We start from the raw sequence: 140,784 nt of genomic DNA on the forward strand, positions 1-140,784 counted from the left end.
TTCATATGCATTTGGCTGCATCGGCCTTGTTACCTGTACATCACTTTTCCCTAAACACATCTAGAAAGGGCCTGGTGCAAGAACTACCAGGCTAAAGAGGGACATTTGAGGACAACATTGTGTTCTGCCAGTGAACTATTCCTTTGGCACGGGGGGGGGGGGGGGGGGGGGGGCGCGGTGCAGAAGCAAATGGAGAGGACAAGGAGACCAAGGGGGAATGGAAGGGACGTGCTGCCCATCATGCCCATCAGCTCTGTCTGAAAGTCAGTGCCAGGTCCAAGACTGGGAGCAGATATACCAATTCTAGAGGCTGCTCATGGAGAGAGGAGCCAGCCTCAGAGACTGGGATGCAAATTTAAATCTCTGTCAATCTTAGGGGCAGTCAGGGGCCACCAAAGGCACAGTCTTTACAGAGTCCGCTTAATCCACTCAGAGATCTGACTTGGAGCCTGGATCCCCAAGGCCCTTGCTCAGGAGCCAAGGAATCCTCGCTTTGTTAGCGGGGAAAAGATCCAGAGAGACATCAACTTTGCTTAGTGGGGGGAAGGGGAGAGGGAGGAGGGAAATGGGAGACTTGGAGGTTAGGAAGAGGCCCAGGGCGGGGAGAGAGATTTTGGAGAAAATGTCCTTGTGCTTCCTGTGGTGTAACCCTCACCCCGGTCCCCTCCCCTCTCCACTCATCTGCCCTGGGTTGGACATGACTCCGAGGCCTCAGAGACAGGCTGCTAGTCCAAGCCAGCTGTGATCATTTCAGCTTCAGTCAAGGGGCAGAAAAGATGTGTCTTCAGCCATAAAAAGGATGAAATCAGTAGCTGAAGAAACAGGCAAGATTCAAGTGATTAGTATGGAATCCCCCTACGGTGGGGGTCCATGAGCCACTTCTAGCTGAAGAGGTGGGCATCCTTCCCAGAATGCCACAGCGTCATCCCAGGAGAGCAGGCCCTGACTCACGGTGGCCTGTCCAACACAAGAGAAGTTCTGCCACTTTGTCAACACCAGGAGCTCTGTGGCCATCAAGGATCGCTGAGGGAGAACGGGGCAAGGCTGGAGGTGGGGAAGGAGAGTCAAAGGAGGCGGAGCCTTTCTATATGCTGTTCCCTAGGCCTAGAACGGCCTCCCCACAAGCAACTTTCCCATTTCTTCCATTGTGAACCCCTAGAGGTCTTGCAAAACCAATGTAAATGTGGCTCCCTCTGAAACCTCCCCTGTAACTTTAGGTGGTTGGCTCATTCCTCCTCAGTGTGACAGGAGAAGTTGGCAGATACCCAAATAAAGTAGAGGTGGGCCAGCACCCCTCTGGTTTCTAAGTCCGACTGTGGGTTCCACATCCCCTAAATCTCTGGTTCCAAATTAGTGGGGCTGTGACAGCCTGTGGTTTTACTGACTTTGCCCTGTATCGATGAGTCCCAGTGTCCGGGAAGCCTGGAACACAGCAAAGAACCAAGTGCCGAGACAGAAACAACAGCAACAGCTAAGTGTGGCCCCCAGAGGATCCAGTGGAGGGTGAGACCTGGCAGACCGTCCCTGAAATACACGGTTGCAATCAAAAGCAGAGTTGAATCTGACAGGCCTGGGTGTAAATCCAGGCTGTGCCACCTGGAGCTGTGTGATCTTGAGCAAGATACATAACCTCTCTGGCCTCCCTTTCCTCAGCTGTAGAATGACAGTAAGAATGGACGCCCCTCCACCTGGTCCTCCTATTTTCCTATCCCAGGAACAGCCACATCACTTTGCTCAGAGACACTAACTGCATTCTCCCTAAGACCTACAAAGGAGCCGAGTGCTTTCCTGCATGGCTTCCCCACCTCAGCCTCTCAGATTCTGAGGACTGGCATCCAGCATAGGAACCAGAGCCTCATGCAAGAATGAGGACAGTTAGATGGAAGACGCATCTTCGGAAAAGCCGCTAACTGATGGCTGGCCGGAGATGTGGCAGACAGGGCTCAGGTTAGACCCAGGGGAAGAACCACCGGGCTGGGAGACCTGGAAAAGTGGTCATGACATGTGCCCAGCTGGGGACGGTGCATCCTGCTTCAGAGAAGTCTTTCCATCTCGCTTCCTGCCCCCGCACGCACTACATCCACACAAGATCCGCGGTCCCACCTCCTGACCAGAGAGTGAGTTCTTACAGTGGACTGCAAGTCTGGCTCGGGCCTGCCCTCCTGCCTTCTCAAGAGGAAAGGAAGCGCCGCCTCCTGCCCAGGCAGGATGGGGGAGAGAAGCCTGACAGCCTCCTCACACCTGCTCGCTCCCGAGTCAGTCCCAGTCGGCTCCACCTGCTCTCCCGAAGGAAGGCGTCCCGGGGCTCACGCGCTCGGAGAGGGGGCGGGGGGGCCCGCAGAGAGCGCGGCAAACGTGGGTTTTGCCAGGGCCGCATCGGTCAAGCTCCCGTGGTGCCCAAACTGCCATGCCTAGCGTCCGGTGCCCTCCACCGTTAGGCCCGATCTACTTTGCCGGCCTCCCCTCCGCGATCCCGCCCCCGGGCCGACCAGAGTTACCGTGGGGCTGCGAGGGAGCAGCTGCGAGCCACCAACCCGGGGCGTGACGGCCCGCCCCCACTGGAGCACCGCCGAGCCGGGACTGGTTGAAATCTCCTGCGTTCTGATTGGTCGAGTCAGGGTGTTCCTTCACGCCGAGCCGTCCTCCTGCAGAAGTTTCTCCAGTGCTGCTTCACTTTCTTCTCCCCGCACGGTAGTTGTACGTTTTCTATGTAAATAGGTACAGTGCAGCTCTACGCTTCCGCAGGTGAAGTGCCGCCGAATAGCCTTGGCCCCTGAAGGATGGCCGGAGCTGTCACTTTGTTGTAGCCAGCACCCAAATCACACAGGTGCGGCGAATCGGGAGAGGCTTGTGGGAAGCTGGGGGGGACTGCGTTTTGCAGCCCTTGGGAAGGCCGCCGTTCATCCTGGGATGGCCTTTGCTGGGGTGGCCTTTCAGAAGACTCACTATTGCTAGAAACCAGTCTGTTCTTCCGCCTACGCTTACATTTCACATTTCATTGCCTTCTGTCATGTTGTTCCATATGCTAGGAATGCTTTTCTCACTCACTTTTTTTTTTTTTTTTTTCAAATGTACTTAAATATTCCTGCTCACCAGGATCCTCCGGAGAAAACCCTGACTGCAGGGCTTGGGCACAGAAAACGTAAAGTGAGCTTGAAATATTTTTCAAACACTTTTTATTTGGAAATAATTTCAAAATTACAAAAAGTTGCAAAAATGAAAATAGTACAAGAAACACCTGTATACCCTTTACCCAGATTCACCTATTGCTAACATTTTATTCCGTGTTTAATTACATATAGGCTCTCTCTCTATCTCTAATTTTTTAAAAACTATTACAGGGTTTCATACATCATGGCCCTTATCCCTAAATACTTCTGTATGCATTTCCTAAACATAGATAATGCTCTTACACTCTTATACTCTTATTAACTTTATACACTTACATCTGTATAATACTTTCATTTAATCTACTATCCATATTACAATTTCGTCAGATGGTCTAATTATATCCTTGACGGCACCCAGTATAAGGTCTAGTCTAGGGTCAGGTATTGTGTTTAGTTGTTGTGTTTCTTTAGACTCCTTAAAACTGGAACATTTAAATGACTACCTTTATTTATTCTTATTATTTTTTAAATTACAGACCCCTGCTTTTTTGGGGGGTTTGTTGTTGTTGTTGTTGTTGTTAATAGAACGTTCCTCTGGGTGCCTGGGTGACTCAGTCGTTTAAGCGTCCAACTCTTGGTTTTGCTCAGGTCATGATCTCACAGTTCATGAGTTCGAGGCCCGCATGGGGCTCTGCACTGACAGCACGAAGCCTGCCTCTGATTCTCTGTCTCCCTCTCTCTCTACCCCTCACCTGCTCGCTCTCTATCTCTCTCTCAAAATAAATACATAAACATTAAAAAACGAGAAGACATTTTAAAAATAGAACATTCCTCGTTTTGTGTTTATCTAATGTTTTCCCATGGTTAAATTGAGATAATGCATTCTCAGCAGGAATACTGCTGAGGCAATGTGTCCTCAGGATATCCTATCTGGAGGCACATGATGTCCCTCTGTCCCCCATAGATGATGTTAATTTAGATCGCCCAGTCAAGGTGTTGCCCAGTTTCTCCACTTATGATTACTTTTCTCCCCCTTGCAACTAATAAGCAGTCTATGGGAAAACACTTTAAGACCATTCAAATATCCTCCTCATCAAAATTTCCCCCCAGATTTAGCATCCATTGATGGTCTAATTCAGGTTCACCATGGTGGTGTAAACATCTCTTTGCACAAGTTTGTAGAGATGGGAATGTATCAGATAAAATGGGAACATACTGAAAGAACACAGGAGCAAGGAAATGGCCAAAATCTGGAACAAACTAAGCATTGAAATAAATAATGATAATAAATTATAACATTGAAGGAAAGTAATAATCCATGAACCCACAGTAAACCAAGCCTGGGGTGGCTCAGTCTGTTGAGCATCCGACTTCAGCTCAGGTCGTGATCTCACAGTTTGTGAGTTTGAGCCCCACGTTGGGCTCTGTGCTGACAGCTCAGAGCCTGGAACCTGCTTTGGATTCTGTGTCCCCCCCCCCCCCCGTGTCTCCCCTCCTTGTGCTCTTTCTCTCAAAAATAAATAAACATTAAAAAAAAAACCAACAGCATAAATCTCAGTTTGGGCTTCCAGTGACCCCACCGTGCAGTGGTAGCTATGCCCCTCTATGCTACTATATTGCTGTGCCTCTCCTCTGACCTGCCACCATCATGTGACACTTTCCTAATTAGGAAACAGAGCTGAATTGAGCCCTGGCCTCTATCTCCTCCTGCCCCAAGGGAAGCAGGCCCTGCAGGATCAGGTATGGGACCTGGAGCTGAGGGTCTTGGACCCTGGAAACTCAGTCCTGTCACAGCCTCAGGGTCCCCTTGTCCCAAGGGTTCAGCTCTGCCAGAGGGCTCTATTTTCCCTTTTAAAGAGACACCCAGCAGGGGCGGCTCGGTCAGTTGAGCATCCAACTCTTGATTTCTGCTCAGGTCATGATCTCCCGGTTTGTGGGATCGAGCCCCACGTTGGGCTTTGCACTGACAGCGTGGAGCCTGCTTGGGATTCTCTCTCTCCCTCTCTCACTGCCCCTCCCCTGCTCATTCACTCTAAATAAATAAATAAATTGGGGCGCCTGGGTGGCGCAGTCGGTTAAGCGTCCGACTTCAGCCAGGTCACGATCTCGTGGTCCGTGAGTTCGAGCCCCGCGTCGGGCTCTGGGCTGATGGCTCAGAGCCTGGAGCCTGTTTCCGATTCTGTGTCTCCCTCTCTCTCTACCCCTCCCCTGTTCATGCTCTGTCTCTCTCTGTCCCAAAAATAAATAAAACGTTGGAAAAAAAAATTTAAAAAAAAAAAAAAAATAAAATAAATAAATAAATAAATAAATAAAAACTTAAAAAATAAAAGAGACACCCAGTAAGTGGAATCTCCCTCAAAGATATCACTCAGCCCTCTAGGGAGGGTCCCCTGCCCACCACCTTGGAACTGGCCGTGGTACAACCCCAGGGAAGCTCTTCTGCCAAAGAAGAAGACATTCCTGCCTTTCCACTAGTGCCTAGAGCCTCACTCAGGGACCGATGATGTAGCGCCAGCTTCCTCTCTTTCCTTCCTTGGCCATTTACCAGCCCGCCCGAGGGGTCCTCCCCAGATGCTCCTTTACCTGTGGCTCTGCTCCCCAAATCCGACTCAGGAATAGTCATCTTGCCCCATCCCCAACCCCCTCCATGAATCATTATTGCTGGGACGGACCAGATCTAACGTCTTAGACTAATTTGATTTCGGGCAGGCCTCTTAGAATTATAAGAATGACAGTAAGCAAAACAGGCATCATTGTCTAAGTGTATTACAGTGATGAGGCACGGACACTGCAGCCAGACCACCTCCTCCTGATCCCAGCTCTGCAAAACAAATGTGCACAAGTTACTTAATCTCTCTGTGCCTCAGTTTCCTCATCTGTGAACAAGGCCTAATGGTAGTACCTACCTGAGGGCTGTTGAGGAGTAAATGAGGTAAGAATGTTAGTGTTGGGGAGCCTGGCTGGCTCAGGCAGTAGAGCGTGCAACTCTTGATCTCAGAGTCCTGAGTTCAAGCCCCAGATTGGGCATAGAGTTTAAACGTTTAAAAAAATTTTTTTTTAATTTTTTATTTATTTTGAGAGACAGAATCCCAAGCAGGCTCTGCACCATCAGCACAGAGCCGGATGCGGGGCTTGAACTCAAGAACGGTGAGATCGTGACCTGAGCCGAGATCAAGAGTCAGACACTTAACCGACTGCGTCACCCAGGAGCCCCTAAAATTTTTTTTTTTTAATTTTAGAGAGAGAGAGTGTGGGGGAGAGGGGCAGAGAGAGAGAATCTCAAGCAGGCTCCACACTCAGCATGGACTCGATCCCAGGACCCTGGGATCATGACCTGAGAGAAAATCAAAAGTCAGTGGCTCAACCGACTGAGCCACCAGGAGCCCTGGGGGTAGAGTTTAAAAATAATAAAAAAAGGAGCGCCTGGGTGGCTCAGTTGGTTAAGTATCCGACTTTAGCTCAGGTCATGATCTCAGAGCTTGTGGGTTCAAACCCCGCTTCAGGCTCTGTGCTGACCGCTCAGAGCCCAGAGCCTGCTTCAGATTCTGTGTCTCCCTCTCTCTCTGCCCCTCCCCCGCTCGTGCTCTGTCTCTCTCAAAAATAAACATTAAAATTAATTAATTAATTAATAAAAAGACTTTTTAAAAATAATGTAAAGGTTGACTGGCACATAGTAAGCATCATGTGTTTGCTTTTATAATAATTGTAATTGTTAACTCCAGGAGTGTAGTGAAGGGTATGGACCCTAGAGTCACAGGCTGGGTTTGTACCATGGTTCTCCCACTTACGGTTGGAATTTGGGCAAAGCTTTTGGCCTCCCTCTGCCTCAGTTTCCACATCTGTGAAATAGGAGTGAAAAACAATGCTTGCCTCTTAGGGTGTTTCTGGATTAAATGAGGTAAAATGTGCCAAAGTGCTTAAAACAGGGTCAGACGCATTGTAAATTGTTCAAAAAACTTTGTCATTGACTATTATTATTTTTATTTCGCTGTTTTTATTTTTAAGTAATCTCTATGCCCAGTGTGGGGCTCAAACTCACAACCCCAAGATCAAGAGTCGTATGCTCTACCGACTGAGCCATCCAGGCGCCCCATACCATTATTATTTTTTAATCTAGTGAGGAAGACAGTGATATTCTTACTGTCGTTTTAGAGATGAGAAAACTGAGATTCAGGCTAAGTACCTCGCCAGTAAGTAGTACAGCAGGGATTTACTTGTGCCCTGGTCTGACTGGCGCCAAGGTCTTGGTCACCACACTATGTGGACGGAGCAGGTTTAGAGGGAGTTTACGAGGAAGAAGGAATCTGCTGCTCCGAGCCAGGATTGAATGTCCAGCCTCGTGAAATATTTGTGCAGGCTCAAAAGCCACTTCGTCAAAGGCGCCCTCTCTGATCTCTCCCCCGTGACAATGAACCCCTTCCTCCCTAGATCTGCTTACACCTTGACCTTCGTGTCACACTCTGCCTTGTCTTGTTTGCCAGCTGCTCCACATCTACCTTCCCCTTAGACTTGGGAGGTGAGGTGAGGAAGGGCTAGACCTTGTTCATTTTGGGGGTCTCAGTATGGGAAGTGGGCGAAAAAGGTCCTAGAACTGGCTTGAAATTGCCTAAGTTAAATGTAATTGCAGAGGGAAAGGTATTTATGTTTAACTTTCCTCCTTCCAATCAAGGTGACCCTGAAAACTAACACAGACATATACCTATATATGATTACAAAGGAATGTACATTCAACGTAGGAAATTTGGCAAGTTCAGAAAAGTATTAATTAATAATAATTATTAATAAAACAAAAGTTATCTGGGGTGCCTGGGTGGCTCAGTTGGGTAAGTGCCCGACTCTTGATTTCAGCTCAGGTCATGATCTCATAGTTCATGGGTTTGAGCCCCAAATGTGTTTGAGTGCTCTCTCTCTCTCTCAAAATAAATAAACTCAAAAAAAAAGGTAAAATAAAAGTTATCTATAAAACTCTCATTCAACAATTTGTTAATATGTTGGCAAATTTTCTTCTATGCTTATAACTAAATAAATGAAAATAAATAAACGGGCTCATAATGCATAAGCTGTTTCATAGCCTCCCTTTTCCAAACACATTGTGAACATTTTTGTAGACATTCAATATCCTTTTTGTTCGTTTGTTATTATTTATTTATTTTGGGGAGAGTGCAAGCAGGGGAGGGGCAGAGAGAGGGGACAGAGGAGCCAAAGCGGGCTCTGTGCTGACAGCAGCAGCCCAGACTCGAACTCACAAACCACGAGATCATGACCAGAGCTGAAGTCGGATGTTTGACCAACTGAGCCCCCTGAGGCCCCTGGATAAAGGTTACCTGAAATTCCATTTATATACGCCTGATCTCCACCCCACTGCCTTGTAGAGGACAAGCTGGCAGACTTTGTACAGGAGGTCAGGACCCCTGCAGCCTTACAAACTTACCCGTGAAGGGAGGACATGTGGTTTTTGTAAGGGCAAACCAGACGCGTCTCACCCCCCTGTCAGAAGTCAGTCCTTTGGCAAATAGTTACAGACAGTCCTTGCCTTTCAGTGGTCCAGTTTGTGATTTTTCGACTTTATGATGGTGCGAAGCACATACACACTCAGTAGAAACTCTACTTCGAATTGTGAATTTGAATCTTTTCCCGGGCTCGTGATATACGAGGCTCTCCCGTGATGTCGGTGGCAGGACGAAGCTTCTAGTCAGCCCCAAGATCAGGAGGGTCACAACCCACACACTGATAACCATCCTGTACCCATACAACCGTTCTGTCCCTCACTTTCAGTACAGTATTCAATACGTGACATGAGACAGTCAGCACCTTATTATAAAATGGGCCCTGTGGTAGATGATTTTGCCTACCTGTAGGCTAATGTTAAGTGTTCCTAGCACAGGTCAGGCAGCCTGGGCGAAGCTGTGATGTTCAGCAGGTTAGATGTATTCGATGTGTTTTTGACTTATGACACTTTCAATTTATGATGCGTTTGTCGGGACGTAACTACTGTAAGTTGAGGGAGATTTGTACTCACTCATGGCGCTGCCAGGCTGGGTGGTGCCAGCACTGAGACAGAGGACACCCCCTGTCTCCCAGGAGCTCATGCAGAGAGCTACTACCTTAGCCTGAGCTATATGTAGGCAGGATGGACAGAGGGACCGCTGGGGAGCAGCGGGCTACTCAAGAGAAGGAGAGTTCGCAGAAAGTGCTACAGGCATGACATTGGCATTGGTGCCCCGGGAAAGGGGTGAGGGGCCTGGGAATCCTTCTCTCAGTTGGAAGTCAGGTTGGCAACCCCACAGGTTTCCATCTAGTTACCATCCCGGGAGGGGAGGTGCGTACTCATTTATTTTGAGTAAAAAATGTTTCCCGTGTTTCCGTGTTTCTCTCATGTGTTCTTTCAAAACCCCCACGTGTTACTGCCAATTACTTGCCAGCGTCCTCTGAGTTTCCTGCTCAGATCGGTGAAGGTGGAGAAAGGGATAGGATTACCCCAATTATCTGGATGTTCGCGCCACTTTCTTTTCCACCTTGGACCTGACTAAGCTTCGGTGATGCTAGAAGGCTTCTCTTTAGGGCAAGAGAATGGGCTGTTTCCCAGGCCGCAGCCACGTGTTCTTGTCCACGATTTGTGCCCCAGCATTTGTCTGGGGCTGCGGAAATCCCAGAAGGGCAATGTCTGGTTTTCCCTGGGGTCCAGTTGGAACCCGCTCTTTCCAAGCCTGAGCCCCACAGCTCAGCCTCAGCCTCATTGCAGAGGTGGGACACAGCGGATATGCTCCCACTTATCTGTGCTTAGTATAGCCACAGACTTGGCAAGAAGCTTTCCTCACCTTCCCATTTGCTCAGTGGGAACAGCAAGTGGTCTTGACTGTCCTAGCATGGGGGTAAGGGGCAAGGACAGGAAAGGGGAGGGACTGGATTGTAGGCGAAGGGCAGGCTGGGAAGGGCCTCTCGAAGGAGTTCAAATTTTATTCTCCAAGCAATGGGTTGTCATTCATATCTTTTCAACAAGACAGAGACATCACCAGTCTAAGCTTTAGAAAATAACCTGCTGGGCGCCTGGGTGGCTTGGTCGGTTAAGCGTCCGACTTCGGCTCAGGTCATGATCTCACAGTCCGTGAGTTCGAGCCCCGCGTCGGGCTCTGTGCTGACAGCTCAGAGCCTGGAGCCTGTTTCAGATTCTGTGTCTCCCTCTCTCTCTGCCCCTCCCCATGTTCATGCTCTGTCTCTCTCTGTCTCAAAAATAAATAAACGTTAAAAAAAATAAAAATAAAATAAAATAAAATAAAATAAAATAAAATAAAATAAAATAACCTGCTAGCATCGAGAAGGACGGATTGAAAGTCAGGAGCCCTGGTGGCACCAGCAGAACAAGGGCAGAGCCGTGGGAATGCAGAGGGGGCACATTCCAGAGACATTCAGGAAGTAGAAAGCCCTGAATTCGCAGCATGTGAACTTGGTAGCTCAGATGAATGGGAGGTGCCCTTCTTCAGGACAGAGAGTTCTGGCGAAGGAGGATGTGGAGTTCACGGCTTCCAGGCTTGCCACGCTGAAGGTGAGGTGGTTCTGCGCCAGCCTGTCCAATGGCAGTTACACATTCCAGGCAGGAGCTCAGGAGAGGGAGTGGGGACCCCAGAATGGGTCATCACCTCAGACAGCTGGCGGCAGACGCAGTGCTACTCTCATCAGTAACGATGCTAGCCGTCACTGAACATTTTGATGTGCCAGGCAGTGGTCTGGGCACTTCACATGCGTGGATTTGTGTAAACCTCACCCCGATCTTTGGAGGTAAGGCACTGTTGTGAGCTCCAAATTCAGGTGAGGAAAACAGGCCCAGAGAAAGTTCAGTTACTGCCCTAAAGTCATGCAGCACGCAAGTGGGGGCAATCGGGGCTTGGTACCTGCTCCACTCTAGCCCCACTGGGAGAACATCTTGGGAGTTGTGGGATTTAAGGAAAAGGCAAGAGGACTGTACCCTGGAGAAGCTCCTGGGGCAGGCAGGGCTGAAGAAAGGAAGGAGCTGGTAGGAAAACAAAGAAGGTGGGAAGCCACGGGGTGGGAGTCATTTCAGGGTGTTAACTGCCCCTGGAATGCTGGGAGCAGGGTCTCAACTGCAGGATCCAATGGGGATTGAGGGATTAGACAGCATGTCTGGTTTCTTTTTGGAGAAGTTTATTGAGCTATTGAGGAATGGGCAAGAGAGAACCAGGGCAATGGCCGGAGGGCAGGGCAGGGTTACAGGCTTCTTAGAAAGGGGGGCATCCCTCAGGTTTGAAGGTATGAAGCAGAGAAGGGGAGAAAGAACCGATGGAGCCTCCTGGAGCGTGGGGGTTGTGCCTGAGAGCATATGTCATCCTCTGAGCTGAGCAGGGACAACAGGGGCCCAACCCAGGGCAGAAGCTGGGGGAATAAGGTGGGGGTGGGGGTGGAGGAGGAAGGAACAGGACTTGGTAACCAATAGAATATAGGGCAAGGGACAAGGCTCGGAGTTCGATTTTAGCCTCCTTGCCTGTGAGGTGTCCGAGGGACCTGCAGGCCTGGCCTGGGAGCCTCTGGGCCCTTATGGCTCAGAGGCAGTGGTAGGAGGGAGGGAAGTTACCCAGGGTGGGTATCAGAGGCAGGGGAGGGGTCTGAGGAAAAGCTTCCAGAAAGACAGCCCTGAAAGGAAGGATAAGGTAGCAATGCCCAAGAAGTGTCCTTCAATGAAGAGCGTCCATTCGAGTGACTGATTTCATTTGATGACTGTATTAATAGCATATTAAAAGATTTTATGAACACTCAGGGGCAAATGCAAATAGCGGTATCTCCAAGTCTGCGGATGCGTTTTCCGGGCTCTGCAGGTGACAGGGAGGAACTGCAGAAGCATCTTGCAAGTAGGCAGAAAAGTGAACCGCACTGTGGGCTGGAATAAGGTAACACTCATGATGACATAATTTAGAAGACCGGCAAACAGGATCAATTCCAAGCTCCCAGTTACAACGTCAGGACAGGAGCCAGGAGTCAGCAGGGAGGCAGGAGGCAGTTGGTCTAGATAAAGGGTCTTTGATCTGGGGTCTAGGACTACCTCCTGAGGTTTCAAGCACCTCCCCCCCCCCCCACCCGCAAGGGCATGTACCACCAAGTGAAGGAGCATGAGGTGGGGGGTGGGGTGGAGAGGAGATCCTCAGAGGGTCTGGGCACCCCACCCTGGAGCTGTACTCCAAATGCTAACCTGGTGTTGGACCTCCCCAAGGAGGGTGTGGTTCTGAGGTTTCTCGTCCTCACAGGTTCCCAACTTGCTAAAGAAACCTTCCCTTGACATGCAAATGATGGAAACACATGGTGTCTGGGGCACTCTGGTTTGTGGTTTTTACCATCAGATGTCTCTGTGGCTGAGCAGGTTGACTTGTCTCAGCAGAGCTAGGGGGAAGCCCTCAGAGGAAGAGGGGAGAGGGGCTATTCCCTGGAGTCTGGGCCCACATGGGAAGTGGGCCTCCAAGGCAGGCTGTGGAAGAGGAGGGTGCAGACCCTTCGCAAGCTGTCGGGGGCGGGGCTGGAACTGCACCCTCCTCAGACCTCCTATGTAGCTCCTCTTCAACGCAGAATACTGGGCTGTCGCCACCTGCCCACCCCCCCCCCCCGCCCCACATTGGAGTTTGAAGCCAAACCACATGAAAAAGAATAGTCAAATCTGATCTCCCATTTATTGGACAAGTTCTTCTGTGGAAAATCTTCTCAGGGCTCAGAAGCCCTCAAAAGTGACCGGGGATGCTGGGAGATGGGGAGATGGCAGGAGGTATCTAATGTGATGTGATGGATAACAGCTTTGATCTCCTGACCCCCTCCTCACCACCTCCTCCGACCTCGGCATTTTGTTTCCTTCCCGGAGCCCTGGCTTCCCAGGGGCCACCCTTCCCCCACACCGCAGCTGTCCCAGGCCCAGATGTGCGTCGTCCACCCTCTGCACCCGCCCGGGCAGCTCTGCTCTTAGGTGGCCCTCCGAGCCACGCGCTCGGGTCCCCGCCCCACCCCGGCCCGTCTCCGGGAGCGCCTTCCCGGCGCCGGTCCCCGAGCAGGGAGGGGCAGGACGCCCCGCACCCCACTAGCCGGGGGAGACCGAGGCTCCTAGCTCACGCCCTCCGGCCCGCCGGTGGGGGCTCACGGCGGCTGGTGCGGGGGCGACGCAGGGGAGACCCCGCCAACCGTCCCCCGGAGCCCCCCAGCCCCGCGACTGTGTCGCTTCCCGCCCCCCCCCCCCCCATTCCGGCTTCCCTCCTCTCTCGGAGGGGGTCGGGCCTCCGAGCGGGTCTGGGGGCGCCGCGGCCTGGCCGGCGCCCCGCCCGCGGTCCCGCTCCTCCCCGCGCGGCCCCACTTGTGGCCCCGCCGGCGGCCGCGCAGGGACAGCTGCATTTCTCGCCGCCCGCCGCTAGGAAGCTGGCCTCGCCTCGCATTCTCCGCCTCCCGCGCCCCAGCCGCGCCGCCGCGCCGGGCCCGCCGCCGCCACCGCCGCCACCGCCGCCGGCGCGGGATCGCGGCCCCTCCCCCGCCCGCCGGCCCCTCGGGCCCGCGGGGCAGCGGACGCGCGTGGCGGCTGCTCGGTAAGACCCTCCCTTCGCTCCCCCGCGCGAGCCGGCTCCGGCCCGGCCCGGCGGCCCCACCTTCTCGGGCGCCGATCGCCGCGGCGCCGCCGGGAGGGCCGGGCCGGCGCGAGTTTGATTCCCGGCGCTGCCGCCGCGGCTTCCCGGGAGCCCGCGCCGCCCCAGCCGCGTGCGCCGGGTCGCGGCCCTCGCCTCCTCCCTGAGCCCCCTTCTCACCCAGGCCGTGGGCGCGCGAGGCGGGCGGGCACCGGGGGGCGGGGAGCGGGGCTCGGGGCTCGGGGCTCGAGGGGTGGTCGCGGGCGGGCGGGCGGCGCCGGGATGGGCTGCGAGGCCTCCCCGAGCCGGCGCCGCCCTGAGCCCCTGCCCCGGCCGCTCCCCCTTTTGTGTGGGCGCCCCTCGCAGCGCTGCCCGGGCCTGGGGGCGCTGGCTGGCGGGGGGCGCCTGCTGAGGGCAGAGCTCCTCCTAGGAGGAGGGGAGGCTGGCTTCCCGTCCCCGCCGATGTCACAGGTCGGCTCAGCCTTTTCTGGTCCCACCCGGTCCCCTGGGAGCTGCATCTCCCGGTGGCTCGCTAGGGAAAGTTCAGAACGCACTGTCCCCGCCCCTGCTCCCCCGCCCCTCCGGCTCGGTATGCCCCCGGCTCTAAGCTCCAGGGGGTTGGTGTTGGCGTTTATTCATTCTTTCCTCTTCAGTTTCTCCTTGCATTGTTGCCTTACACCCGGCACTGGCTTGGCCTTTTCTTTTCTCCTTAAAAGAAGTTTTGGCTGCAGGAAATTTTTGCTGAAATTAAATTCCTGGAGAGGGACTTGTTTTAGGGGAAAGGAGGTTTTAGATTTTCCTTTATTTTATTAAGGAAATAAAATGTGTGTGTGTGTGTGTGTGTGTGTGTGTACATTCACACACACACACACATACACACACACACACACACATGTATGTATGTATTTTGGTGAGAGTGAGGGGAATGACTGGGAGTTTAGATGTAAGATGTCCTAGAGGTGGTACGGGATGCAAGGAGACCATCTCACTCCCCGCCTGGCCCTGAGGCAGGAACACCACCCCACATGGGGAATAACCTTGCCTGTTGGTTATTCTGAGCATCCTGAGCCACCTGGTCCTGCAGAAAGGACTCAGGGAGATGTTCTGGGCCTCTCATGCTCTTTCTCTGGCAGGCATGCTCATCTTTACCGCCTGGTGGAGTTAGCCATGTATGCCTGAACAAGTGAGGGACACAGGGAATTCTCATGGAGGAGGTCACCTTAGCATGAGATTTGGCCCCTTTGTAGCATCAAGTGTGAAACTGGCCCCTCTCTGTTGCCAGGGGTCGATGCCATTGGGACCTCTATTTTGAATGGAGGGTGGCATCTCTGGGATGGAGAGAGAAACCTGGCTCACGTCACCAGGAGGCTGAAGGGTGTGTGCAGGAGGGTTGGGTTTGAAATCCGCCTGTCCCCTTTCTGCTGCTGGAAGGAGCGGGAGACAAGGGAACAGGAGTGGTGCGTCAGGCCTGGGCACATCCTTAAACAGGAGAGAGACCTTGGATGACTAGGATGGCCCAGCAGTGGTAACATGACTAGGGGGGGACTTGGGGCCAGAGGCTGGGGTCATGGGCCCCTTTGAGAATCTGGTGAAAGCCCCAGCTCCTGCTGTCTCCAAAGTGCACGTGTGCAGGGACACATTTTGTATACGCTATCACGATGTTACCATACCCTTTGGAACTGGAACCCCTTGGAAGACCCCTGATCTACAGTCTTGGTCCAGCAAAGTCCATTCAGAACGGTTCTCTCCTTTGTGGCCAGTCAGTGAATAATCCCAGTGTGCGAAGAGTAGACTTCTCAGGAGGTCGTTTCTCATGACCTTCTCATGCAACTTTGGGCGTGTGGCCACAGTGACCTGGAAACTCTGGACCAGAGTCCAGCTCCCTACAGTCAGCCAGAGGATGGGGGCAGATGGCTGGGGCAGGGGGCTTCTCCAGGGGCTGTCTGTGTGGCGAGAAGGCTCTAGGCGCTGTGTGGGGGCCACAGTTCTATCGGATTAGAGGCAAGTATAATTTCACTGGGTATGGAGCCAGGCGCTTTAAGAGCCCCAGCTTATTCTTGGGGAAGAGGGCTTCAGGTGGAAGGAGGAGCTTCAGTGGAGAGTGCAAGTGTGAAAAACACTGCCCCTCTTGAGAAGTTTTGGGGCACCGTTGTCCAAGGCCAGGATCCAGGTACTGTAGGTTCCTTTGGACTTTAAACGACAGTGGGGGGCCCAGAGGAGACAGATATCACCAACCCCAGTGCACCCCAGGAGGTGTGGCCTGCCTTTGGTTTCTTAACCAAAGTGCCCTACTTTGGCTGCTCAGGTGTTCGTGGCACCTACGCTTGCTGTCGGATCTGGTAGGGGCTTCCATCTCTGACTTCTCTGCTTTGGTGTTGAGAAGCACTTCTGAGGCTCAAGTGCCCCGAGACAGTGGTAGCTCATGGGCATTTTGCTTTATTTAAGTAGCCAGCGCAGTGTTTGGGGTACAGCAGTACCCACACTTGTTCCCTCCTTCAGAGCTTCCTACATTTCCTCAGGAGTATTCTAAAGCCTTGGGGGCAGGAAGCTGGAGTCAGGCAGGGGTCACCTCTAACTATGCAAAATGGCCCGGAGGAGGAGATGCCTCCATTTCATTGAGCCACAGGAGGCCTTGGAGACGCCATAGTCCAAGTCCCCGAATTTGGGACTTGGAAGTTGTCTTGGTGAGATGTCAGGGTCCTGTGGCAGTGTCTAAAATTTCACATTCACTGCTGCTGCCCTGGATAGCACTGGCGAGTTGAGGATGCTGGTTGTGGTGGCTCACTCAGTGCTTCTCTGATCCCTGCCTTCAGCCTCCCAGTGAGCACGTCTGATCTGTCAGAGCAGTTATAGTGGGCTCGTAATAACGCGGCTATTACGCTTATTTTTAATTTTTGGTTTTTTTTTTTTTTTTTTTTTTAGAGAGTGCACATGAGTGGGGGAGGGACCGAGGAGCGGGGGAGACTCTCATGCAGGCTCCACGCTCAGTGCGGAGCCGGACACGGGGCTTGATCCCACGACTCAAGGATCATGACCTGAGCGGAAACCAAGAATCGGACGCTCAACTGACTGAGCCACCCACAGGGGCCTCTCTTATTATTTTTAAAACAGGTCATAAATGGCAAATGCTATAACAATGCCTGTAAACAGAAACTCCCTTGTAAAATGTGGCCTTTCCACTTCTGTTATGGTGGCACCAAGTGTCTCTGAGGAATGATTGGTGGGATAAAGAAGTTCCAGCTCCCTCTAACCTCCTTCCCCCAGAGGCAGTTGGGGCCCTTTGGTGCCCTCCCCCCCACCCCCTAGCTCAGTGGTTTAGAGCGTAGGATCCGAAGTTAGAGTCCCAGCCCTCTCTCTTCCTCTCTGATTTTATAAGTGCCTCAGTCTCTCAGCTTTAGAAAGCGTGGAAGGAGAGCTAATGTGTATGCCAAAGAATAAATGTTCTTTAGTGTGGAAGCTATTAGTACTATTATTTTTGTTAACTTTTTTTTTAATGTTTATTTATTTTTGAGAGAGGGTGTGCGGCAGTGGGGGAGGGGGAGAGGGAGAGGATCCCAAGGGGTCTCTACACTGACAGCAGCTACCCCACGTGGGGCTCGAACTCACAAACCACAAGATCATGACCTGAGCCAAAGTCCAATGCTCAACGGACTGAGCCACCCAAGTGCCCCTATTATTACTATTATTATTTCTGCGCATGGGTGCTAATGTTCTGAGGCTCCTTGTTGTTAAGGAAAATCTTTGGTAAAGATTTTACAGCCTAAAGACTGTAGAGGTGGAAGCTGGCTTTAGGAGGAGTAGGATGAAGTGTGTTCAGGCTTTTAAATCATGAGCAAAGGGCTCTGCATGGTGGGGAGATGGGAGCCTGAAATGTCAAGGGTGATGATAGAGAAGCGTAGTTGGGTATAGAATGACTCAGCATCTGTAGCCCTGCTGTGGAACTGACTCTTCTCCCTTCTTTTTGGGTAAGAGAATAAGCTGATGAGAGTAGGGGAGTTGGGAAAGGGTCATAATAAAGTAGGAGAGTTGCATGACTTTTATGTTGATGCTAACATTGGTTCTGGAGAAAGGGAGTGTAGCGGGGGTGGGGGGCAGGCCCCCTATGCAGTCAAGAGTGAAAGCTGCAAGGTGGAGGGGGTTTCAGGAAGGAATAGATCTGCTGAATGATATAATTCCAGCACTCCCTGAGCACTTGCTATGGCTCAAGGCCTGTTCCAGGTGCTTCTCACGGATCAGCTCATTTAATTCTCACAAGACTCTATGAGATGTCAGATCTGTTTTTCAGTTAAGAAACAGAGACGTAAAGAGGTTAAATAACTTGCCCAAGATCACATGTCTAGAAGGTGGTAGAGCCAGGATTTGAATCCAAGAGGCCTGTCTCTGTAGAGCTTACATCCTTAAAGAAATTCTGGGCTAGGGGTGTAGAGAGGTGAGGATGGTGGGGCTGGGGCTAAAGGGCTTCGTGCTCTGCTGGAAGGGCAGCCCAGGCCACATTCAGACATCACCAGAAGGTGCCTGGAGTGTTCAGTCTGCCGAGAACCGCTGGCCAAGTGCCAGGCACTCTGCTGGGGCTGACCCCCCGTACAAAGGTCATTGAGGCCCCTGCCTGCAAGATGCCTGCAGTCTTGTAGGGGAGACAGGTTAGCCCAGAACTCCACGGCAAGCACTGCTGTGAGACAAAGCACTGCAGAGGGGACGCTCTACCGTCCAGAAGAACTGGGGTGGGGAAGGCTGCCTGCAAGAGAGGGCACTTGAGCTGAGTGAGAGCAAAGGTGGCCGCTGTCTCCGGGACATCGCTCTCCCACTCTGTGAACTTTGATTAGAACCGAGGGTCAAATTTTCTGGATCCTGCAACACCCTGGCTGGGGTGAGGCAGGAACTGGGAAGTGCAGTTGGCTTCCTTGATGTCTTTGTGGTTTTTAAGAGTCACCTCCTGTAATGTTTGCAGTGAACTTGCTGAAGAAGAAATAGAAATCTTCTAAGAGTTACTGCCCAGAGGGGCACCTGGCTGGCTCAGTCGGTGGAGCATGCAACTCTTTTTTCTTTTTAAGTTTATTTAATGAGAGAGAGAGAGAGAGAGAGAGAGAGAGAGAGAGTACAGGGGAGGGGGAGAGAGATAAAAGAGAGAGAGAGATTCCCAAGCAGGTTCTGCTTTGTCAGCACGATGCAAAGCCGGATGTGGGGCTCGAGCTCATGAACTGTGAGATCATGACCTGAGCAGGAATCAAGAGTTGGATGCTTAGCCCACCGAACCACCCGGGTGCCGCTGGAGCATGCGACTTGTGATCTCAGGGTTGTAAGTTTGAGCCCCACGTTGGGTGTAGGGATTACTTTAAAAAAAAAAAAATAGAGTTACTGCTCAGAGCACAGTGATTCACTCCTGTCTCTCCAAACTTAGAAGCAGAACCAGAGGCAAATGAACGTAAGCTGCGGAGGAAGGACTCGAGTAAGGGATGAGGAAAACGTTCCTTGCAGATAGGATGTGAGATGTGAGAACAAGTGACTCATAGGAGCGGAGGGGAATGGCCTCCCCTGAAGGTCTTTAGAAATGGGAACGAGTTTCATTTGTCTTGGTGGTTTCAGAGATTTCATCTGGAGACAGGAAGATGAAGTAGAGGCCCCTAGAGGTCTGTGTCAGCTCAGCGATAGGAGGGTGAAAGGAGCTGGAATTTCTGAGCTAGAAGATGGCTCAAATCTGGCCTAGGTCCTTATTCTGCCATAACACAGAGCGGCTCATCCATTAGTCAGTGAGCCGGGACACGAAGCACATCTGCCCAACAGCTGGGGTCTTGCCCTGTGCTGATCCCAGTCAGAGGGGATGCTTACCGGGAGTGCCCACGGGGTGGGGTCCAAGCCTTGTGACGAGGCCTGCAGGAAACCCGCAAGGAGTTGACCTTTGGGCTGTTGGCACTAGAGAAAAGCATCAGCTGTGCTCAGATGCTTCTGAGGATGCCTGTTCCCTGCTGGAGCTACTGGGTCATCCAGGTCACCCTGCTGGCCTGGCACCCAGAAGAGCTTTGGGTGCACATTTGGCGCCTTTGGCGAACCTTGCCGAATGAAAAGTAAATAGCAGAAGTTATTAGTCTTTTGCCATACACCTGTTGGGCCAGCACCCTTGTCCTTGCACTTCTGTGTAGCATAGACCGACAGTAGAATCATTGTCTAATCCCCCCAGGCGCAGAGAAAGGTGTCCCAAAGCGTGCTGGGGCGAGGGGAATTGACACAACACAGTTTAGGATCTTCCTCAAAACGTACAGTTCTTTGAAAGAACATCAAGGGCTGACGTTATGTTCATTTATAATGACCTGCTTTTTTCGTTTGTTTTGGGTTTGTCATTGTTCCTAGCAAAAAAGTAAAGGCTGAATTTTCCAAATTGAGGAAAAGCATAAGGATATAGTGATCTAAACTGCATTCAGCAAGAGGGCCACAGAGATCTCTGAAGAGAAACAAGGCTTGCTCTCAGAAGGGAATCTGATTAAGAATGAGCCAACGGGCGCCCGGGTGGCTCAGTCGGTTAAGCGTCCAACTTCGGCTCAAGTCGTGATATCACGGTTTGTGAGTTCGAGCCCTGCATCGAGCCCTACACTGGCAGTGCAGAGCCTGCTTGGGATTCTCTCCCTCCCTCTCTCTCTCTGTCCCTCCATAACTTGTGCTCTCTCTGTCAAAATAAATAAATTAAAAAAAAAATAAAGAGCCAAATATGAACAGATGCGGAACAGTGGCTTTGAAATACTGGGTGGTGGGCTTCACTTGCTGGGATCAGTTTCAATGGACTCATGCAAATTAAAACAAAGCAGCAACAGAAATCACTGCCTCCTCCTCTAACCTTGTTGTCCCTTGTTTGTTAAGGAAGCAGTAGGTACTAGGGGGCCGTTCTCCAGAGCTCTGGTTTGGAGCTCTGTTGAGAAGATTTTCAGTGGTCATGTAGGGTGATCAGGCATAGGAAATGATTTCATTTTGTTCAGGTCTGAGATTAGTTTCGGTTTCAGGCTGTGCCAGGAGCTGAGAGAGCCAGCGAGCTCGGGCGAGCGGCGGGAGGGGTGAGCTGGGAGAGAGCCTCCCCGCTGGCCTCGTGTGGGCCCGTGGTAAGGTGGCCAGACAGGGAGCCCCTGGGTTGCGCAGGGAGAGGAAGAGGATGAATCAGAGATGGAGTTGGGCTAGGAAGCCGTGGAGGGTCTGTGTGTCTGGGGACTGGGATGCGCGATGAGGAAGGGAGCGTATGAAGATATCAACAGGAGTGTGTAGGACACAACGTTGCGCAGTTACCTGACTGCTGAGCCACCGGGCTGGGCGGTCACAGGGAAGCTGTGAAACACATTGCCTGCGTCAGGTGGGTTTTCCACGAGCAGGTGTAGACCTGAGAGGAGAGCAGGTGTAAGTATGCCACAAGGCCCACACACACCTTGGACTCACAGCCTTGAAACTAGCCCCCACTGTGCACATTTTCTTGCATTTGACTTTCGTTAAAAAAAAAAAGAAAAAAGAAGAAGTCAAATTAAGGTTTGCGCACTGACAGTTGAGAATTAGCAGACCCTAGCAAGTTTGGGGTGTCCTGTAAGAACTTCAAGCTGTCATTTTTCCAGAGACGGTTTGGGGCCTGTCTGGTTGTTTTACAGGGTATCATTGTCCTGGAAAACCAGGAGTTCTCCTCCGCTGGTGGGATCTGGGGAAGGCACACACAGATGTTTCAGTCCATCTTAGCAGTCCCACCACATCATTGCATTTCTCCAAGTCATAAATTCATTTTATTTCTAAAAGAGAGAATCACTGGGGTGCCTGGCTGGCTCAGTCGGTAGAGCATGTGATTCTTGATCTTGGGGATGTGGGTTTGAGCCCCACATTGGGTGTAATGATTACTTAAAAAAATAAAATCTTTAAAAAAAATTTTTTTAAAAAAAAAATTTTTTTTTTCAACGTTTATTTATTTTTGGGACAGAGAGAGACAGAGCATGAACGGGGGAGTGGCAGAGAGAGAGGGAGACACAGAATCGGAAACAGGCTCCAGGCTCCGAGCCGTCAGCCCAGAGCCTGACGCGGGGCTCGAACTCACAGACCGCGAGATCGTGACCTGGCTGAAGTCGGACGCTTAACCGACTGCGCCACCCAGGCGCCCCTTAAAAATTTTTTTAAATGTTTTATTTATTTTTGAGAGAGAGAGAGAGAGAGAGAGAGAGAGAGACAGAGCATGAGCGGGGGAGGGGCAGAGAGAGAGGGAGACACAGAATCTGAAGCAGGCTCCAGGCTCTGAGCTGTCAGCACAGAGCCTGAAGGCAGGGGCTTGAACTCACGGACCACAAGATCATGACCTGAGCCGAAGTCAGATGCCTAACCACCTGAGCCACCCAGGTGCCCCAAAACCTTTTTTTTTTTATAGTTTATTTCTTTATTTTGAGAGAGATAGAGCGTGAGCAGGGGAGGAGCAGAAAGAGAGAGGTAGAAAGAGAGAATCCCAAGCAGCCTTCATGCTGTCATCACAGAGCTGAATGTGGGGCTCGAACTCATGAACCGTGAGATCATGACCTAAGCCGAGATCAAGAGTCGGATGCTTAACCGACTGAGCCACCCACACACCTCCCCCAAATAAAAATCTTTAAAAATAAAAAAATAAGAATTACTGAATTTCGTTTATTCATAAAGTTTATTTATTTATTTTGAGAGAGAGCAAGCAAGCAGAGGAGGGGCAGAGAGAATCCCAAGCAGGCTGTGCACTCTCAGCCCAGAGCCCCACGTGGGGCTCGAACCGGAAACCACAAGATCATGACCTCAGCTGAAACGAAGAGGCTTAACTGACTGAGCCACCCAGGTAGCCCTTGAGAATCACTGAATTTTATAGCCAGAAAGGATTTCGAAGCTCGCCCAGCCCGTTCCTGGAAGAATTTGTGATCCTGGGTTGTAAGGCAGCTCAGAAAGACCTATGGTATGTGGTTAAGAACATGAGTTTGAACGCCGCCTCTGCAGTCGCTGTTGGGTTTTTAGGGCAAGTTACTCAGTCTCTCAGAATCTTGGTTTCCTGACCCACACAAGAGGGTATCGCTGTTCCCTAATAACTGCTAATGAGAATCAAATACTTAACCGTTTTTTTAACTTTTTTTTTTTAAAGTTTATTTTTATTTTTGAGAGAGAGAGAGAGCGCAAGTGGGGGGGAGGAGGAGCAGAGAGAGAGGGAGACAGAGGCTCTGCAGCAGGCTCTGCACTGACAGCAGAGGGTCTGATGCGGGGCTCAAACCCATGAACCGTGAGATGGTGGCCTGAGCCGAAGTCGGACGCTTAACGGACTGAGCCACCCAGGTGCCCCGTGAATCAAATACTTACTGAGTCCTTAGCGCAAGGCTTAACATATTTGCAAGTTAGCATATTTGCTAACACGTAAGCGTTAGCTGCTGTTGCTGGTGCCAGTTGTTGTTTGTATCATCATTTCGTGAAATGACGTGGTAGTTGGTGGTAGGGCCAGGGCTACATGTGAAACGCTTTTCATTGCTAGCTCTCCAGCATGGCCAGAAGGTGACTTCATCAGTCTTGATATACGACGTGAAGAGCATTCATGGAAGCGCATGTGTAGAAATCTTGTAACGAGCCTTCATAACAGAGCTAGAAGAGATGGGCTTAGTCCATTTATTAGATACAATTAAGAGTTTGGGCAGGAGCATATGCTTACCAAATAATTTGTTTCCACAAATATCATTTACTCGTGTTTGGAGGTTCCCTAAATGCCAGCTTGGTTACCTCTGCTGGAAAGGTTGGTGTGTTTTTTGATGTTTTTGTGGAAGAGTTCGTCTCAAACTGGAAACCTCCATTTCGATGAGTTGTGGCGGCAAGTGAGGCTTTGGGCGTAATGGAAATATTTCTGTAGCCTGGCTGCTATTTATCAAGGGTGAAGACAGTGCGTGTTTAAAAAAACTATGGGCTTGGCAGAAGTCCACACGGCTTAGGCCAGGCCTGCATAAATGTGCTCCCAAATGATTTGCACTGACCTTTTTTGCAAATCGCTGACAGCCTAGGAGCCTCCCGAGGGAGCCCTTTTAGTCTGAAACATTACTGAGGCCCGTACAAGCCTCCGCTGTGAGTGGTCTTTTGACACCTCTGATGGGGTGGCACCTTCTCCTAAGGCCGCTTTGGTGTGTTTTCTTGGAATATGAAAACAAATGGAAATTGATTTTGTTTGGCAAATCCTGCACCCTTCCCTTGAGATACTGCCACTCTCTGGGGGCTACGGAACTGAAATCTGTTTTTGATGCTGATCCATGGCACTTCTTAAATTTCTGTGCCTGAGGGAGGGAGCGTGCGAAAGTGTGAAGCTCATCAGCGTGTCATTTGGAGTCCAAGACCAGAGGTCCGGTCTCACCCCGGACCCACGAATGGACCGTGTCGTTCTGAGCAGATCACCTAACTTCTTGGTTTGTACTTTTCTTGAGGTTAAGCTATTGTTATACCCACAACAACAAATGCCAATTGAACACATCTGCTAAACAGAGCTGTTAATAATAATCCCTACAGCACAGGATCGTTGTGATGGTCCAGTAATAACAGCTAGCATTTATTCCATGCCTGTTGCCTGCCAGCCACCTTCTTAAGCACATTAATTTATTTACCGAGCCCTATACGAGTATGGTATTATCACCACTTTACTGAGGCACAGAGGGTTGAATCAACTCGCCCGAGATCCTTCAGCTAGTTAGTTGAGGAAGTGGGATGCGAACCCAGAAAGCCAGGCTGCTGAGTCTGTAGATGGTGTTTACAAGAGGGCTTTATTCTGTGGTAGCGTTGGACTTTTTATCCTTTCACTGCTCCTCTTCTTTTATTTGAGGAGCCGAGGGAGGGATAAGCTGAGCCTGGAGGTAGATTAAGTGTACAGATCACAGTGTTGGAAAGAATGAGGGGACGGAGCATATGAGAGCTTTTTTTGGAGTTATAGGGAAACAGCTGCTTCTAAGTTTGGGACAGAGTTGAGGAGAGCCGCACGGACAGAGAAGGACGTTTTCTGGGTGGATTTTTACTATCTGCCATGAGGGAGTGCACCGTCTACGGATTTAAGAGCCACGTGCCTCTTTCCCCTTCTATCACATTTTATCTGGAAGCCTGTCTTTAAATCCCAACTCAGCCCTCAGCTGTGACAGCTATAGAAACTTAGAAAACGAGCCAAGGGTAGTGAATTCTTGGGACGTGAAAGGAAAGGTGAAGCAAGGACTTTTTAGTGAATTTCTTCCTCGTTACCAGATTTCTATCAAGGACTTATGGGGATGAGCCATAGAGTGGCTTGCGTTCAATGAAGAGAAGATTGGAAACTTGGGTGACTTCCTTTTTTCTCATGAATCGACTTAATAAGAGACTGAATCATCCTATTAGCTATCATCCTGGAAAAGAAAAAAGAAAGGAGAGGGCAAGAGAGTGGGATGGCATTTGACCAAAACCAGAAGCCTTCTGTGGCAGTCTCCCCAGACAGAGGCCAGGCAGACACGAGGGGCCTTGAGGTTCAAGCCAAGGCTGAGGTCCCTCCAGGGGCTCTGGGAAGAGCTCCCAGCTTCCTGTCACTGCCACCCTCAGCCCTTGCCATCCCTGTGAGGCTCTGGGGAATGAACAGGCCTTAAGGGGAAATGAATAGGGGGTGTAAGGGTCATTTTTAAATGACAAACCACTGGTGAAATTCACACACAGCAGTGATCATTTTGAAGACATTAACATACAAATTCATTACATAAAACTAGACAATTCAAAAACAGCTTTTGACCTTCAGGGATGTGAATGGCTACTTCTGACCCCATCCTGTGAAGGTGGCAGGGGCCCTCCCTGTGCTGATGGCCTGATGCCTTGGACCGTCTTTGGGGATCTCTCGGTCTCTTCCGGGACTCCAGACAGGAGGCTTCCAGGTGTGAGTGCATCCTGCCTGCCCAGCCCCACCGGCAAGTTGCCCTGTTCTCTGAGTTTGCCAAGCGGCTGGGGAACACATCCTTTTCTGAGCCACTCTTTGTGACCTTTTTGTGGACCTTAATTTGGATTCTGAGCTGAGGCTGGGGTCGCCAGGGGAATGTGAAGTCTGCCCGGGAGAGGCGGTGGGGAGGGTTGCAAGGAAGCTCCTCACACCAGCCCCTGGAGTGTTAAAAGGGTGGTCGCGTTTTCAGACTCTCTCTGGCTTCATGGCACACATTTTCCAGAGTGTTGGCTTTTCTCAACAATGTCTCTCTGTCCCCATTTTGCCTCGTTTTCCTTCCTGCCCCAGCCATCAGCAGCCGCCACTGTTAACAGCTCCCATTCATAAGAGGACTTACTCTGTGTCAAGCATTTCACTTAAGTAATTCAATTTAGTCCTGTATCAGCCCCGTGAGCCCGGGACTGTTGTCTGTTTAGAAGTAGGAGCTGCGACTAAGGACTAAGGTGTGAAGTAACTTGTCCAAATAATGCAGCCATTTACTAGGTAGGATGGTTTTTTGGTTTTAAACTTGTATTGTGAAATTTTTCTTTTCTTTCTTTTTTGTAATGTTTCTTTATTTTGAGAGAGAGGCAGGGGAGGAGCAGAGAGAGAGAGAGAGAGAGAGAGAGAGAGAGAGAGAGAGACAATCCCAAGCAGGCTCAGCTCTGTCAGTGTAGACCCCGACTCGGGGCTCGATCTCATGAACTGTGAGATCATGACCTGAACTGAAATCAAAAGTTGGATGCTCAACCCACTGAGCCACCCAAGCGCCCCTTATTGTGAAAATTTTCAAATATACACAGAAGTAGAGAGACCAGTATAGTACATTCACATATCCTCATCATCAGACTTCTCCAAGCTTTATTTATGGAGAAGCACTGTCTCTGTGCTTCTGTGGGTTCAGCATACAGCAGATACCGCCGTGTGAATTAGAAGACAGGACCCTTTCTCGGGGGACCGAGCTTGGTAAGCAGAGCATAGGCTAGATTCCAGCCCCATTTGCCCCCTTGGATGGGCACCTTGTGAAGTGAACAGCTCACACAACTGTATATGGCAACCCTACCAGCTAACTTCTCGTCTAACTTTTGGCATAAAGAAAGGGGACAATAGCGAGATACCAGTTCTGGACAATGATTATTTCTCTGGTTGGTCCTCAACTATGTGGGGTCAGGAGAGAAAAGCGTAGTCGTTGGAGACTTTGGGGGCTAAGAGAAATGAAGTGGGGGGGGTGATTCCCAGAGGAGATCCTTCTGCTACAGAGGAGGGTGCGGGCAGAGGAGTTGTGTCTTCCGCTGCTCTTGCTTTCTACCAGCCACCTGCTCTCTTGGTGACTCCTCCCTGATGCCTTCTCTCTTATGTTCTGTGCCCAGGGCAGGGGAAGCACTTGTGTGTGGCCATGAGGCCAGTGGGAGGGGAGCTGGGAGGGAGCAGGGTGTGAAAACCTGCTGTGAACTCACTCTTGGCTGCCACCGTCCTGGAGTTGCTGGGACCAGCTGCCTTTCCCTCCTGGCAGCTTACCTTTTCTCAGAGCTCAGTGTAGCCAGGCGCTGGTTGGGGAGGGGGGGCGGTGGGATTGGGGGGGTGAGGGGGGAGCTGCTTTCACACCTGTGGAACTGTTCTTTTTTAAAAAAAAAGCCCCAGAGTGGGCATGTGGGTCACCAGATGAGGACCTTCTTGAGGGAGGGACTGGGTCTTTTTTTTTTTTTTTTTTTTTTTTTTTTGGTGCAGTGCTTTTGGCTCTCCCCATTACAGCATTTGGCTCTGGTGCTCTAAAAAATATTTGTTAAGCAAATGAATGTTAAAACAAACGAATGTAGCATCCTGCAGACCAGGCAAATGTGCTGAAGGGCACAACAGGTCGAATAACTGGTGAACTTCAGTCAGGAGAGGCTAGACCTGTGCTGTAGTAATAATCAAACCGTAACGTGCCGGGGGCTTGACACAATCTGGGTTTCATTTGTGCTCATGGAGAGTCTGATGCCGTTCAGCAGTCCTCCCCTATCCACACCGTCTGAAATCTGGGACCTTTAAAGTTATCACAGAGTGGAAGAGAGATGGAGACAGCCCCCGGCTTCTAGCCGCCTCGCAAGGAACAGACACCTCCTACTTCCATTCACATTTCATTGGCGGGAACTAGTCCCATGGATTCAACCTAACCGCTGACGCTGACGAGGCTGGGAAACACAGCGGGGCAAAGGGCTGTCTTCCCGGTTTCAAAGGCGAGGATTTTGTATTTCTTGCCGGTGGCTTTAGCCCATTGGAGTGCCTCCGGCCTAATCACTTATCCTCAGTTATCCGAGTTTTGTTTTGTTTTTTACCTGCCACTTCCTTTAATCCTTTAAGGGGAGGAGGCACGAGATGGCACTGAAGGAGAGTCACACAGCACCGATTGTAACCTCTCCTTTACTACACGTTGGTCATGTGACTTCCATTGAGTCACTTCACCTCTGTGAGCCTCTTTCGTCATTTATAAAAGGAGGATAATAGCGCAGCCCATCTCTTAGTTCAGACTCTACTGACAGCCAGTAACAGAAACCTAGCTTGAGCTATTCGAAACCACAGGGGAATGGAAGATGGAGGGCAGGGACTACGGCTGGCCTCCCAAGTGTCTACAAATGCAGGACGCCACTGCTTCCGTGTGTGTGTGTGTGTGTGTGTGTGTGTGTGTGTGTGCCAGAGTTCATGGGCCCTCAGCTTCCAACTAGACCGGTTCTGGTTCCAGTAACCATCAGGCTGAATAGCAGCTCAGAACCTTGATTCAAATTCCTGGTGAAAGAAGCTGGTTGGCCCATTCGTGTCAGCTGTCTCCTGTTGGTCTCATCAGCTGGAGCCAGGAGGCCATGGTCTGTATAGTACCACCAAGGCCTGGGGGGTGACCCTGTGAAGGGGGGTAGAGACGGTCCTCAGAAAGGGGCCTGTGCTTAGCTGGTTCAAGGACTGGCGAGTTGGTTGGGTAATATCTGGAGTGCTGCGTTAATGTGAGCTGGCCTGTTGGTGTGTGATTTCTCATTAGGAATCTCGGAGATTGCACTGCCCCAAAGGGGGATGGGAGAGGTTGTAATCTTGTGAGCGAGGGGCCTATTTTCAAACAAAAACAAAAGATAAAACTCTCCTAGAGGCAGAGGAGCTGTGTGTGGGAAGGTCACGGAGCCTGGACCCTGGATGGGAGGGAATGGACAGGACTGGCTTGGGGCATTGCCCAGGGTCAAGCTAGGTTCACAGGCCATTAGACCCTAACATGGTGAAACAGAGAGTACCTTGACTGTGCTCTCACCTGCCTAAATATGGATGCTTCTGTAGCTGAAACTGTGATGTGGAAAGGAACTGAGCCCAGGTTATGGCACTTCGTTCCTTGTCTGGCACTGTCCCAGCTGGCTGTGTGACTGTGAACGAGTCACTTCACCTCTCTGGGCTGAGTTCTCTGAAGATCCTGAAGTGCAGTATATGCGTGTGTCTGTGCAAGGTGGGGTTAAGGCCTGGAGTCTGGAATTAAGACAGCTGGGGCCGAGTCCTTATCCTCACTCTGCTAAGCTGTATGAGCTGGGGAAATGTCTTTACCTCCTTGAGTCTGGGCTTCCTCACTTGTGAAATGATGATATTTGAGGTACCTTCCTCATATGGTTATGGTGGGGATTACATGAAATGAGTGCCCCATAAAATATCAGCTAATACTATTAACAGAAGCCAAAGCTGGCCACTTGCAGGGACCTGTGACCTGGTAATTCTGTGCCCGCAGACCCTCTGCGTTGGAATGAGCATGAGGGCTATATAGGGGTGTGGCGGGCCGGGTGCAGCCAGAAGTCCTGAGAGGCTAGGGGGCTGGAGGGAGCTTGGGGAGACTGCTGACAGGGGCAGGTCTCGCAAGCTGACGCTCAGGTCCTTGTATTCATTCAGTTCTGCCAGCACTGCCAGGTGCCAGGTGAAGCTTACAGCCCCTGGAGTGCCTGCCTGCCCACCATTCTTCCCACGCCCCATCTGCTTCCAGCAATTTGTTGAATTCGGGGGTTGGGGGGGCTCCTTCCTTTCAGTCCTGGGGGGTGGGTGCGCGGAGGTTTGGGAGGCTCTGGGTGCAAAAGCGGGCTCAGGGTTGGGATTAAAGTGCTTCCCTTGTGAAACTGCAGACCTCGGAGAGCTGAAAAATAAATGAAGAAACCCTTCTGAGCGCAGAGCAATTTGAGGGCTGAATTATTTAGAGGCTGCTATCCCTCCGGCCGGTCCTGGGGGAAGGGGGGCTAGGGAGGAATGTAGGACCCGCTGGGGCCGAAGGTCCCTGACCTGGCCTGGGCTGCCCCTTTGTCCTGGGGTCAGCGCGGCGGTGGCCTCCCGCAGCCCGGCGACCCGGGCTGGCCTCCCGGGTCCTGCTAGGCTCCGGTGCGAGGCGATAATGAGTTACATAAAGAAATGACCCCATTAGGGGCCGGCGGGCAGTGTCACCCCCAGCGTGGACGGGTCACCCGCCCTCCTCCAGGGAGCCAGTGAGGGGGGCTGCCGCTAGGCTGCTGGGGGGAAGCCCTAATCCTCTTTCATTTCGTTCAGGATTATGTTTTGAGCCGAAGACCTGAGGAAAAGCAGCGCCTCCAGCAGCTACGGGGCCCCGGAGAGGGTGTCCCGGCGCTGAGGCCTGCTGTGTCCTGCCAGGGGTGGACCGTGGCCATGGCAACTCCTGCCCGGGGCTGCGTAAACACGGGCTTTCAAAGGGGGCCTTGTTCCCTGCGGGAGCCCTTCAGTTCCAGTCCGCTGGGGCTTTTCAGGCCTGGGGAGGAAAGGGAGGGCAGCGGGGAGGGGCGGGCCTGCTGGTGCTGGTGAGGAAGTGTCACTCGCGTCCCCCCCTTTCCCCCCGCCCTAGGAATGTTTCCTGGAGGCCCCAGTTTCCAGAGCTCCTGCTTCTGGGGAATGAAAAGAAGCGTAAGCATCAGGAATTCGTTCAGTCTCCAGGCAACAGGGTGTGTGTGTGTGTGTGTGTGTGTGTGTAATTGAGGGGAGGGAAGGAAGCTTGAAAAAAAAAATCACTCTCCCTCTGGCCACCTCAGAACGGAAGCCCTCAGTCCCCAGACGGAATTTCAGCAAGCTAGCCAGGGCCACCGGAAGCAGATCCTTTTGGCAATGAATATCAAATGAGTGTAATCTCACAGAAAACGTCGAATCTTTCATTAAGTGTAATGTAACCTCATGGGCAGTTTGTATGCTTATGTATGAGCCGGTGAATTTTTTTGAGAAGGCTGATCTTTGGAGCTTGAATGGACTCTGTCTTTGGGGGAGCCTGGCCCTGGGTTCCCCCTCCCATCATTTTGTCTTTAAGGTAACCCCGGTGTAAAACCAGGAAGGATGCGTGGCTGATCACTAAACATCCACGTCATTTATAAGGCATCTTCTGTGTGTTGGTTACTAAATGAGTGATGAATGCATTTCCACTAGGGAAGGTGGGGTTGTGACCCAGTCTTTCCCCTTGACACTGCCCTCCTCTCTGGCCTTGTGTGAAGACGCGGCCAGCAGGTGTGGGGAGGAGAGGAGGCAGAACACAGATCTGACTGCTCTCTCAACTGTTAAGGTTGGCCAGCCCTCTGTCTGTGAGTTCTGATCCTACTGGGGCTCCTTGAGGGAGGTGTGAGAAAAGACCCTAGCCTTTCAGGCTCAGATTCGGACAGCGGGTTCTGAGCCTGCTTATATTATTTTCAAGTCACTGTCAGTCAGTCTGAGGACCACAGGGTCCTGTCTGGTACTGCTACCGACCCCCAGTGTCACACCTTACGTTCTGGTCAAGAGGGGTGGGAATCGGGGCGCACCTGGGAGGCTCAGTCGGTTGAGTGTCTGAATCTTGATTTTTGCCCGGGGCATGAGTGAAAGGTTGGTGGGATCCAGCCCCATGTCCAGTTCTGCCCTGACATTGTGGAGCCTGCTTGGGATTCTCTCTCTCTCTTTCTCTCTCTCTCTGCCCCTCCCCTTCTCATTCTCTCTCTCGCTCGCTCTCTCAAAATAAATAAATAAACATTAAAAAAAAAAGAGGGATGGGAATCCACAAAGTTGAGTGAACATAGGTGGGTGCCCTGGCCACTCAGCCAAGTTTCCTCATACCCAAGGGAGAGCATGAAGGGTTCTCATTCACAGGCTGGACACTGAGAGCAGAAGCAGGTGGCTAGATTCTCATGGACTCTTATGTCTTCTGCCCCCTCCTCCTCTCAAAGCTTGGAAGGGTCTAAATTCTTCTTGTCATTAGCTGCTGAATTTGGGGAAGCTGGTGCTATTTGAAGCGGCTTCTTCATTTGAAGTTGGAGTGGAGGAGGCTCAATAACTTTCCAAACTTTTCTGATTAACACAAAATAGGGGGAACTGCATGGAGCTTTGTGGAGAGAGAGAGAAAAAAGGAAGATATAGTTCATGCTTCTGGAGAGATCCGGTCTAATGGATGAACCAACCAACACATGAAAAGAACATTAAGGGTTTGTAAAGTGACAGACATTCTTGTTTGCTTGTTGAATCTGGGGCCAGAATCAGAATGGTGTGGGATGGGGCCCTGGCGTGGGTGAGTTTTATAAGCTCCCCGGGTGTTCCTCATGTGCCACCAGTGTCCCAGGGCACTGTTCACAAATGGGGATGGTTCTGTTTCCCAGAAGACATTGGTTGTGTCTGGAGATATTTTTGGTTGGCATTCCTGGGGTTACTGGCATTTGTGGGTAGAGGCCAGGGATGCCACTACACATCTTCCAATATACAGGATAGACCTCCTCAAAGAGAATGATCTGGTCCCAAATGTCAAGTTAAGACAATGTTAAGAAACCTTGCTCTGGGGCACCTGGGTGGCGCAGTCGGTTAAGCGTCGACTTCAGCCAGGTCACGATCTTGCGGTCCGTGAGTTCGAGCCCCGCGTCGGGCTCTGGGCTGATGGCTCGGAGCCTGGAGCCTGTTTCTGATTCTGTGTCTCCCTCTCTCTCTGCCACTCCCCCGTTCATGCTCTGTCTCTCTCTGTCCCAAAAATAAATAAACGTTGAAAAAAAAAAATTAAAAAAAAAAAAAAAAGAAAGAAACCTTGCTCTTGTGACCGCACCAGACCTTCTGGAGATTTGTGTTGAGCAGAAGTCTGAGAGCAGGAAGGACCAGCGGTCGGGTGGAAAGGAGCCAGGTGGGAGCATTGTGCAGGGAGATAGCACATGGCGGGGTTTGGAGGTAGGAGAATGTGATTTGGTTTTTGCAAAGGGAGAAAGGTTTGTGGTCGCATGAAAGTCATCTGAGACGTAGAAGGAGGTTTTCAGCCATGTGTCCCCTGGAGTTGGGCTTGCATCGGGTCGGAGGGACTTTTGGTTGGGATATCAAGCCCTTCTGACTGTTGGCTGTGTATGTCAGTGACTCTTAGGCCTCTGTCCGCTCTGTGTGAGTGAAGGAGCCCCTGTCAGGTACCGTCCAGTCCCACTCTGGGGCTGGCTTTCCCTGAGCTCATGCATATGGGAAAGCTGCCCGCCACCCCTCTGGCACCAGGAACAGGCAGTGCCGTTTGCCTTAGTTAATGGCTTCGTGCGTGGCCCCTTCTTTCGTGTCCTCCCTGCTTTTCAGGGAAGGTGAGGAGAGGCCCAAGTCTGCTGAGTGCATGCTGTCTGCCCACTTCCTAATGGTCCTGGCTCATGGCCGTTGGTCTGTCATGTTTTTGAATAAACGAATGAATCCTTGAATGAATGGCAGATTGGGGCCTTCCGCAGTGAATTGCCCCTTTTATAAGTACATAGTCCTTCAGTCCTTGTGCCATAAGTTGTAATAGGAGAGGCTGAGACTGGCAATAAGGAGGAAGGTCTCTATTGTCAAGAATTTCCAGGGAGTAGAACGCGTAACCGGAGGGTCACCTGAGGGAAGTGGGGGCCATTCCTCTTTGGAGAAGAGCTGGCCTTTTCTGGCTGCAGGATTGGCCACCGAGGGGCCATTTTTGCCCTCCCAGGGTGACCCACATTACGTTCCCTCCTCTGAGGCTTCCAGCTTTTAATTAGATTTCTTAGCTCTTAAAGTAGACGTGAATATCCTTTTATAAGGAGTAAAAAGTGCTGTCCGAACACGCGCGTGTAGTAATTCTCCTGGGGCATCACTGCTGGACATCCACAGGCTGGCACTCTGGCACGAGCGGAGCGAGGCCGTGAGCACAGTTCAGCCAAAACACCCCCTCTCCTAGGGTATGCTTAGAGGCAGCATTCCTCTGAATGTCTGCTCCTGCTTCTGAGCTGGCTTTTCTCTGCCTTCAGTCAAACCCTTGGGACAGAAAGGGCTTCTGTTGGTGCAACTCAGGAGAAAAGGGCCCTGGATGTCCCAGGCTCAGGCTGGTGTGGTAAAGGGTGTGTTTCAAGGGCTGCCTGTGAGCTGAGCCCAATCCTACCTTCCTCATAGCCAGGCCCAAGTAGTGAGCCTCTTCTTGGGCCCTTTGCTAGACTCTGGCTGGCTTTGTCAGGCGAAGTTTCTGGCACCTGCCTCATCTGCCCTGGTGTGCTTGTGCAGTTAGAACCTTGCTCAAAGTCCAGACTCCGGACTGACAGCCTCACATCACCTGATTAGAAACGGGGAGTCTCAGGCCCCACCTCAGACTGCCAGAGTCAGTCTGCGTTTTACCAAGATCCCTGGTGGTTCATGTGCACGTTCAAGTCTGAGAAGCACCATGCTAGAAGACTGCATGCTGAGTGGACAACTGAAGGGATGGCTGGAGGCTCGCACACATATGCCCCCGTCTTTGCAGAGTGCTTTAGAACAGGGCTTCTTTGGGGCGCCTGGGTGGCTCAGTTGGTTAAGCGTCTGACTTCGGCTCAGGTCGTGATCTCATGGTTCATGAGGGCCTCATGGGGTTCAAGCCCCTCATGGGGTTCTGGGCTGACAGCTCACAGCCTGGAGCCTGCTTCGGATTGTGTGTCTCCCTCTCTCTCTGGCCCTCCCCTGCTTGCTCTCTGTCTCTGTCTCAAAAATGAATAAACATTAAAAAATGTTTTTAAAATAGAACAGGGCTTCTTCAACCAGCTGAGGTGAAGGATGGGTTGTTTTCATTCATTCAGGGATGGGTGTGGGGTCCCAATGAGTATGACCAGTCTGCACAAGTCTGACAGTGTCTGAATGGCTCTGTATGTGTTCCCTGTTCTAAGAGGCAAGTCCACCACCACCTGCTGGGTTGCTGTGGCAATGTCAAATTGCTAGAAACGTCTTTAAATCTACTTTCTTTTCCTGTACTTAACTTGCCAGGGACCCATAACTAACAGTTTGTGGATGGTCTGTGGACTTGCTTTCAGTGGTCCTGGTCTAGAACCCCGTGTTTAGGGTCAGATAGACCCAGGTTTGAACCTTGGCTCTCTCACTTATTTGCTGTGTTTTCTTGGGCAACTTTTTGACCTCTCTGAGCCTTCATTTTGTCATCTGTAAATCAGAGATGATAATGTCCTTACCTCATAGGATTGGGATGAGGATTAAATGAGGGAAGCACAGAGCCCAGCGCACAGAATGCACACTTAATGATATTGTCTGTCCAATGGCACTACTGTTATTGTTTAATGTCTTGGAACATCTGAAAATGAAGACAGTAGTGCTGGTTAAAGGATGCCTTTGTTTCTAGATATATAGTGGTCTTTAAAACTAGCAAATTCCTTTGGGACAGAAACATTTTTCCCCTGCTAACTTCTGGTAGTTTAGGGCTGCTGATAATGAATTTTCCTCTGTATGGATCCAAGCGAAACTCAAAATCAGAATTAAGACAGTGTTGGAACTTGTTTTTAAGTGATGGAAAGAAATAGTAAGCACTGTAGGAAATCCCTATCGTCCCGCAGGCCCTCGCTCTGAAAGCTTTCCCTTCCCTCTACCTGGGTGGACTGTCAGTGCCAAGTTGCCTAATTCTAAACTGCCAGTACATCCTTCCTTTCTGGAAATTCAGGCTGCCCTCTTGGCTATTTCTTCAGAGGAAAGAGGTAAAGGGAAGATGTAGAGGACCCAAGTCAGAAGATCTGTGTTCTAGAGTCATCTTAGCAAGGCTAATACCTCATTGGAATACAGTTCTTAGCCTCTTTTTGAGGCCCAGGCCCTTTGGATAATCTAAAGAGAACTTTGACACTCCCTTCCACCCTGAACAGTGAATGCACACACAAACACCAAGACTGTATGTTCTATTTTGGGGGATTGGTGGGTTTGGGTCCATGGACCTCATCAAACCCTCAAGGACTCTTCCACAAGGCTTGCTTCTCGTGTACCAGAATATCTAAGTGACCCGCAGCATGGGACAAGGGTTAAATGCACAGGCTTTGGAGTCAGAGTGCTGGGGTCTCAATCATTCTTCTGCTAGTTGCCAGCTTGTCGACCATGGGCGAGTTACTTATGTCTTCCAAGCCTCAGCTTTCCCATCGATAAAGTGGGGATAAGAGTGCGCCTACCTCAGTAGGGTAGTTGTGAGATTAGAACAGGTAACATTTGTCAAATGTACATATTGCACTATTGTTTCCCCTACAGAATGTCCCATTGCCTTCTGAAGGAGTCCCACCTCGGTAGCAAGAGCCCACGTAACCCCTTTTTCGCAGCATCCAGTATTTGGACTGAGAAAATGAGGCTTTCCTGTGGATGGGGTGGGGGGGGGGGTGGCACAGACCCCTTGCCGTACCTCTTGGAAATTTGAAGGGCTGGGGAGCTTTGGAGCAAGGCTCCTAGAAACCCGCTAACCCCAGCTGCTCCTGTTCAGTAATTGCCATGCGCTGTTGGTTTTGGCTGCAGGCGCACAGATCCTTGCCTCGGGAGCTTCCCTGAAACTAGACGCCCAACCCAGAAGGCTGGGGAGGAGTCGAAATGAAGAATGGAGAAGCAGACTTTTTTTTTCTCTCCTTAATTAACTCTGGCTCTTTTGCTCCCTGGGCTCTCTGCAGCCCCAGCAATTAGTGGGAGTGTTAACTGGGGTCAGGGCAGTGGCAGGGCTTCAGGGAGCTCCTGGGGACAGTGCTGAGGAGGCAGCGGAGGAAGTGCCTCTCAGGCCGGGAATGAGGGCTTCGCCTCCTGCTGCCCCGGGGCCCTCCTACCCCTTGCCGACCCCTTTCAGCTGAGCTGCCCAGACACCCAGGCTGCCCCCGTTACATTCCCCGCTCTGGCTCAGCTGTTCTGTGAGAATGGCGAGGAGTAAAAGGACTCCAAACATTGGCCCCCACCGGGCCCTTAATTACATTAACGCACAAAGCGGCAGTGCCGGCCGGCTGCTCCGGGTGCAGCGCCTGGCCTGTCCCCGAACAATTGCCCTTCTGTTCTCACGGCCTGTTTTCCCCCAGCTGCGCCTCCTTTCATCTGGGCCTCTTTCCCAGGGACGCGGGCGCATTCCCAGGAGGGTGGAATCTCAGTCCTAACCTTCTTACTTCTTCCCTGGTTTGGTCGGTTTCGTTTCCTCCCTTGGCCTCCCTGAGCCGTCTCTTTCCCCTCTGGTTCAGGAGGCCCATATGAGCCCCGTCTCGCACGCTCTGGACGCCGCCCCATCCAGTCTGGGTTTGGAGCGTGTTGCGGGGAATGATTGCGGTGGGGGGGTTAATTAGCTCTTCTGTTTTTGCTTCTAGTTTGCAAGTTGTCACGAAAGGGAAGCAGAATGCCCACTTTATAACGACACCCCACTAATCATAATGATGCCTTCCATTTGTTTAGAATTTGGTAGTTTTTAGAAGTGCTGTCCCATACATGTCTCACCGACCTGGGAATTTTTGTGTACGGCAGCCAGGACAGGTACCCCTGACCCCTCATTCAGGGTTGCTCAGGGACCAGGAAGCCACAGAGCCGGGCCAAGACCCAGGGTGGACTCCCAGGCCCCCCTGCCTCCTTGGCTTCATGAGCATGGCCCTTTTTCAGGCCTCCTCAGTGCCTCAGCAGAAATGCTGGCCACAGAAGGATGTCCAGGAGGGGCCCTGTTGGTGTTGGTGAGCTGGAGCTCCTTGCCATGACCTGCAAGAGAGGGGCCCCTGAGAAGTCGCATTTCTAATCTCTCCACTTGACTCTGTCCCCTTCCCCAGCTTCAAGGGCTGAGGCTGTCACTTCTGCTTCTTCCTCATTTTAGTGTTGAGCCATTCCAGATGCTTAGGTCTTTTGAGACTCCAGAGAAGGAAATTCTCTAGTCCTACCCACATTCCAGGGTCAGCCGGCCCTGGCACGCGGCACAGGCCTCCTGACCCTGACGTGAGCTTGCCAGTAAGCGCACCCGTGGAATCTGCTTTCTGGACCTGGGCTTGCCTGCCCAGCTCGGGGAGGCAGCAGGCCTGCGGCCCCAGCCGGATGCCCTCTCACCACCGCCGGGCCGGCCATCGGGCGGCTAAGCACAGGCGGCTGGGTGCCTGCTGCCCCCCCACCCCATCCCCCGGGGAGCATCTCTGCTTGCAGAACCAGGCCTTGCTCAGGCAGCACAGCCCTTGTAATTAGTGTTCTTCAGGAGACAGCTGGTGCAGTTTTTTTGCTTTAAACCCCCTTCCTTCTTCACAATTGTGCACGGCTTAGGGACCTGCCATTCTCACTCCCACCGACATTCCCACGAGGCTCCTGAGCCCCATATGGTGAAGCTTGTCTCTTTTCTCTCCTTGTGGCCGGGTGGGGAGTGGCGCAGTCAGGAATCCTTGTCCGCTGGGGGTCTCCAAGGGACACTGGGCCCCCGCGGGTGGCAGCTGGCTTCTGCTTCTCTGCCTGGGGCAGGGCACCTGACTGGGCCCTGTTTCACTTAAGCGTCTTTCACCAAAATCTTTTAGAGCACTTTAAGGGCTAATGGGCTTTTTGTTAACATTCCCTGAAGAATTTCAGCCCCTTGGGAAGGGTACCCCACTGGCTTGTTGCCCAGGTGTCAGCACTGCGCCCGCTAGCCTCTGGACTGCAGCTGGGCCAGTTCTGTGTCACTGCTGAGGGTCGCCTGGGGTTTATGCCATCCCTGCAGATCTGCATCCAGACTCTCAGGCTCAATGCCTGTAGTCAGAATGTGTTCCTCTTATTCCTGCGCACTTTACATGCTCACTGAAGAAGAACTGGAAAATGCTTAATTTCTGACACAGAACGATCATTCTGATAATTTAAGCACTGCCACTGATAACGTTTGGTTGTATTTCCTTCTGCTTTTTTTTTTTTAATGCACATAGATTTTAAAAATAGTTGTAATCTTACTAATTACCTACTTTTTTTGTAGGTAGCTTTTTCGTGTAACTGCAAAATGAGCATTTAAAAAAAATTTTTTTCAACGTTTTTTATTTATTTTTGGGACAGAGAGAGACAGAGCATGAACGGGGGAGGGGCAGAGAGAGAGGGAGACACAGAATCGGAAACAGGCTCCTGGCTCTGAGCCATCAGCCCAGAGCCTGACTTGGGGCTCGAACTCACGGACTGCGAGATTGTGACCTGGCTGAAGTCGGACGCTTAACCGACTGCGCCACCCAGGTGCCCCTGAGCATTTTTAATGAAATGGCATGATTTTATTTTATTATTACTTTTTAAATGTTTATTTATTTTTGAGAGAGAGAGAGCGCGACAGTGCAAGTGGGGAGGGGCAGAGAGAGGAGACAGAATCCGAAGCAGGCTCCAGGCTCTGAGGTGTCAGCACAGAGCCCACTGTAGGGCTCAAACTCATAAACCCTGAGATTATGACCTGAGCCGAAGTCGGACACTTAACTGACTGAGCCACCCAGGCACCCCTGAAATGGCATGATTTTAAAACGTGATTTCTGGGTGGCTCAGTCACTTAAGTGTCCGACTTCGGCTCAGGTCATGATCTTGTGGTTTGTGAGTTTGAGTCCCCTCACTGGGCTCTGTGCTGAGCCTCCTTCGGATTTTGTGTCTCCCTTTCTCTCTGCCCCTCCCCCACTCATGCTCTCTCACTGTCTCTCAAAAATAAATAAACATTTAAAAAATTTTTTAAAAATGTGGTTTCAAATGGCTGTAAGATATTTCATCGAATGGTCATACCATTGTTTATTTGCACATTCCACTGTTGTTGACCTCTCCCTCCCCAGCTCGTCTTTGTTTTGAGCCTCAGAACTTTATGGAACATGACAGTCAGGAGCCATTTGTTTGGGTTGTATTGGTGTAATATTAATCCAGAACTGGGACCTCTGCCAAGGCCTCTTCTTGCCAAGGTGCTGGGAGGAGGGACCTGGCTATGGTATAGGCCTGGCTGCGACAGAGGTTCCTAGCATGGCCCCTTTAGTCCTCAACTTCGTAGTCCTTAAAGTGGGGGAAAACTCATGTGAGTGGCCATCAGGAAGCTTCTGTGGCTTATGCAGGGGTAACTCGGTGGGACACAAGTTTAGACTGGCTCTCAGAACCCATCAGGAAATTGGTTGAGTCTCATTTCCAGCCTTGGGCCTGGCATGGTGGCCCAGGTGCCAGGAACATGCTGCTGTGACCCAGCTTGGTCTCCTTCCTTGAGCTGTTTTGGACTCTTGCCTTATCCCACAAGCAGAGCCATCCCTCCAGACCTCCTGGGTATTCACCCTGGAGTCATCAGGTGCTGTTTACCCTTTCCCGGACGGCCTGGGAAGCTCAGTGGCCTGGGCTGCTGGAGACTGCCTAGGGCCAGTGCCTTGTTTAGCCACTCTAAATGTCAGGGCAGAAACCAGCCTTCTCTCCCAGTACCTCTTTTTTTTTTTTTTTTTATGTTTATTTTTGAGAGAGAGAGAGAGAGGGAGAGAGAGACAGAGAGACAGAGCACGAGTGGGGGTGGGCAGAGAGAGAGGGAGACACAGAATCTGAAACAGGCTCCAGGCTCTGAGCTGTCAGCACAGAGCCCAATGTAGGGCTCGAACTCCGGAACAGCGAGATCAAGACCTAGGCCGAAGTCGGACGCTTAACCAACTGAGCCACCCAGGTGTCCCCTCCACCCCCCGCCCAGTACCTCTTAATTCCACATCTGATGGGGGTGCCTGGCTGGCTCAGCCTGAGGAGCATGCAACTCTTGATCTCAGGGTTATGAGTTTGAGCCCCACGTTGGGTGTAGAGATTACTTAGATAAATAAAGCTTAAAAAGAATTATACATCTGATGGTGATAAGGATTAATAATAACTATAATGATAATAAGCAGTGTCCTTTGTACTTGAGACCCACAGCCACTTTCAGTTCTGTTGACCCTTTTCCCTCTCTTCCTGCCCCAGTGAAGGGATAAGTTGAGGCGTTGAGAGATTTGAGTTTGGTGCAGTAGTGTAAGTAGGCAGGAAGGATTGGCCAGGCTTGGGTTCCAGTCCTGGCTCTGTCCTCTGATGTTCCCTTGTTGCTCCCCCACTGAGCCTCAGTCTTCCTCAAATATCCAATGAAAACAGTGATGCCTGACTTGCAAAGCTGATACAAGGATCGCATGAGAGTCTTTCCGTAAAATTCCCTGTGACGTAGTAGGTGCCCCCTCAGTGTTGTTTTGTGGATATGGTTCAGGGTCACAAAATACCAGAGGGACTTGCCCACCCAGTCCCCTCCCTGCTCACGTTTTCCTGGAGTCTCTTCAACTGTGTGTTTACCTAGCCAGCTCTAGGCAGGAAGCTTTCCTGTTGGGCCGATCAGAGAAGTATGGCAGACCAGAGCTGACATCGTTTTCAGCTCCTGGCTAGGACATTCTGCCAAGACAGGCCATGTTCTCCTACACCTCGCTCATTCAAGTGAAAGTAACTGGGGCCTTTTCCTTTTGGCTTTTTCCTTGGCTGGTCTGGAGAAGGCAGCTCCACATAAATGCTGGGTGTGGTGTCATGATTAATTTGCAAGTATGTCTTCGTGGCCACACATGTCTGCAGGCTCTTGTTGGAACCTAAAAAAGCCAACAGGAAGCCCAAGAGAGTCATCTGGGAACAGGCTTTGCTTCTGGGTCCTGCCACCCTAACTAAGGTCACAAAGTTGGCTGCTTCCAGCAGGCACTGAACTCCAGCCTGGCTAGACTGAGCTGGCTCTTGAGAGTGTCCAGAGAAGAATCTTACAGACTTTCCAGCCGTCTTCCCAAGACCTTGAGTTTTGGATGCCATTCCTCTGGAGGCCACGGATCCATAGCATGACATCACCTGGGAGCTAGTGGGAAATGCAGAATCTCAGGCCTCAAATCAAACCTATTGAGTCAGGACTTGGAGTTTAGCAAAATCCCTAGGAGGTTCGTGTACATGTTAGAGGTTGGGAGGCACTGATTTAGATCAGTTCTCAGCCAGGTGAAGTTAGAATCAGGTGTAAAAATGGGGCACCCGGGTGGCTCAGTTAAGAGTCTGACTTCAGCTCAGGTCATGATCTCATGGTTCGTGGGTTCGAGCGCTGTGCTGGTCACTCTGCTATCATCGCAGAGCCCCTTCGGATCCTCTGTCCCCCTCTCTCTCTGCCCCTCACTCACTCTCGTTCTCTCTCTCTCTCTCTTTCGATCTCTCTCTCAAAAATAAATAGACATAGGGGCACCTGGATGGCTCAGTCAGTTACGTGTCCTGACTTAGGCTCAGGTCATGATCTCGTGGTTTGTGAGTTCGAGCCCCGTGTCGGGCACTGTGCTGACAGCTCAGAGCCTGGAGCCTGCTTCAGATTCTGTCTCCCTCTCTCTCTGCCTCTCCCTTGCTCATGATCTGTCTCTCAACAATAAATAAACGTTAAAAAAAATAGACATTAAAAAATACAGTTAAAAAAAAAAGTATAAGCTGTAAAAAATGTACCGATTCCCTAGGTCCTTCCCCAGACCACTGAATCAGAATCACTGTGGATAAGATCTGGGCACTGGAGGGTTTTTTGTTTGTTTGTTTTGTTTTGTTTTGTTTTAAGTTTATTTATTTTGAGAGAGAGAGAGAGAGAGAGAGAGAGAGTGAGGGAGGGGCAGAGAGAGAGAATTCCAAGCAGGCTCTGCACTGTGAGTGCAGAGCCCAATGCAGGGCTTTAACCCGTGAACTAAACCATGAGATCATGACCTGAGCTGAAACCAAGAGTCCAACGCTTAGCAGACTGAGCCACCCAGGCTCCCCTGGGCACTGGTATTAAAAAAGAAAAAAATTTCCTCAGTGATTCTAATATGCAGCTGTAGCGGAGAATTAATTTAGACCCTTATCTTTGGGATGGATGTTCGTAAATGACGATGATCATGAGAGTGCTAGTTGCTGTTTATTGACCTTCTACTCTGCATAAAGGTCATTACCCTTACCTAGAGTGCTGGATGAAGGTCTTTAGCTTTATCTAGAATCCTGCATGAAGGTTCTTTACCTTTATCTAGAATCTTTACTTAAACCTGAAGGTTGTAGCCCTCTCACTGAGGCTCAGAGAAGTGACGCAAGGCCCCCAAGGCCACGTAAGTGGTGGGGCTGGAACTGCCTGCCCAGACGCTGCTATACTGAAGCTCGGGATGGTTCAGATGGGTCTGGTTCTCCTTGGAAAATCCGGCAGCGGGTTCTTTTCTCTCCTGCCTCAGTTTCAATGATACTTTCAGATGGTGTGGCTTGGGGATCATTTAGTTCGAGGAAAGGCACAGCAGCTTTTAGCCTTCAGATTCATGTGTCTCCTAGAATGCAGGGATGGAGCGGTGGGGTGAATGGCAGACAATGATAGAGAAATCTCAGGGAAGGGAGGTATTTCCACAGGTCGTAGAGCCCCAGCCCAGCTCTGTCTGTGTGAAGCTAGCGGTGGGTTCCACCAAGTCCCTGTGTCCCTGTGTACCCAAACTCCGCACGCCTCCAGATGAGCAGTGCTCTTTCCAGTTCTGCAAATCTGAGTTTCTACGATAACAGTGGGGAGACTGAAGCATTGGCCAGAAGCAAGCCAGACCGCAGACCCTAAGTCGTCTGCTCCAGGAGTAGCCGGGAGGCCATCGCGCGGGGGATGGTTGCCATGGGGGAGTCAGCGCACGGTGGAGGGGGGAGTACACAGAACCCTGAAGCGGAACCTCCCCGGGAGTTGTGAGCCTGCAGAGAAACCAGGCGAGAAGTGCAAAGAAAATGGGCCAGACATTGAGAAATGGCCCTTTTCTTTCATGTTTTGAACCATGTCCAAACCTAACTTCTGAGTTCGAATAAGGATTTGAAAATCAGCCTGAGGCTCCCACGGAATCTAAATCCAGGTTACTGTGTGCATCTTCCTTATAAAGTCATGGAATCGCTGCGTTGAGGGAATGGAATGAGCAAGGGTGGGTGTTTCACTGCTTCTTTTTTTTTTTTTTCTTTCATTGCTTTTCTTTTTAAGAAAACTCCTCGCCCTTGTATTGTATGGCACCTTGCTATTCTCAGGGGCCTTTGTGCATGTCAGTGCATTGCTGATCCCTGTACCATCTCTGTGGGGCCCAAAGAGTGTGTGAATGACCCCCAATGTGTAGCAGAGGACGCACAGGCCCACAGATGCTAAATGAGAGCCTTGAGGCCCCACAGCAAATTGGGGCATAGCCTGGCCTGGAATGTGGGTCTTCAGACCCCAAGCACAGCAGTCCTTGTGTCCCACCAGTGCTTTTCTGGTGACTCCCTCCTTGGGCCTTCCAGGGTCTGGAGCTGGACGCTGTCATAGCCTTGGTGTAGGTGTCGCTCATAAAATACAGTCAATTTCAGTCATCTGCACTTGTGTTTTACTTATTTATTTATTGTGAGAAAGGGCGCAGCGAGTGAGGGTGGAGAGAGAGAGAGAATCCCGTGAGAGCAGAGAGAGAGAAGCGGGGCTCACCTGAAGCGGGGCTCGAGCTCATCCGATGTGGGGCTCGAACTCATGAACCGTGAGATCATGACTTGAGCCGAAGTCCGATGCTTAACCGACTGAGCCACCCAGGCGCCCCTGCACTTCTGTTTTAAAACATGGTTTCCTTTTAAATTATATAGCCAATGCACAACTATATTACTTTTATTAAAAATTTCAAATAATACAAATAAATAGCCCCCTTTGGCTACCCTCTCCCTAGCCCACTCTTCAGAAGCAACCGCTGATGACAGTTTGATGTGAATCCTCCTAGTCCGTTAAAAAAAAAATGCATTTTGCATGTGTTACTGATGGATTATTATAATCCCTAACCATCTTGCTTGCTTTAATTGCCAGCTGTGAGTGCATGTGTGTAGAGAAAGCAAACGTTCTAATATTACCTTCAGCAAGATAAAACCAGGGTGGTAAATCAGCCGGACTGGGGGTTTAAAGCAGTGATTCTCCAACTTGCACGTGCATATGAATCACCCATAGATTGTTCTAAAATGCAGATTCTGATTCAGTAGGTCTGGTATAGGTCCTAGGATCCTGTATTTCTTTTCTTTTTTTTTTTTTTTTTAATGTTTATTTGTTTTTGAGAGACAGAGTGCGAGCAGGGGAGGGGCAGAGAGAGAGGGAGACACAGAATTGGAAGCAGGCTCCAGGCTCCGAGCTGTCAGCACAGAGCCCGACGCGGGGCTCCAACCCATGAACCGTGAGATCATGACCTGAGCTGAAGTTGGACGCTTAACCAACTGAGCTACCCAGGCGCCCCAGATCCTGCATTTCTGATCAGCTCCCAGTTGGCACAGATTCTGCCAATTGTAGGCCACATTTTAAGCAGGAAGGGTTTAGAGCACAGGCCCTGGGCTCAAACACACCTGCCGGGCCTTTCATTGCCAGGTGACTGAGCTGGGCAAGTGTGTAAGCTTTCTGTGCTTGTACAAAGAGGATAAGAAGGACGCCTTATCCATGGGATTCTTGTGAAAACAAAATGATCTGGGGCACGTGGAGCATTTAGTCCAGTGCCTGGCACGTAGTGAGCGCCCGATAAATATAAGTTATTAGTGTGACCTAGAGATGAATACCATTATGTTGTCTAAGCCAAACAGAAAACGCCTGCTGGTTGGCTAGTATATGGAACTGTCTGTACTGATGCACTTCTCCATTATTCGTCCCGTGTCATAATCACCATCGTCATCATCAGGATTTTTAATACGCTTTGTATGGTATTCTTTACTTATGAGGGAACTGAGGCTCGGGGAGTTTTTGAGTGAATTAACCAGATCCACAGAGCTAAGAAGTAGCAGAAACAAACTTACACCCAGGTTCCAGGTCTGGTGCTTGTTGTATATACGCAGTAGCTGACTTCTCTTGCCTGCGGAGCGGGAGCTAGAGCCTCTGAGGGTGGTGCCAGGGAAATTTTGAAAAACTGTATCCCCTTACACATTTTTAAAATTCACATGTAAAACTTCTATCATAACTTTAAGTAGAGTGTATTACCAGGCTGACGGTAGGTCACCTACTTGCTTCGAATATATTTTTGTCAAAGCCCTAACACAGCAGGCTCAGCCCATGCAACTACGGAAAATGTCTGTCATAAGTCCTAATGGGCAGACTGGACCTCGTTGTTCCAGCCCTCAGCCAAATCTTACCTTGTGTCAGAAAAAGTCAGACTTCATTTTGCGATTTGAATAAATGTGTTAAATGGGTGTCCCTGTGTCCGCTTCCTTGCTTCCCGATCCTAACCCTGAAATAAACAGATGGGTAGGTAAGGAGGTAGATAAGTCCTTGGTAAAATAAGGCCAGCTCCCTTCTCAATGTCCATCCCCTGGGGACTCCCCCCCCCCCGCCCCCCCGCCCACGGGGGCTGCATTCTCCAGTAGTCCCTTTGTTTGGTGGCTTTCACCGCCGCCCCCCCCCCCCCCCATGGGAGAGCACCAGCGTGCAGTTAGGATGGCTAGGGGTGGGTCTTTCTTTTGGGAAATGTTGAGGAGGGCCATCATGAAAAGAGAGCTGTAGATCCAGATGGTTCCCAGCACCGTCTGTCTTTTCTGGTTTTGGAAAGGACTACCTGGGGCGCCTGGGTGGCTCAGTCGGTTAAGCATCTGACTCTTGATTTCGGCTCAGGTCATGATCTCATGGTTTGTGAGTTTGAGTCCTACGTTGGCTCTGTGCTGACAGCATGGAGCCTACTTGGGATTCTCTCTCCCTTCTCTCTGCCCCATCCTGATGGGTGCTTTTTCTTTCTCTCAAAATAAATAAACTTAAAAAAAATTTTTTTTGGAAGGAAGGAAGGAAGAAAAGAAAAAGAAAGAACGAGAAAGAAAGAAAGAAAGAAAGAAAGAGCGAGCAAGTGAGCAGACTGTGGAAATGAGGTTTTGGAAATTGATTCCTTGAAAGCCAACACCCCGGGAAGTGCCCGCATTTCCCAGATGTATGCTGGTGGGAAGAACACTAAACCAGGTGCCCCACCAGAGATGCTACCCAGGGTTTTGCTCTGCAAATGTTATACCGCTCACTCCAGAGCTTGTGGGCCTTTGGGACTCTTTTGCTGGAGCTGGAGTCTTCCTCCTGTGGGCTCCCCAGTGACACCTTGGACCCATGCCCCATGTCTCTTCCCAGCTCCCCTTTTCCCAGTGAGATGGCAAGAGCTCACACTGTATACCTCCTTGTTACAGGTAAACTGAGGCCCAGAACAGGAGACTAACTTCATGGCCACACGCCAGTCCACGTACCCCACCAAGAAAGCCATTGGCCTTCCCAGGGGGAGCATCACAAGGCAAAAAAGGCTTGGGTGGGTCAGAAGAGCTGGTCTTCAGAGCTCATCCCCTGCCTCAGTGAAAGTCACTTGCACTCTCTCGTCCTCAGCATCTCTGCTAAATGGGCTGATGTGGCAGGCATTTGGCCGAGTGTTCACAGGCTTGGAAGCTGGGCACACCACTCTTTGCCATTTACTAGCTGAGTGACCTTAGGCAAGTTCCTTACCTCTCTGTGCCTGTCTCCCCCTCAGGAAACCGGGATAAGGATAGTATCTCCCCCCTGGGCCGGTTGAGAGGGTCAATGAAACAAAGGCTATTTAGGGTCTGGCCCACACAGCATGCTCAGTAAATATTATTGTTGCTGTTATGCTTGTTTTTTGTTCTCCGTAGGAATTGTAGTCAGGAGAAAAAACTGAGTGGAGTGAAGTCCCAGTTGAGGCTTTCCAAGGGCAGGGCTGTGCTAGTGTGTGGCATCGTCTCCTTCCCAGGATGGCAACACGTGCGGAGGGGCGCTTAATATGTGTCACCTGATGACTGACGGGAGCCAGGCCGGAGGCTCTCATTACTGCCCTGGGCCCCTGCCATCTGCTGAGCCTGCGGTTGGCATCTTCCTCTGGCCTTCACCCTCCCGGGAGCATTTCAAGCCTCCGGCCTTGTGCCGGGGTGGGCGGGGGTGGGGGTGGGGTGCTGAAGACTGCCCCCTTCTGCTCCCCACGTTTCCCCTCAGCTAATAGCTTTGAGAGTGCCCTGCTTTTGGGGTCCACCTGCCTGGCCCCTCCTGCTGCGGGTTCCTGCGCTCTTTGGGGGTGCTCTTTGGGGATGCATGGGGCCACAGACGCTCAGCCGACTCACCCTTCTGTTTCCAAGCTGGCCCATCTCCATTTCTCATGGGCCTCTCCCAGCAGATATTTCATAAAGAGTCTTGTCCCCACCCCTCCATCCCTTCCCCTTGGGAATTTTGTCATCTTTTCTTACAAACTTTCAGCTGGAAGTCACTCCCTGGCTCTCTGTCCTCAGCCTCAGACACGGAAATAGTGAAACAAAATAAACGCTCCAATTCACCATGGGCTTTTGCTGTTCCAAGGAATCCCTTTGTCAAGCAAAGAATCCTTTTGTAAAGTGAATAATTGCTCACTTTGGATTTCTATCCGGGATTTTTTTTTGTTGGGGAACTTTCTCAAGAGTGGGGCCAGGCTCGTTCGTAGGCCTGGGGGGTGGGGAGGCTTCTCACCTCCCTCCCTCCCTACCAACTGAAAAAGCTCAGGGTATGGCTTCTAGATCTTCTGATTACCTTTAATCCTTCCGCCGTCTTCCTGTCAGGGCTCTAGCCCGCCAACATCGATCATGCCGCCCGGAAGGTGGTGACGGGTTTGTGTTTCTCGCTCTGTTTTGTTCCTTTGCTTCGCCTGTCGTGTCTCCATGGAAACAGGTGCAGCCTTTGTGTTGCGTTTGCTTGGGGCAAATCGATGCCTAGTGGGGATTTTTCTTTGCTCTCCACCCCCCTCCCCAATTTGGCATCAAAGACAGAGGTGGGGGCAGCGCAGGGATTTACAGGGGGACTCTGGTAGCCGGGAGCACCCAGGGTGGGGGAGCTCTCGTCAGTCCTCCAGCGGGGACTCCAAGACTTGGAGCCTGGCCTGGCTTCCCTTCGTGGTTGCCGCAACATGAGGCTGTCAGAGGGAGGGGAGCCCGCAGTGGTTTGTAGACACGCAGCCCTCCTGGGCCCTTTGTATTTGCAGGGGCAGCTGCTTGCCACGGCGGCAGGGGCGGGGCGATGGGAGGCTGGGTGGGAAAGGTGACAACAGCACTGATCCTTTGGCAGGACCTGCGGGGCGAGGACTTTGACTTTTGCGGGCCTTGGTGACTTCTGAGAGCGTGTGAGGTTTTAAACCTCTTTGGTACTTAGACTCCTTTTACCTTAAGGAAACCCCACATGTGGGTAAACTCTGCTAAATTAGCGTCACATGATTGTTCCATGGTGAAGAGTAAATGCTGTGTTTGATTCAAACCAGTGAGTTACCTGGTTTGCGATGAACCTTCAGAATCAGGAACCTCTCTTTAGACTGAACCTCGTGCTTCTGATCCAGCCCCCCTCCTCCCAAGCTCCCCCACCTCCTGCCCAAGGTATTCTGCATCCCTGGCTGATCACAGTCTAGTAGGTGAACCTTCTGTTCCAGGTCAAAGCCCCAGGGTTGGCCCCGGCAGCCTGGGGCGACAGCAGATCCACTCTGTGTTCTCAAAACCCTCCCAGAAGTTCATGGGCGGGTGGGCTTCGAAGCAGCAGTGTCCTGCCTGAGCCCTGCCTGCCGTATTTCCCACAGTCACCTCTGGTCACCACTGCTTTGACCAACTCCGTCATCCAATGGACGACACAGTAGGCTTCTAGCAATACTGCACTCATGCTAACCTTAAGGCAGTCACATCCACTTCTTGATTGAATCAGCAAACTCCAAACTTCATTTTCATATCTGAACTCTACCCAGCTGCTTGTTAAATGCAGCAGAGGTTGTATTTAACCTTGGCTTTGCATTGTCTGAAAGCCTCCCTCGACACCGGACCTGGAGCAAAATTCCCTGAGGAGACTCCTGAGCATGTTAGGAGATACACTCGCTAGTGGTGGTAAAGGTCAAGTGGTCCAGTCTCCTGCCTGCAGAATGGGTACATGGTGGGGCTACGACTTTCAGGTTTCTGTGCTGGAGAGTGAACTCTCTAATGCCTCTTCGTAGTCAACAAGTTTCTAATGGAATCTAACTTAAATCCCATCTCATTTTGTCCTGGCTTGAGGAAAGATAGAGAACAAAGGGCAAGTATCCTTAATGCTTTACTCAAAGAGCCTTAAATCTCTGCTCAGCCTTGGCCAAACACACCCCATTTTTGAGGGTTGCCTTCTCGCTTTCTCTCCTTCCCGCAGAACAATGCCCGAGTTTGCTGTTGGTAAGACAAGGAGAATAGTAGCTGTCTCATTGGGTTGGTGTGAAAATTAAATGGAGGCTCTGGGAATACACCTCACTGTGCACCTGTCCTGTGGTTCATTTTCAGTCACTCCAGTTGAGGCTGAATACATTTTATTTCCTGCCTACTGTTATGCCACTCAGCCTTCCTGCTTTTTTGCACAGCCTCTCTGGAGTAAAGCCCCTGGGCTAGTGGGACCTCCTCCTCATTGTTCCTGGCCCAGACAGGCGGGGTGGGGCCCGTGCAGGCGACCCCTCTGCTGCTCCCAAAGAGATGTGGGTGTGGGGGAGAAAAGCCTTTCTACGCCAAGGTCTTGGATGGCATTGTCCCTGTCCCTGTTTCTCACCCGACCTCTGCTCCCAGTTGGAACCGCTGACGCCTGGTCTCTCTGCAACCTGGATCCGTGCTTTGTCCAAAGCGCGAGGTATGAGCTGCTGCGACCCCTAAACCTCAGGGAGCGAGGGCTTCGGAGGTAGCAGGTTTTTTTTCTGGGTGTTACTCTTTCTCCCTTTGAACCCCACATGCCCTAGCAGACTGGTTGAGAGCAAGGAGCGGGGAGCCATGCTCCCTGGGTTCTTGCCCAGCTCTCCCACTGTGCCTCCCTGGGCCTCAGGCTTCTCCATGGCACATGGGAAGTGCTAAAACAAGTATTTGCTATAACTAAAAAAATTTGCCTAGTGGAGCTGTTTGATTTTAAATCCCCTCCCCCTTTCTCCTGGTCAGCATAAATATCCATATTGCTCGTCCGCTTTATGCTGCGCACTGACCTAGGTGTTGGGGCGGAGGAGCTGAATGAGACCAGAACAATCCCTGCCCTGCAGGTGGGCACCGGCCTGTTGGGGCCACCGGTCAGCCGCACACTGGTAATTGTGATATGTGACGTGCTGATGGTGCAACAAGAATCTAACAGGCCAGGGCTACGTGGGGGTGAGCCAAAGAGTGCCTCTGGGAAGACTTCTTGGAGGAGGAGGACTGCAAACTGAATCCTGAGATAAAGAGTTGCAGTTGATCAGGGTGAGGCTGTTGGGGCCAAGGCATTAAGAGCACCAGGAAAGGGGCACCTGGGTGGCTCAATTGGTTAAGCGTCTGAAACTTGATTTCTGCTCAGGCCACAATCTCACGGTTTGTGGGTTTGAGCCCCACGTCAGGCTCTGTGCTGGCGGCGTGGAGCCTGCTTAGGATTCTCTGTCTCCCTCTCTCTCTGCCCTCCCCCACCCCACTTATGCTTGCTCTCTCTCTCTCTCAAAATAAATAAATAAACATTAAAAAAAAAAAAAAAAAAGGAGCATCAGGAAATGTGCCAGGATCAGCGGTGGTCAGAGGATGCCGTGGCCCAGGACTCGGACATGCACTGGCTAAATCAGCAGGTCCCTGGAGGGCAGGTCCACCTGAACTAGGAGGATGGCATCTCCTCTCCAGAACCAGATCTCTGAGTGTGCCCCGGGTGGGGCTGGGGGGCAGAGACTAAGAGTACCTCAATGTTGACATTCCTTCTCCTCTCCAGCTGATGTCTAGGTTCTGGTGATGTTTTTCCCTACAGCCCCTGCCCCTCCCTTCTCCCTCTTAGATAATGATTTGCTACTCACTTCAGGGAAGCTGGGTGGGGGGGAGGGGTAGTGTCTTTTAAATAGAAGCCCCCAGAATACCCTGAGCCTCTTTGACTTGCTTGGGGTGGGGATGGTTGAGGAATGAGAATTGCCTGTTCCTCAGGAAATTCTGATTCAGTACGGGGCCCCGGACCTTTGTCTTTCACAAGCACCCCCCCACCCCCACCCCGTGATCCTGTTGCACAGAGGGGTGGGGGGCGCAGACCCCCCTGCCTGGTCTCCTTGCAGTTTTTTTATTTTACTTTTACAGGAGGCATTATTGTTGCTTATTTTTAAATCTCTCCTTTTATTCTTCCAATGGGGATCCCTATCATCTTGTTTGGGGCTTTACTACTTTTTAAAAAGATACTGTTAGCTAGTGAAACGGGGGCACAAAGAAGTAGAAGTGGCCCAAGGTCACGGAGAAGCCAACATCTGCCTTATAGAATCCATGGGATCTTCAGCCTGCTCAGAATGTCTCGTCAGGCAGAAGCCTCAGTGCCCAGAGCCCCAGATGTTTGTCGAAGTGGGACAACGGTCTGCTCCTCAGACATTCGCTACCTTTTTATAAGGCAGGGTATCTTCTTGCCTCCCTCCCTTGGGTTCCAGGCCTGTGTCATCACAATTGACATAGGCTAGCAGTCCAGGGACCCGGGGCAGTGGGGGGGGGGGGGGCCACAGGACAAGTCAAGAGGGTCCTTGGCTTCATGCAGGATAGAAATCAAATGCAAGCAGAGTTTACTAAACAGCTTAAGTGATAGGGTATAGCAGACGGTATTGTCTGAAAGACTCAGAAAGGAAAGTTGTCTCTTGGGCTTAGGGGTTTATATTGGAAAGGGGTCCAGGGTACGTGTTCCTTCAGGAGTCCGGGATAGGGTCCAATCCAAAGTGAGTGTCAGGTGAACAATAGGTGTTGTTTCATAAATCATCAAAGGGAGGGAGTATTGATGCCAGCGTGGGCCAAGGTTTGTTCGAAGCAAATGTCCTGGAACATGTTTGAGATCTGGTTCTTCTTAGATGGTGTCATGTGTCTTGGGGGCCTGGGACGAGACTCAGAGAATGTTTAACTTCCTCGTTTCCCCCTTGCAGTGGGAACGTAGCTTCTCTGGTTTACCCAGACGCAAGGTGGGATATGGAGCATGCGTAAATGGAGCCTTTCTAAAATGGAGTCCCTTCCGCTTCCCTATCTCACAACCATTGTTCTGCCCACTTTCTTGAAAATCTGTTCTCCTACCAATACCTGCCCATAAATCTTGTCTCCAGGAAGTCCTGGGTGGCTTAGCCAGGGAAAAACGAAGCCTGCAAACGGCAAGCAAACCTTCACCATGGCTACACGTGGGTGTGACCAGAGCTGTGGTCACCTCGCAGGCCAAGGCTGTGTGTGGGTAGCCGTCTCTGGGGCTGCAGAGGTGGGCTGTTTGACTGCCTTTGGGAGGAGCCCTTTCTGCAGGCTTCTGTGGCAACGTGTGCTATTGTAATTCTTGTTCTCCACGAAGAAAAGATATTTTCCTCTTGGGTATCCGACCTACAGTAGGTGCCCCCTAAGTATTTTTTGACTGACACTGAGTGAATGGGTGCATCGTTAGGAGTCTGTGTGTGAGTGAAACAGATTCAGTTCTCCTGGGACATTTAGAATACCTCCTGGATAATGTGGGGTCACTGAAGAAATGTTCCTCCCAGCCCCTGCCCTTAAGAGCTGATATGATGGAAGGAGGCAGTGAATGGCAAAAGTGACAGGTTGCCCATCCACATGGCCACTAAGTGCTCTCTCCCCTTTTCCAGACCACCAGAACACTTTCAGTGCTAGGGATGGTCTAGAAGAACAGAGATCGATACGGGCTGACGTTTCCAGGGACTGCCTCATGGAAAGGGGAACTTGCACTAGCTCTTGAAAGCTGGACAGGGCTTGTTTAGGAGACGGAGGAGAGGTGCAAATCAGTGTTCTAAAGTGTGGTCTCTGGGGGCGCCTGGGTGGATCAGTTGGTTGATTTCAGCTCAGGTCATGGTCTCGCGTGAGTTCGAGCCCCGTATTGGACTCTGCGCTGACAGTGGAGCCTCCTTGGGATTCTCGGTCTCCCTCTCTCTCTCCCTCTCCCCCCTCTCTCCCTCTCTCTCTGTCTCTCTCTCAAAAATAAAATAAAGTGTGGTCTCTGGACCAGTGGTGTCAGCATCACCTGGGAACTTGCTAGACATGCAAATTTTGGGGCCCCACCCCAGACCTAGGGAACAGGAGCTGTGGGTTAGAGCCCAGCAGCAGCGTGTGTTCAAGAGCCCTGCAGGTGACCCCAATGCTCTCTGAGTGTGGCCACCGCTGATGCAGACAAAGGGAGGAGTCTGATCTTTCCAGGACAGAGGAGCTGGGAAGTGACGCAGCATATCGGCATATCGTAGATGAGTCCTGTTGGCAGCACAGAGAGAAGACAGGAGGGGGACGGGAGAGCACTAGGACACATCAGAGAAGCAGGCATGGGATAAACTTGAGGTTTGCCCCACTTTAAGAGCATTCTTTTCAGGGCGCCTGGGTAGCTCAGTCGGTTAAGTGTCAGACTCTTGACTTCAGCTCAGGTCGTGATCTCATGGTTGGTGATTTCGAGCCCTGCATTGGGCTCTGTGCTGACAGCATGGACCTTGCTTGGGATTCTCTGTCTCCCTCCCTCTCTCTGCCCCTCCCCTGCCTGCTGTCTATTTCTCTCTAAATAAATAAATAAAGCACTCTTTTCTTTAAATGTTTAAAATGACTTGTGCCCTGTCACACTTATATGCTGATCATGGAAAAAATGTAAGAAGGAATGAAAGGTAGGGGCGGGACGCAGAAATCTACCATCCAAGACAACTATCGACAGACAGAGTGTTTCCTGCCACCCGTCCCCCTACGTGTGTTTCCTTGACAGGGCTGAAAGCATACCATATGTATCCATTTGCATCCTGCATTCTTACTTAACAAAATATTGTAAGCATTTCCTGATGTGCTTTCAGGCTGTCTCTTTTATTGTCATAAGAGCCCTGTAAATTGCCCAGAGGCATTGCTGGTAAGGAAGGAGTAACTGAGGCCCAGAGAGAAAAGGAAACTTGGTCCATGAACTTCAGACAGTTAGGGAAGTCCATAGTCACATGGCCTGGGCTCATCAATTCACAAATTATAAGGGGGGAAAAAAGGGGAGATGATGGGGGAAGCTGTAGATTAAAATAGGCTTAAAGGACAAACAATAGGCAAGACTAAAAGTACAGTGTCCAGGGATGTACATTTGAACAATAAAGAAGTGCACAAAAGTGATTACTGCAAAAGTCAGTGTGTGGCATGTGGAGGGGTTATGGAGTGGCTGGCCACATCTCCTTTCTTTTTTATAAATTTGTTTTTAAGTTTATTTATTTACTTTGAGAGAGAGAGAGAGAGAGAGAGAGAGAGAGAGAGAGAATCCCAAGAAGGCTCCACACTATCAGCACAGAGCCCAACTTGGGGCTGGAACTCATGAACCACAAGATCATGTCCTGAGCGGAAGTCGGACGCTTAACTGACTGAGCCACCCAGGAGTCCCGCCGAGTCTCCTTTCTTGGCACGAATGCAACAAACTTACATTTGTTTAGAGCCATTTTCTCTTATTTATTTATTTATTTATTTATTTATTTATTTATTTATTTAGGGAAAATGTTCAGGGGACGAAGGTGTTGCTCAAGGATCTATGTGGCAGAGCCAGGAGCAGAACCCAGGCTCAGAGGTTCCCCTCAGGTCTCCGTTCCCCATCGTTCCCACACTTTGTGCATTGTCTGCTCACCTGCCCCCCAGCCCCCAGCCTCCATCTGCCGCTTGCTGGAGAAACTACAGATTGATGGTTCGTGTTGGTTGACTTTCAGGGCTAGGCCAGAACACGCTTGGGGAGACCGGTGATGGCCCTTGACTGAAATGGGGAAACTCTGAAGGAGATTGGCCACGTTAAGAGTGAAGGTGTAGGGGTTCCTGGGTGGCTTAGTCAGTTAAGTGTCTGACTTCAGCTCAGGTCATGATCTCCCAGTCAATGAGTTCGAGCCCCGTGTTGGGCTCTGTGCTGACAGCTCGGAGCCTGGAGCCTGCTTCGGATACTGTGTCTCCCTCTCATTTGCCCCTCCCCTGCTCACGTTCTGTCTCTTTGTCTCTCTCAAAAATAAACATAAAAAAAAAAATTAAAAAAAAAAAAGAGTGAAGGTGTGTCTGACGCAATCTCCCGTCATCCTGTGCGGTGTGTGCTGGGCCTGGGGGTGCCTTGACCAGTCCTGCTGTCTCCGGTTGGTTCAAAGACAGACACCCAAACACCCAATAATGCTTACTTCTCAGAATCCCTTTCCTTAGCCCGATCCATCAGTTTCCTTAAAATACTGTTTTTTTCTTTAATAAGCACTTACCGTCCCCCCTCCCCCCATACACGTGGCCCCTCTGCCTCAGCTGTTCTTTTCTCTTTCCTATTGTTTTGGACAAGCCCAAGGAGGCAGTGCCAGGGCCACCACGGGGCACACCTAGGAGAGGGGACTGAAGATGAACCCTGATGATATGAAGCACACCCTTTCTCCCGGCAGACAAATAGGAGGGCCTTTTCCAAATCTGGGCTTCTGAGGCCAGGACCTTGCGAGTTTTGAACCCGGGACTTGGGCTTCTAGCTGGACCTCTGCTTCTCTCTGCCCAGACTGGCAAGTTTCATAGAACCAGCTGAGGTTCTGTGAGGACCCCAGTGGGGAGGGGTCCCAGGACTCACCCCAGCCCTGCCTGCTCAGGAGAAGCGGTCTCTGCACTTACCCACCCTTCCCGGAAGGATGTGGAATGGCTCCTCTGTCGGGGATCAGCTGCCCACAGTCCTTGGTCTCTCCCAGATAATTGTAACAAAGGGCTCCAGGGCTTTTCACACTGCTAAGGAGGAAGGCTCCCCTTTCGGTTCTAGAATAGCACTGATAGGGGCGCCTGGGTGGCGCAGTCGGTTAAGTGTCCGACTTCAGCCAGGTCACGATCTCGCGGTCAGTGAGTTCGAGCCCCGCGTCGGGCTCTGGGCTGATGGTTCAGAGCCTGGAGCCTGTTTCCGATTCTGTGTCTCCCTCTCTCTCTGCCCCTTGCCTGTTCATGCTCTGTCTCTCTCTGTCCCAAAAATAAATAAACGTTGAAAAAAAAAAAAATTTTAGAATAGCACTGATAGAACTTCCTGAAATGTTGGAAATGTTCTAAAATATGTACTGTTCAATACGATGGCCATTGGCCTCGGTGGCTGTCGAACACTTGCAATGTGGTCTATGAGGAACTGAATTTTATTTTATTTATTTATGTATTTTTAATTTAAAAAAATTTAATGTTTATTTGTTTTTGAGAGAGAGACAGAGACAGAGCATGAACGGGGAAGGGTCAGAGAGAAAGGGAGACACAGAATCCAAAGCAGGCTCCAGGCTCTGAGCTGTCAGCACAGAGTCCGATGAGGGGCTCAAACCCACAGACCTCGAGATCATGATCTGAGCTGGAGTCGGACATTTAACCGACTGAGCCACCAGGTGCCCTGAGGAACTGAATTTTAAGTTTTATTTCATTTTAATTAATGGTAATTTAAATGTACATGTCATATGGGACTAGTGGCTACCTTCTTGGACAGTTCTAGAAGGAATGGGTCTCTGAGAAGTCCACAGTGGCCAGGTCGAGATGTTTCAGAAGTGCCTGCCGCCCTCTTTCCTACAAGCCCACGTACACACATTACACATTTCAGCAAGGCCCTGGATACAATGTCCTTTTATAACAAAGGCCACTGTTTGAATATTCTTATCTCGAATGAGGCGGAGCAGCCACGGACCACAAATGTGCCCCCACGCACGGCTTCCCTTTGTCCTTGCACAATTGAAGGCAAGCGGGGTAAGACCTCAGGAAACCGTGCACCTGAGAAGTCCCAATCCAGCAGACAAGCCTGCTGTTGCGCCCTGGCATAGGGTCTTGCCGTTCCCAGCTCCTCGCCTTCAGGAGGAATGAGTCCAGTACCAGTTGATGCCTGGTAGCTCGCCGACCCGAACGCTTGTGTGAATGAGGCCTGGTCACCGGGGTGATCCGCCCACACTGGCAGTTTTGATCTTACTTCCTTTTGAACAGCTTGGCCCTCAAGTAGAAAGGATTTTTCCTTTCTGTAGGAAGGTGGAGGCTGGGGGCAGTTTTGGGTTTCTCGGCTTTATATATGTGTGTGTGTATATATATGTGTGTGTATATATATATACACATATATCCATATATATATATATATATATATATATATATATATTTATTTATTTATTCTGAGAGAGAGAGTGATCAGGGAGGGGCAGAGAGAGAGGGAGAGAGAGAGGATCCCAAGCAGGCTCCACACTGCCAGTGCAGAGCCTGATGGGGCATTCAGACTCCCGAACTGTGGGATCGTGACCTGAGCCGAAACCAAGAGCCAGACACTTAACCGACTGAGCCACCTAGGCACCCCTATATGTACATATTTTTGAGCAGGATGGGTGGTGGCACGGATGTTTACCAGATGAGTCGGTTCTCTTACCCCCTGCCCCCTGCCTCCCATTTTCCCAGTGTCCAGCGCCCAGGAGCGCCCTATAATGTTTGCTGAATGCATGAATGAGTGATTTCCCCCTGCCAGAGCACCCTGTAAGACAGACCTCTTCTTATCCTCCTCTGTCTTAGGCTCCTTCTGTCTTTTCTTCCTCTGCCCCTGCAGTACAGACAAGCCACCTCCCCTCCCTGCTCCCTTTCTGTCCCAGGCTCTCAGTCGCGTGCTTCATTTTCCAGCACGTTAACCTTTTCCAATAGCTGTTTCCCAGTGTGTCGTAACCCACCTATTCCGAATGTTCCGGCACGTATCCCTGCACTGCCATCTCCCCGCGGCCCCATGGCATGTGTGACTCTGCAGGACCACGTGAGCAGTCCTCATCAACAGGGGTGTCATTGTCCCCTGGCCCACTCCATGCAGATGGGGACAGAGTCCCTCTGTGCCGGCAGGATTTCCTGTGCGCTGGTTGCCCTGTGTCCGAAAAGAGCCCGAGTGGCGCCCCCTTCTGTCTGGTGATTCCGCCACCTCCTCCTGCCTGGCTTCCTTAGGTCTTTACTTCGTGTTGTGGTAAAATCTGTATAACGTAAACTTTACCATTTTAACCACTTCTAAGGGGCAGTTCGGTGGCATTAAGTACGTTCACGCTGGTATACGATCATCACCACCATCCACTTCCAGAACTTGGTCATCATCCCCAACAGAAACTGGGTGCCTCAAACCATAACTTCATTCCCCCATTCCCTCGGCCGCCGGTAACCTCTGTCCTAATTTCTGTCTCTCGGAATTTCTCTATTCTAGGTAGCTCGTAGAAGTAGGATCATACAGCATTTGTCCTTTTGTGTCTGGCTTTTAGCATGTTTTCAAGGTCCATCCGTGTTGTAGCTTATATTGCAATTTCCTTCCTTTTTATGGCAGAATAATGTTCCACTGTTCCATATGTATACACTATAATTTGTTTCTCCATTCAACATTTATTTATTTTTGGGACAGAGAGAGACAGAGCATGAACGGGGGAGGGGCAGAGAGAGAGGGAGACACAGAATGGGAAACAGGCTCCAGGCTCTGAGCCATCAGCCCAGAGCCCGACGCGGGGCTCGAACTCACGGGCCGCGAGATCGTGACCTGGCTGAAGTCGGACGCTTAACCGACTGCGCCACCCAGGCGCCCCTGTTTCTCCATTCATCTGTGGATGGACTCGGGTCATTTCTACCTTTGGGATATTGTGAATAATGTTCTTAAGAACATGGGTGTGTACGAATATCTGTTTGAATCACCGCTTTCAGTTCTTCGGGGTGTATACCTTCGGAGTGGAATTTCTAGAACATATGTTAGTTTTGGGTTTAACTTTTGAAGGAACTACCAAAGTGTTTTCCAGCGCAGCAGCATTTTACATTCCTACCACCAGTGCACTTTATTACTATTATTTTTAATTCTTAATTTTAAAGTACAGAGCTAATACGTGTTTGTTGAAAAACTTCAAAGGATGCAGGGAGGCGGGAAGTAAACAGCAGAAGATCCCCCCTGGTGCAACCCCACCTCTACTATAACTGCAACTTAGTAGCTGGGGTGTCTGCACCTCCTGTGCAGGTCTAGATACGCAAGTACACACTCAAGACACCTGCGTGCAAACAGTGGGTGTGCACGTGGCCCAGTAACTTGGCTTTCTCGTGTCATTCCTTATTGGCCCCTGAACGTCTCGGCTGCATGCTTTCCCGTGTTGGGGGTGTATCCTGTGTTATTTATTGGTTAGTGGGTATTGAGAGACAAGTGGGGGGCTTTCCCCTCTTTGCTCTAGCAAACTGCACTGAGCTTACTGCTTTGCACACGTGGGCCACAATCTCACAAGATCACAGCCTATGTGGGAAAAATGTGAGCGGAGCTTGGTACTGGGGAGGCCATGTGGCCCAGAACCACCTTCCCCACCAGTGGCCGCTTTTCCCAAATTGCTCTCCTCTCCCAGGGCAGCTAAGCTAAGCTGAGCTGTGGGCCTCTTTGTGAAGGCGGGCCACCCACCTCAGCCAAGAGACAGCCTTGGCCGGGCACGCCCTCCCCTCTGGGAATTCCCAGAGTCAAGTAACTTAGAGCTGGATGGAGAGGTGAGCAGTGGGCTGGAGAGAGGGAGAGAGGGAAAGAGTCTGGGCTCTGGTGCGGAGGGGGGCAGGGCGGGGGTTTCTTTTAGGGGCACGGAGAAGGTGCTTGTGAGGCTGGCAAGGCATCCAGTGCTCTGACACACTAGGAAAGACCCAGTTTAGGCCTGGCAAGAGTCCACCTTTTAAGCCAAGGACCAGCCTGTCTTTTGCCAGCACCTTTTTCTGCAAAGCCCCAGGCAGCTGGTGGGAGAGTACAAAGCGGCCTGGAAAATCCATAAACTGCATAATCAGCCCCTGCATCTTGGCCGCTTGACTCTGTTTATTGCTTCCTGTCCCCGAAAGCCCTTTACAAACAGAGCGGCTTTGAGGGGGGTGAGCTGGACCTGGTGGGTGGCCTGCCCCTGCCAGCGGGGGCCCTAAACAAGCCCATTCCCTTGTACTGCGCCCCCCGGAGGATGAGAGCTAGGGGACTGTCTGAGGGTGTGAGAAGACACCCCCCAAAGGAGGGTGAGCCCCCAGAGAGCTGTTTACTTTGTAATTGACAAAGGACAAGGATCCCATTTCTACCAATTTCCTTGAAGGCCTGGAGGTGAAGCTTTAATGAGGTGCAGGACGGGAGCAGGTGAAAACCTTAGCCTCTGACTGACCCCTGCTAGGTGGCGGTGGGGGGAGCAGGGGCCCATTCCCAGGGATCTAGGGACAGCCCTGGTTCCAAGGGCTTAGGCGACTTGCTCAAAACCTGTTCTATTCTTGTTGTATTACTTTTTTTGAAACAGGTTTTCCCCTGCTGACTGACTTCTTCCTTCCCTCCCTTTCCTCTCCCAACTTCATCCTCCCTCCCCCAGGATTAACTAATTCACTTTACATCCCTTCCTGCCCCTGCGCCACTGCCCGTGGCCAGGATGTGACTCTCTCAGGGGAGAGCTGCCGCCCTGAAAAAGTTGGTCTAGACACTGCTGGGGTGCCTGTGAGGGCTGTTTGCTGTACTTCCCTTGCCTCTGGGTGACGTAGTGACACCTGCTTGGTGGGAGGCGGGATGGTAGGCAGGCTTCCCAGAGCTGGGGCAGCCCCTCCCAGCCAGATGTGTTAGAGCCATCCCTCTGGAAGACCTGGGGTTCCCACCCCCCTCTGCTGCCTTGTTATTTCCTTCCTTTACTTGGCTTCCCTGGATGGTTGACTACAACGCCCTGATTTAAAAAGCAGTGAAGGGGAGCCTGGGTGGCTCAGTCGGTTAAGCATCTGACCCTTGATCTCAGTTCGGGTCACGATCTCATGGTTTCATGAGATTGAGCCCTGCATTGGGCTCTGCGCTGACAGTGCGGAGGTTGCTTGGGATTCTCTCTCTCTCTCCCTCTCTCTCTTCCCCTGCCCCGCTCGCTCGCATGACACAGTCTCTCAAAATAAATAAAAAATAAATAAACGTACAAAAAAAAAAAAAAGACCGTGGAGATGGCTTGGCCTGCCTCCTCTGTGTGGACCGGCCGTGGGTTTGCTTGTGCTTTTCCTCCAGGGGCTTGTCTATACAGACTTCCACGTGGGACCTGTGTGTGTCTGAGCCTGCTTTTTTCGTTGTGCAATTCCGAGCCAGCCCCACCCTTCCAGCTCCTTCCTGAAAGTGAAATGTTACAGTCCTTGCTCAAGAACAAAAGCCCCAAGTTCAGCCCTGCATGTTAATGATTTTCAAGTGTGGCCACTTCCTCCTGTGGGGCGTGCAGCGGATTGTTGAGGACAGCCCAGACCCTGACCGGGAGGTCGCGCAGCGGGTGGGAGAGGGAGCCTGGCGCTGTCCCCTCCGGGCCTGGGGCCGCCGTAGCAGAGGAGGCATGTGGCGGGACTGGCTCAGCTCTCAGCCCGGCTGCACCCACTTCGTTTCTCTTTCCCTGCTCTGGGGCCTACTCCACACAGGGCTTCTGCTCCTGCTCCGGGATACCTGGAGGGGGGTGGGGAACCGTTGCCAGGCTGACCGGAGCCTCAGTTTCCCTGTTTGCCCCATGCAGAGGTCAGAGGTCCTCTGATGGTGCAATACAGTGAGAGTGCTCTAAGTGGTCGGGAGTGTGGGCTTTGGGGAAGAATCCTGACTCACCACTTCCTGGCTATGAGACCTCAGGCGAGTTAATTCCTCTGTACCTCAGTTTCCTCATCTACAAAATAATCTACTTCCTGCCTTGGAGGATTGTTTCGAGGATTCTGTGTAGGTGAAGTGCCTCACACAGTGGCAGGGTGAGGCCCTACTGGAGCGTCCATGCCCAGCCTAGAGCCCGGCTGAATGGAAAGGGCTGTGGACTCTTTCTCCAGCATTATAAACTGTGAAGTGCAGAGCACATGTAAAGCACGGTCATTTGGGGCAGTCAGCACGCTCAGAGTGAGAGAATGATCTATTTCGGTACCTTTAAATGAGTAGAATCAGCAGACCCTAGCAGTGATTCCCACTGTAGAAGTTGGGTTTTCATTCTTGCCTTTTTTTTTTTAATTTGAGAGAGAGAGAGAGAGAGAGAGAGAGAGAGAGAGAGAGAGAAAGCACAAGGAGGGGAGAGGGGCAGAGAGACAGAGAGAGAAGATCTCAAGCAGGCTCCACGCTGTCAGCACAGAGCCCAATGTGGGGCGCGAACCCATGACCCCGAGATCATGACCTGAGCTGAAATCAAGAGTCGGGCACGCAACCGACTGAGCCACCCAGGTGCGCCTCATTCTTGCCTTTCTTGTTTGTCCTTCCCCTTGGTTAATTTTGTGAGAACACATACAGGTTCCCCATATGCAAAGGTGGCACAAAGCTGAATTCACCCTGTGTCTGTGGGCTGTGGGCCTGATAATCCCCACAACTCCACTGTTAAAGATGCATAGACCTTGAAGGACGAAGCAATCATATGTTTGCTGCTAGTAAGCAATGTTTGAGCACTAGCTGGATACACTGTATTTTAACTGGTGATTATCAAGGAACTCCGGGGACTGAGGAATGCCCAGCTGCTTTTCAAAGGTCCCAGCAATCGTTGGGTGCTTCCCAGGCTGTTGCCTCACACCCCTTAGGTCTGGATACCTTGCGGCCCACTTCCCATGGCTGGGGCCGTTCTGGCCATACCCTCTATCTGACCCAGCCACCATTCTGTGGTGGGAGGAAGGCGTGCAGGGTCCGCACATCCCAGGCCGGGTGCTTCCCTTTGAGAAACAGAGCGGGTGCGAGTTTGGGCTTGTGGGATGACTTGGCAGGGCCTTTGTTTGCTGACTGTTGACTAAGCCCAGGTGTGCAGACCCAGTGTTTACAGAGTCCTGGTTGGCTCAGGCTGGAATGAAGAAAGTCGATACTCAGGGGAGGGGGAAGTGTTATGGATAATCCAAAAGCCATTTGTTTAGGGCCTGGAGCCAGAGATAAGGTATTTTTGCAGATCTCCCTAAATCAATCAGACTGGAACTCTTTTTAATGTGTGCCCACGGTGTACATTGGAGGCTACAGGGAATGAACAGTCCATAAAATTCAGTTCATACACCTGTGGACCATCTGGGGACTTAGGGTGGACACAGAGGATGTCAGAGGAGAGAGAGGTCTGGAGATCATTTAATCCTCCCTGCCCATTTTTCTGGGAAAATGGAGGGAAGCTGGAGGCCCAGGAGGTAAAATGACTTGCCTAAGGTCACTTAGCTGGTTATTGATGGAGCTAAAACTAGAATCAAAGGTTTCATACTGCATCAGGAGGTAGTGGTCCTCGCGCTTTACTGGGCACCAGAATCATCGGGAGAGCTTGTTAAAATTCAGATTCCAAGACCATGCCCCCAGAGATTCTGATTTTAGTAGTGGGAAATTCCCCACCCTGATTTTAGGGGAATATGTGTTCTTAGCAAACACCTTGGGGGAGTCTGATGCAGTCTCACCACCCTCTGGGGACACACTTTTTTTTTTTTTTTAATGTTTATTTTTGAGAGAGAGAGAGCATGAGCAGAGTGGGGGAGGGCAGAGAGAGAGGGAGACACAGAATCTGAAGCAGATTCCAGGCTCTGAGTGGTCAGCACAGAGCCTGACGTAGGGCTCGAACCCACGAACTGTGAGATCATGACCCAAGCCAAAGTCAGATGCTTAACCAACTGAGCCACCCAGGTGCCCCAGGGATATGCTGCTTTAATGCAAGGAGTAATTGGTTCTGAGACTGATAGGGAGGCACGATTATGCTTCCCAAAGAGTGGGTGGTAAGCAGTAGGGCAAACAGGCAGAGATGCAAACAGCTCAGGAGATGAGAGCATGGGGGTTACTCTCCCAGGCTTTAAAACTCTCGCAGGTAACTAGGGTGTCAGGAGACTTGGCGGGCACACTGGCCTTTGCCATGTAAGGCCATGCAGGTTGGAGGTGGCACAGCCCTGGACAACCTCTAGGTCACACATGATTCCGGAAAGTGGCTCTGATAATGGTAGAGGGCGATGATTTACAGTTCTGGATGATCGTGAGGATTAACTGACCCCATGCACGGGCAACATTGCCCGCACTCAGTAAATGGCAGGTTCTCTGACGATGCATAACTGCTGGGGGTGGGGGCAAGGGTGGGTTTCTGCTTAGTGTCATTATGGAATGGACTTCTGCTGAGGATTTCGTACGAGGAAAGGGGTCTGGTTCTGTATCTAAGAAAGGGTGCCAGTCCTTCCAGCCCTAGGGTACTGGGATCCAGCCACCTCCTTCTGCAGAGACACCGTCATGGTTTGTAACTAGTACAGTGGTGCCTTTCTCTGGCCCCAGTTCACCCCTACCCCACCCCTGTCCTTGCATCCCTGGGAGATTCCAGTGATGGGAAAGGTCGACTGAATAGGGACTGTTTCTGTCTCTAGCGGTGGAGACTGAGACCCCTACAGGCAAAGAAGGCTGGTTATGGGACACCCAAGAGTTCCTGCCCCCTTGCTCTGACTTTCAGATCTGAGGGCCAGGGCTCCCAGCCCCAGCTGGCCTGAGGCCCTTCCCTGCACTCCATTCCAGGAGCTGGTCCTACAAGCAAGTGGGAAGGCAGTGCCTTGGCCAGGGTGCATCGCTTCCTGGTTCTGGCCAGTTCTGCTGCAGGTCAGGTCGGCCTGACCTCACCTTTGCTGCACCAGACGCTGTAAAAAAAAAAATTCTGGGCACAGATGGGGATGAGAGAAAGGGCCTGGGGGCTCCCGTGGTCCTGCCGTCAGCTTAGTGAAGGGAGCGGCTCGCGTGGTGGGCTGCAAGACGGATGGAGGGTGGTGTTAGTGCAGTTAGTGTGTGGGGAGGAGAGTGTGGCTGTAATTTTAAAAACACAGCTTCAGAGTAAGGTGAAGGGAGGAACGGATTGAGTACCTAGGCTGGCTGGGAGTGTTCGGGAAAGATCTAATGAGGGTTGTCTGTGTCCCGTGGCTGTATGAGTGAACGGGTTTGGGTGAGCCGGTGTGCATAGCACACGCAGACGTATGGGCTGTTTTGTAATTACTAGCGTGTGCACCACCGGGGGAGAGAGCACTGGCCCAGGAGTCTGGGTTCAGATCGCAGGCTTTGTGACCTTTGGCAACGGGCACCATCTGGAAGTGACAACATTGAGATTTCTTTCTGCCTTCCCAACCTGGCCTCTCTAGAGGGCATGTGTGGGCACATGGCTGTCTGGAGGCGAGGCCGTGTGGGCGAGTAAAGGCCTCAGGTGGGGAGGGGATGCCCGACAGCTGGCTACTGGGTGCCCCAGGCTGTGGAAGGGGAGCTCTGCTCTGCACAGATGAAGAAGGGGCCAAGGCGAGGAGAGGGGAGCAGCCTGCGGTCGGGAAAGTAGCTGGCCTGCTAAGTGGCTCTAAACAATCCCATCTGCTGTCTGGGCTGGCCCTTCTTGCTGGGGTGGAATTTCTGATGATGTCTTGGCTGCCAGAGGGGGAGGGCCATGGCCCTCCCAGCCACAGCTGCTGCCTGTTCTTTTGAAGCTCAGGGCCAACCACCCCCTCCCCAAGCCTCTGCTCCCCGGCCCTGAGCCTGCATTCCTCAGCTGCCAGAGGCGGCACTTCTGAGAAGGCCACTCAGCCTGTATGCCTGTGCTCCTGCTGCCCCGGGTAGGGAGCCCCTACCGGAGAGCCGGGCCCCCAGGAGGAGTGGGAGGGCCTGGGCGACCCAGGCCCTGGTATATTCCAGTCACTTCTCCCCCTAGGAAACACAGCAGAGTACGGACAGGCGTGGGGCTGTTGGCCCAGCTCCCCACTCCACTCAGGGGCCACAGAGCCCCTCAGCCCGAGGTCCTGAAGGCCCCTGAGGGGAAGCCTTTGTGCTGTACGCTGTCCCTTCGGGGCTGGATTCAAGATCCTAACTCCGGGCTTGACTCCTGGGCCAGGCTCTAGACTCAGCCCCTGAGAACTGTGTGGCCTTAGAGCCTTACTAACAGCCGCCCCGGGCTGAGAGCATCTGTGTGGAGCCTGTGTGTGCCCATGGCATGAATCCCCCTCAGAGGGGAACCCATCCTCAGAGGAACAGGCGTCCTGTTCTACAGGTGAGGAAACTCACTCAGAAGTCCACTCACCCAAGCAGTGGTGATCAGAATGTAAGCTGAGGTTGGCTTGGAGCTAAATCTCCCCTTTTCCGTGCTCTACAGTCTTTTACCTCCGACTCCGCGCCATTCAAAAACCAGCTTGTGGGGACGCCTGGGTGGCTCAGTCAGTTAAACGTCCGACTCTTGATTTTGGCTCAGGTCACAGTCTCACAGTTCGTGAGATCGAGCCCCGTGTCGGGCTCAGCACCCGACATTCTCTCTCAAAATAAATAAATAAACTTTAAAAAAAAATCTAAGTTAACTTAAAAAAAAAGAAGAAGAAAGAAAGAAAGAAATAGCAACCTGCGGTTTCCCCTCTGCAAGGAGCTTCCTGGCCAGACCCGACCCTGCTCTGCCCCAGCGGATCCCCCACGCTGTGGTCTAACCTCTGAAATAGCTGTGGCCTGGGCCTCCACCTTGCTCATGGGCCTTCATTCTGCCCTGTGAGGCCACCAGGAGGCGCGCGGGTCCCTGAGCACAAAGGGGCGCAGTGGGAGGAGTGGCGCCCGGTTCCCACTGAGGCACGACTACAGGAGACCTGCTGAAATAGTAGAGGCGGGAAGGATGGAGCTGGATTCTAAGGATTACAAAAGTTCTAGAGTCCTGGAGGCTCTGGGGTTTGCTTTCTTCATACGCTTTTCTTCTGTCACCAGTTTTTGTTTTGTTTTGTTTTGTTAACGTTTATTCATTTTTGAGAGAGAGAGAGACAGACAGAGCATGAGCAGGGGAGGGGCAGAGAGAGGGGGAGACACAGAATCCGAAGCGGGCTCCAGGCTCTGAGCTGTCAGCACAGAGCCCGACGCGGGGCCTGAACTCATGGACCGTGAGATCATGACCCGAGCCTAAGATGGACACCCAGCCGGCTGAGCCACCCAGGTGCCCCTGTTTTGTTTTGATTAGAGAGACAGTATAAGGTGGAGGTTAAGAAGAGCATGGACTCTGGGGCCAGACAGTTTGGACTCGGATTTTGGCTCCATCACTGACTGTGTGACCCCACATAAGTTATTTGAACTCTCTGGGCCTTAGTTTCCTTATCTGTAAAGTGGGTATAATAATTGCTTTACTTTGAGGCTCGGATGAGATAATGCATGCCAAGTGCTTAGAAAGTAGATGGCACACAGTTAACATTCAGACATTTGCTATAATTATTATTAAAAAGTAATTCACGTCCATTGTAAATAATATACATATGCAAAAGGAAAATTTAAAAAAATCGCTGTAATGCTGTCACTTTGCTATTCTTTATAGGTTATTATTTTATTTTTATGTTTTTATTTTTTAGAGAGAGAGAAAGACAAGCAGGGGAGAAAGAGAGAGAGAGAGAGAGAGAGAGAGAGAGAGAGAGAGAATCCCAAGCAGGCTCCACACTCTGCATGGAGCCCAACGCGGGGCTCGATCCCACAACCTTGTGATCACGACCTGAGCTGAAATCAAGAGTCAGACGCTCAACCGACTGAGCCACCCAGGTGCCTCTGCTTATTTTACTTTTAAATTAATGAATGTGAGTCAAAACTTAAAAGATATACAAAGATTTACAGAGACAAGTTTTCCTGGTCTGTCTCTTCTGACCTAATCCTTCCCAGTGGAAACCTATGGAGTCAGTTTCCTACGAATCCTTTCCGAGTGTCTTCTCCATACACACTGACATACACGTGCCATAACGCACTATAGTACGTCCTGTACGCACTGTGTTCGGCCTTGTATTGCTCCCCTGAGCGATGGGTCTTGAGCATAGAGACATAAAGAGATGCCTCATTTTTGTTTACTCTTGTATAGTATTCCATTATACATATTATATGAATTCCATAGAAGTGGGGTTCATGGTCAGTGGATGGGTGCACAGTGTATGTTAGTGGGGGGAGGGAATGGGGGCAGGAGTTGGCATTCTGTTCCCAGGACCCTCCTCTGCCCACCCTGAGCACCCCTCCCTAATCTTGGTTCCTTGACCTGGATTCCCTGGGCATGCTCAGATACTAAATTGTCTGGCATCATTGACTGACTACCTGTCCCCAGGGGCCCAGAGACATCTGTGACTGTCTAGACTTGAGAGCTCAGCCCCAGACCACACAGGCCCTGCCTACGGAGGGGCCTTCAGCCTGACCGCCTGAAGGAGAGGCCCAGGGAGGGGCCACTGGCCCATCTCTCCCAAGGCGCTGGATCTGGGCCAGCATGAGCTCATGTCTGGAGCCAGCTCAGCTTTACTGCCTTGCACCTGAGCTGCCAGTGGCTCCCTTCTCCCGGTTTGGGCCACGGACTTGGTCCCAGGTACACATACATTGGTGCCAGCCCTGAGGGGCGGGCCTACGGCCCCTGGGTAGGGCAGTGGGGAGTAGCAACCCCCCTGTCCACTGAGGTTTGATCTCCTCCCAGTCTCCTGGGCTGAGTGTCTTGGCTAAGCTGGTACAATTTGTTGATGGGGAGAGGGATTGTTGTAGAAATCGGTTTTAAGCAGCTCAGGTAGAAGTGGAAAACAGTTGGTCGCCCGGCCAACACCCTTGGTGGGGTGCGGAAAAGGGTTTTGTAAGGAAACTGCCACGGTTCTGTCTGTCCTTCAGGATGAGGCTTTGCCTGCAAACTTCCCCTTCCTCTTCTCTTGCTCCCCCAACACAGGCACCAGTCACCCCCAGCCTCTTGAAGGGCAACTCTCCCTGGTTAGGACTCAATTCAGTCCGCTGAGTTCTTGCCATGTGCCCAGCTCTAGCAATACAGAGGAGTGGTTGAGCTGGATGGATTTACAGTGCTGGCTCCGGGGTCAGACCTCCTGGGCTGAAATGTCAGCTTGGCTGTGTGACCTTAACAAGTTACTCGACTCTTCTGTGCTTCATTTTTCTATCTGTAAAGTAGAAATTGCATTGACATAGGCACCTTGCAAGGCGCAAAGAGCGGGTGAAAAGAGCTAACATGCATAAGGCACAGGGAGTATGGCTGACTTGTAAAGAAACAGGCAACATATGTACCATTATCCTACCAAGATGCGCCAAACAAGTGACATGTCCCTCGTGCCTGAGGAGCTTCATCTTGGGCCTTTTCAGCTGGAATGCAGAAGTGGTTTCCTGGTGGTGCCGTTCACACAGCCAAGCCCTGTATTTGGGCCTCAGGAACAGAGATGAACGATGGTGTCCTTAGGACTGAGGCTCCAAAGCAGATGCTTCCATAGGGGAGGGACCTTTTTAACTTCGTTGGAAACCTCTTGCCCTAGTCCTTACTGTGTATAGTTCCTGTTGGCCACAGACCTGGCCATGGGAGTTGAGGCAAGAGAGGGAAAAATTAGGAAAGAAAATGTCATTCTTCTCCTTTTTTTCTTCTACAGACTTTTAAAAGATTTTTTTCTGGGGAAAGGGGATTTTTTTTTTTTTTCTGCCCCAGCCTTAGACTGGACTAAATGATTGGGCATGGCCCAGAGAAGGTAAGTGGGCAACCCAAGGTCACACAGCAGGGCATGGCAGAGCTGAGTCTGTCTCTCCTTTTTCTCCTGCTGCTCTCAGGTCCAGCCCCCCCCCCCCCCCCCCAGCGTGGCTATGCCTGAGGGTCCTCTCTGCTCCTAGTGCCACCCAGAGGTGGGCACAGGTGTGGCCGCCCAGCAGCTCAGTCCCTCAGAATGAGGCTGGCTTTGTCACAGCCCCAGCAGCTGTGGCCGTTTGAGTTTCCATTAAGCCTTTTCCGCGCCTTGGGCAGGAGCAGGAGGCTCGGCATTTAAAGGTCACCCGGCTTTTGAAGCTGCAGCGACATTAATAGCTTGGGAAGAAAACAAGCCTGTGCAGGGGCAGGAGGACAAGGCGCCTCTGTCAGGGCCGCCCCTCCTCCTCCCGCTGGGCCCGCACACGCATCCACACAGGCTTATACGCTTGTGCACCCACACGCAGCCCCCGAGAGCCTCTCTCTGTCTCTTGTGCCCCCACCTTCCTTCCTCCCCCCTCTTCTGCGGCCTCTCCGGCTCGGGAGCCAAGATGCTTAGCAGACTAGCCTGCGCCCTGCCCCCATGGCGTCTGAGGTGACAGTTGGACAAGGACGCAGCTGCCCTGAGTCCAGCAGCCTCTCCATTAGCGCTGCCATTACCCGCCTGAGGTTTCCCCGGGACTTAACCATGGTTACACAAGCGTCCCAGGGGTCATATGACCTCATTCTGGCCCCGCTGGCTTTTGCAGCCTGGATTCCCGATAAGACGAAGTAAGCCCGGGCCTCAGATTCTCATATGGGAATGAAAGGGCTGGCAAGCAGGGCCTATCTTGCTTGCCAATTCTAATCACCTGGTAGGGGCTCTGTGGGCTCCAGAGGACAAGAATACCTGGATAGATTAGTGATGTCTGCCAAGGACATAGGCTGGAAATCGGTGGCCTGTGTGCCTTGCATTTCCCACTTGGAGAATAAGTCATCTTGAAACTTCCAGTCTTGGATTCTGACCAGACCCTTGGGCTGGTTGGGTTCCTCTCCTTTTGAGTCGGAGGTGGGGTGGGACAGATTCTTGGGTTCTAGGAGAGAAGCTGCTCCGTTTGCCCTTTCCCTGGGAGCCCCGGGGCCTGAGCCCTAGAACTCCACCTAGTGGCCTGGCATGGCAGTGCCACAGGGCTGGGCCTCTGAGTCCCCTCTGCGGGGCGGGATCACAGCAATTACAGATGGGTCACAAGACCTGGTCTGTCCCTTGTCCCTCAGGGATTTTCAGAGGAGGGAGCCAGGGGTGTGCAGAGACAGAGCTGGCCTCAGGCAGTCCCTCCTCCTTCTAGAAGAGAAAGGGTCGGGCAATTGGGACCTCTGGCCTCCCAGCCCCACATCTCTTCCTAGGGCCTCCTGTTCTATCCCTGCTTTCAGGGTTGGGTTCTCCCAGGGGGCAGTAGAATGTCAAGTCAGATCTTGGAGGGGCTTGACCTCCTGTCCCCTGGAACTGACGCTGGCTTGGAAAGGGGACCATCCTGCCATTAGCCTTGTGTGCCTTTTAAGGGATGAGCCCCTCAGGCCAGGCAGCAGAAGGCTCACGGGACCTCAACCATGTCACTGATTGCCTTGGCCTCAGCTGTTTCGTCTGTGAAATGGGGTAATAATGCAAGCCCCTATAGAAATTATAGCTTTTTTGTGTGAGGACTAAATGAGAACATAGAGGAGAAAGAGCTTTGGAAACGAAAAAGTCCTCCCGCTAACCCCCATCTTGCTATGAGCCAGAGGGAGGAGGGGAAGGGAAGACAACCCACAGTTAATTGTGCTCCTGCGTCTTTCCTTCCCTTCTTTATCCACCTAACAAACCTCTGTTGTTAGAGCCAGGCACTATGTTAGGCACTTTACTCAGCACAGTGAATAAAACGGAGACCTCGCCCTCACAGACCTTGCATTTGAGTGGCAGAGGTGGTCAGTGACAAGTAGAGAAATAATCTCTCAGGTGGCCTGTTCCATGAGGAAACGAAAGTAGGGCAAAAGGGGAGGGAACGTGGCAGAGGGGGGTGGTGATGCCTCTCTGGTAAGGTTGTGCTTGAGTAGGGGCCAGAGGGAGGGGAGGGAGGGCGCACATCGATATTTGGGCAAAGAGCATGGCAGGTAGTAGAGAGTAAGTTCAGCACGGGAGTGCGTGTGGCTTGCAGGTTGACGAGCCAGGATCCAGGATGCCCAGAGCGAGTGAGGGGAGGGGACAGAGTGAGGTTTGACAGTGAAGGCAGGTGGCACAGGCAGGACAGTGTGGGGCCTGGTGGACCACGGTAAGGCTCTAGGTTGTGTTCTGAGGACATGAGGAGCCATTGTGGGGGGTGGAGCAGAGGAATGACATGACCACCGTGGTGAGTTGTCTGCAGAAAGGCAATGGGGGACACAGAGGCAGTCGGGGGTGGTAGCAGTGGAGGTGGTGGGGCGTGGCCAGATGCCGGGTTTTGAAGCTAGGGAAGATTGGATTTGCTGGGACTGGGTGTGGGGTGTAAGAATTCGAGCACTCAAGGAGACGCTCAAGCTTTTGGCCTGAGCCCTGTGGAGTTGCGGTTAACAGAGACGGGGAAGGTGGGGGGAGCAGGCTGGGCTTGGAAGGAACCAGGGAGTCGAACTCAGATGACCCATTCTGTCGGAGCTGCTATTGGACATCCAAGTGGAGGCAGCAGGTCAGATGTGCCAGTGTAGAGTTGAAGGGCATATTCCCAGGAGGCCTCAGGGCAAGAGAAATTTGGGAGCTGGTATTCAGCATGTAGATGGTATGTATTTAAAGTCATGGGACTGGATTACATTGTTGAAGCCACAAGTGTAGCCAAGGCAAAGGGCCAAGACCTGTGCCTGAGGCCACACCAACCTGTCTTCTTGGGTGCTTCCTGGCTCCAGGCACCCGTGTGAGTTCCATCAGAGCACCCCCTCCAGGGCGTATTCTACCAATTTTTACAAATGAGGAAGCTGAGGTTCAGAGAAGTGAAATGATTTCTCCAAGTCACACAGCCTTACTAGGCCCAGTGAGAATGGAAGCCCAGGACTCTGGCTCCTAGGCGCTCAAGTCTCCCAGGTGGACCCTACCTGGTGCTGCGGGAGACGGGCTGGGATGACCTTGGGCAAGGTCAGGCGGCGAGCTTGCCGGCAGCCTGCCCACCTCCCTGCGCCAGGCCAAGAGTGACTCAGGCCTTGGCTGTCTTCTCACGCTTGGAGTGAGGATTGGCAGGCTGCTGCCCCCCTCCCCCCAGTCCCAGATTCCTTTATGGGGAAGTGGAAGGCCTGGCTCCCTGGGACCTGGGGGAGGACAGGTGTGGGATTTCCGCTTCCCAGTGCCTAGGTCACACACAGCCCAGAGTTCAGGAGAGCCTTAGAGTTGGCCTCCAACACCAAGACCTCCAACAGGCTCAACGGGTTTCATTCACTTCCTTTTTCAGAAGTGGGTCAGGGGTTATCTCCCTCTGTTGCCCTGCCAGAGCCCCGCAGCTGGGGTTCAGAGAGGTCAAGTGGTTTCCCCAAGGTCACAGAGCCAGCTCTGGGGCTGAGCCAACAGACACCCTTTCCCCTTCCCTCCCCCAGTGCTGTCTAGGTCACATTTCCTCTGCTGGAATGTCAGCCAGGCCGGGCCCAGTCTCCTGAGCCTGGGCCACACACGGTTGCATTTCTGAGCCTCCTTGGCTCCTAGCCCTTCAAGCCTGACTTGGCATTTTGGGCTCTCAGGAGGTGGATTCCTAAATCTGGCCTCTTTACGTACTGGCTGCGTGACTTTGTGCAAGTTACCTAACTTCTCTGAACTGGTTTCCACAGCTACGAAATGGAGACAAGAGTGTCTATCTCTGGAGTTGTAATAAAGATTAAATGTGAAAGTGTCTGGCACAGGGCTGTAAACCTAAGTCACCTGCCTTAATTCTATCATGTGGTTTTTTTAAAAAATTTTTAAAAAGTTTATTGATTTTGAGAGAGAGAGTGAGTTGGGGAGGGGCAGAGAGAGAGAGCGAGAGGAAGAGAGAGAATCCTAAGCAGGCTCCAGCCATCAGTGCAGAGCCCAATGCAGGACTCAATCCCGCTGACTGCGAGATCATGACCCGAGCCAAATGGAGTGGGACGCTCAAACGACTGAGCCACCCGGGTGCCCCTCTTCCATGTGTTTTAAATTGCTTTTCATTTGAGCTGTGCTCGTTGCAAAAGGCAGCCTGGCACGGATGACCCTGACCCCTAGGACAGTCCTTCTCCCTGCTCCCAGTGGTGCTAGCCCACCTCAGCCCTGGCCTCACGGTTTGCACTTGAGCTTAGCAAGGGATGGTCCTGTCAGAAGGGGGGAGGGGCATGCACGGCCACACCTGGTGCCGATTATAGACAACTTGGCTTTTGGATCTGTGCATTCCGGCAGAGTCCTGTGGAAATGGTGTTTCTGAACAACGACCTCTGTTCCCTCACGCTTCCCATTAGCGTTTCTGAGCCACTTTCTCCTCACAGAATGACCTTTGACGGAAGAGTCTAGGCTTTGCCACTGCCGGCCATATGTCTTTGGGCAATTCTGACAAGTCTCGGGCGTCAGTCTCTTCATCTGCAATGTGGAGCACGCTGTGGGGCTGGCCCAGAGTTGTCATCCGTCACATATTGGGGCACACACAGAAAAATGCTGTTTTTCCAGGCTTTTCACCTGGGGTAAATGGAAGAGGAGGCTGCTTGACCTGCGGTTTCTCCAGCTGCCCAGGCCAGCCAGGCCTCCCCCGGGGCTTCGCAGATCAGTACTCCTTCCAAGGGCTGAAGGACGCCCTCCCCCCCGCCCCCCCGTCCAACCCTGGGTAGTAGCTGGGCCAGTGTCCCGACTGCTGGCTCTCTGGTTTAATTCTCACTGAAGCCCCATAAGTACGGGTGAGGTCACTGGGCACCGAGAGGAGAGGACACTCCTGGGAGGTCCCACAGCTGGGGAGTGGCAGAGCAGGGATTGCAGCCTGGGTCTGAGCCACTGCACTTCCTGTAAACGTTGGGGGTGCGGGAACTTCCCGACAGTCACACCCCGAGGGGCCGGTCCGGATGGCCGCTAAGGGGGAAATGTGGACCCCATCATCTTCCCTCCTCCTCCACCAGGGGTGGATCAGGTCCTGGCTTCCATCTCTAAGGGTCTCCCCTTGGCTAAGTGAGAACCAAGTCTCTGTCTTAGTAAGTTACTTGCAGGGCAGGGGAGAAGGTGGCTTTACTCCAGAGGGTGTTCACACAACGCACTGACTTGAATGTGTGATGACACCAGGACAGCAGACGGCGGCCCTGGGCACTGGCTTCCCGGGCCCCGTGTCCCTGAGGTCCTTGTTAGAGGCCTCAGCGCAGGTTTCCAGAGCTCGGGGTAGTGCCTCGCCCTGGAAAGCGTTCTGGCAAAGTCAGACCAGCATCCTCACCTCCCGATGTGGCAGGGTTGGCGGGAGGTGTGGACATGGGGGTTGGGGTGTCTAAAGCCGGCTGTGGGAGGCCATGTTGTACTTGGCGACCTTCCTGTGCTCATGTTCGTAACAGTTCCTGGACTGATCATTTGAGGTCACCCCTCCGTTTCTCCTTGTGAAATGGCTCTAGCCTCTCTGGAACGTGAGTTGCTCATTTGGGAAGAGAGGGCGTGTAACAAGTTGGATGGTAAATCATGCTTCACCCAGTCAACAGAATACTACTCAGGCATTAAAAATGATGCAGTAGATCTCTATGTTCTGACATGAGAAGATGACTACAATACATTACTAAGCGGAAAAAACAAGTTGCAGAGAATTTATGGTTTGATCACATTTCAGGAAAAAAAATTCATACCTATGGTAGTAGATGCATAAAGGAAGTATCTAGATGTAGATACACCAGAGTGTTCACAGGTGTGTTCTGGAAGCTGGGAGGGATTATAGTTCTGTAACATCTGTGTCCAGAGGTTGCATGGGGCCAAAGTGCTTCTAGTTTTCCATTCTTGAATACAGCTCACTTCTCTGGACTGGGCAGACGCCCACCCGACAGGCCCCAGAACAGGAGCCCTGGACAATTTCCACGGGCCTCTCAGGACGCAGATCTTTCTAGTAGGTTAGAATCTCAGCATGGTGGCACTGGGGAACAATACGCAGCCTCATTTGACCTGTGCGGAGACTGTCCTAAGGGGAGAGAGGGAATCCGTAGTAGCGCTGGCTCTTCTGACCCCAGAGGGAGTGAGAGCCCATCTGTTGCACTTTCCACGCTCCTCTGCTCTTGTCTTTCCTATACCATCAGCTGTTTGACTGTTGGAATCATGGCAAGGAAGATCATCATGTCGATTTGCTCACACGCACGTTTCAGTGTCAGCTGTTAACGATTATGATCCCAAGTCCTAGAAACGGGAAAACAGGTTTGCACCTGTTTCATCAAGCTTAGGAAATACCCTTTGATGGAACGGTCCCTTGAAATAAAGCTGCCACTTTTCTACAACTAACAAAATTACTGTGAATCTTGGGGTAAGCAAGAGAAATTCAGAATTTGATGTTTTTAGATGTACTCACCTCTCAGTTGACTGCACTAACAAAACTGTGATCTTCGCAGTGATTTACATGCTTGGTGGTGAGTGGGCAGGACAGTTTTCTGTCGCAGATATAATGGCACTCTCCACAAACTGGAGGCCATGGTGTTGGGATCAAGTTGGGACCCTGATGTGAGAAGCAGAGACTGGGTGGGTCGGAGACCGGAGGGTCAGGATGGGACCTGTACAGGCCCCTCCTGCCCTCAGGTCCTCAGGGCTCCTTGGCAGTAGGAGTAGTGATTGAAACCAGCAGCCACAGTCCTGGGTTCAAATCCTAACTCCACTTCCTCAGCATCTATGCCTAAGTTTTCCTACCTGCGAAATGGGGATGCTAGAGCCTACCTCACAGTGGTGTCCTGCATCAACCCACGCAGAACCCATGGTGCCTGGCCCAGAGTAAGCCGTGGCTAACAGGTAGCAATCCTGCGTCAGTACAGAACGGTGGCTATTTAATTATTGCAGCTGGAGAGAAAGCACAAAGAAGTGGTTCTCCCGCGGGCGAGGCAGGAGCACCCCGTTCCCTTGCCATTCAGCTCCTGACTCCTCCTCCCTCGGTTTCAGGTGGGACCGTCGGTGGAGCCGGCTCCAGGATGCCCCGGGGGTGTGGATGACCAGCTGCCCAGCCCGGATGCCGCCGCCCCGCGAGGGCCGCTCCCCGAGGGCCGCCGGTGGCCCCGCGCCCTAGCCTCCTGACCCGGGGACCCCGCGCGCCCCGCCCCGCCTTGGCCGCCCAGGGGAGCGGGAGCCACGGGAAGGAGCCTCCCGAGCCCGCCGAGCGAGCGGCCACGGCGCAGGGACCCGGGGGCAGGGGCTCGGCGCCGGCCGCCAACATTTTCCCCCAGCGGCTCGGCAAAATGACCAGCCTGTTCCGCCGGAGCAGCAGCGGCGGCGGGGGCGGCGGCTCCGCCGGGGCGCGCGGGGCCGGGGGCGGGGCGCCCGCCTCGCAGGAGCTCAACAACAGCCGGCCCGCCCGCCAGGTGCGCCGCCTCGAGTTCAACCAGGCCATGGACGACTTCAAGACCATGTTCCCCAACATGGATTACGACATCATCGAGTGTGTGCTGCGCGCCAACAGCGGCGCCGTGGACGCCACCATCGACCAGCTGCTGCAGATGAACCTGGAGGGCGGTGGCGGCAGCGTCTACGAGGACAGCTCCGACTCGGAGGACAGCATCCCCCCGGAGGTAGGGGCGCGGCCCCGATCATTCGCCTGGAGCTCCAGCGCTGTTTGAACCTCACAGAGGACTTGGGTTGTTTCCCCTGGATGAGTTCTAACTCGCGGGTAGCGCGTTTCTCCTAGGAACACCATACCCAAATCAGCCAGTGGCCTTTTATGGGCAGAAATCATGCAGTCATTCAACAAACATTGAACACCTACTCAGTGGTGTGCCACGCACTGTACTGGAGCCAACTCAGGGGTCATCAGAATCGAGGAGCTTGTTAAAAATGCAGACACTTGGGCCCTACCCCAACATACTGAAACACAATTCCAGGCTGGGGCCCTCTAGCCTGTATTTTTCTAGAAAGGCTTCTTTTGAACCTCTGGGTGTCCACCTTGGCCAAGTCAGACCAAGTTTCGGCCTGCACAGAGCTCACAAGAATCAGGCAATGACAGCCTCCAGTGGTAAATGCTATGATGGGAGAAATGGAAGCAGGAGAGGCTTCCAGGATGGCTTCCCAGAGAAGGGAGGGCTAAGCTGAGGCCCGAAGAAAGAGTACGGAGCAAGGGAAAGGGTGTGCAGGCAGAGGGAACCACTCGTGCAAAGGTTAAGAGGTGAAACAAAGCACGAGTCACTAGGGAGCTGGCCGTGGGACCATCTGTCAGGACCCTGGAATGAGCAGAGACCGGCAGCTCGAGGAGGCCTGGTGGTTGAGAGCGAGCAGGGCTGTATCCTTAGAGCACAGGGAACCATGGAAGAGGAGTGACCTCAGACTTACTAACTTCCTCTGGCCAAGCCATGCCGGAGGTGGGAGCAAACAGTGCCCGAGCGGTTCCCTCCTTCCTCAGGGAGGTCACTGGGGGAGAAAGGGCCACCCTGCTGCATCAGGGCCCAGCCGGCCGCATCCAAGAGTCCAGTAAATGTTTGGCCCCTCAGTCTCCGCAGGACCTGCAGTGCTGGGTGCAGAAGGGGCACACAGGTCACCACCTGCAGGGACATCTGGCACATGTGGCCATGGGCAAGACTGAGCAGGTGGGATTTAACTCCGCTCTTCATGGAGTCCCAGCCTGTGCCAGGCACCACCCTACATGTTTTAGATGTATCGGTCCTTCCAGCCCTCATACACTTTGTGAGGTGGCATTATTATTACCCTCTTTCACAGAGAAAACCTAGACCCGGCTCTGGCCTCAGACTCCATCTCAATGTCAACACAGCCCTGCAGGGAGATGCCCACCTGCCCTCCCTTAGTGGGTGCTGCCTGGGATTTCTGTCTCCAGGCAGGGGAGAAGCTCTGTGGGCAGTGGCATCTGACTCACGCCCGTGTCACCTGCAACACCCAGCACGATCCTGGCACATAGTAGGCACCCAAGGAATGTTTGTTGAGTGAATAAATGTTGCTGCTGTCTTTGCACAGCTTTCTTTAGTCTCTTTCCTGAGGAGACCACTCTTGACCTGCCTGGATTAGCCAGTGGAAGGAGTCTTAGAAAACCCAGATGGTCTTTGTAGAAAGGAGGGGTGTGCGTGTGTGCGTGTGTGTGTAGGCGTGGGCGTGTGTTTGCAAATACATCCTTTAAGTGTGAGCAGGAAGGAAAGTATTCTGCACACTTTGACCCCTTCCACAGTCTCATTTATCCTGCAGTCTGGCAGGTAGGGGAGAATAATCTTTCCTTCTTTGTCCATGGCACCCACAGGGCTGTGAACCTTTGTGGGGCTTCACCATCCCCTAGTTAGGCCTGTACTGTGCGAGCTTCTGTTTTTCTGAGACCCTTGCTTTCCAAATTGAGCCCCTTCTCAGCACCCCGCCTTGGCTGTGTCCCCAAGCCCCCACCTTTGGAGCTCTGCCTGGCCCGTCGGCAGGCAGTTCCTGAGCCAGCGGAAAGTGCTTCAGAAAATTTATGAGCAGCAGCTGGAATGACAATAATGGCTGACTGGTGGATGGTGGGCTGCCCGAGGGGGATCCTTGCTACAGAAACATATCTCCTGTCAGACAAATGGCCCAGCCCCCAGCCCTGAGAGCACCTGGCAGGCATCTGTCACCCACACGGAGTTAAGCCAAGAGGCCACAGAGCCGAAAACTTCAGCACCTTTAGAGCCAGAAAAACAACCTCATTGTGGCTGGTGGGGGTGCAGGGAGAGCGGCAGAGGGAGGCCAGAAACATGGCTGGGGTTACTCTCCCTGGAGACTCGGGATCAGCCTTTCTGGAGCGTGCCTGGCCCACTGCCTGCCTCCTTGGCGTTTCCTCATTCTGCTCCAGGAGCCTCTGATGAACGTCTGGTTCTTGCGGCCCCAGGAGGCTGTGCTGAGGAACGGAGTGGCTGCCAGGGGAGGGGGCCTCCTGGTGCAGCCCCCGAGGCCTGCTCTCCCTGAGTCTGGAGGCCAGCCACTGCAGGCCACAGTCTAGGAAACCCCAAGCAGCTTCCTTCTGGGAAGAGTTCCTTCCCAGCTCTCCCCTCCTCCCCCATCTCCTTCACACCAGCCTCAGTGGGCCAGGTCGGCCAGCCACTGAGCGAGAAGCTGGCCTCAAGGCCCCGGTCTGGAACCCTGGCCCTCAGAGCAGCAGGGTCTGAAGAACGGGCTGGGGGTCAGGAGCAACACGTTCTCTGGGGGCACCTGGTAGTTGCTGAGCCCCTGTCCTGTGCCAGGCACCAGGGGCTCCCCAGTGAACTGGACTGGAGCTTGCAGTGTTCTCTCTCTCTCTTTTTGCTTCTTGTGGAAATTTGGGGTAAGCAGAGCAGTGGCCCACAAAGCAGCTACATTCTTCTTTTTCTGCAAAAGCATCTGTTTAAATACTTTCCGCCTCAAAGGAAAGAACGTTAGTGCATTCCAGGGCGGGAGGCCTCCTTGGGTCTGGCTGGCTGTGCATGCACGAAGTGTGGCAGTGCATGTGTGAGTGTGTATGCACTCGTGTGTGTGCTCACTCACCTGCCAGGGTGTCCCTGCAAGACCCTGGGCGCCTGGGCATGGGTGGGCTCAGGGCAGAGAGGGGGTAGTGCAACCTGGCCCCGCCTCGGCTCGCAGAAACAGTTTAGCGTGACTTCTGCAAACTCACTCGGGGTTAAAAGGCAGGGCCTGGGGCCTCAGGCCCATTGACAGCCTCTGAGCCCTTCCCATGTTCCTTGGTCTTGGAGGAGATGGAAACAGAAGTGGGGAGCAGAGGACGGGAAGCTAAGGTGTAGGTCAGCTGGGGTTGGTTTGACCTGGGATCCCCTGGTTGATGGTCGCCTCCTGCCCCGGACTCCCCTGTGGATCTCTGGGGAAGGATCTAGGTCAGTCCATGGCGCAGGAGCCCTGGGTCTGGCCCAGCCCTTGGCTTTTCCCTGCCCCTCTTTCTGGCTTCTGGATGAAGAGAGTAGTCCAGGAGGGAGAGACATTCTGGGTCTCTCAGGTCTCCCTGAGACCTGGGTCTCTCCCCTTGCCACTGTCCCCCCTGAGAATCCAACCAGGGTGTGTAGGCATTGTGCCTGACAGACAGGTCTTTGCTGTGGACGCCATGTCCAAGTTGAAAACTCAGTTCTGAAAATAACACGTGGCTTTGCCATGTCACTTAGGCAACCTGGGTCTCAAGTTCCTTATCTGTAAAATGGGAGTAACAATCCTTATCGTACCTTGCCAAGTCGTTTGAGGTTAAGGTGAGCTAATTGAGGTAGAGGCAGTCTGAGAGCATGAATGACGTTAAAGTTACTTATCAGAAGGAACACACATACCGAAGGGTACATGTGGCCGTGTGGCTCGATGAAGTTTCCCCAGCACCCGGGTCAAGAAACATCAGCAGAGCCTGGAATCCGGGTGTCTTCGCAGCCTTCTCCACCCCCCGCAGAGGTCATATTGCTCTGACTTCTAGCACTGTGATTTGTTTCGCCTGTTTTTAAACCTTGCTTGGATGGGTAACGCTGCTCTGAACATTCTTTCGGGGACGTGTGCTTTCATGCCCATTGAGTATGTTGGAACTGTAGGGTCAGAGGAGGCCATGCGTTTAGCTTTACAGAAGCCCAAACAGTTTAGCAGAGTGGCGGCCGTGTCCCTTTACACCCCCACCAGCAACACAGCGTTCCCTTACTATGCATCCTTGCCCACACTTGTGATTTTGTCTGAATGTTATGTAAATTCAGGGAAGGATTGTTAACATTTTTTTTTTTTTATTGTGTCTGATATAGATCTTGGAGAGGACTTTGGAACCTGATAGCTCCGATGAAGAACCCCCGCCTGTATACTCCCCGCCAGCCTACCACATGCACATGTTCGACAGGCCTTACCCGCTGGCTCCCCCGACCCCACCTCCCCGGTGAGAATCCATCTCCTCTCCGGGCTCAGGGCAGTGGGGCAAGGGATCAGGGGTTGGGCTTGAGAAACAAACACAGTGGGAAACTTGGCTGGACCCCTCAGTATATTATTCCACCAAGAACAGGCTTCTACAGCAGCAAGAGACACTTTAGCTAGATACCAAGGAGAACTTTCATGCCGTAAGGATCGAAAGAGCAAATATTCACTAAATTCATACTCTAGGCTAGGTGCTGTGCTGAAGGCGACTGGGGACACGATGTTAAATAAGGCTCAGCCCTGCTCTCTGGGATCTTACAGTCAAGGCTGATGCACGTGGGAGAAACATGTACTGACGCTTCCCCTCCTGAGCCGTCGGCAAACATTACTAATTGATCACTGTGCTCTTTCCTGCTCCGTTGAGACAGAGCTTCAGAATGCTCTCCAACACAGCACTCCCAGAGTCCTCAGTGACTGATGGAATGGAGATCTATTGGCTATCCCTGGCCTAGGCATGTCGTGGGGATTTTCAGGCAATGGGAGCAAGTTAAGTCTTTTTCTGGGATAGTCTGGTAATTGGAGACTGAGGAATGGACTGCCGGGTCCTTGGAGACTTCTGGCAGGTGAGGGACTCTGCAATTTCGAAGCTTAACAGGAAGCTCGTTGCCAGCGGGGTCCCGCGGTCTCTCGGGTGCTTGTTTTTCTGTGCCTCGTGTCTGTAGGGGGGGCTGCTGGGTGGAGCTCAGGTGCCTCTGTGTCCGGGAGTTTCATTTCCTTAGAATGGCTCAGGGCGGGGGTGCTGAGGAGTGGGGACACATGATGGGACAGGGGACTTTTCCAGTGGATCGTTCCTTCTGGGGATCTTGGGAGCCTCAGATGGCAGTAGTGAACTCTGTCACACCCGCGTGGAGAGTAACAGCAGCTACCGTTTACTAAGTGCTGGAAACCGGTGAGGCTTTGTACGTTCGCCGCTTAGGAGGCAGGCACTGTCATCCTCATTTCACAGGGGAGGAAGCGAAGCCTAAGAGAGGTTTCGTAGCTTGCTCAAGACTACAGAGCTGAGCTTTGATTTGGTTCTGAGTCCACAACCAATGTCCTTGCTGCTGTCTGTTGCCTCCCTTTATGAGAACATTCTCTGCGGTTGCAGCTCAGAGGAGCTGACGGAGGCCTAGAAGTTTACAGGGCAGAGGGGACAATGTTTTGAGTCAGGGGCAGGAGCAGAGCTGGGCCCTTCCTTGATTGCAGGGGGTACCAGGAGGCTGCAGTGTGGGGCGGGGGAGAGGCAGGGAGTGAGTGGGTTGGTCTGGCTGAGGCCTCGGCAGGACTGGCAGCCTGGCACAGGTCATGGAACCCAGGGCTAAATAGTTTTCCTTCGACTTCTCTTTCTTTTTTTAAAATATGCCGAGATGCTTTCGCAAAAGGTGCAGTTTCTGTCAGGCAAAGTGGTTCTGCCTGTTCTTCAGAAGCGAAAACTGAGGCCGTAAGAGATGGGATCCCAGCATGAACCCAGGGGGACCCCGGCCACATCCTTCTTCCTCTCCTTTGGCCGGGTGTTCAGCTGCTGTGGGTGCAGTAGGGCTGCGGGCAGGGGCGGTGCAGCTCAGTGATTGAAGCCACTGTTGGGGGCAGGATGACCTCAGCACTAGACCAAGGCTCCAGAGGCCTGAGATTCAGGGTCCTGACCTGGATATGAAGGCTTCGCTAGGCCTGGGAAGGATACAGGGAAGAGAACTTGAGTTGCGCGGTCAGAAAAAAGGAAAGTGCTCTCCCACCCCTGTCTTTCAGCTGCCCAACTTCTGATACTTTAGGTGCTTCTGCTATGTGGGCTTTGGCTCACTACTTAACCTCTCTGAGCTTTGCTCCCCTCACATGTGGAGTGGGACTACTAATCCCGGCCTTGGCACTGCTGTGAGGACTAAAAGAGATACCGTGCGTGGAGCACTTAGCAGTCCCAGGCGTGAATCAGACCTACTCTCTGTGGTTTCCTGCTCCCTCCCATCCCTGGCTGTACCACTGGCCTCTGAGCTCTAATGTGGAACACTGAGACCAGTGGTGAGGCTTCTCTCAGGGGCCAGTGTTCAGAAGAAGCGGGGCCAGGCTCTGAGCGTGTGCCCCTTTGTCCCAGGATAGCCCAGATATGCCTCTAGGCCATCTCCAGGCCTAGAACATTCATTTCCAGCATTTATTGAGTCACCTGCAACATGCAGGTGCTGAACCATGTGTGTGACGCTGAGATGAATATAGCATTGCCTTGACCCCCAAGGAGATCGGAGTCTGGGGGAGGTACAGGGCTGGGGGCAAGAAAGCCTGCGTAGAGGAACTCATGTCTGAGCTGTGTCCTGGAGAGGTAGAGGACAGGAGGGCATTTCAGGCAATGGAAGCAGCATGTGCAAAAGCCAGGAGGCAGGAAAGGGGGAACCATCCAGGAGCTTCAGGAGTCCGGGGAACTCCGGGAAATGTGGAATGGCCTTGAAGGCTGGAGGTCATGGGGAGCCTCTGGGTCCTCTGAGGAGCTTTGGCCTTATCCTGCAGCCAGCAGGTTTAAGCCGGAGAGTGACAGGATCAGGTTAGTGTTTTAACAATCTCCGTCTGGCTGCCAGGAAGGGGTTTGGGGGAGGAATAGCAGGAGGTCCCTGAGGGACTGCAGCCAGGGCGGCAGGGTTTGGGAGCTTGCCTTGCTGAGACACAGAGAGGCAGGGTGATCTGAGGGGTAAGTGCCCGGAAAGTCAGGACCCCTAGGCCCAGATTTCACTGGCCCCATCTGTGTGTCCCTGGACAGGGCCTGGATCCATCTGGGCCTCAGTGTCCAGTGTTTACCAAAATTCCTGCCTGGGAGGTTTATGTCTGAAATCTTCCTCGAGTGTGATGTTCCATGGGTAAACCTGCGGGTCTGATGGGTGTGCAGTGTTAGTTTTGGGGCCTAGGGGCCAGGAGAGCCTCCCAGCCTTCTCTCTCCTTCCCCTCCCCCAGCTTGCCCTTCCCTCTATCTGAGGGATGAAAGAGGTCTCTCAAACCCAAAGGCACCCCTCCGCACTGGCCACCTGCTGTTTTTCCATTGAAATTACAGCCTTAGAAGTTTTTTATTTGCCTCTCAGCTCATTTCTGACATTCCTTTCCGACCACAATGGAGTTGCCTGGGCTCAGGCCCCCCCCCCTGGCTCTCGCAGCTGTGGCTGACCTCATCTCTGCTAGTGCCAGGGCAAGGGCTGGGGAGGGACTGGGCACGTCCTTCCTTGGGATCACGGGCCCAGCAGTCAGGGAAATGGGGCTGAGGAGGGGGCCTCCGGCTCCTGTCCCCCCTCGCCTCTTGGTCTCAGTAACTAATGGCCAGAGGGGTCCCAATGCAATTCTGGGAGTCTCTCTCTGCCCTTGCCTGGGTGGCTCTGGGTGTGGTTGAGTTGGGGTGGGTACCTGTGTCCTAGGGGAAGATGCTGGAGAGGAATTCTCTATGCTGGGACCAACCCCGGGTGGTCTGTGAGTCCCCAAGAGACATCCTCTCCTCTGCCTCAGGCCCTTGGGAGAAATGAAGCCTCCAACAGTGACAGGCGGCAGAGTGATGTGGAGAGAGATCCGCCTAGGACTCAGAGTCCCGGGTGGCGATGTGTGCTTTTCTGGAGCGGTCCCTCACCTGTACACGAGAGGGTGGACAGCGTGCTGGTTTCCTTGGCTCCCACCGCGCACTTAGCAGCTTGTTATCCCGTCTGCTGCCGCCCCCGCACCCCCCCTCGTCCTGCCAGGCCACCCGCCCAAAATAGAAAAGGAAAGGAAGTTATTTCCACAGTCAGCGGCAGCCCGGAAAAGCTCCCCTCTAGTGAGGGGGCGGGCGGGATTCCTGGAGCTGGAGACAAATCAAAGCCAGGCGAGAGCGGCCGCCACCCCCGGCCCGCTGCCTTCTGTGTGTGTCATTTCCCTGATTCAGCAGAACACGTGTCCTGCGGTTGCCACGCTGCAGGCTGCCGAGGAGCTGTGGGGAGCTCCTGGCCGGGCCCCAGGCTGCCCTCAGGCCCGGGATGGCAGGGCAGAAGGCTGGGGGTCAGGGGGGGCCCATGGCCCCCCTTCTCTGCCTGCACACACCCTCCCCTCCACCGTTGGCCTCTGCCTTGGCCCTCGGACCTCCTGCCAGGCACCTTGCGAATGAGGAGCCGCTCCTGAGCACCCCTTGGAACGAGAAACTTTCCATTCCCACCTTCAATGTGCCTTTTCAGAACTCTGTTCAAGACATAGCCTCAGAGCCTCATGAGGGGCTCCTGTATGCTTGGGCAGGGAGGCAGTTTTTCCATGAGGAAGCTGAGTCCCAGAGGGGAGCAAGGTCTTGCCCAGGACCATCCTGCTGGCTGTGACTGAGCCAGAACTGGAGCCTGGAGCCTGGATCTGCTCTACTCTGTAGGGATCCTGCCGTCCCCATGTCTCCCCCTCCCCCCCCCCCCCCCCCCCCGCCCCGGCAAACCAACATTCAGGCAGACTGGGCTTGGTGGTTTATGTGTCTGGTCACTGGGAGCACGCCTGTTCTCAGCAGCCGTGAGGGCACACTGTCCTGGGTGCTAGGGAAATGCCGCTGTGTTTAGAGGACATTCGTAAACATCTACCTGTGAATCCATGACACGCAACTTGAGCGCCGTGAACACAGAGTGCTCTAGGCCTAGAGATCTTGAGGGCACAGGGTGGCTGGAGAGCAGGGACTGCCTGGAGCACGAGAAGGCTAGGCCCTGGGGCCAGAGACTGAGGTTAGCAGAGGCCTGATTGGGAAAATGAGCTGGAGCCCTTGGCCTTCGTTCTGGAGGCAGTGGAGGCCTTGGGAGGCTTCAGAGCAGAAACACCATTCTGAGCAGCTTCCCGGTGTGATGGGCCGGGACCCCCGTGTTTGGGCCTGACCGTTCCCTCCTCATTGTTCCCTCTCATCCTCCAGCATCGATGTGCTGAGCTCCGGACCTGCTTCGAGCCAGAGGCGCTATCGTAACTGGAACCCACCACTGCTGGGCAACCTCCCGGATGACTTTCTCCGCATCCTGCCCCAGCAGCTGGACAGCATTCAGGTAACGGGGGAAGCCCCTAGCTGCCTGTGCCACACCTCCGCTTGCCCATGGCTTGTGCCAGCCGTTTTCACTTCCTGATGTTTAAGCCCGGGTGAGCTATTTCTGTTGCCTTGGGTTCGCAAGGAAAAAACGCTAAGCCCAAAGCCTCATTTCCTATCTGGGCCTGCAGGTTTCCTATTCCACCCAGGAAAGGTGACAGCCCTGAGGAGTCCATGGCTGCAGCCATCAGCTCAGGCTGGAGGGAGGTGGGCCTGGGGGCAACTGGCCGTGGAAGGGCAGAGCACCTTCCCTCCCTCCCGTGGGAAACGGCCAGGGGCAGCTCCTGCCCCTGACGTTGGCACGGCCCGAGAGGCCCTGCAGAAGGGGGCCTCGCCCTGGGACAGGTAGGACAGGGGGAGTTGGGAGTTTGGGAATCCATGTGGAGCTAGCCAAGCTATTGAGCAGTTTGCAGATCACTTTTCAGGACTGATCCCTCGGGACTGACAAGGGATGGGGTGGTCCAAGGGGGAGGAAAAATAGTTTTTAAGACCTAGCCACTTTCTCCGCAGAGAGGCCTCTGGCCTGCTAAGTTGGATTTTGGCTGACCCCTAGAGCTCAGTAGCAGGTGCAGGCCCCAGGGTGCGGCTGGAGGCTCCTGGGAAAGAGCACGTGTGCACCCAGATGTGCGTGGATGTCTGTGCGGCACGTGCCCTTGTGAGAAGCCATTCGGTGTGCTTGCTCCCCCGTCAGGGTAACACTGGGGGCTCCAAGCCCACGAGCGGAGAGAGAGGCCTGCCCCCCGTGGCTGGGCCCGGGTCCCGGGACCAGGAGAACCGCTGGAAGCAGTACCTGGAGGACGAGAGAATCGCGCTCTTCCTGCAGAACGAGGAGTTCATGAAGGAGCTGCAGCGCAACCGGGACTTCCTCCTGGCCCTGGAGAGAGGTGGTGCACCGGGCGTGGTGCCACGGTCACTTCTGTGGTGGGGAAGGGGGCTGGAGTTGGCTTTAGCCTTGGGGCTCAGATGAGGCACTGAGCTGGAGGCCAAGGTGGCTTCTGTCCTGTTGATACACGACCCCCACCAAGTTAACCCCCCCGGGATTCTGGGATTCTGCCAACAGGGACACGGGTCAGCGGCCAACTCTTCTTCCTCCCCTGGGACTCAGAGCAAGAGGGATGTGCCTTCTTAGGCCCTCTCTTTGCCCCTGTGCCAGGCACTGGCCGTGGCCTGGAGCTGGGTCCATAGGGGCTCTCTGAGCAGAGGACATCAGAGCGGGGCCTCTCAAGTGTTTTGGCAGTTTGGGTTATCTCTGGCTGGGGACTGTAGTTCCCAGTCTGGCTGCCTTTCTCCTTCAGGGTGGGAGTGTGTTTGTGGTGGGGTGTGGTGAGAGGCCTGTGGGAGGCCTGTCTTGTGAGGGTGTGCATGTGTGTGTGTGTGTGTGTGTGTGTGTGTGTGTGTGACTGACAGTGTGTGGTTGGGGAGGAGTAAGGTGTGCAGAGAGAAGGTTGGTTCCAGACCTGCAGCATAGGTGCTGGGGTCTCAGGGCCTGGCATTTTATTTTATTTTATTTTATTTTATTTTACTTTATTTTTTTTAAGTTTATTTATTTTGAGAGAGAGAGAGAGAGAGAGAGAGGGAACAAGCGGGGGAGGAGCAGAGAGAGAGGGGGAGAGAGAGAATCCCAAGCAGGCTCCATGCTGTCAGCTGTAGAGCCTGACGCGGGGCTGTATCCCATGAACCGTGAGATCATGACCTGAGCTGAAATCCAGAGTCTCTTAGCCCACTGAGCCACCCCGGCGCCCCAGGGCCTTTCCTTTTAAATGAAGGGTTGGACTACATGATCTCTCAGCGTCCTTCTAATTCTGATGTTCTAACATTCCACGTGCTTGTCAGGGCAGTAGTTTCTATGGTACGGCTGGTTCTTTGAGAGCCGGTTGACGTGTGTGTGCACATATTTTGTGTGTGTCATGTGAGATCTGGGGCCTTAGCCGCCAACGACCTCCTGTGTCTCAGCCCAGGGTGCCCCTGGGAGAGAGCTAACTGTCCTGACAGGAGTGTGGTCCTTTTCCAGATCGCTTGAAATACGAGTCCCAGAAATCCAAATCCAACAGCAGCAGCAGCAGCAACAGCGTGGCTGTGGGAAATGACTTTGGCTTTCCCTCTCCTGCCCCAGGTAACCTTGCCTTCCTAGGAGAGAGGCCCAGAGGGCATAGAGGCTCACACCCCAGCTGTGCTTTGCATGTTTGGAGTTTAGAGGTAGGGTGAGGAAACAGGCTGGAGGGGAGGGTTCTGACCCCACCACCGCACTGTGGCATCAGAACTGTGAGTGACATGGCCCTCCACTTAGCAGGCCTGGACTCTTACCAATCCAGTGGCTGCTGGAGCCCCCCCTGGGATTGGCTAACAGGCTGGCTGAGCTCAGAAAGTGCCTGGAGCATGGCCAAGAAGGGGACATACCACATCACATATGTCCCGTGGTGGGTGGGCTCCGGAAGGACTCAAAGACTTCTAAGGCTTGATCTCTGCCCTGGGGAATGCAGGAGAAACATCCCCAAAATGGGTAGAACCAACCAGCAAAGCTGAGGACACACTGATTATAGCAAATGCTCATGGTGAGAAGGGCAGGGAAGGGTTTATTCATTCAGTCGCTGGGGGAATACCCATCGTAGCCAGGCCCTGCCCTAGTGTTGGAAGAAGAGAACTTTGAGTTTCATGTGCAAGGTGGTAAGAAGCAAGAACTGCCTCAAAAGAGGGGCAGGCCCCTCCAGGAGCCCTAACCCGCTGGAGGTGGGCCAGGAAGGGACAGTAGGCTGTTGGGATGCACGAATGAACGTCGGGCTGGAGCTGGGAACATGGGAACAGAGAGGTCTAGGAGGCCTAGATTCCGTACTTGACATCTGGACCCTGCCCATGTGTCCCTGTGTGTGCGTCGGGGCCCCTAGCCAGTCAGTTCCTCCTTGCATACGTAGGCTGCCCACCTCAGAGGAAGAAGCAGCAGCGGCTTTTGCCCAAAGCACACCTCACGTCACGCCGTGGAGTGGGGTGGTAGGGCAGAGGATGGGACCTCAGCTGATCCCAGCTCAGAGAAAGAAAATCCTGTGGAACTGATTCATAAGCAACAGGCTTGGAGCTTAGGCCCCACCAGATGTGCATCTGGTAGTCTTAACGACAGTCTCTTGTCCTTGATCCTGAATTAACTAGACACACCAGGGCTGCTGGGTTGGATCATAATGACTCACAGGGGACTTAGCAGGCAAGGTGACTCGGGATTAGCCGAGTTGCAGGGTGGAGAGCAGGGGCTTTAGAAGGGCAGCGAGGGATGCAAGTGGGTGCTGAGTGATCGGGGAGACTCTAGGTGGCCAACTGGGTTTTGACTTGGGAACTGGCCCTATTCTCATTCCTACTCATTGTCTAAGGAGTCAGGAACTCCATGTCTGGAGGGAGTTAATGGAGGAGCTGACCCAGGCAGGAAGGAGAAGGGAATCGGCACGGACAAATGTCTGCTCTGTGCCCACGCCTCGTCTCCATTCCCTTATTAACCCTCTCACTGGGTCGGGCTGCAAGCCAGCCTCTGTGTGCTGGTGGGTATCTAACAGCCAGATCAGGGTGCAGGGGCAGCCCCGGTGCTTAGCGTCTGGTGACTTCCATGATGTAAACACTCCCACCATACTGGTTTCAAGCTACCAGCATGGCTTTGCGGAACACGGAGTTGGTCAGAGCATCGGACGGTTGGAAGAGTGTGTGAGCCACGCACACAGGGCATACCACTGTCTTGCCTTTTACACAAAAAAGCAAAGCGGGGCTTGGCAGAGAAAGAAGTCCTCCTCAAACCCCTAGTGTCCTCCTTTCTTTCTTTTTTTTTTATTTTATTAAAAAAATTTTTTTTAATGTTTATTTATTTTTGAAGGAGAGAGAGAGAGAGTGCAAGCAGGGTGGGGGGCACAGAGAGGGAGACACAGAATTGAAAGCAGGCTCCAGGCTCTGAGCTGTCAGCACAGAGCCCGACGCGGGGCTCGAACTCACGAACCGCGAGATCATGACCTGAGCCGAAGTCGGTTGTTTAACTGACTGAGCCACCCAGGCACCCCTCCTTTCTTTTTCTTTTTTTTTTTTTTTTCTCCTTATGTTTATTTTTGAGAAAGAGAGACAGAACATGAGCGGGAGAGGGGCAGAGAGAAAGGGAGACACAGAATCTGAAGCCGCCTCCAGGCTCTGAGCTGTCAGCACAGACCTGACACGGGGCTCGAACTTAGGAACTGTGAAATCATAATCTGAATCAAAGTTGGAGGCTGAACCTACCGAGACACCCAGGTGCCCCTAGTGTCCTCCTTTCTTAAAGCTCCCTCTTGGTTAGGGAAGAAGCCTGGTTTTTGCCTCTCTCCTCAAATGGAAGGGTTGGGGCTGTCCCCTGTCCTATGGGGACAGCCCTGACCTGCTTCCCCTGGGCCCCCAGCCCCGGGGCCTTGGGCAGCTACTCTCCCTCTGCAGCCGGACCTCAGAGGTGTCTTCCCCTTCCAGGAACTGGTGATGCCAATCCTGCTGTGTCTGAAGATGCCTTATTCAGGGACAAGTTAAAACACATGGGAAAATGTGAGTCCTGCCTAGGCCCCCTCCCCATCTCTTCCAAGACAGGCCCTGTGGCCTCGTAGGAGGGAAGGAGCCACGGGTGTTTTTAAGGTAGCTGACTCTGGGTGAACCAAAGTGACATTTTAATCGCAGGCTGGCTCCCTCAGCCTTCCTGCCTCGCTTCCCTCTCTGCGGCTGAGTGTGGATACAAATTAAGTTTTAAATCCTCTTGAGCCAGCTGTCTGCAGAAAAATAATAATGTGCTGCACCCACCCCACCCCGTCCCTGTTTCAGAGTTCACGTTCTTTGTGGCTTGAGGGGACTTGGCCTGATGAGTGGGGAGGCCCGTGTTAAGCCCACTGTCTGCAGGCAGGAGGCCAGAGGGGTCGGTGACCTCTCCCCGCAGAGTCCTGCCGGCCAGGATGCACCTACCCCCCTCCTCCCCTCCCCACCACCCAACCACGTGTGAATGAGGCTGCCATCCTTCCAGGCTCCATTTCAGGGAAAATCTCGGATTAGTCATGGAAATCCCAGAACCGACTCTGGAGGTGGTGAAGGGGGCGGGAGAGGCGGCGGGAAAGACAGCCAAGACGCATCGGTGTCTGTCACAGCTGGGGAAGGAATACCCGGATCTCGGGCTGCCTGCCCGGGCCTGGTCCTGCTCTCGGTGGCCTTTGCTGCCCCTGCAGGCCGGGCCGGGAGGGCAGCCTCCCTGCTTGGGGATGCCTGGCCACCCGCCGCAGCCACCGCCGCCCCCGCCGCGGCATTCCTGTCGCCCTCCCACCCAGGGGAGGGAAGGCAGGATGGCCCTGTGGCTGCGGCTCTCTCCGCTCACGGGTCTCTCTGCCCCAGCCACCCGGAGGAAGCTGTTTGAGCTGGCCAGGGCCTTCTCCGAGAAGACCAGGATGAGGAAGTCAAAGAGGAAACACTTGTCCAAGCACCAGTCGTATCCTTTCCGGCCTGGCGCTGGGGGGCTGCGGGCGCCGACCCCCTGGCCAGACTGCCGGGGCTGCGCTCTCCCTGGGGCTGGGACCGGCTCTGCGGCCACCCCTCTCCTCCGCGCGCCCGAGGCCAGCCCACCGCCCTGCCTGGACCACCTTGACCGGCCCTGGGGACAGGCCAGCGTCTCCTGCCGCCTTCTGTGGGCTCCCAAGGAGAGAGCTCCACTTTCTGGCCGGGCTAATCTGCTCTTGGGAGAAAACTTGGTTCTTCCACTGAAACCAGCGAACCTCTCCCTGACTTCCTGAGTTGAATTGATCTGTAGATCTTGCTACCTCCCCACTTTCCTCTTTGTCCCCTGTCTCCTTGCTTTCAGTGGTTCCTTGAGGAAAAATAGGGTTTTCCACATTTTAGCCTAGACTCCCACCCATGCTTGTCACATGGGACCCAGGCTATTAGAAGCTGAAACGGCCAGTGGGGAACAGGGAGGAAGCCCCTTCTCCACCCCCAGAGATGGGAGCTGGGTGAGAAAGTCTCCCCCCACCAAGGAAAGGAGGCTTTGGGGAGCCCTGGGGGAGAAGGCTGGAAGGGGAGGAGTCTCCTGGGCTCTCAGTGGGCGGTAGCCAGCCAGGGGCAGGGGCGGTACAACTGGAGGACGATGGCAGTGCCCCCCACCCCTGAGACGTTTTCCTGAATGGCCTGGCAGGCTGGGAGCTGCGGTGTCAACGGCTAATCTGCTGGACGACGTGGAGGGTCACACTTGTGGTGAGGCGAGGAGGGCAGGGAAGCTGGAGCTCTAAGTTGCTTGTGATGGGTGATCCTCCAAGAGGAGGGCCCGGGTATTTCATGGGTGGGCCCAACCTGGGGGGGATACATCATGGATAGGTGGGCAGGTGACCAAGGAAATGGGTCCTCCTGCTTGGTTCGTATCGCCTCTCCCTTCCACTCCCCGAAGGGGGCCCCGGCCGCACCTCCACCTAGATCTCTCCCTGGAGCACAAAGTGTCAGGTGCTGTTTCTGGGGAGTCTTCCCTGGGGTGGGAGGGGGCAGGCAGGCCTACTCACGTGGAGGGGCCTCACCTTTGAGAACCAAGCGCTGTGCAGTTTTAGTCTCTGGGCCCAGACACCTTTCAGCGTGCATGCAGTCCCTCCCAAAAGACACTGCCTTAGATGCTAGCAGGCCCATAGCTGAGCCTGATCCTTAGGCCTCAGAGCAGAGGGACCCTTTGGTCAGGAGACACCCAGAAGCAAGGGCCAGGGGGGTCTCAGAGGCCATATGGAGGGTGCAACTTCCGCACCCATTTTACAGATGAGGAAGCTGAGGGAAGAACTTGTCCAGGGTCTCAGAGCTCAGTGATGCAGCCAGGCCAGCAGCTAGGTATTCTAACTCCACACTGTGCCCTGGTGCCCTCACCAGACCCATGTATCCCCCCGCCCCCACCCCACCCCAGAGTCAGCTTGTGCCCCAGCAAACAAGGGGGATGGAGAGAGTTGGGTCAGTTCCCTTGCCCAGCCTGGAGGACGTGCCTGCGCGACACCCGGCACGGTGGAGGATGAGACAACTTCCCTCTGCTTTTCAGATGAAGACTTCCGGGGAAGGCGTCAGGAGGCACCCAAGATGGAGGAAGCCCTACGGGAAGGACAGTAAGAGGTAAGGCCTGGAGTCACAGCTGCCCAGAGACCGGGCCTGCCATGCCCTCCTCGAGGTGTCTTCCCAGGGCTCCGGAGGCATTGGGCTCAGGCAACTGGATGGCACAGGTCCTGGTTTTCTTCCCTTGTTGTGAGAGGGGACATGGTCTTCTGCATGGAACTCGTCTTTGGCCTTCCTTCCTTCCTTCCTTCCTTCCTTCCTTCCTTCCTTCCACCAGAGTAATCACACCTGCCTGTGCCAGATCCTGGGAAGAAGGGGGGGAAAGTCAGCTTTGACCTTGAGAGTTTACAGCCAAATTGAGAAGACAGTCCAGGATACACACTGCACAGTGGGAGGGCCACTTAAGAAAAAGTGACATGGCCTCACCACAGCCGAGCACAAGGAACCCTCCCACTGCCTGCTTGGGTTGGGTGGTGTAGGATCGGCCAAAACCAGATGAAGAAACAGCCTCTCTGGAGGCAGATCTGTTTCTGGCTGCAGCCCTGGGCCCTCAGGCTGCTTTTCCTCCTCTTAACCTGTGCATCCCCGGGGTTGGCGGGGGAGTGTGGGGGGGTGGGGGGTGGGGGTGTGGATCAGGGAATGTCAACACCTCCTCCAGGGCTCAGCGGAACCTGTCCCTGTTCCAGCTCCCTCTCTGCCCATGCTTCCTTCCCCTAGCCGCTGTCCTACAAGGCTCCTTGAGCTGACGGTGTGGCAGGTATGACCCTGTTTGACTGAAGAAATACTTGCCTCCCTCAGGATAGTTGTAGTGGAGGGAGATTGGCCAGCTGGCCTTCACATCACTTCAAGGTGACTGCCTGTCACACCCCCCCACGATGTGGACACACTCAGTCTTTCCTCATGCACGGAGCTGCTGCACCCATGATTTCCACTGCTCCAGAATGCTCAAATACGGCCAGCCGGGGAAGGGCCCCCACAGCCCCACCACTGCTGCCATTCGGTCTCCTTTCCACTGCTCCCCGGGAAACCGTGTCTGGTCCAGAGCCACCCCCCACATCAGGACCTTGCCATCATTTATTTCTCTCCCCAAGTCTTCGAGCTTTTCCTTTTCCAGCTTCTTCCTCAAGTCTATACCCTGTTCCTCCTCATCTTAAAAGCCAAGAGATTTCATCGTTTCCCTTCATTGCCCGACTTGTGAAAAAGTGGCCTCCTCTCCACCATCCCCAGGTTGATCCAGGAAGGTCACCGGCAGGACCCGGTCCTTCTCCGGTTCTGTATCTTTGTGCCATGCCCCGCCCCCCTACCCTGCTTCTGTGGCCCAGGGCTCCTGGGCCGTCTTCCTCTCTTCCTCTCTGCTGTGTGCTTCCTGCTCCTGATGCCCCTCCAGGTCCCTCCGCCCCAGCTCCCCCGAGGTCCACCTTTGACTCTCTTCCAAGTCTTCTCACTCCTCTCTGGCAGTCCACCACGCTCGTTTACAGCAACAGCAATACTTCTGTGCAGTGGGCTCCAGAGTCTGAATCTCCCTCTCAGTCAGTCCGCCACATCCACCCTGCATCCCCACCGTGCCCAGGATTGTCTTTCCAGCCCTGGGTATGAACTCACTGGCAGCCAAACGACACCTTCCTCCCGACTTCCCCATTTCATTTCCCCTACCCCTTTCAGCCCCGCGCTGGCAAACTCTCACGGCCTGGTTAACGCTTGCTGGTCTCTTCGCTGCCCCTGCTCTGCTCACCCCATCTCCAGGACACCACTCTCCTGCCATTTCCCTCTTGCTGTTTGAGCGAGTACAGGCTTCCGAACTCCCAGCCTGGTGTGTGTGGCCCGCTGAATTCTGACCCCAGTTTAGTTTTCTGCCCCTCCAGGTCCCCTGGGTCCAGCTTATCTGAGCTACAGCTGCGTCCCGGAATGGGCTGGCCCCTTCCCCACCTCTCGGCCTTTCCTATCCAGCCACTTCCCCAGCCCCCTACTCTATCTCTAGCTGCCAGAGGCCCTGCTCTCGCTGTTGTAGGAGCTTGGGTTTGGGGGGGCAGGGCATGACCCGAGGCAGAGTTCCAAGGCTGGCATAGAGTCCCCGGAGGAAGGACAGGGCACCTGTCTTTGGTATCTTCTGCCCCAAACTGTCTCTCCAGGAACCACTGACAAGGAAAGACCCCTGGGCTCCATTGAAACACTTCTTCCATCTCTCTTCCCCACCAGATGCCAGCAGTTCCTCCTCACCGGACAAGATCAGACCTGGCAGAGGCGGCTGGAGAGCAAAACCGGCCCCCAGCTGAAGGGCCCAGCTGCAGCCGGACAGATGGTGCTTGAGTACTGAGGCCTCGTGATTCTCCAGCCCCAGTCCAGCCCAGCCACTGCCACTGCCACTGCCACTTTCACAGGACTTAGAACTTTGGAGTTTTGTGCTGTGATTGGAGGAAGGACCTGGGGCCCCTAGGGGCAGCAGCCAATCATGGCCCCTTTTGTAGCCAGGCTGTTCTATGGGCAATGAGCAGAAATGCAGGAACCACCATCAACTTGACCCCCCCCCCACCTTGTTTAAAAAAATCCCGGAAAACAGGCAAAGGTTGGGGTGCCCAAGAGGGCAGGATGGTGAAGCCCCGAAGGCAGAGACCCTGCCTCTCTCCTTTCCCCATCTCTCCTTCTGGGCAGCAGACACTGCCCGACAACCTCCCCCCCCCCCCCATCCCCATCCTCAGCTGCCTCCTGGGCACCTTGGGCCCTTGATTCCCATGATTTCCTGCATCCCAGCCGTTTCCCCAGGGCTGCTGACACTTGGTACCATCCCTGCACAGAGCCGTGGGTAGGAGAGCTCTGGGCAGTCACTCAGGCTCCCTCTGAGTAGTTACTGGCCACCGCAGAGAGGTATCTACTGACCGCCCCTCCGGCTGCCTCTGGGGTTTGCATGGGCCCCCAGCAGGGACGGGGAGGATGGCCCCCAGGGAGCTGGAGGACTCTGGCCAGGCAGGAGGATTCTTTACTGTGGCAGGAGACAAAAACCAATTCTGGATGGGAACTGGGAAGGCGGGGGTGGGGGTGGGGGCGCGGTTCACGGGTGGGGTAAGGGCCCTGAGCAGAAGTCCTGCTGTCACTAAGGGTGAGCAGCAGCAGGTTCTGAAGTGATCCTTGAGAAAGTGCAGGACTGAGGAGCGTGGGGGATGAGGCTGCCAGTCTGGGTGGGGGCAGGGTGCCTGGGGCAGAAGGGCTTGCTGGGCGTCTCTTGCCTAGAACAAGAAGGTGAATGATCCGAGGAGGCACACTCCGGTTCTACGAGCCTTACCGGGCACCGACCACTGCCGGTGGGAGGGTGGCTGGCCCGGTCTCTCCGCCCAGACTTCGAGACGGGAACGCGCTGACCTCTCCGGAGAACCCGGGAGCCTGGGCAGGCACGAGGCGTCGCGGCCCCTGCAGTGGAGAACCAGCCCAGCCCAACCGCGCGGGGTGGGGAGGTTGGAAGTGGGAGCCAAGCCTCGGCGGGGTCCTGGTGGCCGCAAGTCGCCCCTAGATAGTGAGGACTTGGCGGGCGCGATAGCACCTCCTTCCGCCGAGGCCGGGCGCACTCGGTGGCCCAGCTTTCCCGGCGCGCTCCGAAGAGGCGGCTCTCGGAGGACGTGGGGGTGGGGATCGGGACGCGCAGCGCCGCCGCGGAGCCCGACCAAGTTTGGCACCCGCGCGGGGCCTAGGGCGCTGGCGCGGGGCCGCCCGCCCTCTGCTGCTCCCTGCGACCCGCCTGTGGCCCCCGAGGAGCCTCTGGGCCGCCAGCCCGAGCTTCGAACAGCCTGGGCCCGGGGGGCAGAGGAGGGGCCTCTGGGCTGTGGCCGTGACCCTCCCGGCGCATGGCGGGGAAGCCCCAGCCCCACGTCTGTGTGTGTTGCTTTGTTAGTTGTTTTTTCTCCTATGTGTGGGTTTTTTCTTGGAGCTGTTTCATAGGAATTCCTGTAATAAAGACTTGGTGTTCTCTTGGTGCTCTGATGTGGCCGGCAGTGTGGGCTGGACCCTTCCTCCTCTCTTCTTGTCCTGGGCAGGGTTTGGCCCCTGGAGCCCCCCTCGCCCCCGAGGGTCACCTGCCTCAGTTAACCCGCAGCGTCTGTAAGGCCCCGAGGGCTCAGCTTTCTCCGCAGCGCACTCCCGAGAAGAGACCTGCCGCCCGCAGGGCAACCTCGCCCACCTGCTGCTTTGCTCTGCGCAGTCGCCTTCCTGTTTGCCCTGGGGAAAATCCCTAGCTCCTCGGCAAAGGAAAACTCCAAGGCAAAAGCCAGTGTGTGGCGAAAGCTTACCCAGATATCCAGAAAGCTTCAGGAGTGACGCTGACGGGAGGCTGCAGGGAGGTGCAAAGGCCCGTAGAGATCTTCCCATTCAAGGACCTCTAGCTTTCTTTCCCTTACTCCCCAGCAGTGTAGGACTACTGCCCATGCCAGGGAACTCCCAGCCCAAAGAGGAAGCTGGTGCCCTTTGCAGACAGGGCAGTTCTGAAGGTTAAAAGGTTCTTTGTTGTGTTGAGCCCATAGGCCTCCTTGTGGCTTTCACTCACATTTTATTCTGGGCTCTCAGTCACCCAGGCTAAGGCCACCGCTCTAACCCCTGCTGCCACATTTGAGCTCAGTCTGGAGGAACAATGCAGGTTCTCCCTGCCCTCCTATAAACAGGTTCTCCTTCACCCCCAGTTAGACCAAGGTAAGACAGCGGGTGATGCTCTCCATACATACTGTTTGGATGTGGGCAAACCAAGCTGATCCTCTAACCCTGGCTCTGTGCATTAAAAAAAACAAAAAACATTATATATATATATATATATATAGTATATTATAATATATATGTAATATAATATATGTTATATATATTTAATGTTTATTTTTGAGAGAGAGAGAAAGAGAGTGCAAGCAGGGGAGGGGCAGAGAGAGAGGGAGACACAGAATCTGAAGCAGGCTCCAGGCTCCGAGCTATCAGTGCAGAGCCCAATGTGGGGCTCAAACCCACGAACAGCGAGATCATGACCTGAGCCACCCAGGCACCCCTAAAAAAATATTTTTATGTAATCTCTACACCCAGCATGGGGCTTGAACTTACAACCCCAAGATCAGGAGCATGCTCTACTGACCAAGCCAGCCGGGTGCCCCAGTGTTGTGCATTTTTTACTGATAGGTGTATAACCCTCAGGTGTGTAACCTGGGACCTTGTTAGAAATGCCAATTCTCAGCCCTACCCTAGACATACTGAATCAGAGACTCAGGGAGTGCAGCCCAGCAATCTGAGTCTTGTGTTTGGGAACCACAGTGCCAGGCCCCTACCTACTACTGGCTGCACAGAATTACCTGGGTAGCTTAAAAAAAAAAATCCTGATGCTCAGTACCCCAGATCAATTAAATCAACAGCCATGGGGTGATTTATTTTACAGTTCCTCATGTAATTCAAATTTGCAATCAAGTTTGAGGACCAGCACACTGGGCAGTCTGGTAGTGTTTCATATTAGCTCAATTAGTCTGACCCAATAATGGCCACTTTACGGATGATGAAATGACAATTCAGAAAGTAACTTTGCAAGGTTGCAGAGGTAGCAAGGTGTGAAGCCAGAAACACGGTCCAGGGGTGCCTGACTCCAAATGCTGTTCAAGGTGTGCTGTGTGGACCCGCAGCATCAGCATCACAGAGCACATTAGAAATGCATGTTATGGGGCCCTACTCCAGATCTACTGAATCTCAAACTGGGAGTATTTTAACAAGCCCTCCAGATGATTCTGATACATGCCAAGTTTGAGAAGCACAGTTCCACAACTTGCTACTCAAAATTTGGTCTATGGACCGGCACCCTCTGTATCACCTGGAGCCTGATAGAAACACACAATTTCAGGGTCTACCCTAGACCCACTGGACTAGAATATCCACTTTAATATATATATATTATATATATATAATTTATATATAAATTATATAAATATATAAAAAATATATATATAAATTATATATATATATAAATATATTTATAATTTATATATATATAATTTTTTTTTTTGAGAAAGAGAGCAGGGGAGAGGGGGAGAGGGAGAGAGAATCTGAAGTAGGCTCCATGCTGAGCATGGGGACTGATGTGGGGCTCAATCCCACAATCCTGGGATTATGAGCTGAGCTGAAATCAAGAGTTGGACGCTTAACCGACTGAGCCACCCAGGTGCCCCTAGAATGTCCATTTTAATAAACTCTTCAGGTGACTTGAGTGCACATTGAAGCTGGAGAAACACTACTCTAGAACACCAGTTCTCAAACTTGCTATATACGTTGGAATTCTTTTTTTTTTTTCAAGTTTTTAAATTTTTTTTAGTAATCCCTACACCCAACGTGGGGCTTAAACCCATGACCCTGAGGTCAAGAGTTGCACATTTCTCCATTGCTCTTCCCAGCCAGGCACCATATACTGGAATTATTGCTGAAACTTGGGTCCCATTCCCAAAGATTCTGATTTCATTGGTTTGGGATTTAGCCTGGGAATCAGAGTGTAAAAGTGCCTCAGGTGATTCTAATATGCAGCAAAGTTTGAGAACCATCCACTCTTTTGCCTTTTAGTTAACTGACTGAAGGTAATTGTATCCAGAGAGGGGATGTGGGGAGAGACGGCAAAGAAAGCGTTCCAGATACAACTGGAAAATGGAGATGCACAGCAGATGAAGCCTCTGCTCCGTGATGAGTCCCTCTGGGTCAAACGGTGTTTATAGGACCTAGGAGGGAGTCAGGCTGCGTCAGGCAACCCCCTTACCCATCTGCCCTCACATGCCAGGCTCATCTACAAATGTTGGGCTCCTGGTATCCACAAAGCGATCCTTGGAGAGTGACCTGCTAAAGTGCTGAGCTGGGCTGTCTGGAGTCTGGTCCAGCTAGTGCCTCTCCTCCTTGCTTCAGGGTCCCCAGGGCTCAGCCCCAACTTGAGAGATCATGGGTCTGAAGAATGCTGTGCCCAGAAGAACTGGCCTGCTTATTACTATCCTGGAGTCTCAACCCTTCCTCTGTTCACTTGAGGCACCTGGTAGGGGCCTGAGATTGGAAGAAAGACAGGAGGACAATTTGGTTTGAAGAAGGCAGAAGACAGGCAAGATATAGGATGATGAAGATGATGGCTGCTTATTGAGTGCTTACTGTATGCAACTTTTCTGGGGAGCTTTACGTACATTATTTTACATAATCCCCACAACTATTATATGAAATCAGTATTATTATTTGTATTTCACAGATTAGGAAACTGAGGTACAGAGTTAAGGTCCTTACTCAACATGCCCCTCAGTAAGTGGTAGTACTTACTACCCCAGCAGCCAAACTCCAAAGTTGTTACCTAAACACTAAGCTATAAACTGGGGCGGGGGAAGAGGTGGTAAGAATTAGAACCTCGCCATAGACAGGATCTGCCGAACACAGAAAGTTCTACCTGCTTAAAAACATCTCCATAGTGTGATGTGTGATCCAACAGTGTGCTCGGACGTCACCTATTAGCATTCTTTATTTGGTTTTAAAAATGATCTTAGCATTCCCATTAAATGGAAAATACGCTATTTAGAGAGAAGCACATGAACTCCTTGGCCCATTATCAGAGCATAGATTAATTTGTTGGATTAGCTGGCTAGGCCAGCTGGAGGAAGATTTAGAAATTTCTGGAGATGGGGGGGAGCGGGTAGGGAGCAGGGCGGGTGGTTGAAACAGGGCTGTGTAAATCTACTGCCACCTGGTGGTCATCTCACAGAACCGGCCATTGAGAGGCCAACACCGTTTTCCCAGAAGGAAGCGAGCACCTGTTTGGCCAGAGGCCAAAGAGACAGAAGGGAATTTACTCTATTTGCATGGTTATATGTTTTGCAAATTTTATAAAACAAAGATATTTTTGTACTTTTTTTCTTAAAAGAGCCACTAAGATTATATAAGCCTTAGGCCCTACAGAGCCAGCATCTACCCTGTCATTTCTAGAGATTAAAGAGTCACAATTCTTTATCAGGTCAAGAGGATTATTCAGGGGACTCTGAAGTGAAGGGCTGTAAAGCTCAGTACAAACTCAGCTGGCTATGTCCTTGCTACTCGAAGTGTGGTTCTGTGGATCCAGTGACCAACTGTCCTGGTTTTCCAGGTCTGCGTGTTCCTCGGATGTGGCAATCTCAGTGCTAAAACTGGGAAAGTTCTGGGCAACCTTAGGCCAGTTGGCTACCCTGCCTGCAGGTTAGCAGCGCTGGCATTGGCTTGGAAGAAGACTGTTAGAAATTAAGAGTTTCAGTCCTCACCCCAGACCGCTCGAGTCAGAATCTGAATTTCCTAAGATCCGGGAGGTTCCAGAGCATATTAAAGATAGATTTGCTCTGCCTTCCACAAGAAGAGGGGGGCCCACACCAGCCTGCAACATCTGCCTGCAAGGGGCTCATCCTCTGCTGGGAAAGCTCCAGAGTGATTCCAATTGGCCTTTAATTCTAATAATAAAAGGCCAGATTGTTGCTTCAGGCCCAGCTGGCTCCTGTTTCCTTGGCTACAAAAGGAGCTACAGTGATACAGGGCTGGTAGCGGCATAAAGTGCTTTTCTTTCCTCTGCTTGAACTAGATTCTTGTTGGGGGTAAGACTGTTTGCTGAAGAAATGAACAGGCAGCTGTGTGAACATGCCTTGCAAATTGTTAGGTGTGATTTAATTGTAGGTGTGATTTAATAAATTGTGATTTGTTGCTCTTAAACGTGCAGTGGTCAGAAAACGTTATTATCATCACTCTTATTTATTGAGCCTGTACACTAGGCACTGTTTTAAGCACTCGGCAGATATTAACCCACTGACTCCTCGGAAGAAGGCTATAGGGTGGGTGATCCGATTATGCCCATATCACAGGTAACGGAGCTGAGGCCCCGAGGTTTGTAAACTGGATCTACCTGTCAGTGGGCCACAGAGGATAGCCAGGACTAGAAATGACCAGGTTCTCGGAGGAGTGGAGGGTTATCCCCATTCAGCCACAGCTTTTGCCCACAAACCCATAGCGTGTCTGAGGAAGGCCTCCAGAAAGGAGGGCCGGGGTGGCTCCCTCATTTGGCCTAACTTGGCCTGATTCAGCCATGCTGTTGATGACAAAACTTTCTGAGAGCCACCTCTGAGCCAAGCAGCAGCCTGGGCGTGGGGAGGCAGAGATAAGAGAGCCAGTTCCTGCCCTCAGAGAGGCCCAGTTAGACAGACTCAGACCAGTGAACACAGTTACAACACCACATTCCGAGAGGGAAAAGCTTAGGGAGCGAGGGAGCAGAGTCTGGCAGAGTGTTCGCTGCGGGCCGAGGTGCCCTCCTGGCTGACCCTTGAAAGGAAGCGGAGGAATGGGCCTCCGAGGAGGTGTGGGCCTCCAACCCACGCATGCCAGGAGAGACAGCACACAACAGCCTGGAGGTGGGACATGACGCTCTGGTCTCCTCTTTGCGCATCTCCCCCGCTGCTGCTCCTCCCCCTGGTCCCTGTACTGTGTATTGAATGCATACTATTGTTTTCCTCCTTTTCTGAGGCGAGCAGCTAATTTCTCCCTGATCCTGGCTCTCTGCCAAAGATGGGTAACGGTATTCATGATTTCATCCATACGCTGGGATTTTCACTCACCAAGGCCGTTCTGCCATCGGGGATGCTTCTCCACTTTTTGTCTGACAAATTCCCAGGCACTACTTAAATAAGGGTGCTATTTATAAAGACGTGGGCAGAGTGTAGGGAAGCCACAAAGGACGGCCTAGAACCTATGGCTAGTAACAGAGGGGCACAGTTTGCTGAGTCTTGGCCTTCAGGGGCAAGGGAGGGAACAGTGACTGGAACCCGGTGAGAGCTCTGTGTGAACAGGTTGCCCTGTAGAGCTGTGACTTTATGTTCCTGGACTGTACGTGGAGGGAGCCAGGGGAATAGAGACTACCTTCACTCTCCTCGTTCCTTCCATTCCCCTGCCAATGCCTCCCACTGGTGGTACCTCCTGGAACCCAACTGGAAGGAGAGGGCCGTGGTTGCGGTTCCTAGAAGTCAGCCTCCCGGGGAACAGAGCAGGGTGAAGGAGAGCACAGAGTGCGTGTGCATCTGGCAGGGCACATGGATGCTGTTCAGCCAAGTACTTATCAGTCAGTGTCATGGGGCTAAACAGTGTCCCTTCAAAATTCGTATGTTGAAGTCCTAACCCCCAGTAGCTCGGGATGTGACTGTGTTTAGAGATAGTCTTTAAAGAAGTGTTGAAGTTAAAATGCAGCCATTAGGTTGGGCTCAGGTCCAATATGACTGGTGTCATAAGAGCACACAGGCACATACAAAGGGAACACCATGCGAGGACACAGGGAGAAGGTGGCCGTCTGCAAACCACGGAGAGAGGCCTCAGGAGAAACCCACCCTGGCAAGTTGATCCCGGGCTTCTAGCATCCAGAATAGTGCGAAAGAATCTTTCTGTGGCCTAAGCCACCCAGTCTGTGGTACTTTGTTGTGACTGCCCTAGCAAACTGATATAATCCACATGCTATTCAACACAGTTCTCAGTTATGAATTTGCCAGTCTCCCCCACTGGATAGTCAGCTTGTCCAGGACTCGGCACAGGGCCAGGCAGGTGCTTAAGCGCTTGTGAGCTGAACGGGATCATTTAACAAGAAAATGAAACAATAAGGCAACTTATGAAATATCATCAAAATGCTGCAGTCCCAGGTGGCAATCACGACACAAGAGCAACAGTGATGCTGTAACTGCCATCAGACTTGTTACTTACCAGCTCCCGTTTGGTCTTTGCAGAATGGTGGCTTCTACTCTTGCAGCAAGCCACGCAGGTAGTTGATACTATTTAGTGGGCACATCTACCGGGGTCGAGCAGGGTAGCGGAAGGAATACGGCCTTTTGGAGAGTTGACAAGTTCTATTTCCTTCTGTGTGAGATTCGTCAGGACGTTACCTATGGCATCAGGCAGCTGAACAACTGAATAGGACAAATCCAGATTGCTGCTGCAGTGCAAGGCATGAGTGCATCAGCCCCTTGCAGTCTTGAGAGGGCCTGGTGAGAAGACAGAGGCCTCTAATGTCCAGTTTGCCTGCCCCCAGCTGCCCCACAGCTTCCTCCTTTTCATGAATGAGTACTCCCTTGGGCACACACTTCCTGTTGCAGGGTCAGAGGGTTCCCAATTCATCCTGCTGTCACATCCCCAAGGTCTTCCTATCTACCCACCAACATTCCACTCTCTCAGTCACAGAGGCATTAAATAGGATGCTGAAGGGGAAACTGCAAAGTTTATTAATTTATTTTGAGAGAGAGTGTGTGCGTGTGCGCAAGTGGGAGGAACAGAGAGACAGAGAGAGAGAGGGAGAGATTCCCAAGCAGGTTCAGAGCTGTCAGCGCAGAGCCCGACGGACTCAGGGCTTGATCCCACGAACCATGAGATCATCACCTGAGCCAAAATCAAGAGTCAGAAGCCCAACCCACTGCGCCACCCAGATGCCTCAAGGAGGGGAAACCTGAAGGGCTCAGAAGAGGAAGTAACTTCCCTAAGAAGATCTAGAGGAGAAATTCCAACCTTGCAATTCCTCCCCCACTGAGGGTTTGGGTCCTTGGCTCTCCTCCCTGAATAAATTCTCCTAATTCTTTACCAGTGGTAACTGCAGTGGCCTAGGGGAGCAGGCCTGAGTGGGAGAAGGGAAGTGTGTCTGTGGTCTGGGCTGGCAGCTAGCCGGGACTTGGACAGAATTAGAAACTCGTTATGAGGCCTGGGAAGACTATATTTAGTTGGGAGTATGTTTGCTCGACCTAGAGCAAAGCCTTCCAGACCTTCCTAAGACTGGGAGACTGGAGTCTCTACACCTGGCCCAGCAGCCAGCACTGTGCTCTCTCTTCCCTGTGCCACAGGGCCCTGCAGCAGCCATGAAACCCACCTCTCAGGTTAGCCCTGGGCCTCAAATCCCTCCTCTCCTGCCCCTGGGGCCAGTTTTGGCTGACCTCATAGGTCTACCAATCTCCAGCTTGAGACATAGCTAAGGAGGGTTGTGGGTTTCTGGAAAAGGTCCAGGCTGTGTGGGAAGGCTGGCTCTGTCAGTTAGGTGTCTAACAGGTTACTTCACCTGCTATGGCCTCACTTTCTCATCTATAATAAGGCTAATAATAGCTACCTTCCGGTTAGGTGTGTGGATCCAAGACAATACAAACAAACAAACAGTAACTGCTCCTGAAACATTACTTTCCTCCTCCTCACCAGCCTCCCATAGAGTGGGAGTGCTCTGGAATGACCTGCTGCTCTTTCTGGCTGACAAAGATGATAATGGGCTCCCGGGAGATATTTTGTGTGTATGCAATTCAAAACATTACACTGGATTAAAAAGTTCAAACACGAATAAAAACTCTACCGATCAAACTCTGAAGGAAATATAAAGAAAAAATGCTGTCTTCTCTGGCAGTCTCACTGGAGATAACCAAGGTTCACTGCCTTGTGGGCCTTCTACGTAGTTTCTATCTTCATAGAAACACAAACACATGTACAGGTGTTTTCGCTTTTCTTTTAACAGGTTAGGATCCCACTAAAAGATGTTTCTCTGCAACTTCCCTTTTCATTTAACTATAAGTCATGGGCATTCACAAGTGGATATAACTTGTTCATTGTTAACAGCTGCATAGGATTGCATGGGACACACGAACCATAATTTTCCATTTGAGTTTTTTCCTCCAGTGCAGTGACGATCCTTGCACAAACATCCTCATGAAAGAAACTGTGCTTTCATTTCTTTGGGGTACTTTACCCGAAGCACGATTATTGGACCAATAAGTAACCCCGAGAGGCTACTCTTCCCAGATTTTTGGGTCTCCGTCTGGGAATTTGTTTCGTTCACTTTCGCTTTGCCAGCCCCACGGAGGAGCAAGCCCGCGACGCCTCCCGCGGAGAAAACACTAGATGCCGGGCGCATCCCGAAGGGAGCAGATGCAGGAGGCACTCCAGGGCCTAAGGACTCACGGGGCGCGCTGCACAGCAGGGCACGGAGGACAGACGCTTGAGCTTTAGTGTGACCCCAGGCCAGTGCCTGCCCGTCCCAGTGTCACGCCAGGCCAGTGACTGCTCGTCCCGGCCTCGATTTCCTTCTGCGGAGTCTGTGGCTCCAAGCAAGATAAGGCGCAGTTCGGGCCCAGCGCCAGCGTGACCTCTATCTGTGCCTTTACGTGTGTCCTGGCCGGGCTGGCTCCCCGGACGTAGGCTGCGCCTCCCTCCTTCCTCCCCCTCGTCTTCCCTCCGCGCCGCCCCACCTTCCAGACTGGGTGGCTCAGCAAGGCCAGAAAGGGTAAAGCAGTCACCAGCGTGAATCCCTCCTCGAGATCGGTCATTTATTGCTTCTGCCCGGCTCTGGCCGGCTTCCTTCCTTTCGTCTCGGCTATCGAGTGCTCCCGTCTGAATCTGGCCGGGAGCCGAGGGCCGCGCCAGTTCGGCCCATCCTTTGCTTCTGCCTGGCTCGGCTCTCCGGCTGGGGCTGCGGAGAGAGCGCCGCGATCCTCTGCTCGGCCAGCAGCCTACGCCCCCTTCGCCGCCGCGGGCGCTTCCGGTTCCGGTAGCCGCTAGCCGAGTGTATCCGAGGCGCCTGCCATGGCGGGGAGCCGGTTGCAGACGGTGGGGAGCGTTTTCTCGCGGTGTGTGCTCGGAGGCGGGGTGGGCTGAGGGCGCCTCCCCCGGGATGGGGGCTCTCGACCGGTCGCGCTTTTTCTGGGTGGGTGTGAGTAGGGCGAGGCATTCTCCAGAGTGCGGAGTGGGAGCCGGGTGAGGCCCTCTCGTGCTGTCCGCCGTCTCTGAATAGGTGTACTTGACATCACTCCCCGAATGTACCTTTCTCGTTCAAGATTGCACCTCTCCCCCTGCCGGGGTGGAGGTCTGTGGGAAGAGGAAGGGAGGAAGATGCTGATGGGCCCAGCTGGAGCCTCTATTTTCCTTGACTGGACGGGGATGGGGGGAGGGGGCGTGGGACGCACCTGAGAAAATAGAAGGACTTAACCCCTGAGCGTTGTTAGGTTGGTTTTGGAATATGGAAGTATCTTACCTGTAGGTGGGGAACACCCGTGCTGCGGCCTCCTTCCGGTTCTGTGTTTCGGACTCCGCAATCCCACTGATGCCCCAGGCTGTGACTAGACTGATTCTTGGGCTTAGACGGGCTGTTGTAACTGGCTGCCCTTCGTTATTTTTCCTTCCTTAAGGACTCGGGACCTGATTCGGGCTGGGGTGTTGAAGGAGAAGCCCCTCTGGTTTGACATATATAACGCTTTTCCTCCACTGAGAGAGCCGGTCTTCCGAAGGCCCCGCCTGAGATACGGCAAAGCCAAAGCTGCCATCCAGGACATCTTGTACCCCGAGGATCGGATTAGAGCGTGAGTGCAAAGCACCCGTGGTGGACAGGAGGTAGCGCGATTTCAGAAGGAAAGGTTTGGCTAGCAGTCGGGTGACTTCCAGGAATTGAGTCAGGGCTTTCCCTGTGGAGAAGGTCTTGACTATCTAGCCTGGTGAGGGAACCAGTGCCCCTCCCACATGTGAGAGAAACAAGTTCTGGGAAGTAGAGTCTGGAGCTCAGCAACGGACTGATCATTGCAGTTGTAGCTGCCTGTTTCTGTGCATGGATTAACACTCTGCTAAACCCTCAAAAACATTCTCTCATTTAGGCCTTACTTTAACCCTACAGTATTTTGTCTCCATTTTATTCATAGGACTATGGGGTTCAAGGAAGTGAGCTTGCTGAGAATTCAGTGGAAGAACTTTTTCCCTCAAATGTTGATGCCAGTTTTTAGTACCTAGAATTTGTAGGATTCCACTTCTCTTAAATATTAAGATCAGGGATTGTACTTTAGTCAATTTAATATATACACCTTATTCTTATCTCTATTTCTGGTTATAAGAAAACAAAACTCATAAAATCATTATATTCTCATTTGAGGTCCAGGCCCCTTTCTTTTGAGGAATCTCCTCTCTACCCCCCTCCTTGCCCCCGACTCTCCTTGAGGTAGTAAAACAAGTATGTTCTGCTCTACGTGGAAATTTTCAGAGTAGGACATGAGATCTTTGGGGGTATTAAATACTTTGACAGCACTTTTCTGCGCAGGCTCATTGCATACACTTGGAAGCATTTGGCAGTTTGCAAGGCCATATTGCAAATGCACATACCTTGAGCTAATAGTACTGTTATTATGAATCTATTCCAGACTTGCATAGTGCACTAAGAAATATTGATAAAGGTAATCATTGCAGCACTCTCTAGAGTAGCAAAGGATTGGAAACAGAAAAGTTCAGTGATTTGAAATGATCTTTAAGAACTATTAAGGAGGGGCGCCTGGGTGGCTCAGTCGGTTAAGCGTCCGACTTCGGCTCAGGTCATGATCTCATGGTCTGTGGGTTCGAGCCCCGTGTCGGGCTCTGTGCTGACAGCTCAGAGCCTGGAGCCTGTTTCAGATTCTGTGTCTCCCTCTTTCTCTGACCCTCCCCTGTTCATGCTCTCTCTCTATCTCTGTCTCAAAAATAAATAAACATTAAAAAAAAAAAAAAAAAGAACTATTAAGGAGAAGAGGCAAAGGCTTAATTAAAGTTATTTGCTCTTAGCTTAGAATATGAATTGCCCCTTCTCATTCTGAGGTGGAATCCACCACTGACAACAGGAGTTGAAATCTGGGGTTCTGTCTTCCATAGAATTTGTCCCTTTGTCCTCAAATGAATCACTTTAATTAAAATAACTTAGTGATCTTTGTCTTGCTCTCTCAGCTGGAAGAATTTTCTCCAAGACTCAGATTTGCCCTTGGATAGTTAAAAATATTGCACGGAGAAACTCCTTTTATTTCCTCTAGAAATACCTTTCCTTGTAAATACCTTTTTATTATGACTGGATATTTTAGTTGATGTCTTTGATAAAGATTATAACACCATAAACAAATTTAATATAGTTCAAGCCAGGGCAATAGAAATATTCTTCAATATTTGATTCTTTTTGGGCTGAACACAATGCCTAGTAAGACTCAAAATAAACTTGGTGAATGAAACAAAAACAAAAAAAAAAAGGAGAAGAGGCAAGATGTACTAGAGTGTTTCTTGTCCTTTGGGTTAAATTACACAGCTTGGAACAGGGAAGGATAGATGTGTATATGCTTATATGTTAGGAGAATGTTCTTGGATGAATGCAGAAGAAACAGATTGGTATTGATTCCTGGGAGGGTACTGGGGGTGGGAGGAGGTGAGCAGGAATGTCACTTCACTGGCTACCTTTTTGTAACATTTGTTATATTTACCATATGCATTACTTAAAAAAAAAAAAAAAAAAAAAAAGCTTATGCTTAGCCTAGTAATTTTTCTTTACTTTGCTCTTGGCCGTGATCTGTAGTTGGAAATTTATATTGTGTTGTTTGTATTTTCTAGGAAATTTTATTCGGCCTATGGATCTGGTCAGAAAGCTTTTGATCTGTTCAATCCAAACTTCAAGTCTACCTGTCAACAGTAAGCCATTTTACAGGTCCTGTGTTGGTTGTTGTTTTTTTTTTGTTTTTTTTTTTTGTAAGGAATTTAGTTCCCAGTGTGAGGAGTTTCATTGAATTCCACTTGAGGAAAAAGATGTTCCTGTAGGCGGACCTGTTGAGCCGCTTGATGTTGTGTAACAGCACATCTTGATGACTCTCCATGCACAGACCTAAGATGTGACTGCTTGGAATTCCAGGTTTGTGGAGAAGTACGTTGAGCTACAGAAGCTTGGAGAAACAGACGAAGAGAAATTATTTGTGGAAACAGGAAAGGCTTTATTGGCAGAAGGTGTCATTTTAAGACGAGTAGGAGAAGCAAGGACTGTGAGTATTTTGTTATTAAAATTGTTGTTAGATTAACTGCCTGTTCATTAGAGGTTAAAGGAAGGCTTGGTTTTCCTTCCCCAACCTTGGTTTATGTCCCTGAACACCGGGTCAAATATTGGTAGATTAAATATACTGAAACTTGAAAAAATGTATACACATACACACACACATATATACACTGAAATTTTGTGATAATGACTGCTGCTTGGAACAAGTGAGTTGTCGTTAGGACTTTTGAAATTAGGTTCTGTAGAGATTTTTATCATGTGTATTGCTTGTTATAATAGAATCTGACCTGGAATATAAATGTTCCGTTTTTGACTCCGTGATAGAATGTGCTTAGTCATATAGCTTCAGCCAGTCAGTGGAGTGAAAATGACAGCATCTGTGTGACATATTTCTGTCTGGTCTTTTAAGCAAAAGGCAGGTAGTCACGTTTCCTGGGAATCTGAACCTCCGGATGTGAAATCCCAAACAGTGTTGGAAAACAACAAGCCTCTGCCAGAAGCTCTACAGGGCCAGCATATGGAGCCGTCGGAGGAACAGTCGAAAGGTCTCTCACCTCCCTGACGAACGTGTATACTGACATCCAAACTGTATTCACTGGATGAATGTTGAACTGTTTTTAACAGTGGAACTGTGTAAATGTTTCTTGATCTCTAAGGCATTGTGTTTGCCTTCTTTCCGTTCCTATTTCTAGGTTGTCATAAAACTCAGTTTCATGGTTTGAATGAACTTTTATGTTAGGATGGTATTAAATAAAGAATTCCCTGGCTGCTTATAAAGTAAATTTACTTTAAAATTGTAAATAGCATAAGGAAACCTTTGTAAGTATTGTTTGAATGAGACTCGTTCTGAGTAGGTTTGCTTGGGTTTCTGTGTTAACATGTGGGTTGGCTCTATTTGATCCTCTGGTGTCTTTTTTCCATCAGGCTTTTACTTGTGCATGTGGCATGTTCCCTGGGCCAACTGTTTCTGTCTGCAGATAATCTTTACATTTTTCTCTGGAACTATCTTGATCTTCAACTTGAGAGGCTAAGCTGACTTGTGCTTTGTAGTAAGAGTGAGAATCTATCACTGACGATGGACAAAGGTCAGAACTGTAACTTTAATTTCATAGATTGAGTGTGCTGGAGACAGTTAGCATAGGCCTGAGCATAGTAGTCTGCTCAGTAAAGATTTGAGTAAGTGATTAAATCCAGCTAAAGACTGAACTCAGAGGACCTCTCTGTAGATACCTGGATTGCCAAGAGGGGGCCAGCTAATTGAGATGCTGTTGTCCACCAGTGTTCACCTGCCTCCCTGGTGGTGTGATGTGCTTACACGACCTTATCAACTGTTCTGCTTTCTTCATTTTCATATCTTTTACTGAACATGTGAAATATTCCTTTCAGTTTGTAGCCCTTTTATTTGTGATCAGGCCAGTGGTTTTCAGCTACTAGTAATAAGCTGCTTCATAAATTGTTTATTTTATGTTATTTTAATTATTTTTTAATGTTTATTTTAGAGAGCCACAGACAGCATGAGTGTGGGAGGAGCAGAGAGAGGGAGACACAGAATCCAAAGCAGGCTCCAGGGTCTGAGCTGTCAGCACAGAACCCGACACGGGGCTCGAACCCACTGACTGGGAGCAGTTTTCAGCCACGCTGCATCCTCCTGCCACCTTTATCGCTGTTTGGCAATTCCTCTTGTTTGGGAATGCTTTACTTTTATTTTATTTACTTGTTTATTTTTTAAGTGTATTTATTTTGAGGGGTGGGAGGGGCAGAGAGAGGGGGAGAGAGAGAATCCCAAGCAGGTTTCACTTTGCCAGTGCAAAGCCTGACACGGGGCTTGATCCCACAAACCGGGAGATCGTGACCTGAGCTGAAATCCAGAGTCAGACGCCTAACTGACGGAACCACCCAGGCGCCCTGGGAATGCTTTACTTTTAGATGGGAAAGTAAATCTCATCCATTCAACAACCGTAGACAACCAGTGAGTGCCAGGCCTTGGGAGGAGGGCTTAAGCAGGTGGAAAAGATGATCGTGCTCTCAGAGGAACAGTCGGAGAGTCACTCATTATTTTTCTAAACCCTAGGTTTCTGGGGTTTAAAAGGCAGTTTCTTTGCCATAACGATGAGAACATTTTTAGAAAGTTGTTGCATACTTTTTTTTTTTTTTTTTCTATTTTTTAGAGAGAGAGTGTGAGCCGAGGAGAGGGGGCAGGGAGTGGGGGAGAGAGAATCTTAAGCAGGCTCCACACCTAGGGTGGAGCCTGGCATGGGGCTTGATCCCACACTCCCTGGGATCATGACAGGAGCTGAAACCAAGAGTTGGACGCTCAACTGACTGAGCCACCCAGGAGCCCCTTCACGTACTTTTTTAGAAAAACTATACATGCACGTGGTTCAAGATTTAAAGGTAAAAAGCTGGTCTCCTTTCCAAAACCTGTTCCCAGCCACCTATTTGCTCCCTCAAGGCCACCATCATCACCATTCCCTGTTCAGAAATATTTTGGGCATATGCATGGGGACACTGTACCTCATTTGCTCCCATCCTCTGTATGGATGCACAGTGATTTAGTGAGTGCCAAGGTGACAAAAGTGGCTGTGTGTTTTCTTGTGCTGTAAACAGGCCAGTGTTGCTGTGGGTGCATTCTTAGCAGTGGTGCTGCTGGACTCGGGAATAGCTCGTCTTTACTTCTGATATTGCCCTGCATGGAAACTGCTCAGTTCTACTCCTGCCAGCAATATAGGGGGATGCCTGTATCCCCACATCCTCACCAGTACATTCCAGTCTTGTTAAATCAGGCAAGGATTCTTCTGTGAGGACACCCTAAGCCTGATAGAAGGGAGAGAGACTAGCCCTTATGGCAAACTTCCTTTAGGTTGAATCTCAGTGGTCAACACGGTGAAAGTCGTGAAGTTTATCGGGGATTTCAGAGCTCTTCCCCACAGTTGTGGGGGCAAAAGCCACCGTCGGGTTCCTATAGGGATGTTTGGGGAGAATGGAAGCGTGACCTCATTCTTGCCTTAAAGAGCTTAAAATCTAGCTGGGAGACCAGAGTGACTTTGGAAGCCATAAGATGAACAGGAATCCTTTTAAATTATGATAGAAAATTACAATAGAGCTGGGGGGAGGAGCCAGGTCTGGACCAGTTCAGGAATACGCACAGAGGGCCTTGCAAGGTGGGAGCAATTGGAGAATGTATGCTGTCTCCTCTGTCAGGAGTGCCCTCCCTGCCACCACGGTCTTCAGAAACTGTACCTTCACTGCCATTTCCAAGTGATGTCTGCTCAGAAACGTTAGCTGATGTTCAAGTCAGATCTCAAGTCCCTTATGGAGTCCCTTCCAGGCCGCACTCATGCCCATCATTCAGTTGGCACACCTGGCCCGCTGTTTACAGTCCTTGCTTACCTGGTTGTCATTCCAGGGTTCCTCTTTCTTCCTTTCTCTAACCCTTCCTCTCCCCTCCCTTCCCCTCCCCTCCCCTCCCATTCCCTTTGTTTTTCTGGCAGTTTTTTCTTCTTTTAATGTATATTTATTTTTGAGAGAGAGAGAGAGAGCCCAAGCAGGTGCCATGCTGTCAGAGCAGAGCCCGATGCAGGGATAAATTCACAAACCACGAGATCGTGACCTGAGTGGAAATCAAGAGTCAAATACTTGATCAACTGAGCCACCCAGGAGCCCCAGGGTCCCTCTTCCCATCCAGAGTGTAAACGAGTGTGGAAATTCTTACTTGTACCCACTAAAGCATTAAACAGAGCTTTTCTAGAGCAGGCCCTCCATGTGGGTTTGCTGAACTCAAGCCAAGAAGGGTCCACGTCCAGGTTACAGTGCAGTTTACGAAGACAAGTTTGAAGATCCGGGACTAGCTCTGGTTCCTCCAGTTTTTGCTGGTGTGACCAGCAGCCTCAGATTACAAAATAGGGGTAATGTTTGCCTCTTTGGCTTCTAGATAGTGTTGCGGAAATTGAGACAGACTGTAAAGCTCACCTGTAATATTACAGTTGCTTTCATTACTCTTGAGGAGTAGTGGGAAAAGGTTTGAACAGATAGGCTGGGATCAGACCACGTGGCTCCAATAACTACTCAAGAGTTGTTCCGTTGGCTGTAAGAAAGTTTGAGCAGGAAGTAATGTAGTGAAAGCAGCGTCAGGTGGAAGGAAGATTTGCTCAGATGTGATCCAAAGAATGGGATTGGCGGAGTGCGCAGGGAAGGGAGAGGGAGGGAAGAGGAGGCCCGTCAGACTTGGTCTCTGCAGCCATCCCAGTTGGAGGCGGGTTCCAAGGTCACAAACCCGAGTGACCAGAGGAATATGTGCCTCACTAACAGGCAGCAAGGTTGGGAAGAGGGTGGTCCTCAACACACTGAGTTAGGGGGTGATGCTGCATCATCCAAGTGGCAGATAGAGATGAGTTAGATGTCTGGGAGATGGGGAGGAAGTCCCTAGCAAAGGGTAAAGGTTGGAGGTGGGAGAATGAATGAGCTCTCCAAGGGGAGGATAGAGAGGTATGGGATGCTGGGGGCTGAACCAGGTGAATCCTCTTAATTAAAGGACAGAAGGGACAAGAAAGCCAACAAAGGCAATAGGTCCCACATCTTCCATCGTCTACATAGCAAGACTTTAAAGTGGTTTTGGATTCACAAGGTTTTATAGAGTTCTTCATTTCCTTTTGTTCAGCAGGCCTGATTCTTGATCATGTGTCCTTAAAAGGCAAGCCCTAGTGTTTTTCTAATTTTGTGTAATATTTAGTGTCATGTTTTCTGATAATGAAAGTGGTTTTACAGAAAAATCAGTGCTCCCATAGGATTCCTGATTTTATTAAAATGATAGCCTTCCCTGTAAATAAATGGTGGCTTGCCACTTAAAACATCCTACAGCTTCCATGGCTCAGTCAGTGAAACTTCTGACGTTGGCTCAGGTCATGATCTCACCGTTTGTGAGTTCGAGCCCCGCATCAGGCTCTGTGCTGACACCTCAGAGCCCGGAGCCTGCTTCAGGTTCTGTTTCCGTCTCTCTGCCCCACCCCTGCTCGTGTTGTCTCTCTTTCTCTGTCTCAAGGGTAAAAAAATAAAAACATAAAATCATTCAAGTGGAAGGGTAAGATTTTCTCTGAGCCTAGCACTTCTGCCCTTGGGAATCCAGACAGGCACACAGCTATGACCAAGTATGGCTCTGAACTGGGCTGTCAGTTTTCCTGACCGCCAGGGCACTAGGGCATATGACATGATGTGGCTCTGACAGGTGCTGGTACTGCCTCAGAGGCATGCGGAGCTGGGAATGAGGAAAGGTGAGTGTATGTGTGTGTGCGTGGGCCGGGGCATGCGATTATGACTTTGTTCTGGGTCTCCATGTTCCTGAGCTCTATTCCAGAACAGCCAAAAGGTAGAGGACTGACTGGCGGGGTTGGTCACGTGTTTTGAAGCTTTGCCGGTGCTCAGTGAGATGGATGCCTGAGCAAGTTCAGTGGGCCACTTGGGGTCACCTTGAATGGTGGAGGAAGGGCACCTGCCTTCCCGTGGGCAAGACGGGAAATGGCTTCCGTGTCACTGCTAGGGTAGTGCTCCGTGGGGCATCTTGGTCTGTGACTGGGTGAGTCTGGTGCTGGAGTGGTTTCTGGGGAGATGCCGAACGCGACCGTTGTTTTTTGTTTTTGCTACAGCACTCAAATGAAAAGGTTGCTAGGGGAAGGCAAAGGAGGCGGCAAAGGTGAGTGCTACCTCTTCTCCAAGATGTCGCCAGCACTGACCTCTCCGGCCAGACGTATCACAGGAAGAGGACTTTTGCTGAATGGTAGCTGACAATGAAATTACGTTTTGGATATAGTTTTAGCCTCGATTGATGCTTTTCTTGGACTGGAAGTTAAATGTCAGTCACCTGACCTTCTAGTTGTTCCGTTCTTTTAATTAAAAGATGGTTCTAAGCAACATCCAGTAGTGGTCTATTTATTATTTATCAAGCATTTTCCTCCCAGCAGTTAGTGAAAGGTCAGTGGCTTCAACGGATGCTTTGTTTTTGGTGAGTAGCTTAGATGAAAAAGATATACAATCAATCTCTGCTCCCTCCTGTTTGCTCACGGGCAGGACACTGTTTAATAGTCATTGTGGCATTTAGATCGCAGGCCTCTGAAACATGCAGAAAAGTGCATGTGTATCCCTTGCCGCTGAACATTTCTCCAAAAGTAAACATCAGGTTGTGATTATGGTTAATAATGAGATATTGATTGTTTGAAAATGTCACCGCCAGGGACCGTTGGCCCAAGAACCACTAGGTGGCGCTGCGCTCATGCTGCTCAGCCACAGTAATTTTATTACCTTGCCTCGGGGTACCTTGCCTTTCAAGGTTGGCGAGTGTCCTTGTAAAATACCGTTCTGGCTGAGATTTAGGAAGCTGAGGTCCTCGGGTGCCTGGGATAGGGTAGAGATGGGAGCAGAGAGGCCACAGGACAAATGACAAAAGCCTGCAGGGGGAAACCGACACTGCGCCATCATGGGAGCCGGAGAGGAGAGCGCTAACTGTGCGGAGCCCCTACAGACTGCTCAGATCAGTGTTTCCTAACCTTCTCCGGTCAATGACAGAATCTGCGAATTTGCTGCGGAGGTCGGCGGGAGAGCAATGCAGGCAGTGTGGGCCAGTGGAAAAAACCCAGGCCTTGTGGAGTCAGACCTGGGACGGAAGCCCTGATTGATTGCTTTGTCTTGTGCCATTAGGGGAGTTGGTGAATAACTTGACCCTTGGTTCCCTTGTCTGTAAAGCAGGGGTCCTAACATCTCCCTCATCAAGTTGCTATGCGGGTTAAATAAAAGCAGGAACAAAGTTCTTGGCACGGAGTCAGTCTTCCCTTTCAGTGCTTGGAAGGTTCTCAGCAACTGTTGCTTCCCACTGGGTGGAGGCGAATGTGCATTATATTAAAACAGAGAAGGAACAAAAAACTAGGATTGTGTACCTTTTCACCAGCTACTTGTCTAACCGCTTCTCTTTTCTGGGCCCCTCCCCACAGCAGTTGCTATCTCTTTTATCTCCTTCCAACCTTCTAGCGCCAAACCAATCGGCCAATCAATCAAACAATTATAAAAAAAAAGAAAAAAAAAAAAAGGAGGAGACTAAAGAACAACCTGGGAACTCGTCCACTATTGGAGCTTACCCAGTGCCGGTAGGTTTCACTGGAAAACTTGCCTTTTTAAAATTATTTTTAAGGCAGAGAGACAGAGAGTGAGTAGAAACCAACATCTTAGTGGCCTTCCGTTTCTTCTTTCTTTCCTCATTGTTGCCCCCCTCCGCCCTCCTCGCAGTAGACTTTGCTCCCTTCTTCCTCCCCCTGTCTCCCCAGATTGTGGCGGGAAGCCAGAGGGTCACTACCTAGAGGTCCAGCAGAAGAAAATGGCTCCAACCTCAGAAGACATTGTTTCTGGGGTCCAGTGCTGCTAACAGTTGGGGCAGGAGTTTCTGGAACTCCCTCTGGTCCTCCTCCCGGTGAAGGACAGGGGGGATGTCAGGGCTGAAGTGGTGGGTGGCATGGGAATGAGGTCTGGAAAGCCAGGAAGATCTATTTATGTCCTTCCCACTGTCCTGTGCCCCTCTCACTCCATTTGACTTTGGTTTGTCTGTAGGTGGCCCGTGGGGCCCCTCCACCACTGCTCACCTGGGATGCTAGGCTAGAGGACACAAGGGCTGAGGGTGCCACCGAGGTACCTTACCGAGGCGGAGCTCTGGTCTCTCTCCTTTTTAGGTCTCAGTCGAAAGAGCTGGGTTCCAATCGTGGCACTGCTGCTCCTCGTGTGACGGTGACTTCGGGCAAGTCACTTAGCCCTTCTGAGCTGCGTTCAGTTCCAGCACAGGGTCTGGAGCCTGATAGATCCTTGAAAGTGTGCTTGTTGAGTGAGTGAATGAACAAATGAATGGTTTCCCTGACTACAGTAGGGATACTAGTACTTGCTCCAAGGATGTTTTGGGGGTGCAGAACCCAAAGAAGGTGCTGGTTGTGGCAGAACTTTGTAAACGCAAGCCTTCTGCAGTTACACAAAATAAAGATGCCGGGCAGAAGAAAATGGCTATGGAGCTGCTGGGGCTGGGCTTCCCGCCTGAGGAGAGCAGAGCCTAAGACTGTGGACTCAGGAGAGGAACGGCAGCGGGGAGGGTGACTGGTCTAATCTCTGCTTGCTGAGGAATTCTGCAGGAAATGCCGGGTTGTTCTTCAAACCCCCTCCTCGGTGCTTTATTTCAATCCCAAACATGCTCAGGATTATCTCTTGAATAGTAAACACAAAGACAGTTGGATCCTGGGCTTTATCACCCGCTTCCCTTGGCTCCTGCCAGGTGAGGTGAACCGGCCCTGCTCTATCTCAGCAGCAGAGGGTCACGGCCCCCCCCCCCCCCCCCCCCCCGAATTCATCCCTTCTTCCGGCCTGGCCCCCTGCTGGGAACATGTTCCCCTGCCCTGGCATATATGTCACTTTGGCTCCTCGGGGCTTCCAGGCCCTTAAAGGTATAACTCAAGGGCCGATGGGCTTGTGTTACCACAAGCGCCGGCAGGGTCTCCCTTTTCAGGCTGGGAAAGCATGGGCTCAGTACCCGGCTCACCTCAGTGTGCATGCATGAGCCTCGGCTCCTGGTTTCCGGGTCCAGCCACACCGCCGGGGCCCCTGAGGTTAGAGCAAGAGGTAGCCAGCTTAATCCCAGAAAGTTTCCAACTGAAATCCTAAGAAGGCAAAGCTGGTCTTTGGCCACCCTGCCCCATCCCTAACTTTCCTACTTTTGGTTGTGAGAGAAGAAAAAGGGGCCGTGGGAGACAAGCCAGAAGAGTAGGAGGGGTCGGGTCATCTGAACTGCAGGCAGGTAGAGGGTACCAGAATGTTCCACGGTCCTGCTGCAGTCCAGCCCTGTTTCTCCTGGCCTTCTCCAATGCCGCGTGTTCTCAAGGTTGGAGCTGTTTATTCCTTCCCTTTTGATTATTGATCGACACACCTACCGTGGCTTTTTGAAAAGAGCCACTTTGAATACCTGTAAAAGTCAAAAAGGTCAAATTTAGGAAAGTCTCAAAGGAAGGACTTAGTTCCCCCATGCAGTTGTCTTATAATTAATAACTATGTTATAATATTATTATAATAGAGTTGATTATAGTTGTTATATAATAATATTAATGAAGTTAATTAATATTATAATTAATGTCACTGGAAGATAGATGACAGATACTTGTGGCTCAACTGACACACACCTTGCCAGGCCTCCAAGGGGTTACTTTAAGGCATAAAGGACCTGAACGTACTTTACTGTCGTGTTGAAGAGAATAGAGCTTTCAGGTATAATCAAGATTTCTTATATATGAGAAGCCAGTGACCCGTAGGCAATGTCTGCCTTAAAAAAAAAAAAAAAAGAACTGAGTGTGCCTCCATTGTTAACTGACACTGAAAAATAGCTCCTTCAGCCCACAACTGAGGCAGGAGATGGCATGGGACAGAAGCCGGGGACCTGGATGGGACTCCTGGAGACCCCGGGCCGGCCCCAACTCATCCCACTCGTTGGCCGTGTGAGTTTGGAAAGTCATTCAACCTTTTTGGCCGTTTGTAAATTAAGGAGGTTGAAGTACAAGGCCTTGGAAGCCCTGATCGTTGGGTCTGTGGGTCCAAGAAGAGTTGCAGTGGGAGAGAAGGCGCCTCCCGAGACTTACCAAGTACTTGTTTCAACTCTTGCCGCCTTAAAATTTTGATGGTGGAAACACTTATGACAGTAGAGAGAATGGTATAATCCTCCATATGTTCATCATGTCGACGTAACCATTATTAATATTTTTTTCTATTTGCTCTCTTGATCTTTTCCAAAGATTTTGCTTATCCATATATTTCTTATATTTTATATTATTTTTATTTTTTTTAATTTATTAAAAAAATTTTTTTATGTTTGTTTATTGAGACAGAAACAGCACAAGCGGGGGAGGGGCAGAGAGCGAGGGAGGCACAGAATCCGAAGCAGGCTCCAGGCTCCGAGCGGTCGGCACAGAGCCCGACGCGGGGCTCGAACCCACCAATGTGGGATCATAACCTGAGCCCAAGCCGGACACCCAACTGACCAAACCACCCAGGCGCCCCTATTTTTTTAATTTTTTAATGTTTATTCATTTTTGAGAGACAGAGACAGAGTACGAACGGGGGAGAGGCAGAGAGAGAGGGAGACACAGAATACAAAGCAGGCTCCAGGCTCTGAGCTGTCAGCACAGAGCCCGATATGGGGCTTGAACTCATGAACCGTGAGATCATGACCTGAGCTGAAGTCAGATGCTTAACTGACTGAGCTACCTAGGTGCCCCAGTTTTCTATTTTATTTTTAGAGAGAGAGAGAGAGAGAGAGCGAGCACACGTGAGTGGGGGAGAGGGGCAGAGGGGGAGAGAGGGAGAGAAAGAGAGAGAGAGAGAGAGAGAGAATCCCAAGCAGGCTCCATTCTCAGCAGTGAAGCCTGACGTGGGGCTTGATCCCACAACCCTGGGATCATGACCTGAGCCGAAATCAAGAGTCTGAGCCACCCAGGCACCCCATCTATATTTTAAAGCAAGTCCAGACATAACCTCTCTCACTCAAGGCTTCAGCTTGCTTCTCTGAAAAATAAGACCTTTTCTTACATCCAGACCATTACCATTATGAAGCCCGGCAAAATGGTAATTAACAGTAATTTTGTAATGTTACCTAATCGTCAGTCCATATTCAAATTTCCTCACAGTCCCCTGAACGGGCTCTCTGCCTGTCCCTGGGGCCAACCAGGGTTAACTATTTTCAGTTTGGGTGCTTCTGGTGATTACCTTCGCCCATCAGTTTATACCCCCTAATGCAGCTAGTGTGTCCTCGCTTTCTGCCATGATGGAGGAGGGTGAGGCGAGTTAGATTCTCTCTTCCTTCCACTGTGGTATTTCCCCCCTTTAGTTCCTCTGTTATTCACACCTATTAAGGTTCTGTTTGGAGTTGAACCGTGTACTCCCTTCCCCCTCAAAAAGATACGTTGAAGTCCAAGCTGCTGATACCTGCGAGTGTGACCTTATTTGGCATTAGGGTCTTTGCAGATGTAATCGAGTAAAGACGAGGTCATGGTGGAGTAGAGCAGGCCGTAAACCCAATAGAGCTTTGGAAACACTCACAAAGCGGGAAGACAGCCTTGTGGAGACGAAGACAGAGATTGGAGTGGTGCAGCCACGAGCCAAGGAGGACGGGGGTTGCTAGCCACCATTTTGGGGGGGCGGAGCTGGAAGAGCGAGGCAGGAATCTCTCTGGAGCCTCCAGCGGGAGCACGGCCCTGCTGACATCTTGATTTCAGACTCCTGACCTCCAGACTGTGCGAGAGAAATTACTGTTGTGTTAAGCCACTCCATTTGTGGCGATTAGTTCTGGCAACCCCAGGAAACTAACATGGTTCCTCTACTTTTGGAACATTTCCGTAAGGGAAAACTTGGTTTTCCACCTTCCTGTGCAGGGAAAACCCTTCTCCCTACTGCGTTCCTCCCCATGACCCTCTTTTACCACCCATATAAAACACTTTATTTCTGATCACCAAATGTGGTGGGGCGAGGGTGGGGGCGGGTGTTGTCCCCTCAACAAGCAATTGTCTGCTACACCAGCTTGGTGGCTTACAATTTACTTTCATTCTAACACTACCCAGACATGGTGTCAGATGCCACAGGTTAAGGGCTCAATCCCACAAAACTGCCCCTCAACCCACATACACACACACACACACACACACGCACATGCACTTCTGATGCCAGTTGAAAGTCTAGATTATCACCTACACCTCTCACCAACCGGCTACCGATTGCACGTTCCAACGACCTTCTCCTTGGGTTCGATTGATTTGTTAGAGCAGCTGCATCAGGGAAACACATTTACCAGTTTATTAAAGGATAGGACACTGGACACAGCTGAATGTCCACACGGAAGAGATGCATGGGACAGGTATGGGGGAAGGGGTGCGGAGCCCCGATGCCCCCTCTGGTTGCGCCACGTTCCCAGCGCCTCCCTCCACGTGTCCACCAACCTGGAAGCTCTCAGAACCCTGTGCTTTTGGGATTTTAAGGAGGCTTCATCACGCAGGCGTGATTGATCACTGACGCCACTTCTCAAGAGAATGGGAGGCAGGGCTGAAAATTCCAAGCTTCTAATTTCGGCTTGGGCTTTCCAGCGACCAGCCCTCATCCAGGAGCCACTCAGAGTCACCTCATTAGAACAAAAGACCCTCCTGTCCACGCAGGAAATTACAAGGGTTTCAGGAGCTCTGTGTTAGGAGCTGGGGGCAGAGACACAAATCACAATATTATAATCACGTAAAGTACTTACGCCTCTATTTCTTGTTCCATCTACTACCTCTTGACTCCCTACTTTGTACGATGAGGGTAAAAACCAAAGGTTTAAACACAGCTGGATGGACCCAGGGTGTGAGAAGTCAGAGTGATCGCCAGCAACACTAGGCAAAGGGTGGATGCCTTCTGGTCCCGGGGCCGGGACCTTCTCAGCCTGCAGAGACGCTGGCCGCCTGGATGCCGTGTCCACAGCAACGTGTCCCAGCAAGAGGAGCAGACGTTTGAGGGAGAGAACTGCCCAGAGTCGAGGTTAGTTCCTTCCCCTCCAGGGGGATGCCTTCTAGAGTCTGCCTGCTTCCCTGCTGCTTCACCCAGGCCTGTTGCTCTGGAAATGTCCCAGACGCTGGCAATAGAGAGGGGCCCTCATACAGCAGCTCCTTCTGAGTCCCGCCCTCACGTGAAGCCATTGGCATGCGTTGGGGGATGCTAGAAAATGGCTGATGCCCCTTCCCCCCCTTTTATTTCTGTAGGAATGTTGTTAACCATCTTTTCCACTGTGGTGACGCATGGACGAAATTCCTGTTACATCTTGATTCAGAGGAACCCCGTGTTGCTTCTGAACTACGGGGGTAGTTTATTGTCGTGGTCTCTGCCAATCTGGCACCTTAGGGCCCCTCCTAGTTCTGGCTGTGAGTCAATTCAGAGCTGAATTGACGGTCACATGCAGCTCACAGTCGCATAGGAACCTATGATGGCTGTGTTTTGATAATTATGAAATAGATCAGGCATACAAAAATGACAGGGAATACATAACAAATGTCCCGCCACCCAGCTTCAGATGTAGAACTTAGCAAAGACAAACGCAGGCCTCTGAGCACCTGGTCCTGACCCCGTTCCCCCTCCTCCCAGCCCTGGGGGAGGGCTCTTCCTGGACTTGCTTTCTCCCTTCCTATTTAAAAAAGAATAATTTTTCTCCAAACATATGCCTCTGTAACAAACATATGGTATTGTTTTCCATATTTAAAGACATTCTATAAGTGGTTTCATATTATATGTATTGCTCTGTAATTTTTTGTTTTACTGGAGGAGTATGCTTTTGTTTTTAAGGTTTTAATTTATTCTGAGAGAGAGAGAGAGTACGAGGGAAGGGGCAGAGAGAGAGAGAGAGAGAGGAGAATCCCAAGCAGGTTCAGTGCTGTCAGAGCAGAGCCCAGTGTGGGGCTGGAACTCACAAACCATGAGATCACGGCCTGACCTGAAATCACGAGTTGGACGCTTCACCCACAGAGGCAGCCAGGAGCCCCAAGGCTTATGTTTTGAAACTTACCTGTGCTGACACGTGTAGCTCTAGTTAATTCATTTTTCGTTACTGTGTAGTATTCCACCTGGAAGAGAAGACAAATGATTATGTGGTGTCTCAGAGCTTGGCCCCGGGACAGAATGCCAGGGTTCAAATCCTAGCTCTGCCACTTACTAGTTCTGCGACCTTGGGCAAATTAACCTCTCTACGCGTCAGTTTCCTCGGCTATAAAATGGGCAAATGATAGCACCTACCTCAGAGAATTGATGTGAAGATTACATGATGTCACAGATGTGAGGCATTTAAAACATGCCTGGCACACAGCGCACACTATGTAAGAGCTGGCTAGTACCGTTACATATTTCTTTTCCTATTGGTGGGCGTTTCCAGTTTTTTCCCTGTCTCCAGGATGGTGCAGGGAACGTTGTTACATCGGTTCCTTTGTGCACGGGTGCAAGACAGAGTTCCTCTGAGCCGGGGCACACACCTCGAGTGGATTGCTGGGCTGTAGGGTGTGCCCAGCTTTACTTTTCTGGGCAATGCCAGTGTGCTCCCCAGAATGGCTGTGCCAAATCTCACTTTTGCCTGAGTGCGTGAGTGTGCCCGTTGCTCCTTCCCGGCCCGTTCTCAGTGCTGTTTTGGTGCACCATTTTTGCCTGAATTTTGCTAAATCTTTCTTTCCCTGAATGTCCCTATCTACATTTTTTTTTTTAAAGTTTATTTTGAGAGAGACAGAGACAGTGCGAGTAGGGGAGGGGCAGAGAGAGGAAGACGGAGAATCCCAACGAGGCTCCGTGCTGTCAGCATAGAACCCAACGCGGGGCTTGAACTCATGAAACTATGAGATCAGGCCCTGAACTGAAACCAAGAGTCAGATGCTTAACCGAGCCGCCCAGGCACCCTCCCCCTACCCCATCTACTTATTTTTATCGTAGTATGTATTTCTGTAAGCATTCTCTTGCCCAAAGGGAAGAATTGGCCCTTTTTCTTTTGAATGATGTGAGATATAAATACATACCAATGAAACAAGACCCCACAGAATGAAGAGCACAATACCCAGGGGCTGCCTGCTGCCCCAGCCTTGACCTACAGGCTTTCTGGCTCTCAGGATTCATTAAGGTTGCTACCAGTCGTGCTAATGTTGGCTGAGTGCTTCCTATGTCATAGGGCTCTGCATACATTATCCTGTTCAATCTCATAGCAACCCCATGAGTAGGACCGTTATTCCCAGAACTTTGACTCAGATGAGGCCGTCTGATGCCAGAATCTATGCTCTTAATCAGGACCTCCTACAGGGCGGTCGTGTGAGGTGGCTCGGGCTGCACATTGCACAACTCTAGGGGGCACCATGTGCACAGATTGCGATGTGAATGGCGCCCTTTGGATTTGTGCAGTGCAGTGATCCCGGCCTTCCAAGTAAGAGCTTAAAGAAAATGCTTTCTACCTACTTGACAGGCTTAGAAGGGTAGCCCCCACTGCCCACTGAGGGGCTTTTCTGCTCAGGATTTATAAGACTTTCTTAAGGTCATGGTTCTTCATGTTTTAAAAGCCTAGCGGCACGAGAGCCCTCCCGCCTACATAAACATTTGTTGAGGAAGGGGGAGCCCAGCATGGGCCCCGCACGCTGACACCAACCATGTAAGGTCACGGACTTGGCCGCTGTTCGTGGCTTTCCCCCTTGGCTACCGCAGACTTATTGAGCAATATATTATGAGTGTGGCTCACTCTGATGATGTGTTATGGATAAATCATTAAGGAGGCAGCTCACCGCGGTGATGTATTGGTGTAATAGATCATCAGAGTGAAGTCTTCTGCCGACATACGGGCTGGCTCAAAGGGTGGTGTCATTCAGGGAAGAATTAGCCCAGCAGCAGATCTGGCTTAATTACAGGATAAAAGGTTTGTGAATGATAGGCTGAAGTCTGCGGCACTGGCATTTTGATTCTTGATGTAAAAATATAATTGGGCTTCCTGAGAGAATTTTTGATTATTTTCAAACAGCCTTCTGCTTTATCACAACAGCACAACCTGCCACGTGGTTGCAGGGGTACCTTTCATCGGGGGGTCTCCAGGCCCTTTCCACGTCTGAATTATTGTCGTCCTTTCAATTTGTAGGTCACAGAATGAGTTAAGGGAGATAAAATCCAGGAGGCCTGCCTTTAAGGCCTCCAGAATGATGTCCTTAGCAACCAGACCGCTGGAATTGAGTGATTTATTCAAATCATCATTAACTAAGGCAGTGGTTCTTGACTGGATCTACGTGCACGTGTGAGGAATATGGGGCAGCCCGGGGAGGGTGTGTGTGCGTGTGTGTCTGAGGACATCAGCGTCTTAGGGATAATAATAATCATCATGTTTATCAGACACTTAACATTGTGCTAAAGGCTTTGCATGTATTATTTAATCTCGTTTAGTCCATACGACAACGTTGTCAGATAGACATTCTTCTTCTTCTTCTCATTTTCCAGTTGAGAAAACCAGCTAAGACAGGCGCCACTGGCCAAGGTTGCACAGTGGCTCAGTGGCAGACCCAGTGAACCTGATGTTGTGGGGACTCCTACAGTCTTCCCTTCCCACCTCCAGACCCCCTTCCTTTGAGGACGCTAAACCGGTGCGGCTGTGAACTGCAGGCCTCAGTGAGCGCAATTAAAGATGCTTTGTTGAAAATTTGATTATTTTGTTTTAAGACACATAAATCAAACCTCAGGTATTCATAGGGTCCCAAATTTGTTCTGAGTTGGTTATTTCGTTTTTATTATTTACTTATTATTATGGTTTTCAATGTTTATTTTTGAGAGAGAGAGAGAGAGAGAGAGCGAGCATGAGCGGGGGAGGGGCCGAGAGAGAGATGGAGACAGAATCTGAAGCAGGCTCCAGACTCGGAGCTGTCAGCACAGAGACCGACACGGGGCTTGAACCCATGCACAGCAAGATCATGACCTGAGCTGAACTCAGTTGCCTAACCAACTGAGCCACCCAGGTGCTGACTTTTATTATTATTATTATTATTTTTTTTTTTTTTTGAGAGAGAGAGAGAGACCACGCACGTGTGCTCATGTGCACAAGCAGGGGAGGGGACAGAGGGAGAAAGAGAATCTCAAGCAGGCTCCACGCCCAGCCCAGAGCCCAACACGGGGCTGGATCCCATGACCATGAGATCATGACCTGAGCTGAAATCAAGAGTTGGACGCTTAACTGACTGAGCCTCCCAGGCACGCTGAGTTGGTTATTTCTTGAGAAACTTGTAGGATGAACCTTCCTAACAATGGCAAGGTAAACTACCTGGACCAACTCTCCCACTACATAAAATAACTTCTGAAATCTTCTTTTTTTTTTTTTTAAATTTTTTTAATGTTTATTTTTGAGACAGAGAGAGACAGAGCATGAACAGGGGAGGGGCAGAGAGAGGGAGACACAGAATCCGAAATGGGCTCCAGGCTCTGAGCTGTCAGCACAGAGCCCGATGCGGGGCTTGAACCCACAGACCGTGAGATCATGACCTGAGCGAAGTCGGACGCTTAACCGACTGAGCCACCCAGGCGCCCCTGAAATCTTCTTAAATAGTATTGCTGACAAACGGTAAGAAATGACTAGGTCAACAGACAGAAGAGTAGGAATAAAGAGGTGAGTGGGCACAGAGGCTGATTTTGCCCTGAGGGTTACTGATCCTGGGTGGCCTTGTAGCCTAATGGGAAGAGAGGGCCAGGAGCTGGTCCAAGGAGGTGGGTGGGTGAGGGAGATCTGGAAATGGAGCACCTGCCACACAGAATTACAACACCAAGTTCCAATTACCAGATTGTCCTGGCCCAGGAAATTTCAGGCCTTGCACTTGGTTTAATTTGGGCCCAGGCTGGTATGGCTCTCATGCATTAGAGAAGCAGATTTTTGGGCATAGGTACTTTTCCATTAGGTCTTATATTATTCCTATCAATTATTTTTAAGATATTGGACTGTGGTCAGTGACAACCAGACACACAAGGAAACATGACTCCATGAGTGAGAACCAGCAAAAACAGACAATAGAAGCAGATCTATAAAGACTTTCAATATGAAGCCATTAGACTACAGACAATAAATGACTTTTCCTTCTTACTATGTTTAAACAAATAACATAAGTTTGAAGATATCTTTGGAGAGCAGAGAACAATAAAGAAGAAGTTGTTACAGAACAAATATGCAGCTATCTATCCACTGTTCTTCCTTCCCACTCCTCATGTCAGACATAGAACTTCCTTTTGGCCTTTATTTGTGACTTTAAAAAATTATAATTTGAAAAGTGTCATTAATATGGAAGCAAGAAACACCTATAGACAAATTGACTGAAAAATCTGGAAAACAGACAACAGACAATATACCACACCCTTATTTTGCAAAAAAAAAAAAAAAAAAAAAAGTATACAGCCTCACATTTTTAAATTTTCATAGAAAATATAATATTACATTTGATATGTAAGTGTTAAAATCTGAAATGTAAGCGGCATGATGCTATGGCTATGATGCTATATGACATTGCTAAACATCTGTAGGATATCAGACTAAAACATCACAGTTAAAAATACGGGCTCTACCTCAGGTGGGTTGGTTGGGGTTCCAGCTCTCCCATATACATTTCATAATCTTGGGCAAATTACTTAACTTCTCAGAGCCCCAGTTTGCTCATCAACAAAATGGGGATAATAATAGCATTGCACCTGATTCCAAGGGTTGAAGGAGCCAAAAAAGACCCCGGATGGAAAAAGCTTTCATTGTGCTGACAAATGAAACATGCCACAGTGACTTTGGCTCCTTAGAACCGCATTTCCACATCCAGGTGAAGTTGGCATTTGCATTTTGCTTGTATTTAAGTCCAGAAGGATTTACGTAAAAAAGATTGATTCCCTATGTGTAACTAGTCAGAAAAACTCTCTTACCGTGAAAAGGTGATGAGATTTGGCTCCTGGGGGCTGGCTCAGAGCTGCTCAGGCTTGGCCATTTACTGTGAACCTTTTGATAAAGAAGCCACTTATTCTGGCCTCTAAAATCAAGGGCATCTCCTTGCGAAAGTAGAAATCCAGGTAAGACAAGATTGATAATCCTGCATTGCAGAATTTATTAAAGATGTCCAGATTAAAAATTGGGTTGTCTGTCAATCAATCAGCCTGTTTTCTACGTTTTTCTCTGTCATTTACTAAAAATATTCCTGTATAACACTGAACCCCCTGTAGACATCATAATTGCTAATCTCTGTTCCCTTCCTTTCAGAAGGACAAGCTTGGTTGTGTTTCCTAGCAGATGTCCCTGGGTTCGTCCTTGTCTTGCTGAAGGCTTTACTATTAATACTTAAAGTTTTCTTGAGTCGTATGATTCAAAGTGAGGAAAAAGGGCATGTGAGTGAAATTCACCAATGAAGTGTGGTTTAGGCTGCATTCTCCTTTCTTTGGGTAGTTTCCTTGAACCCCGGTGAGAGGGGACAGTTTGGAAACAGCCAACCTGAAAATTGATCTAAGGCTTAACTGTCGATCAGTGGGTTGCTGTACAACTGTTGGGGTTCCTTGTGTCAGGGAACCAAGTCCACATCGTTGGAGTTTCCTAATATCTCAGCCTGAGTCTGGGGATGTTTCTCTGGAAGCGGACTCTGAGATGAAGAGACACATGTAAACCCTTAATTAGGGTTGTTCTCTGGAGATACACCTAGAAGGGGGCAAGGAAGGCAGGATCAGACAGAGGGAGAAGATGTCCCCCAGTGTGGTTGCCGTGGAGACCTCAGCTAATTGTACAAAGACTCTGCAAGTGGGGTGGCCCTTTGAAGTTTTCCCCAGGTAATGGGGATGGACCTTTGTATCCCCATCCCCCATCAACTAGTCATTGCTAGGGCCATCCCCGGGGCGGGGGTGCACCTCGGGTAAAGCAATTTCCAGCACGAAGCTCTGAGCCATCAGTAGCCCATGTTTTCAACAATTTGAGGATGGACGGGTGGCCCTGAACAGGGGCAATCTCAGCAGACAGAACCCATGGCAGACTGTTCTTTGAGCTGTTCAGATTCACTTGCTTCGTGCAGTAAGTTAGCTCCATCTCTATGGAGATGTCCAAAGTGTGGACCTTGGAACCTCCAGGATCTGATGGGGCCTACCAGGCATTGTGCTGCTTTTTTTTCCCCCTTGCCACTGTGCTTCCTTCCTTCCTCCCTCCCTCCTTCCCTCCCTCCCTCCCTCCTTCCCTCCCTCCCTCCCTCCCTTCCTTTCTTCTTTCTTTTATTTATTTTGAGAGAGAGAGAGAGAGAACAGGAGGGGGGCAGAGAGAGAGAGGGAGAGAGAGAGAGAGAGAGAGAGAGAGAGAGAGAATCCCAAGCAGGCTCCGCACTCACAGTGCAGCATCGTACTTCTTGACTGGTGGCAGGAGCTGAGGTCCTGGCACTCTGGAGCTGGGACAGCTCTTCAGAACTCTTCCAATTGAGAAAAGGAGGCTGTTGGGTGGCTCAATCAGTTAAGCGTCTGGCTTCGGCTCGGGTCATAATCTCACAGTTTGTGAGTTCAAGCCCCACACTGGGCTCTGCGCTGACAGTGCAGAGATTCTCTGCTTGGGATTCTCTCTCTCCCTCTGTCTCTGCCCCTCCCCTGCTCCCTCTGTCAAAATAAATAAATAAACCTAAAAAAAAAAAAAGGAGGCTGAGTGTTTGCACCCCCACCTTAGTCAGTCCTTGGCCATAGGCTGCCCCCTGGAAGGGGTGTGATTTGGGGCAAGGAAGTTCCCTGGGCTAGAGTGACCCCCAGTGAGGGATGTTAGCCACAAGCCATCATCAGCTGATAGTCTCAGTAGCTAGAACGGGTGCAGAGAGGGTCTGGACAGAGACCACAGTATCCACACAAAGGATCAAACTCCAGGGCTGGGCCAGAGTAGGTCCCAAATTCAAGGAGTCACTCATTCTCAAGGTCATACAAATGTACTTTTGGCACCTGCCTCACCTTAGTCCTGGCCCTGTCAGACACTTATGGGAATCTGATATCAAAAATGGTAGAAATTTCAGGTTGACCAGAATAAACATCCCAGTTATCAGGAAGGCAGCCTCTTTCTGGAACTGGTGGAATCTTGGGCAACACAGTCTTAGAATATTTCCTTTCTATTTATTTCTCTTCAGGGAATGGAAAGGTGGACACTAGGGAAAGGTGTTACTTGTTACTACTGTTAAAAAAATTTTTTTTTAAATACTTTTCCTAACCAGCCACTTCTTCTGTAACTTTATCTAAGCCCATGGTCATTTCCCCATGATCTCTGTGTTACAGCAATGAAGTCAGAGGAGGGAGTTTGAGCTAGAAGATTCATGTTTCCTCCTGCTACCATGACATTGAAGATATTGTCCAATCCTGACCCTACTGGCCAGCTTCGGTGGGTGAGACCACTCCCCTGCACGAGGGGGCATACTGGAGAATAGTCAGCCATGCCATGCTAGGAGAATAAGAGGCGTTTGAAAGGCCAAACACATAACTCATATGCAAGTAGGAATCAAAGTTGGAGCCCAACAGGAAGAAAACACAGGAACTGACTACTGAGCAGGCTGAGTGGAGGGTGACATTCCAGAACTGGATCTGGAGCAGGATCATTCCAGAACTGATTCGGAGCCTGTTGGATTCTGGCCATGGCATCCTGGGTAGGTGAGAAATCCATGCATAGTTTTTGTTTTTCCCTTTCACATAAAGAGTCTTGGACCATCCTTCCCAACTTAATATATACAGATAGGGCAATTCCAATTCGGTCCCATTGAGGTGTTCGATTTTTAACTTCACAAATTGATAAAGTTCACCTGCAAGGAGAAATGCATGAGAATGGCTAATCAAATTTTGAAATATCAAAACATAGCATTAACTACTCACTGTCAAAGGTATTACGAAGTGACAATGATTAAGACAGCATGATATAGGTATAGGAACAGGCAATTAGACCAGGGGAATACAACGGAGAATCTAGAAAAAAATTGGTACATATACGGGCATTAAGTATATGACAAAGATAGCATTTCACATCAGTGAGAACAGGATAGGTTGTGAAATAAACTGTTGGGAATGGGTGGTGAATTGCAGGGAACATTTAAGTTTAATTCTCTATCTGGTACCATGCCCCAAGTAAACCCCAAGTGAACTAAAGATCTAAAAACAGAAAATAGGGGTGCCTGGGTGGCTCAGTCGGTTAAGCATCTGACTTCAGCTCAGGTCATGATCTCACAGTCTGTGACTTCGAGCCCTGCATTGGGCTCTGTGCTGACAGCTCAGAGCCTGGAGCCTGCTTCGGATTCTGTGTCTCTCTCTCTCTCTCTGCCCCTCCTCCACTCGCGCTGTCTCTCTCTTTCTCTCTCTCTCAAAAATAAATAAACATTAAAAATTTTTTTTTAGAAAAGCTTAGATTTGTTCTTTAAAAAATAAATAAAAATAAAAAGTAAAACTACGAAAGTACTAGATGAAAATATAGGGCCTTTTTGAGCATGAAACAAAATGCAGAGGATAGCAAGGAAAGAGTGACTACATGAACAAACAACAACTTCTGTATGATGACAAATACCACAAACAACACTTAAAGAATGGAAGAAAATGTGTTTTTTTTTTAAGTTTATTTATTCATTTTGAGAGAGAGAGCAAGAGCAAGAGAGCGCACAAGCAGGGGAGGGTTGGAAAGAAAGGGATAGAGAGGATTCCAAGCAGGCTCTGTGTTTTCAGCACGGAGTCCGACATGGGGTTCGAACCCATGAACTGAGATCATGACCTGAGCTGAAATCAAGAGTTGGGCACGTAACCAACTGAGTCACCCAAGCGCCCCTGGAAGAAAACATTTTAAACATATATACTAGACAAAAGACTAATGATAACATACAGAGGGCTGCTACAAAGCAGTAAGAAAGAGAAATCCCATAGACAAATGAGCGAGGGTAATGAACAGGTAATTCGCTGAGGAAGAAACGCACATGGCAGACAAAGCGTGAAAAGGTGAGCAAACTGAACAACAATTAAAACAACACACGTGAACACAAGGAGGGGTATTCTGCCTGTCAAAGCTGGCAAAGGTTAACCAGACTGGTACAACCTAGAGTTTGGAAGAATACAGATAAAAGCTATACGTAGTTGAAACTGAAACTTGCACTAATGTTTTTGAAGAATAATTCGGCAATACCAGTCAAATTTCTTTCTTTCTTTCTTTATTTAAAAAAAATTTTTTTTTCAACGTTTATTTATTTTTGGGACAGAGAGAGACAGAGCATGAACGGGGGAGGGGCAGAGAGAGAGGGAGACACAGAATCGGAAACAGGCTCCAGGCTCTGAGCCATCAGCCCAGAGCCTGACGCGGGGCTCGAACTCACGGACCGCGAGATCGTGACCTGGCTGAAGTCGGACGCTTAACCGACTGCGCCACCCAGGCGCCCCAATACCAGTCAAATTTAAAACACATCGGCCCAAGGGGCGCCTGTGTGGCTCAGTCAGTTGAGTGACCAACTCTTGATTTCGGCTCAGGTCACGATTCCAGGGTCATGGGATCGAGCCCTGCGTCAAGCTCCGTGCTGAGCATGGAGACTACTCAAAATTCTCTCTCTTTCCCTCTGCCCCTTGCCCCCACTCGTGCTCTCTTTTTCTAAAAAATAAAATATAAACAACAAAAAAACACATTTAAAACACATTCGCCCTTTGACCCAGAAATTGTACTTTTAGGAATTTATCATTTAGAAACCTACCGTCAAGAGAGAAGAGATGCAGGGTTCCTGAGATCAAGCCTTGGGTTGGGATTCTCTCTCTCTGTCTCTCTCTGCCCCTCCCCTCCCCTCCCTCAAAATAAATAAATAAACATTAAAAAAAAAAGAGAGCGAGAGAAGAGATGTATGCCCAAGTATATTTACTTAGCATCATTTCTTACAGCAAAACATCGCAAACAATCCATCAAGGTAAGAGAGGTTGGATAAATTATGGGATATCCATACAATAGAAAGCCATTAGAAGGGAGAGGGCTGATCTATGTTGCACAGATTTGGAATAAGGTCCACAAGAAGCTGTTAGTTAAAGCAAAAAGCAAATTGACTATTACATGAAATATCTGAAGCAAATCCCAGATAACCTATCATTGTATCCATAAATGCTCAGGCCCACTTTCAGACTCAGAGGAAGGTGCGGGAAGGGAAGCAAGGCCCAAGGAAATCGCACCGAGTTGATGCCAGTGGTCATTGTAGGCAAATGGGATTGATGGGGGTCGATTTTTATTATAAACATTTCAGTATTATATGATTTGTTTTCGCACTATTTATTTTTGAAATAAGCTCAGTAAAGTTTTGAAGACAAAGAGAGAAACCTCAATCATCCCTTTTATCTCTACAGAACCTCTTTCTAAATTTTATTTTATTTTAATTTTTAAAATTATATATACAGAGAGAGCATGAGTGGGGGAGGAGGGCAGAGTGAGAGAGAGAGAGAGAGAGAGAGCGAGAGAGAGAATCTCAAGCAGGTTCCAGGCTCAGCACAGAGCTGGACACTAGGCCCAGTCCCATGACCTGAGCGGAAATCAAGAGTCAGACGCTGAACGGACTGAGCCACCCTGGTGCCCCCCACCTTCTAAATTAAAAAAAAAAAAATAAATAATCGTTACTTGATTTTTTTTTACAGTAAACTCTAGGCCGAACGTGGGGCTTGAACTTACAATCCCAAGATCAAGCATGCTCTACCAACTGAGGCAGCCAGGCTCAATTACCTGATTTTTAAAAGCCACCTCAAATCGTTTATGAACTTGGCTTGGTATTAATGCATCAATAAAGATATTAAAGCTTGAGTACATGATTAATACTTATTATTAGTGGAATATCCAATTTAGGTCACATTTTTGATAGTTGAGTTGTAGCCCTTTTTGTGCTGTGTGTTTAGTGTGTATATTATAATACAGAGAAGCTCTTTTATTTTTTTATTTTTTTAAATGTTTTTATTTATTTTTGAGACAGAGAGAGAAACAGAGTGTGGGCGGGGGAGGGGGAGAGAGAGAGGGAGACACAGAATCCCAAGCAGCCTCCAGGCGCTGAGCTGTCCGCACAGAGCCCGACCTGCGACTTGAACTCACGAGCAGTGAGATCATGACCCGTGCGGAAGTCAGATGCTTAACTAACTGAGCCACCCAGGCGCCCCAGAGAAGCTCCTTTAAAATCAATGCTGCTGTGGACTGAAAGTTTGTGTACCTCGCAAATTCATCTATCGAAATCCTAATCCCCAGTGAGATGGTACGTGGAGGTGGGGGCCTTTGGGAGCTGATTAGGTCATGAGGGTGGAGCCCTCACGAACGGGATTAGTGGCCTCATAAAAGAGACCCCAGAGCACTGCCCTTTGTCCCATCCACCATGTGAGGACCTGGTGAGGACACAGCTGTCTATGAACAGGGAAGGGGTTCTCACCAGGCACTGAATCTACAAGCACCTTGATCTTGGACTTCCCAGACTTCCCAGACCGGCAGCCCGGTCTATGGTATTCTGCTGGAGCAGCTCAAACAGATCGAGACACACGTGCACATTGTGTTATGGAACTGCAGTCGCTCCGTTGAAAAGTTCCCAGAGGGAGAATCTGATAGGCTCCCATTGGGTCACCTGTCCCCTCCCGGCCCAGTCAGCTGTGAGGGGGGAGGGTGGTGTGACCTCGGCGGACATTTTGCCTCCGCTGGGCCTGCTTCTCCAGTTCTCTCCCGTGTTTCCTTCCCTGTGTGTATTGACAAACTACCTCATCCAGCCAGGAAGAACATCACGGACACAGGGGAAGTGGCTTTGAAGGCGGACGATCTGGGTTTGAATTGACTGTGATTTTGAGGAGGTCCCTCATCTCTGAGGCTGGTTCCTCACTTTAGTAAAGGGATGTGAGGAGAAGATCCCTTATGGACGAAGAGTACCAGATCTAGGCCTGGCACGAAGTAGGCCTTCGATGCACCCTTATCGTGAAGCGTGACCCTGGGCTTCTCGTTCGAGGATGTGCCCGCTCCCGGAACGTTCTGGTGTGGAGCCTTTGGAGTCGCCACAGCACGGGCCCTGTTCCCGCAGAAGCCGTTGGCAAAGGCCTCCTCCCAAGCTGCGCTGACAGGACCAGGCACGTCCCCAGCCCGTGAAGCACCGTCTTCACATCCAGGGGCTCCTTGGCTCTTCCCCCACGACCTTGGAGTTCAGCCCCCAGGGCATTTCCTCACAGGCCTGGTGTTCCCACTCAGGCCCATCTCCCTCGCCACAGGCCTCTCCACAAGCCCACTTGGCTATGCACTAATGCCATTATCTTTCCGAAATTAAAATCAAGCCTCAACCTATAATGTTTCACGGAGAGGGAATTGGGGTTATATATTCCTGTGTCGAGCGGTATTCTATTTCAGTCATAGCATTTAATTATGATTGGTATGTTAGTGCCCACCGGAGCATAACAAATTGTCATTATGTTATTCTGCTGAGTCTAATTTAATTGGCAAGTTGTCACAAAAGCAATTATCCATCATTTATTTTGTTGCCATAACCACATCTAGAAGAGCACCCGCTGTCTGTGAAGAGAAATGCGCCACAGTCTCTCAGCCCTGGATCCAGGCCACTTATCTGACACAAAGACATTGCTTCCCCTTCTGATTTAAAACTCTGTTCCTCATTTCCTGCTGCGGTCTCATGAATCCTCCTGGGGGAGCCTCAAAGTGCCAAAGGAAATTCACGGGCTGGGAAGTCGCCTGGGGCCCCACCGAGAGGCTGGAGGTCAGCCCTGCTCTGTCAGGGTGTGGGTGGGAGGCAGCAGGAAGAAACAGGCCCTGTGGAGGTCCGGGGCCTGACTGGGTTGGGCTGTGCTCTGTCAGCTGTTTCAGCTGCCACCTCGGTGATGGATTTATAAATATTTGTTGCTCTTTTCTCCCAAGGCACACCGTGTGCTCGCTCCCTGGGAAGCGAGATTGTTTGGCCATTTCACAGAGAGGGACCCTGGGCCCTGGGGACTGGAGACTGGAAGTCATGAGGGAAGTCTGAGAAGGAGCAGGACAACAGTGAAGATCTCTAGAGTCCAAAGGCTTTTTTCCTTTTTCAGATCAGGCATGCGCAGGCAAAACCAGGGTACCTTTGGGCCTGACAGAGTCCCAGAATGTGCCTCTGGTGCGGCAGGACATTCCTCTGGCCTCCTAAAGGCTAGGCTTCTCTGGCTTTGTATCATACGGACATATCAGAGGTAGAGGCTGGCCGGTGGGAAAAGAACAGAGGCCAAAGAGAAAAGGGAGGGAAGAGCCAGCCGACTGCCTGCCCACTCAGAGAGCCTGAGACCCGAACTGCCCATTTTCCCCGGGAGCCTCCGATTCCCAACGCTCTGGAAGGTCCTGTTAGCCCCATCCCCGCCTGGTTGCCTCCCCATGCTTTGAACAGCATCCCCCATACCCAAGCACAGTAAGACTTTTGTGAGTGACAAAGTGATTTTTTTCTCCTCAAGTGGGAAGACAGTCATTGCTAAGGGAAGATGAAGCCTGCAGGTCTGTGCCCTATGGGCTGAAAGCAGATGGAAAATGACTAAATATTGTTCTTGCTTCCATGATGCTCTTATTAGCATAGTAAACAAAAGATTCCATTAAAAACAAAAGCAAAACCAAAACAAACAAACAAACAAAACAAAACAAAACAAACCATCCCACCCACCGTGTTGCAAAGGGGAGAAAAGGATCAGACCTTTAAAGCAACCAGCTTTTCCCTCTGGGGCCAGTCAGCTCCAATTCTCAGGCCCCGTCTTTGGGGACACTGGAAAATTACCAGCTTCCTGAACATAGGCAGATCAGTTCTTGCAACTCTTAAAAAAAAAAAAAAAAAAAAAACTCATTGTAATTGCTGACTAAAAATAAACTAGGGATCTGTCAGGTTGCTCCCTCCCAGACCAGCATTATCCCTAAGGAATGTTCCTCACGGCTGTGGAGAAGTCGCTTTTGCCACCAGGAAGGCCACCACAGCAAAATGTCCAGGGTGTCTGCTCAGGGTGGGAGGCCCCCAGTGAGTCCCGGGACCTAAGCTTGTACAGCTGATATCAAAGCAGAAAAAACTTTAATGTGCAGGGAGGAGGCTGTGCCTGAGGGCCCTGCTGGGCCCAGTGGTGGGTACACGGTGGTGCTTGATTACAAGCAAGGGCGCCGATTAGCTCTAACTCTCTGGAAAGTTAAGTTGGGTTAAATGGGTCAAGAGCCATAAAAATTGTCCATCATCTTTGACCCAGGAAATCTGCTTAGGATAAGCAAATTGCTTCAAAAACAGAAGGATGATGCTTGCTCTGATGTTATTTTATAATAGCAAAAACAAAATCTGTGCCGAGGGCAAACTGACCCGAAGCACGTGGCTCTACGCCCATGGATGTTGGTAGAGTTTGCTTTATGTTCTCGGGGAGGGATGTTGAGTCAGTGGTTCTTTACGCAGTTGCATTAAGGAAGCATTTACTGAGCACCGGAATAGAGGCAGCTGAGTTATGTGTGGATGCAAATTCGACCGAGACATGGTCCGTCCTGTGTCTGTTTTCCTATTGCTACTGTAACAAAGTACATCTAACTTAGTGGCTTAAACAATACATATTTATTATCTTACAGTCCTGTACATCAGAAGTCTGAAACGGGTCTCCCTGGGGTAAAATCAAGATGCCTGCACGGCTCTTTCCCTCTCCGGAGGCTTTAAGGGAGAGTCTGTGTCCTTGCCCTTTCCAGCACTTGGAGCCTGCCCGTGATCCTAGGCTTGTTGGCTCCCTCCTTCACTCCCTCCTTCACTCCACAGCCAGCAACCGTGAGCTGAATCCTCCTCACATTGTGTCACTCTGACCTTCCCCAGCGGTCACAGCTCCCTCCGACTCCCTTCTGCCTCTCTGTTCCATTTGTAAGGACCCATGTGATTATGTTGGACCACCCAGATAATCCAGGATAATCTGGTTTTAGGTTAGCTGACTAGCAGCCTTAATTCCCCTTTGCCACATAATGCAGAATAGTTACAGGCTCTGGAGATTCGGATACGGACATCTTTGTGTGTGTGTGTGTGTGTGTGTGTGTGTGTGTGTGGAGGACATTATTCTGCAACCCACACTCCGGACTAGGAGCTCACAACTTAGTGATAGAGACATGTGAACCTGTCTTTAGAGTATATGGCAGAGTGCCATAATCAGTCCACAAGATCTGGGGAGGCAGCACGCACATTCCTAAGTAATCCAGAAATTCCTTGCCGAAGCCAGATGCTGTCCAACACGGATTTCCTCCTCCTCCTTGGAAAAGCTCTCTGCTCCGGTCACTCAAACCTCCCTTTTGTCACATGAGGACCACATGCTCTTTCCCAGTCCCACACCTTTGCCCATTGCTGCCCCTACCTGGCTGCCCTGGTTTCTTCTGACTCCCCGTCCAAATCCTACCCACCCTCACAGTCCAGATCAAATTCCACGTCCTCCGTGACTTCCATGTACGCCCTCACCCAGGGCTTCTATCGCATTTATATTCTCAATTACATGATACACTCCTGAAGTGTAATTGCTCTCAGGCACAACTATCTCCATTTTAGCGTGTCATGCCTCAGCTAGATTTTAATCACTCTGATATCAGGGGTCATGTGTTATAATTCTTCCATCACCCCCACGGCACCTGACATTGTGGTGCCAAGGAAAAGTTTGCCAAATTGGTTCAAGCTAGCTGAACAAACAGAGAACTCACGAAGGTGCTGGACCCCGGGAATGGACATGTGCTCCAAAGGGAAACCTGCTCTATTTTTTTTTCTTAATGTTTATTTATTTTTGACACATAGAGAGAGTATGAGCAAGGAAGGGGCAGAGAGAGAGAGGAAAACAGAAAATCCAAAGCAGGCTCTGCACTGTCAGTGTAGAGCCCAATGCGGTCTCAAACTCACGAACTACAAGATCATGACCTGAGCCGAAGTCAAGAGTCAGACGCTTAGCCCACTGAGCCCCCAGGCAGCCCTGGGAGTCCTGCTCTAAGACTATCAGTCTGGAGGCGGGGGACTGACAAGCTGACGAGTGGGTTATGATATGATGTGACAAGAGCTAGAATAGAACTACACATAGGAGGGGCATCTAGGTCAGCTGGTGGGTGGATCAAGGAAGGCTTTTCAGAGGAGGTGATGTTTGAGGTGAGTTTTGAGAAATGAGTAGGAGTGAGCTAGATAAAGGATGTGGGAGAAGGACTCTATTCCAAGAGGGAATTAAAAACAGAACAAAGAGGGGCACCTCACCCGCCTGGCTCAGTTGGTAGCACATGCGACTCTTGATCTCGGGGTTGTAAGTTTGAGCCCCACAATGGGTACAGAGATTATTTAAAAATAAAATCTTAAAGAAAAGCAGAACAAAGAGATTGACTGAATTCTGGAAAAGCTACTCACCTCTCTCTGCCTGATATAAGAGTATTATAGATGCTAAATTCTGTTAATTTGGTTTTCCCATCCTCCTGGTTTTCCCAGACATCCTGA

The 140,784-nt window shown here is 51.3% G+C and overlaps 2 protein-coding genes across 6 annotated transcripts; both read left to right on the top strand.

The window, feature by feature from the left end:
* The first annotated feature begins 2,806 nt into the window (after positions 1-2,806).
* On the top strand, positions 2,807-97,990 carry CUEDC1 (CUE domain containing 1). Of its 4 annotated transcripts, none has more exons than XM_047832696.1 (11): positions 2,807-2,827; positions 77,067-77,689; positions 81,821-81,948; positions 86,830-86,956; positions 87,686-87,878; positions 89,006-89,107; positions 91,453-91,524; positions 92,353-92,446; positions 93,146-93,204; positions 94,019-94,089; positions 96,226-97,990. In XM_047832696.1, the coding sequence occupies exons 2-10, from the start codon at positions 77,360-77,362 to the stop codon at positions 94,084-94,086; spliced, it is 1,173 nt and encodes a 390-aa protein (XP_047688652.1). In that variant the 5' UTR covers positions 2,807-2,827; positions 77,067-77,359; the 3' UTR covers positions 94,087-94,089; positions 96,226-97,990. The 4 variants fall into 4 exon arrangements, with proteins under 4 accessions (XP_047688652.1, XP_047688654.1, XP_047688653.1 ...); XM_047832698.1 differs by lacking the exon at positions 2,807-2,827 and adding an exon at positions 10,562-10,653; XM_047832697.1 differs by lacking the exon at positions 2,807-2,827 and adding an exon at positions 13,601-13,675.
* Positions 97,991-107,473: 9,483 nt separating this feature from the next.
* On the top strand, positions 107,474-116,721 carry MRPS23 (mitochondrial ribosomal protein S23). 2 transcript variants are annotated; one of them, XM_047832703.1, is made up of 6 exons: positions 107,474-107,627; positions 108,186-108,356; positions 110,383-110,460; positions 110,678-110,804; positions 111,225-111,360; positions 116,455-116,721. In XM_047832703.1, the coding sequence occupies exons 1-6, from the start codon at positions 107,584-107,586 to the stop codon at positions 116,463-116,465; spliced, it is 567 nt and encodes a 188-aa protein (XP_047688659.1). In that variant the 5' UTR covers positions 107,474-107,583; the 3' UTR covers positions 116,466-116,721. The 2 variants fall into 2 exon arrangements, with proteins under 2 accessions (XP_047688659.1, XP_047688658.1); XM_047832702.1 differs by lacking the exon at positions 116,455-116,721 and having other exon boundaries at positions 111,225-111,592.
* Positions 116,722-140,784: the final 24,063 nt, after the last annotated feature.

This window comes from Prionailurus viverrinus, chromosome E1, assembly GCF_022837055.1.
Source record: "Prionailurus viverrinus isolate Anna chromosome E1, UM_Priviv_1.0, whole genome shotgun sequence".
Taxonomy (NCBI): Eukaryota; Metazoa; Chordata; class Mammalia; order Carnivora; family Felidae; genus Prionailurus; species Prionailurus viverrinus.

Excerpts from the sequence above, each read along its gene's own strand:
- CUEDC1 (XM_047832696.1), top strand. The coding sequence starts at position 77,360 with ATGACCAGCCTGTTCCGCCGGAGCAGCAGCGGCGGCGGGGGCGGCGGC. Across the intron at positions 87,879-89,005 it reads CCTCCTGGCCCTGGAGAGAG|ATCGCTTGAAATACGAGTCC; the intron begins GTGGTGCACCGG and ends GTCCTTTTCCAG. Across the intron at positions 92,447-93,145 it reads CACTTGTCCAAGCACCAGTC|GCTGGGAGCTGCGGTGTCAA; the intron begins GTATCCTTTCCG and ends ATGGCCTGGCAG.
- MRPS23 (XM_047832702.1), top strand. The coding sequence starts at position 107,584 with ATGGCGGGGAGCCGGTTGCAGACGGTGGGGAGCGTTTTCTCGCG. Across the intron at positions 107,628-108,185 it reads GTGGGGAGCGTTTTCTCGCG|GACTCGGGACCTGATTCGGG; the intron begins GTGTGTGCTCGG and ends TCCTTCCTTAAG. Across the intron at positions 110,461-110,677 it reads TTCAAGTCTACCTGTCAACA|GTTTGTGGAGAAGTACGTTG; the intron begins GTAAGCCATTTT and ends TTGGAATTCCAG.